Consider the following 114,459-nt stretch of genomic DNA (forward strand, 5'->3'; position numbering starts at 1 on the left):
AAAATGTTCAAGTCCGGCAAATTTAGAATTTTTAAATAGCGGGGTAGCCCTTTGGGTATTGCTCCAAGGGCTCCAATTACAATCGGGACAACACACGATTTCTTTTTCCACAGTCGCTCAACTTCAATTTGTAAGTCCAGGTACTTTGTGATTTTTTCTTGCTGCTTATCTTCAATCCGTGCATCACCAGGTATTGCAATGTCAATGAACCATACTTTTTTCTTTTCAACTATTGTTATGTCAGGTGTGTTGTGGACCAAGTGCCTGTCAGTCTGAATCCTAAAGTCCCACAAGATCTTGAGTTTCTCATTCTCTAAAACTTTCTCAACCTGATGTTCCCAGTGGTTTTTGCTGTACTCAAATCCAAACTTCTGGCACAATTTCCAGTGAATGATCTTAGCAACACGGTCATGGCGTTGTAAGTAGAGCTTTCAACAACCCTGCAGTAGCTAGCTGGAGAAGCAGAAGACGATTTGCTTGCTGTTTCCAGCAGAGATGATGGATGAGCTCTATGTAATTTCTTATTACATATTAATCAACGATATTAATTTCTTCTTCAGTTTCAGTTCCAAGCTGTATTTCAGGGGTGTCAAATAGGCGGCACGCAGGCCGGATATGGCCTGCACAGGCCATGGCTACCCCGGCTCCACAAAGGCAAAAAAAGTCCCCATACATCATAATCGTCACGATCTGGCCTGCAATAAAATTGAGTTTGACACCCCTGCCAATGTATTTCAACTGAATCACATCATATACGCGCAGTTTCAAATTCTAATTTCACTTCAACTAAAGAAATGTCATGAAGCAACTAGGAATAGAAACAATGACTTTACAAAACTTTTATTACAAAATTTACATCTTTGGGTCCTTCAGAGTTATTTCAAATTATTTTAAAGAACATTATTGACAAATCAGACATTGATGCTTTACAGATTTAAATTGAAAAAAAATGGAAGCACTTCTTAATAGAACAATTCTTTACAGGCATATAAAAATAGTAACGAAACACACCTTGAGACAAGGTACATTTTGGAGCAAAAATGAAAAGTATTTAATATTGGCTGAGATTTGGATCTTAAGAGATGTCTTTTGATCCAAGTCCATTAAAAATATAACATTATTGAATGACATTGCTTTCAAATGGTTTTGGAAAACAACATTTTTCAGGTATGTAAATTTGGTTAAAGAGGAGATGGATTACTCTATCCAGCCACAGCATCTGAAAAAAATATATAATTTGTTTCAGATGCTGTGGCTGGATGGAGTAATTTATATGACACCATTTCATGTAGAAATAATGCATAATTAAGGTTTGCTCTAATTATCTAAGTTTTAGTTGAGGATGGCTATTTTGTGCAACCTCCACAGGTATCTCTTCAGTGCCTTGGGAAGTTCTATATCTCCCCTTCATATTATTAAGATACTTGAAAAACCAGACAGTGATCTGACTAAAGAAATTCAAATAAATGTATATAGATTAATTGTAAGAGTAAAACAGCTGGTGTTTATCCAGTTGGTTTTATATACACTAGAAAATTAGAAGTTGAGATATTGATGTTACCTTCCACAAATTGCATCTTTATTCCTCAAAAACATAACTTATAATTACATACTGTACTTAAAGCTGATAATGAATTGGAATCTTATGAAGAATTTATTATTTCACCAACAAGTTATTCAAATGGATGTTGACTCTCATTCATATATGGACTACATTCTGGTTACATACATAAGGAATATATGAAACCAAAAAGCAGGTAGAATGAGGATAGCATAATAACCAGGTAAAAGTCTTCTTCTTCACAAACAACACTGGGGCAGACACTGGTGACGACGAGCGAGCCAGATTTTTGTCCAGGAAGTCCCGCAACATGGCCAACTCAGGGTCCGACATCCAAAAGTAGCTGATAACTGTCAGACGGCCCTGGCCCCATCTCTGCCTATAACGCAGAGCACTCATCAGAGCCTTCCCCAGACTCCAGGACTGGCCCATGTTCCTCTCCAACCTCCTCACTGTCTGAGTCTGGCGGGAGCCTGGTGGGCCACAACAATTAGTCAGTAACATGGCTTGTTAAGTGAATCTGGCTTCCCTATTGACTTTGCTTGTCAGAAGTTTGCAAAAGGGGATCATGTGACCTTGGGACACAGCAATGGTCATAAATATGAACCAGTTGCCAAGCATCTGAATTTTGATCACATGATCATGGGGATGCTGCAAAGGTCATAACTGTGAAAAATGGTCATAAATCACTTTTTTCAGTTCCATTGTAACTTTGAATGGTCACTAAACGAACTGTTGTAAGTCAAGGACGACCTGTAATCATAATGTTTTAGAATACTCTTTTGTCCTGGAAAAAAATATTAATTGTTCACCGACAAAATTATATTAATACATTTGTTTTTCTTTTAAAAGAACAGTATTAAAATCAACATGGCAAATTACTTCAGAAATAATACCCAAATAGCCCTTTCATATCTATCAATATGAAGATATCTGAACAAAGTCGAAGTATAAAAACAAGCTTCAGGAAGGCAAAAAAAAAAAAAAGGTTATAATATATTTGAAACAGTGGCAAGGTGAAACAAATATAACAAAATGATGTTGAAATATTCATTAGGTTGCTAGGATGGATGTAAGTGTTGCTTTTTTGATAAAAGAAAGTCTGATCATCTTGAGGTACTATTTATAGCTGCAAAAAGTGTGGCAGGTATAATTATACCAACAATAGTGTTCCTCAGTTGCACAGTTGCAGGCCTTGGAACAGTGATCAGAGGATACTTTAGAGCAGGGCTGCCAAACTCGCGGCCTACGGGCCAGATGCCTCACATGCTGGCCACGCCCACGCAGTTTAGTGAAGGGCAAAAAAGTCCCGATACGTCAAGTGACACCGCCGTGACGTGAGTTTCATACCCCTGGTTTAGAACTACTGCTTTTCAATTCATCAGATTGAACTCAGAATAGTCTCTGCCAATGTTTTCCTCACTGAAACTAAGAGGGTGGAGAGTTGGGGAAACATGGCATGACAAAAACAGCACCCTTGTCAACATTTGAGTTTGGAAAGTGACTTAAACAAGCTGTCACAACACATTATTCTCTTAGCAGTTTAGTTCTTTTGGTGAATCAGCTAAAATGAAACAGCCTGGGCCATGTGCTCAGAGGAAGTGTATTGTGTATAAACTAGTGAGTGTGCATATAAATACATGTGAAAAACAGAAACATTACCATATATAATATTAATTGAGTTTTGGTCTTTTTCAACATCACCTATGAAAAACACATGTATTTTCAAAATTATTCAGACTATATAGAAATTGTAGAATCAGTAGAAAAAGTCTTTCCCTGCAAAACATATTCTGGAAACAAAATAAAGCACATTTTTCATAGCTCCATCTTGAATGACATATAGCAGTGATGGCTAACCTTTTTGCCATCGCGTGCCAAAAATGGGGGGAGTGTGGGGGGGGGGGTTGTGCGCACATGTGCCCACACCCATAATTCTATGCGCCCTGCCCTGTCCCGCCGCGTATGCATGTGTAACCCCCCCACGCGACCCCTGCTTTTGCCACGTGATGGAATGGTGGGCCTGTTTTTCACCCTCCCCAGGGTCCAGAGACTTTCTAGGAGCTTTGGGAGGGCAAAAACGGCATTCCCCACCCCCGGAGGCCCTCCGGAGGCTGGAAATGGCCCGTTTGCCGATTTCCAGTGGGCCCAGAAGACCCAAAAATCAGCTGGCCGGCACACGCATACACGCCTGAGCTGAGCTCACGTGCCCACCGATATGGCTCCACGTGCCACCTATGGCATGCGTGTCATAGGTTCGCCATCACGGACATATAGGGAAGATGAATCCAATTAGATTTGTAAAAATTACTTTCCAATTCTTAATACTGGGTTTATTTTAGTGATATTGAAAGTATCACAGCATATCAGGCATTTAACAGAATTTGGCACTGTTTATAGTATCTGCAACATCCAATTCTGAACATTTGTTCAGCTCTTCCAGAATTGGTCGTCCAGAATGGGGCACTCGCTTCAGACAGTAAATGCTGATGACTAACAGCATTAAAACAGGGATGAAATCTAAAATTTTTCCCTACCAGTTCTGTGGGCGTGGCTTGGTGGGGGGGTGTCCTGTGACTGAATGGGCATGGCCAACTCAAAGTCACTCACAGCCATGCCCACTCAGTCACAAGATCCCCTCCCACCAAGCCATGCCCACAGAACCCGGTAGGAAAACTTTTTAAATTTCTATTCTGCCGGTGTGTCCTTACCTTTCTCCTGCGGCTCCGCCCACCCACCCCATTCCCCGACTCCTACTGCCCACCTTTCTCCCGCAGCTGGCTGTCAGGGAAGGCAAGCACCTGAAAGGTACCGGAGTCGCTCACTCTCCTTGAATGAGCCGCTCTGGTCCAGGCGCCGGCTGTGCAAGCGCACACCGTTTATTTAATTCACTCATCAGCGGCAGGTTGGGTGTGTGCTTGCGCAGCCGGCGCGTGGACCAGAGCGGCTCATTCAAGAAAGAGAGTGAGCGACTCTGGTACCTTTCGGGCACTTGCCTTCCCTGACAGCCAGCTGTGGGGGAAAGCTGAGCAGTAGGAGTCGGGGAATGCACCATTCCCCGACGCCAGCCTTGCCGCGGAGCTGCTGCCGCTCGCCCATCGCCATGCGGCTCCGCCCACCTGCCCCATTCTCTGGAGTCGGGGAATGCACCATTCCCCGACTCCTATTGCTCACCTTTCTCCTGCGGCTGGTTGTCAGGGAAGGAAAGCACCCGAAAGGTACCAGAGTCACTCACTCTCCTTCTTGAATGAGCCGCTCTGGTCCATGCGCCGGCTGCGCAAGCGCACATCCAACCTGCCACTGAATTAAATAAACAGTGTGCACCTGTGCAGCCGGCGCGTGGACCAGAGCGGCTCATTCAAGGAGAGTGAGCGACTCTGGTACCTTTCGGGCGCTTGCCCTTTCGGGTGGGTGAGCAGGTGGGTGGAGCCTCCAGCTTCCATTGCTACCAGTTCTCCGAACCATCGGCCATCATCACTACCTACTTGCCTGAGCCGGTCCGAACCGGGAGCATTTCACCCCTGCATTAAGATTTGGAAAGTGGCATATCCCATGCCTGCTACACTACTCTGCTACCTTTAAGAGCACTGGAGTATTAACTTTTGGATAAAACACAGAAAGTCATCTCGTCCTTCACTTTGGATTGCAAAATGTCTTGGTAAAGGCTTGAGCTCAGTGTTGGATTTCATTCCTCTAACAGCGATATATTATTTTTCATTTCTAGTGTCTATGGAGATTCTGTCATCCAGGTCATGGTTGTCCCAAAGGTGCTTTTTCAACAGGCAACTTGACTTTCTTTTTTCTTGAAGATGTTTCACTTCTTACCAAAAAGCATCCTCAGTTCTGACTGAATGCTGTGGGAATGGAAGGATTTATACTTTTTGCAGTCATCTGGTCATTAGCACTTTCAAGGTGGGTCATTAGCTCTCTGAGAGTCATTGAGGCCTCTTGGGGGGTTTATCTGTGCAGTCAGAATCACCTGAATCAGAATGCAAATGGATGTGGAATCATCTTGGAACTGCTGAAAGGATTGTGTCTATGCCTTCCCCTCTATTGAGAAAGGGCTGTTCAATTTTAACATATATGGCCTCTTTTACTCCTTTTCAAAACAGTAGTCCTCTCTGTCCAGAATGTGGACTTTGTGAATTTCCAGTCTTTATTTGTCTATCACCATGCCTGGCCATACAAATGGCTCCCTAAATTCATATATTTCTCTCACATCGTTGCCCTCTTGGATCATATTCTAATATTGACTTCTGAATAGTGCAGAACAGACAACAAGTGACAACAAGGCACAGAAATCCTGGTCCCTCCACCACTTGCTTGTTCCTAAAATATGGAAGTCTCATCTAAAAGCTTTGAAGCAGCAACTATATATATTTTTTAATTCAGTCACAAAAATTAGACACAAACCAATTGTGTCTAATTTTTGAGAATAGATTTTTCATTTATTTCTGTAATAACTGATGGGTAATTACATTCTTGGCAATCATTAAAAATGCATTCTGCAGAATGCTGTATATGGCACATGTTGCAATCCTGAATTAAGGCAAATTGAATGGAAGAAATGCACCTTGGTTTCTTGACAGGGCCCTTACAACTCTTACTTTTAAACATTAAAGTGCCTTGTGACTCAAGACAGGCTTCCAAACCCAGAATATGGGATTCACACTCCTAACATTGTGCTCTCCTTAAGCCTGGTAAAGTCACTTTTCCATAATTGTAAATATCTTCATCTGTGCCTTGATTAAGGTGCTTCACCATATTTTTTTCAAAGAGCTGTGGGTGGTAGGCACCCAATGTACATGCTTCATCAAAGGTATTCTGGTAATAGTGGCAAATGTTTGTTTGCCTCTTAGAGGGGAGAAACTCATAAACATTCACTTCATCACAGAAGTGCATCATAAGAACAATGCCTAGGGAAGAGAAAAAGAGAGATAATTTAGGCATGTTAAAGAAACAATTTAACAGCAAAAATATTAATAGTAACACAAAACAAAACAAAGAAAAAAAATCCCTTCCTTGGCCCAGAAACTTCTAATGCTAGAAAACTTGAAGGATTCCATACCAATCTTTTCTTAACTTACTAACTTAACAATTGCAGTGATTCACTTAACAACTATGGCAAGAAAGATAATAAATTAGGGCAAAACTCACTTAACTACTGTCTTACTTAGCAACAGAAATTTTGGGCTCATAAGTCGAGGACTACCTGTATATTGTACATACTTGGGGTGAAATTCAGCAGGTTCTGACAGGTTCTGGAGAACCGGTAGCGAAACTTTTGAGTAGTTCGGAGAACTGGCAAATACCACCTCTAGCTGGCCCCAGAGTGGGCTGAGAATGGAGATTTTGCAATATCCTTCCCCCTGGAGTGGAGAGGGAATGGGGATTTTGCAGTATCCTTCCCCTGGAGTGGGGTGGGAATGGAGATTTTGTAGTATCCTTTTTCTGCCACGCCCACAGAACCAGTAGTAAAAAAATTTGAATTCCACCACTGGTACATAATATAATCTCTGTACTTTATTTCTCTAAAATAGGGATACAAATCGAAAGGAGAAACCAAAGACTTACCAAGCATGCCAGAAGAGGGTGGATTTGGCTGAATATCCTCGGGTGAATTTTCCTGAAGGATATCCCACAGTTGCCATTGCATGTTGGGATTCAGGATATAAAAAGGCTGCTTGGGATGTCTCTTCCGATAATGCTTGTAGCTTTCAAAGAAATGGTAGTCTGGTTTCTGAAACCACTGAAGCCAGAAATGAAAATGAGTTGCAAATCTCCTCTTTGGAAATATGATCCTTTTAAAAAAATATTTTTATTGAAAGTTTTAATAACAGAGAGAAAAGAAAATTAAAAAAAAGTATAAAGTGTATATAGAAAAAAAAGGAAAGAAAAAAATATAAAGAAGTAGCTTCCAACTTCTTCATCACAAGTACAACCTTACACACACACACACACACACACACACACACACACACACACACACACAGGAACCAATTTCCAGTTGGATTTCTTCCACTCTTGATGAATTTTTATCCTTTTATCCTGTTTTCTCTTATTCATTTCTAGAAAGTAAATGGCAGATTTGACCTTAAAATGTATTTTCATTAAACAGATTTAAAAAGGAATATTAAACTGTTAAAGGTAAGATATTAAATGTAAAGTAACATTCATTTATAAACTTCTTAAATATTATAAAAGTGTTTATATGATGTAGTATAAAAAGTAGGAATAAAGAAAGCTCTTAATTGCAAATCTTATAACAATTATTGCTGAAATGACAATCTCAAGTAATTGTGTTTATATGTGTCTGTGTGTTTACAGGGGCTCCTTCTGCTACCCCTACAGCAATGATACAGCATAAAATAGAAAATAGCATATCATTAAATAAATACAAAATGTAATAGAATTTAAATGTACTTTTACTGATCTAAATGTCCTTGGATCTTTTTCCCAGATATAGTTCAAGAATAAACTAACTAGTCCAGAAAAAAATGCAGATAAGTCTTAAGCAATTATTTCTTGTACAAGAGCTCTCTCTTGTGGTTATAGATATGTTAAATTCAAAAACATTTTTTTTTACAAAGCACAAAGTGAAACAATCAAATTAACAGTGAAAAGAATTAATATGAAAGATTGTGTTCTTCATTGCCAAGTGACACAGTAATGCTTTTGGGAAGCATAGGAAGGCAGTAACTATGTTTATACTATGTTTTGCTACTGCATGTCTGTCGCACCAGCAATACAATATTTATTTATTTATTTATTTATTAAATTTATATACCGCCCTATTCCTAAGGGACTCAGGGCGGTGAACAGCGAACGATAAAAATACATGTAATACAAACGTTAATAATAAAAAAAACCAATTAAAATATACTAAACATTCTGGTCCTAGATAATTCAAGACATCCCAGTTTAAAATAAAATCAAAAAGCAATATAAAGGGAAAGTTAGGCCAGGCCGGCCTGCTGAAACAGGAATGTTTTGAGGGCACGGCGGAAAGTGCGCAGATCCGGAATCTTCTGTATCTCTGGGGGGAGCTTGTTCCAGATGGTGGGTGCCCTCACAGAAAAGGCTCTCCCCCTGGCGGCCGCCAGTCGACATTGTTTGGCTGACGGCACCCTGAGAAGCCCCTCTCTATGGGAGCGTACTGGGCGGTGAGAGGCTATTGGTGGCAGAAGGCGGTCTCGTAAGTACCCCGGTCCTAAGCCATGGAGCGCTCTAAAGGTGGTAACTAAGACCTTGAAGCGCACCCGGAAGACCACAGGGAGCCAGTGCAGCTCGCGCTATACTAGGACCTTTGAGAACAGTTTTATTTGAAAACCTCAAAAACTACGTTAAGTGGCTGTTGCCAATCTCCCAAGCAGGAATATTTTATGTGATGCTGATAGTAAGGCTATATTAAAAGAAAACTCCCTAAAAGGAGTTCATTGAAATTGGAGACCAGAAAACATCTCAAAGTACTAAAAGGAAGTACGTATGAAATATGGTACTATCCCATGGCCCACCAACTTTTCTAGACATCCTGTATACTGTACACCAATGAAATTTACCTCATAAATACTGGCATGATATGGTGCTGGATCCCAGAGAATGATGATTCCAAAGTTGAATTGTACATCTGAAACAAACTTCTTTTCTTCAACAGTAATAAGCTAGGAATGACAAAAGAGATGGAGATCATTGCATTCTTCCCTATTTTGAAAAGCCTGGGGCATCCATTCCCAATCTGAATGTCCTCTGTGTATATGCAATCCAGTTCCTAGACTTCTCAATTCATTAGAATTCTGAAAGTTGAAGTGCATGTATCTGAGATTGTAGAAGGCTAACTTGAGTCAGATGACATGGTTTTATTTGGGCCGTTATTCTAAATTAGGCTTCTCCAACCTGATGCTTTCCAGATGCATTACACAAGTGTGTAGGACTTGAGATAGCATGGAAGATCTTGTATATACAGCACCACAAGCAAAAGCAAACACACTTATTTCCATGACCCACCAGCCCGTAATTTATGTGACAGTAGAGTTAATGGGAATAAATTACTGCTGCATGAATTTTACATTTTTTTTTCTTGCCTCAGTGACGTTTCAGTCATAGTAAATTATATACTGTGAGCAAAACGTATTCAAGGACATGAAGCAGGGTTAACATGGAGAGGAAGAACTAAACACCTCCGTGAATCATATAACAACCACACACATAGTACAGGCTTAGTCCAACTCTAATTTTGAATGTTTAAGCAAAGATCTGAAATGTATTTCCAACATCCCCATGATCTTGAACCTTTGCTTTCATACACATTTCCCTATTGCTAAAACAGTAATAGAAATACCTCAAATAACTTCACAGAGATACACACACACACACACACACACACACACACACACACACACACCTCCCCTGGTGAAATTTTTATCATTTGAAATTTTGCCATAGGATTGAGCAGCCTTAACCCCGAACCCTAACCCTATGGAATATCATACCCTCCTGAGCTGACATCTGCACTGACCCACCTGACCTTCCGTAAGGGCCCTGAAGATCTGGTTTTACCAGCAGGCCTGGGGTCCCAACAGGGAGGATCACTCTGGAGGCAGTTGATAGATTGAGAAAAGTTCTACCACCCCCACTTAGTCTTTGTGGTCCTTTCTCTGCCCCTCTTTTAATGATAAATATTTAGTATAACTATGATTATCGTTATTACTGTTTTATCTTTCTAATGTTTCTGGTTTTAATGTTTGTAAGCCACCCAGACTCACCTCCAGATGAGATGGGCGGCACATAAATCCAATAAATAAACAAACAAATAATTTTTTGCAGACAGTATACAATATACCTATTCTACTGCATGCAAAACTGGTTGACTATGGTTTACAAGCATATCTTATAATAAATGGATGACATATTCACAACTACAAGAACCCAAGTAGGACATCCATGAGCCAATTTGATTATTCCAGAGAAATAACAAATGTGCAAATAATGTTTGCATTGCATTTTGAATCTATTCTAACCCAAGTAAATGCAATATTTATTTATTATTTTATTTTATTTTATTTTATTTTATTTTATTTTATTTTATTTTATTTTATTTTATTTTATTTTATTATTTTATTTCATTTCATTTCATTTCATTATTTCATTTCATTTCATTTCATTTCATTTCATTTCATTTTATTTTATTAAATTAAATTAAATTAAATTTTTATACCACCCTTCCCCTGCTGGACTCAGGGCGGTGCACAGCCAAGAATAAAAAACATCCCAATACAAAATTTAAAATTTTAAAAGATTTAAACAAATTTTGGCCCAAAATTTAAAACCTCCCAACTAAAATCCATTTACAATTAAAAATATCTAAGGGTGGGACGGTTAACGCCAGCCCAGCTTGATGATATAGAAAAGTTTTGAGGGCACGGCGAAAAGCACAGAGATCTGGTATCCTACGTATCTGCGGGGGCAGGTCGTTCCAGAGGGCAGGTGCTGCCACAGAGAAGGCCCTCCCCCTGGGGGTCGCCAGCCGACATTGTCTGGCTGATGGCACCCTGAGGAGTCCCTCTCTGTGGGAGTGAACTGGCCGGTGGGAGGCTATTGGCAGCAGAAGGCGGTCCCCTAAGTACCCAGGCCCAATGCCATGGAGCACTTTAAAGGTGGTAACCAACACCTTGAAGTGCACCTGGAAGACCACCGGAAGCCAATGCAGCTCGCGCAGGAGGGGTGTCACATGGGAGCGCCCTATCACTCCCATAATCCCCCGCGCGGCCGCATTTTGCACCAGTTGGAGCCTCTGGGTGCTCCTCAAGGGGAGCCCCATGTAGAGAGCATTGCAGTAGTCCAGGCGGGAAGTGACGAGTGCCTGAGTGACTGTGCGTAAGGAGTCCCGATCCAGAAAGGGACACAACTGACGAATCAGGCGAACCTGATAAAAAGCTCCCCTGGCCACGGCCGTCATATGCTCTTCTAAAGACAGCAGTGCATCCAGGAGGACGCCCAAGTTGTGAGCCCTCTCCGTGGGGCCCAGTAACTTGCCCCCAATAGCCAGCGATAGCACCAGCTGGCTATATCGGGACACCGGAAGCCACAGCCACTTGGTCTTGGAAGGGTTGAATCGAAGCCTGTTTCTCTCCATTCAGACCCGCATGGCCTCTAGACACTGGGACATCACTTCAAGGGCATCATTGGATGGCCTGGGGTGGAGATGTACAGCTGAGTATCGTCAGCATACTGATGGAACTCCACCCCAAAACCATGGATGATCTCGCCCAGCGGCTTCACATAAAAGTTGAACAGGAGGAGTGAGAGGACCGACCCCTGCGGCACCCCACAAACAAGGCGTCTCGGGGTCAACCTCTGCCCCCCCGCCAACACCGACTGCGACTGGCCAGAGAGACAGGAGGAGAACCACCGTAGGACGGTGCCCCCCACGCCAAACCCCTCCAACCGGCACAGCATGATACCATGGTCGATGGTATCAAAAGCTGCTGAGAGATCTAACAGGACTAGGATAAAGGAACAACCCCTATCCCGAGCCCTCCAGAGATCATCCACCAATGCAACCAATGCCGTTTCCGTGCTGTGCCCAGGCCTGAAGCCGGACTGGAGCGGATCTAGATAGACAGCTTCATCCAGGTACCGAGGAAGCTGTCGCACCACCACACTCTCAACAACCTTCGCCACAAAGTGATAGTTTGTGATGATAGTTAGCCAAAACAGCCGGATCCAGAGAGGGCTTTTTGAGGAGGGGCCTCACCACCGCCTCTTTCAAGGCGGACGGCAAGACACCCTCACTCAAAGAAGCGTTAATAATCCCCTGGAGCCAGCCTTGCGTAACCTCCCGGGAGGCCAGCACCAACCAGGAGGGACACTGGTCCAATAAACATGTGGTCGCGTTCAGCCCCCAGTATCCTGTCCACGTCCTCGGGAACGACAGGATTGAACTCTTCCCAAATGACATTCTCAAGACCGGCCTCCATTATCCTGTCTGTACCCACCCAGTCAGAGACCAAGCCTTCCCAAATCTGAGTGATTTTATCGTGCAGATACTGAACAAAATCCTCAGCCCGACCCTGCAAGGGATCCTCCCACACTCCCAGATGGAGGAGGGAGCGGGTCACCCTAAACAGGGCTGGGCGGTTATCTGCAGATGCGATAAGAGCGGAAAAATAATTACATTTTGCCGCTTTTATCGCTACTAGGTAGATCTTAATATGAGACCTTACCATATGATTGCCTAGATGTGGAACATAGATAAATAAAGTACAGGATGAAGAAAGATACAAGAGATTTATAGGTGATAATCAGTTGGAGAGTGCATGCATTAATTTTTATTCAGATAATGCCAAGGATCCAACTCTGATAGGCAGCAGAAATCAGAGTTCCCTTTTTCAATTTTTCATACAATTTCCATTGTATAATTTTGTAATAAAGGTCCAGCAAATTTGCACTGTCCAGGATGGTAGACTACAAATTCTACCATTACCAGTCAGACTGAGCAATTTTACAAGTTGGATTGAAGATAGTGTACAACAGTTACAATTTCCATAACATCTTTAAATATTTTTGCGGAAAACTTTTTTTTCTTTTCCAGTAGCTAACTATTCTAGGTCAACTCCGGATACAATTATTGTACCACTAACTTGCTTAATACTAAGTAAACATATGCAGAATTATAGTGAACTTCCTGAAATCCGTCAGAGATTATTCCCATTTACAATTTTTAGGTAGAGTATTAGCATCATTATTAGTCCTGTTTTTCTTTTCTTTTTTTTTAACTAGAGAAAGGGAAAATAATTTTCATAGTGATTGTAGGTCCCAGTAAAGTTTTTTCCCCATCATTGACATTAATTTAAAGATTTTTTTTTCCTGCAAAGACTAATAATAGCATGCACGTTATGTGTCAGAACTGTATTTGTGGAGGCTTAACACCTCCCTGCCCCCTTCCTGTGCAGAAATTTCTGCAAAGTTTCCTGTGTCACTTCCTCCAAATCGAAATCGTGTATAAAAGCACTTTCTGGTAATAACTTTATTTTGAGTCAAAGCTGAATTTGGAATCAAAGCTGCATCTATTGGCTGCTTTATGATTTGAATTCTTGCAATATAAATAAGAAGCTGAATTGGTACTTTTTTCTTTTATTACAGAATATGTTAAGAAACTTTTTAAGTTTCCATCTAAAAGGATTGCACAGCTAAAAACAGTGCTTTGCCTTTAATCACACCTGCATTTATTTTGGTTGTTCTTTCACTCAAGTTGAAAAAATTGCTTTCAGTGTTTTTTGCAAAAAACGGAAAAGAGAAAATTTCAGTGAAATTCTCATGAAGCTTGGCAGTCTTTGCACTGGTGACAGGTGTTCATGCAGCTCTTCCCTTTTATCACAGAATCCATTTTCCAGGGTTCTGCACCCTTTCTGGTTTCCCATGCTTCAATTAAACCCCCCCAAAACAGAGAAAGGAACGCTCTTATGGGGCATATTTTTAAAAAGGAGGCATGGGCACCCAGCCGTGGAGGCAGAGCATTTTTATGTAAAGATTTGTAACAGACAATAAATTACTGCACTCTCTTCCTTTAAAAAATAAAATAAAAAGTTAGAATAACTTGCAAAACCAGAAGGAACTATGAAAATATCCAAAAGCAGCTATGCTAATAATATAAAGAAATCTTTCTGGAGATTGGGAGACATATCTTGACAATCTATTAAGTTAGCACAAACTGCACATCTATTTTTGGACTATGATCCTTGAATGTCAGCTGTAAAAAAGCTGGCAGGCCTAAGACAGAAATAGATATGATCTGGACAAAAGCTAAATTTAACTTAATAACATTCAATTAACATTTAATTAAACTAAGGTAGTCTTTGGGTTATGATCCTAACTGAGACTGGCATTTCCATCACTAAGCAAAACATCATGGGACTGTGCTGCTTTACGACAGCAGTCCTAGTTATGGTTGTTAAGCAGGGGTGAAACTGGTTCTGTGGGCGTGGCTTGGTGGTCATGGCAGGGGAACGATACTGCAAAATCTCCATTCCCTCCCCTCCTGGGGGAAGGATATTGCAAAATCTCCATTCCCACCCCACTCTGGGGCCAGCCAGAGGTGGTATTTGCCAGTTCTCCAAACTACTCAATATTTCCGCTACTGGTTCTCCAGAACCTGTTAGAACCTGCTGCATTTCACCCCTGTTGTTAAGCAAGGATTGCACAGTTATTAGGCAAAGACTTCATGCTACTCTTCTCTGTGCCAACTCCTCTGTTCCAACTCTTCCCACCAGCCTATCTCCACCCATTTCTGTCTTTTTGGCCACACAGCACAACATGGCCAAACATAGAGGCTGCTATATTTTGCTGCCATCCTCCCCTGCTCCCTAAGCAGCATAGAAATCCTTTTAGTGGAAGGAATAGAAAGCATCCAATTCACAGGGCTTGGAGTAACCAGCAGGCCTAGGCTGGGAAAAGAGTTATTTCTTGGCTGCTCCCTCCCTCCCTCCCTCCTCCAGTCAGCCATGGTGGGAAGGGGCCAATGTTGGACTGGATCAGTGGTGGGTTGCTACCGGTTCACCCCGGATCGGTAGCGGTGATAGTGAGAGGCTCCGGCCACCTGCCCGGACATCTCTGCACATGTGAGCGAACCGGTAGTGACCGAAATTGAAACCTACTACTGGACTGGCTGCAGAAATGGTACCAGCTTTTGGACCCAACAACCCTCTCTTACCTGGCCTTTATCCTCCTTGTGGCTCCACGGCCAAGAAACCTGGAGGGTGGCCTGGTCAGGAAAGCTTACTGTTCAGGAACAGGTTACCCTTGTAGATCCAGCCCTTGTGAAAACCACCCAACTTCTCCCATTTCTCTTGTTACTTAGCTGACCTACCTGAGAATTAACAAGACGTATTGTAGTTTTGTCACCGACATCTACCTGAAACCCTTTGGTAGGGGCCCCATTAAACCTCAGGACTGCATCATGGTTGTCTGAAATAAACAGAAAATATGAACTGAGTACATCTCAGAGCAAAGTCTTTAAAGTTTCAACAGTTCAGCTGTGAAATCCTCCTGTGTTCTACAGAAAAAAACCAGGAAGAAGTTTCAATTTCACCTCAATGTTCTTGTTATGTATTTGAAAAATTTATACCATAGCCTTATAACTAATTTATGTTGATCTGATGCTACATTAATGTTAAACCTTTGAAAAAAATAAGAGAGGGGGGGAGGGAGGGAGGGAGGGAGGGAGATCATTTAAAACTCAAGAGCATTAATCTCTATACAATAAACTATTCCTTTAACTAAGATGTAGAGTTGGGCACAGATGGCTTTCTCCAATGCCTGCAGCTGCCTCTCTTGCAAGAGAGAGAAACACAATGTGATTCTGATTGACTGTAATTAACTGGAGTGTATGAGGAATGACCAAGTGAACCTTAATCTGGATAAGTTGATAGTAAGGAAAATTGGCTAGGGCTTCCAGTTGGGGTTTTCAGCCTTGTCCAAGCTCGTGCACTCCAGATATTTGTATTCAGAAAAACAGAATATCAGAATTGGAAGGGACTTTGGAGGTCTTCTAGTCCAACCTTCTGCTTAAGCAGAAACCCTATATCAGAGGCCCCCAACCTTTTGGGCACCAGGGACTGGTTCCGTGGAGAGAGGTTTTTCCATGGACCGGAGGGGCCATAGTTTCTCATGCTGCTTGCAACACGTGTATGGGGCTTCACTTGTTTGCACGGCCCATTTATTGGAATGCTGCAGACCAGTGCCGGTCCACAGACCAGGGGTTGGGGACCCCTGCCCTATACCATTTCAGACAAATATCTTCTTAAAAACCTTTGGTGTTGAGGCACCCGCAATTTCCAGAGACAAATCATTCCACTGATTCTAACAATTAGCTCAGGATTAAACTAGCTTTTCCTGCCCTATTACATGGAAAACTCAACAGGAAAACATTTTAATCATATTTAGTTGCTTTTGTTGTAACAGAAAAATACACAAATACAAACCTATTTCTGCTCCCAAATGTGAGTCCTTAATAGATCCTGCAGAGGATACAACTGCACATCGGCCCAGCTTGCCCAGTTCCACGCTGATATTTGTCTTAGGCAGGTATGTCTCCCATTCAGGTGTATTAAAAGGGGCATCAGATGCAGTTATCATCCTAAAGTCTACTTTTTTCTGAAGTTGGCACAACATTTGTTCCGGGCTTAGTATAGCAGTATTCTTTGGTCCAGTGTATTTCACATGATATTTGTTCAGGTTTAAGTAATGCTTTCTTTCCATTTGCAGTTTATGGCTAAGAATTTGGGAAGAACTATACTTGTTCCAGACTTTGATTTCCTTGGGCTTAGGTTCAATATTATTAAATTTAACCTGGGATTTTTCATTAGACAAAGTAACGTTGCCTATGCCGTTGACAGCTTTATTCTGGCCCATTCCTGATTTCGTTTTAATCCATTTCCACAGCTGCAGATGATCAGTTTGGCTTTCTATTTTTATGGACATGTAAATTCCTTTCCGTGTTTCCTTCCATAGACAAACAGTCAGGACCAAAATGAAAATGAGAATGCCGAACACCCATTTTCTAAACAAATTGACATGAACCATAATGTACAACACACTAGGTTGGAAAGTTCAGTTTCAGATGTATGGACCTGAAAAATGAAATAATGTAAATATATTAATGGGGAGGGATGGAGTGTTAACAATCTATAGGTAGTGCTTTATAGATGTTGCTTCAGGTACCTCTCCAAAAGGTGATTGCACAGGATTGCCACTGTCTTTAAATAGTTCCCATAACTCAGATCTTAAGAGACTGGCTACAGTATATCTATTTTCTATTAATATAGGGTTTTTTATTCTCCTATGTTGTATTTCATAAAGTAAATAGACAACTCCTTTCTTTTCCTGAGAGATAAATGAGATAAAAGTACAAATATTTGCCCATATATTTAAGAGGAGATGACTGTTTTAGAATTGGATAGAAAAATGCTATGCTGGATGCATTTACCTGATGCAGAACCATTGAACTGGGTAGAGATATGGGTATAAAATTAGGGGATTCCTTTTCATTAATTATTTCATTTCTACCAACGACAGCTGTTCACAAACATACAGACTCACAAACATAGAAAGGAAAGGATATCTACCTAGTTCCTTTCTGGTGCCTGCAAAAAGCCCATGTTTCAAATGTCATTGAACCATCCTTTTTCTAGCATAGAATTATAGCATGTACAGGTTATATGGGACCTTAGATAGCATCTAGTGCAACTACTAACCAATACAGGAACTCAATACTACAGCATCCATATCAGATGGTCATCCAGCCTCTGTTTACACAGCTCCAATCAAAAAAAGTCTACCACCTTCGAAGGCAATTGAATAGCTCATACTGGTTTTTTTCTTGATGTTCAGCCAAATTCCATTTCCTTGAAACTGCCACTGTTTCTTGTCCTGCCTTCACGACCAGCAATCCTACCTGCCTTCTAGTTGTTAGCTTTTCAGATACTTCAATACAGGTATTATATTTTTTCACAATGTTTGCTTCCCTAGGCCAAACACATTTAAAACTTGAAACCATTTCTCATAACTATTTTTTCTAGGGCTCTTATCACCTTAATTGTTTATCTGTATCCTAAACATATTTAAGCTGTCTTTCTTTAAAGCAGTGGGTCTCAACCTTCCTAATGCCGCGACCCTTTAATACAGTTCCTCATGTTGTGGTGACCCTCAACCATAAAATTATTCCTAAAACCATTGAAAATATGTGTTTTCCGATGGTCTTAGGTGACCCCTGTGAAAGGGTCATTCGACCCCCAAATGGGTCCCGACCCACAGGTTGAGAACCACTGCTTTAAAGGCAAGGACCATCTACTCCCACAAAAGCATTTGTAATAGACACAGTCAAATCTCCCACTCTGGGCAAGTATGCTAATAAGGATCAAATAGCCAAAGAAATAGCTAAAGAACTTGTCAAAAATCCACAGCTTTTAAGAATAAATCTCTTTATCAAAGAAAGGGGAACTTAACAAATGTTAAAGATTCATTGGAAGCCAGCAAAGAATCCCCCACCAAATTAAATCATTCACTGCAAACACAACAGGTTGCTCTCAGAATTTGTATTAATAGACTTAATGTTGGATGTTGGAATACCAGGAGAGCAATCCTAGCTTCCTTAGGTCACCTTCTTCACTGCCAATGTAGGCAGATTGATCTATGTGCTATCAAATGGCTCCCAGATGCCCCAAATTGGATGCCTTTGATGCTATTCAAGATGAGAGCATATCTAGCTTCCTTTCAAATTTTTCCTACCACAGTCTTTTGTGATGAAAAGGTTAAATCTTTAATAGCTAATATGTTAGTTCCCCAGGTCATTGCTTCTTCACTCCCAGCCTTGAGAGAAGAAGAGTGTGGGAATCAGTCAGCCTTACCTGATGAAGATGTTCTCAGCACAGAAGCTGGCCTTATTAATGCTTTTGGCTCTTTACCACAAACAAGACAATATACTGTTTAAACTAGAAAATATGAAGAAAACCTTGGTCACAATTGCCACAGCTAAACCATTTATAGACCTTGTATCTTCAAACACTGAGCCTCTCACGTTCCTCTCAGCAAATAATGGATTGCCTGAAAATGGCTCTATAAAAAATAAAAGTCTGAATCTTCTTGGGCCAGTAGAAGATCTTGCAGTTGAGAAGGAGTCATTACTTTCATCGGGATATTTCATGGGGACTCCAGCAACAAATCAGGGGATGGGCAGGGATCCTTGCCAACTTCAATGAGCCAGATGCAGCATGATTTAACATCTCTTTGCCCAACATCTCTGGAGAAGCCCCCCCTCAAGATTTTAGGGACACTGAGTTCTATACAGCTGTTACTCTAACAACTGTGTGAACTCATCATACAAAATAGTATCAAAGCAGAAACAAGTTGTTAAATGGTGTCAATGTCATCCACTACAAAGAAGACCCCCCCAAGAGCTGATGTAGGGCATACATGAGTCAAGTCATCCTTTGGAGGAGGTCATAATGGCTGCTGATGACCTCCTAGCTCAATATAGTAACCTCACAGCTTCCTCTTGTCAAAACCATATCTCCTCATGGACTTCAAAAGAGTATCCTTTTCCCCTTCTAACCTGGAATATCACTAGCTGGTCAGTCCCATCAAAAGACTAACTTTTTTTTGACTATATATCACAATTTGATGTCCTCTTTCTACAAGAAACCTAGATCTCTTCAGAGGTGGAGTTAGATGGCTACTGGGTTAACTCTACCCCAGCTCCCCCGAGCAAGGTGGGTGGGAAATCTAAAGATGGTATAGTGATCCTAGTTAGCACAGCTTTGCAATTTAAATGTGCCTCATTGCCTTCTCTACAACCCTAACTTTGACAATCTAAAGAGTGGATAGGTTTGCCTATAACGCTCTCATCTACACGTCTAAAGCTTGCAATTCCTGTATCTTGTCATTCAGAGGAAGGAAAATATACATGGCACGTCCCCTGTGAATAATGAAAGTAATTTCCTCCATCTTCATGTACAACCATGTACATAGAACTGCTTCCCCCGGCTTCCTTTGCTCTCCCTGTAAGCTCTTGCAATGAGCTTGTTCTCTGGGGAACTTATTTCCTTCTAAGTCCTTTATAGAGGACTTTATGGCTCAGGGCCAGGTTATCTTCGAGACCTCCTTCTACCACATAGCTCCCAAACACCGGTAAGATCCCATAGAGTTGGTCTCCTCCGGTTCCCGTCAGCTAAACAATGCTGGTGGGCCCGCGGGGGAGGGCCTTCTCTGTGGCTGCCCCAGCTCTCTGGAACCAGTTACCTCCTGAGGTCCGGACCACCCCCACCCTATTGGCCTTCCGAAAAGCGGTGAAGACCTGGTTTTTCCAGCAGTCCTGGAGCCGCTGATCTTGCTGTTGCGATCTTGTGAGATCCGGCCGCAAATGGTGTGAATGGGTTTTAATGTTTTAATGTTTAAATGTTTTTATAATGGTTTTTTTAAATGCATTGTAAGCTGCCCTGAGTCTCCAGAGAAAGGCGGCATATAAATTGAAATAATAATAATAATAATAATAATAATAATAATAATAATAATAATAATAATAATAATAATATTCAAATGGTAGAAGATACTCAGTGAAGTGATACTTGTAGTGATATTCAGTATTCTGCCTTTTATGAACAACCATCAACAGTAAAGAAATATACTGCAAATCAGCCGACGGTAGGGTAGCAATAAACCTCTTGGAAAGGATATTCATATTTCATGATGTGTCTACACCTACAAAGATTACAATTATTCAGTTCCCTTAAGCTCATAAGGATAGGGAAATTTGAAGGAAAGAGAAGAAGTGGGTGACTAGCAGCCTGTGGATGGATTTATGACAGGAATGAATGAGACACCTAAAAGGCCAAGCAGAAGACAGATAATCCTGGAAACAATGTGTCTATGTTTTTGCTAAGAGATGTCATTAGCTTGATCTATTCTTCAATCAGTAACCTCTAACGGTGCCTCAAGAGGATCAGCAGCAAGAATAGTCAAGTCACATATAATAGTCCATTGGCAGTATTTGTGAAATAGCAGCAATTACAAATCATACCTCAGTATTCAGAAAACAACCAGCAATTATCACTCAATCTTCTTTTTTGTCTTCCTCTTTTTTCTGCTTCCTTAGGAGAATTCCCCAGCCAAACCCGTTTGCTTGTGCAAAAATAAGCTTCAGTAGCTGTTGCAGGAAGTCTTTAGATCAAGGGCAGATGGGTTTTAGTGACTCTGAGCTCTATGCAGCTGTTACTACTCTAACAACTGTGTGAACTCATGCATACAGAATAGTACCAAAGCAGAAACAAGTAAGACATTTTGCAATCACAGATAAAGAACTTGGTAGTCATGTGCTCTGGCTCTTCATTTAAGGAATAAGTATATGCCTTATACTTTCTACTGGGACAAGTAACATCAGTAATAAAGAAAATTGATAATAGTAAATCATTTACTATGCCTATCTTGGTATATAAAGATCAATTTTAACAAGCCCCATTTCTGAGGAATTGAGACTTCATATCAACACAGAGAATCTGAAGGTAGTGCCTGAGGAACTCGGGAGGAACTCTCCACTAACTTGTAGTTAGTATTAATAAATCACTTCAACAGCCGTCTTATGGGGCTGGCATTAAACATATTTTGTATTCATCACAAGAAAAGGAATATCTATGATTCAGCATAGTTAACTGAAACAGCAAAACAAACAACATCCCTCTTTAGCGCTGCATAAAGTAACAACTGCACATTTTCACGCCATAAACTTATTTTATTTTCAAAGTTTACATGCTAGTACAGAATCAAAATGGTGTTTTCTCTTTAAAAAAGCCTAATAATTTTATTGTTGCTTACTGTTGTGTAAGCTTTCACAATAAAAAATCATTTGTAATCACAGACTTCATTAAATTGCAATTCCCATTACACTAACCATTGTCACTTAGTGTTTGCTTACATGAATGTTCATCTGAGGTTCAAAAGAAAGTCACTTTTCTCCAACTCATTTTAATGTAAATATTATAAATGTAATATAATTCTATTTAATCTATATTATGTGGAATCAACATTCTATACAATCATGAAAAGCCATAAATAGGGATCGTTTAATTTGGATTTCTGAACTGAGCAGACAATAGACTATGTTATATAAATGATCCTTCCAATTCTACTGTTGTACCCAGAAACGGACAATGATTACAAGACCCCGCAGGGAGAGAAAACACATTTTCTCCTATCTGACTTGTCTCACCCAGCCATGCGAACCACATTCACAGTGCTTTCTAAAACAAGAAACAAACTGTCCTATAAATATAACTGACTTTTCTCATGTGCTTGTGGCCGCCTTCGATCGTTATTGGTTTCGCTGTTTAGTTGTCAAATAAATTCTACCTTTACTTCAAGTCCTTCATTGAGAGACCCTGCTTGTAATCAGATTGAAAATTCTTCTAACAACTGTATAATATCTATTTTTCCTTGGTATTAAACAAATGTTGTTAGCATGCAAAAATTATGATAAAGAAGAAGTTATTAGAAAAATGGAACTATTAGACAAAGCGGAACTACACTGCTTGCTTTGGTAATTTATACAATTTTAAGACAGAAACTTTCATGATATAATCTTTGATCACCCCTAAGTATTCTGTTGTCAATAAAACTGTGTATAATTAACAATTGCAGTCCTGTGCATATTGTGTTTTATAATGAAGAAAAAAAACATTTTATATAAACAGTTTCCATAAAGGTCATGCAGGTTATTTCTGAACTTTCCATAAAATATATGACTTACTTTTCTGAAGTAAAATGCAGCTAAAATGCTGTACACATTTTGCTGAAGAAGCTTAACAAATTCCAAAGACAGCAATTAGGGAAAGTCTGTAATAAATAAACAATACATTTTAAAGGGGCAGGAACAATAATTTAAAACAATTGTAAAAGACTAAGATAGGAACAAGACAGAACAAATTTGAGGAGAATATTCTCCTTGCTAACCCATAAAATAAAGATAAAGTCCTAGAAATTTACTATCACAAAATTTACTTTCATTTGTAACAAGTATTTAACTTTGTAAGGGGAACCACTTTAAAATAAAAGTCATGTCATTATCAGCCTACTTTTAACATACATACATAGATATGTACTATAGCAATAACATTATTGCTTGGCAACAATTGGTGCTATGTGAGATTTTTAAATCACATTTTGATATAGGGCTAATACCTTGGTAAAAGACCGTGATGATGAACCTATTGCATGCGTGCCAGAGGTGGCATGCAGAGCCCTCTCTGTGGCACACGCACCATCATCCCAGCTCAGCCAGCTGGTTGTTGGGTTTCCAAGGTGCGCATGCATGCTGGCCAGCTGGTCGTTGGGTTTATGGCACTCTGGTGCGTGCACCTTCTGGTTTGGGCACTCTCTGCCTAAAAGGTTTGCCTTCACTGATATAAGACCACCATGATGGAAATTCTAAGAATTTTTTTAAAAAGCCATAAGCAAATTACAATTACACTTTTAATGAGATTAACAATAAATAGCATCAAACCAATAATGAGTCACTAATCATATACACTATATTACAAATCAATTCCTAATTATGAAATAAAATATTGTTTTAACTATATTGTCAAAAGTATATTTGCTAGTCGGTTGACAGATTTATTCCCTGCTGTTGACGAATAATGAAATTAAAATGGGCAAGCATCTATAAAAAAAATTACCATTAGAAGTGAGCTTGATTTCTCACTATACTGCCAATTAATCATGAATAACACACAGGCTAATAATAGTTAAAATACTAAGAGCTCTGAAGTCTTCAGAAACAAATTAATGAATGCAAATAACTGATTCTTGAATGCAGAAAAAACACATCCTTGATGTTTTTTTAATTATGTATAATTATGTATACATTACAACATTTCTCCCTCTAAAATAGCTTACCGTGTCAAATAGTACATCTAGTCCAGTTGGAGTGGATGAAAAGAACATTAATAATAAGAAGGAAATGATTAAAAGCTTTATGGGATCTTGTCTAGGACTTAAGATTTCCTGAAATTAATGTGACCTAATGTAATCATAACCATGATCTATACCAAGTCCTCAGAACAAACTAACCTTTTTAAAGCCATATTTTTATGAAATTGTGATAAAACTTTACCACTATTGTGGTAAATTTGATAGATGGAGTACAGTGAAGACCAGATGTATAGTTGGTTGTATTTTTTAAAAAAATGGGATAATTTTTTAATGAATAGAATTCTTGAGTTCAAATATGCTATCCTTCATTTCTATTGTTTTGAATGTAACAACTGCTCTTGCCTGAAAGAGGTAAGAATAAAATACTCAATCTTGCTAATCATAGTAATAGTAATTGATGGAATTAAAAGTTGAATCAGTTGAACAAAATAGAATTTCCATACAAATTTAGATAATATTGCTTTTGGTTTGGGATGATTAGTGAAAGTCAGTTTATTTTGGCATACCGTATTTTCTGGCATATAAGACGACTTTTTAACACATGAAAATCTTCTCAAAAGTCGGGGGTCGTCTTATACACCGGGTGTTGTTCTCCTGTAACCAGGCAGACCAGCCCGAAAGGCTCTGACGAGCCTTAAATGGCTCTGGCGATCCAAGCTCTGATGATCCCAGCTGAGTTGCCTGCTAATCAGGCAACGCAGCTGGGATTGCCAGAGCCATGTAAAAGGAAAAAAGTTTTCCCCCTCCAGCTTGCTAACCTTAGCTGCTAGTCGCAGCGCTTGCCTTGCTTCGCTTGCCTGAATCTATTCCATCAGCAAGCCACTCCCTGCCTGCAATCAAGCAGGCAGGGAGTTGTGGACTTCAACTCCCAGAATTCCTCAGCCAGCAAAACAAAGCTGGCTGAGGAATTCTGGGAGTTGAAATCTACAAGTCTTAAAGTTGCCAAGGTTGGAGACCCCTGTTCTATTGGGTAAGTTTTTTTCCCCTTTGGGAGCTTTAAAAAAAATAGTTAATTGGGGTTTTTTTTAGTTGTTCTTTTTTAGACCTAGCCATTTAAAGTTTAGGAAGTTTTAAATTTAGTTTTCATATAAAAATAAAAATAAAATAAAATAAAATAATATTTGTGCAGCTTTCTGAGATTTAGTGTGTTTCTGTAGTGTTTCACTCTAACTACACAAACACAAAAAATCTCACAAAGCTGTATGTGGAATTTTGTGTGTGTAAAGTCTGAAAGTTGTTTTTTTTGGGCTTTTTGTGGCTGTGTGACGTTCCTGCTTGTTGCAGGGGCCATTTTGGGTCTAGCACAGCTGCTTTTACATTGTGGGTGAGCCAGTTGTGTTGTGTTGTGTGTGTGTGTAAAGTGTAAGGTGACCAGATTTTAACATTGGTAAAGCGGGACACCCACCATTTTGTGGGCGTGGCTTGGAGGTCATGTGACTGGATGGGCGTGGCTAGCTGGTCATGTGACCGGGTGGCCATGGCTATGTGTATAGAAAAAAGTCATTTCTGACAGGTCCTCGCACTTTTGACTGGTCCTAACACTTATGACCATCCTCACATTTATGCCCGTGCAGCATTCTTAACAACCATGTCACTCATTTCACAACTTCACCATGGTGATAAGATAGGGCAAAAAACATAAAATGTGAGGACAGTCGTAAGTTTGAGGACTGGTCAAAAGTGCGAGGACCAGTCAAAAATAACTTTTTCAGCCCTCTGAGTAGTCCATATGCACAAAAGGACTAGCCAGAGGGCTGAAAAAAGTGATTTCTGACAGGTCCTCCACTTTTGACCGGTCCTCGCACTTATGACTGGTCATCATTTATGCCCATTGTAGCATTCTTAACAACCGTATCACTCATTTCACAACTGCTTCTCTTCACCATGGTGACAAGATAGGGCAAAAACGTAAAATGTGAGGACAGTTGTAAGTTTGAGGACTGGTCAAAAGTGCGAGGACCAGTCAAAAATAACTTTTTCAGCCCTCTGAGTAGTCCATATGCATAAAAGGATACAGCAATAGAGAGGGATGAAGGAAGGGAAGGGAAATCAGAGTAGGAGTGAGGGTAAGAGACGGAGGAAGAGAGGAGAAGAAGGAGAAAGGAAGAGGAAGTAGGGAGGAGAAGAAGAGTGGGGGGGGGAAGAGAAAGTAAGAAGGAAAGAAAAGAGAGAGGTGGTAGGTTTGAGGAGAAAGATTGCTGTACAATAAAAAAGATGAAAGGGAAGAAAGCCAACCCCAAACAAATATAAAGATATTAAGATAAAGAATGAATTGTTAAACTTTAAAGAATAAAAGAGAACAAATATGAATAAATAGCAATAATTAGAAACAAACATACAAATATACAATGTATTTTCTTTGAACAGAATATTTGGCTGGTTCACAAATTTAAACAGTGTTTAGTCATTTCAATTAAATTTACAATTTCTATATTTCCTTTTTGCCATATTTATTCTTCATCTATTTTTTTTAAAAAACCAATATTACCCTTCATCTTCATCTCTAATCTTAATCAAATTCAATTTTTCCCTTCTATTCTATATTATATCCCTTCCCATTGTCATCTATTTTTATATCCATCCTCACATTGATTAATTATGTAATTATGTAATACAGTTGTTTAATACAAATTCAACATTTTAATATAAATCAATTAGTTATATAACTATCTTTTTTGTATATTAATCAATATGAACATGAATATTCCAATTATTTCCATGCAATCCAATTTCTTACAAATCAGTTAATTATATTTACCAATAATAATAAACCAAATAATTTCTCCCATATATTCCTCCAAACCACAGCTTAACCATTTTTGCTTTCAACACAATATACAATTAATAGTATCTCAATTATTACAATTCCCTAGTTAAATAGAGCTTTTTTTCTTTTGTGTTTTAAAATCTTGAACTCTCCTCTTTTGCCCTAAATTTCTCATTGTTTGCAGTTTGGCACCTACCTTTTTTGGTGAGGAAAAAGAAAAAGAAATCTCTCTCTGCCTCATTTTGCCACATTGCAGCAGACCCTGCTTTACTTTCAGTTTCGTTTTTTCAGCATAGTTAGGGGAAAAAAATCTCCAGCACTCTGCAGCTAGCAACTACAGAGCCCTGAGCAAGACAGCTGAGAGCAAATCAGCTGAGAGTCGGGAAGCCGATCTAATCAACTTGTGCTAATTAACCTATGCTGAAGCTTTAAGGGGCTGTTTTTTCTATTTTTGCAGGCATCGGTCTACTCATTTGTTTTCTTTTAACACTGATCAGCTGTAGGGCGGCCCTTTGAAGCCCCGCGACAAGAGTTTAAGCAGTTTTTTTCTCTCTAGCCATCAGCTGGGACTCAGGAGGCAGCCAGGAGCAACCCACCACTGTGCGGTTCCCTAGCTTGTCTTGCATTCTTTCAAAAAATTGGGACTTTTTTAAAACGCCCCGGGACGCGGGACAAATTGTTCAAAAGCGGGACTGTCCCGCCAAAAGCGGGGCGTCTGGTAACCTTAGTAAAGTGTGAAAGTTGTTTTTTTGGGCTTTTTGTGGCTGTGTGAGGTTCCTGCTTGTTGTAGGGGCCATTTTGGGTCTAGCACAGTTGCTTTTACATTGTGGGTGAGCCAGTTGATGTTTTTTAATTTTTATTTGGTGTGCGTTGGAAGAGAGGTAGTCTTATACAGCGAGTATAGCCCAAACCCTATATTTTAACAGGAAAATTCGGGGGTCGTCTTATATGCCCAGTCATCTTATACGCCGGAAAATACGGTAGGTTTAGGGTTCCAGGATATGTAATTGTGATTAGTAATTACAATTACTAACACTGTACTAATTGTGATCTTACATGTTCAGCATCTGGGTTAATCGTATTGAATCTTCCTGCACTAAAGGGCATAAAGAATGCTTCGCATCAACAGACAAAAGTAACTAGTACATTTGCCACTCATTGGCAGTGTTTATAACAACAGCCATTACTGTTGTTTTAATTGCTAACTCAGATTCTTCTCATACAAGTCTAAACCTTGATATGATAGACTGTATCCAAGCTAGAAGAGCTCTCTTCCATGTAGTAAATATTGTCTGACAAAATAATTTACCAAGTGCTTTTCAATTACTCAAAAAGTAAAAGGAAATTTATGAAGATCCCACCTTAGTATATTTCATTTATTTATCTCACTTGTATTTTACAAATAAGTCAATGTGGCAAATATAGCCACCACATCTTCCTCCTATTTTTCCAGGTTGCCCAGCTTCTATTTGTTCTTCTGGCTTTATTTGTAGCTAAAAAAATATTTTTATCTTGTGAACAGGGAGAGGATGGTGTTTTATATCAGTGACTCCCAACCTTTTGGGCACCAGGGACTGGTTCTGTGGAGAGAGGTTTTTCTGTGGACTGGAGGGAATGTGGTTTTGGGTTCTTCTTGCATCCTGCGGCTGGGGCTTCGCTTGTTTGCGTGGCCTGGTTTTTGACATGTCATGGACCGGTGCCAGTCCATGGCCCCAGAGGTTGGGGACCCCAGTTTTATATGGCCAAATTTAAATTACAAGCTTGTTTGATGATTTCTTAATCCAGAAGTGTATCTATCTTAGTGCAAAATGAAGAAACTAAATTAAACTTTGCATGAATCAGGAAGGGAGAGAGGAAGCAGATGCCAACAGAAGTTACTGAATGTCACAACTAAATGACAGCTGCTCAAAATATAGCCTCCAGCAACAGCAATATCTACAAAAACCTACAGTCGAAGAGAAGATGTTAGGCAGAGGTGAAATCCAGCAGATTCTGACAGGTTCTGGAGAACCAGTAGCGGAAATTTTGAGCAGTTCAGAGAACCGGTAGTGGAAATTTTGAGTAGTTTAGAGAACTGGCAAATACCACCTCTGGCTTGACCCAGAGAGGGGTGGGAATGGAGATTTTGCAATATCCTTTCCCCAGGAGTGGGGAGGGAATGGGGATTTTGCAGTATACCTCCCCTGGAGTGGGGTGGGAATGGAGATTTTGCAGTATCCTTCCCCTGCCATGCCCACCAAGCCACAGCCACAGAATCGGTAGTAAAAAAAATTTGGATTTCACCACTGATGTTAGGCCTAATATACTTTGCCCTTCACATCTTCTTAGGTCCCTTTTTATACAATCATGCTTGTTCCCTTTTTAATTTTTTTTTTTTAAAAGCAATTACTACACCACATTAAAACAAACGGGCCATGTGCAAAACCCCCACTATTATGCAATTTTCTTTGGTAGTAAATTCTTGTTCAGGGACATCCCTGAGGGCAAATCCGTTTAGTTTTTTCAATAGCAGCCGCAGTAAGAGATATTTTCTGAGAAGAGACAAAGCAACAGTTTTCCATATTTTTATTCAGAAGTCATCTTGCTATTACTTGACTCTGTAACTTATAATTACAGTGAATATATTTCCTTGGAAAAAATTAGGGACAAACCTGAAAAAGGGGAAATCTAGAATAGGTTCATAAGGATAAAAAAATTGTTTATGACTTTGTTTTACAAGGTTTTCGTTTGCAAAATTCAAGAGCAAAAAAAATGTAATTCAATTAAATTAATGTAAAGGACAGTTTTCTGAAATACTGTAAAAGGACTTTCCTTTATAATAAAAGGACGTATGGTCACTGTACTGATATTACATTCTAAATTTACTTTGGAGAACAGATGGAAATACCATGAGATACCCAATAGAAGGAATCTACAGTATTCTTACACACCAAAAACTACCCTTCCAATTCGCATATTAGGCAAAAGACAGGCAACAATGTAATGATACAGAACAGGTATGCATACATGCCGTTTCCTTTCAGAGAAAATTTCAAAAGGAATAAACAGAGACAAAGTCATGTCTTCAGCTCTTCCCAGCTATCATCATTCTTCTACTTCTGTTCATCTTTTTCTTCCTGATTAAATAGCTTGTTTATCTTCTCAAACTGACTGGTATGCACAGAATCCATTCACAAACTTTTTCTTATTGATTGGATTCACACACTGTGTTAAATCCTGAGCTTCTTAACCAGATATTGTTGCCCAAACAATTCTACACAACACGTAAGTTTTCTTTGGCTACTGGGTGGTATACTATGTAAACTGTCTTACTGTGGCTTGCACAGAATAGTTTATGCAACCAATACTGGCATGCACTCTCTTTTATGGACTTCACATCTTCCATAATGGCCCCAACAAGAGATAGGGTAAAGAATTCAAGGGGCTGAATCCAGCTAATAGTTTGCTGAAAACTAGATATAGTTTATTTCTTTCAGTTTTTCTTATCCCATGCCTTAATCCCTTAGACTTACTCTTTCTTACTTACTGTATTTCTTTTCTGGGCTGGCTTACTTTGAAAAGGAATTGTGTGATCTTTTTACATTATGCATATATAAAAAAAGAGAATACAAAACAATAGCAAATATATTAGAAATTGAGAAGACCTTTCTAAAGCAGAAATAATACTCAATATAAGAAATGTAAAAACAACAGAGCTAATCTCAGAATAGTGTTTGTCAAGCTAGCTTCATAATAAAGAGAAATTGTGTTCTATAGTTTATTAAAAATTCAAGCAAACACTAAGAAGTATGTATATTTAAAATAGTTCTCTCAATTCTATATTATGCTTGAATTCAAATACAAGCAAACTTCTCCAATTTTTGTGCCTATACCAGTATATCACATCAGGGCCAGGGTATCTTCGAGACCGCCTTCTAACGCATAACTCCCAACGACCGGTAAGATCCCAGAGTTGGTCTCCCCGGGTCCCGTCAGCTAAACAATGCCGGCTGGTGGGCCCACGGGGGAGGGCCTTCTCTGTAGCTGCCCCAGCTCTCTGGAACCAATTACCTCCTGAGGTCCGGACCATCCCCACCCTATTGGCCTTCTGAAAAGCGGTAAAGACCTGGCTTTTCTGGCAGGTCTGGGGCCGTTGATCTTGCTCTTGCGATCCGGCGAGATCCGACCATGAATGGTGCGAATGAGTTTTAATGTTTTTAATGTTTTTAATTTTAAAATATTTTTATAATGATTTTAAATGCATTGTGAGCCGCCCTGAGACTTCAGAGACGGGCGGCATACAAATTGAATTAATAAATAATAAATTAATTAATAAACAAATCATTCTGCAGGTTTATATAGTTCTTTCATTTTTTATAATTGAAACTAAAACTAAAACCTCCATTATTGCTATCAATTACAAGAGATCCTCACTTAGTGGCTTACTTGTTCAGTAACTGCTCCAACTTATGACAGGGTTGAATGAGTGGTAGTTATGACCAATCTTATGATAGTTGCAGCGTCCCCATGGTCATGTAACTGCAATATGGGTGGTCAGTGACTAACTTGCAATTTTGATGTTGCAGAGCTCTGTGCTCACCTGAACACTGTTTGTAGCCTTCACTTCAGTGGTCAGTTGCCCCTGGTTCGGACTGGTTTGCAAGAACCTGTAGTAAAACCGGTGGGAGGCTCCACCCACCGCCCCGGATGTCATCATAGGCGATCTCCACATGTGCAGAAGCTTCTTTGCATGAGCAGAAGCTTGGCACGTGTATGTGAGCCCATTGCGAACTGGTAGTAAAGATAAGTAGAACCCACTCCTGCTTTACTTCTGATTTTTGGCAACAAAGAGAGTAGGGAAGCCAGCCCAAATGGCAATCATGTGATGTAATGCTTAACATTACAGAATTACATTACATGGTGCAGAATTTGCTTAATGATAGCAACTAGAAGTGCTGGAACTGCTGTTGCTAAGAGGTACAGTCATATGATATTGTGCTTATTCTGGTCCCAATTATTGTTATTAAGTGAGGACTATCTATATACTGATAGTGCCATCCTATTCTGAATATATAGTGAGTGATAGTCGAGGAATCTCAAAAACCTGATATGGTAGGTACACCAGATCTAAGCTACAAACATCCAGAGAGCTATTAGCTAGTAAAAAGAGTTGCTGAAAGCATTAACTTATCCAGATTTTTCAGCCTGATTCTAGTAGACCTAGTAAGCAACACTATTATTCTCAGCCTGTCTGTATGCTTTCTATTAATAATTATCCATTATAAGAACCAAATCCTGGCCTTTAGTCTGATCTAGGCAGCAACTATGTCCACCTCTTCTTCTTCTATTATCTAAGAACTCAGAACTCTATATGTGGAACTCAGATATATTCATATGTCCTTTTTTAAAAAAAAAAAATTTTTTTTTTAAATTTTATAGACCAAAAAACACATATTTCATAGTCAGTTATTCAGTGCGTCATCTAGGTGTTTCTCCAGTGACTTATTATTATTATTTCTCCTCCTATCTTTATCCTTTCTTAATATTTTCCATTCCTCTGTTACAACATTCTCCCCACAATTCAATTATTATAACATTCTCTTGTTTACTATTAATATATTTATCTATACCTCTTCTCTAACCAAAATTATAATTATTAAAATTATCTTAAAATATTCCGTATCCTCTCTTTCTTTAATTATCAAAGTCAATGTATTCATTTCTGCACAGTCTAAAATTTTCTTAATTACTTTTCCTTCTGAAGGGATTTTCTCTGCTTTCCATTTTTGTGCAAATACTATCCTCGCTGCAGTTACTACATAAATAATCAAATATACATTTTCTTTACTAATTTTCTCTGCTTTCTCTATTCCAACAGGAACAGCTCCAGTTTTAAATCAATATGTTGTTGAAGCATGTCTTCTAATCATGTTTTAATTCTATTCCAGTAGTTTCTGGCTTCTGGACATATCCACCACATGTGATAATACGATCCTGGTGTCTGCTGACATTTCCAACATTTAGCTGATTTATCTTTAAACATTTTTGCCAATTTTTCCGGTGGCATGTGCCACCTATAAAACATTTTATATTGGTTCTCTTTATATGCAGTGGACATTGTTAATTTATAGTTCATTTCCCATACCTTTGCCATTTTTCTAACTCAATTGAGTATCCAAAAGCGAAATTGAATGAAAAAACACACCAAATTATCCAGTCCTTATTGCCATTAGTCACTGGTAAGAGGGAGAAAAAATAAAAAATAGAAAAAAAACCTCCAATAGATGTCCACCAAACCAGTTCCAAAACAGAGTACTTCAAAGAGTTCAAAAAAGGTAAATAAAAGAGCAAGCAAAGAAAATAAAAATTTAAGAAGTGGAAACAAAGTCAGCAATCCAATCTCCCTCTCTTGCACGTCACTCTAGTCAGAACTATCAAGATCAGCATTAGAACTATAGTTAATAAATTAACTATAATTTAACAGTTTAATAAATTACAAAGAAAGAAATGATAAATTTATATTCTGGTACCTCAATAACTATTTTCCCTCAGAAAAATAAGAGACCATTTAAGTCCTGTATAGTTTACCTCCTCCTAATGTTTCAATGGGAAAAATGCTCTGTGTACAATTAGATAAAAAAGACACTCAAAATGAGATAGATAATCATAAGTACCCATGATTATTCTCCAAGTCATCTTCCATGTAATTGATTCATGGAACTGTTATGTCCATGCAGGCGTGAGCAGAGGCTTTTCCTTCTGCCACGCAAGTGCAGCACATATTTTAAAGTTATTGGTTAAAGATTGAGTTTTCCTTTAAAAGGGGCTGTCAGCTGGAAACTGCATGTTGGTTTATACTGAATCATTATCTTAAATAAACATTGCTGCTGGAAGTCTGGCTCATCATCTGTGTTCCTACACACAACATTCTTTGGTGACTAAGCTGGGATTGCTGGGCCCTGAGCCAACGTAGAGATAAAAGAGGCATGCATGAGTGGCGGCTGTTTGTTTTGGAAAGACAATGGCTAACTCACCACAGTTTGCTCCATTTGCTCCTGAAACACAGATGTGGGATTCTTATTTAATCCTTTTTGACTGTATATTGGAAGCTAATGATTACACAAATATCACAGACAATCGTAAATGAGCACTTTTTTTGAGCATTTGTGGAAAAGAAGTGTTTGAGAGGGCGAGGGCCCTCATTGCGCCCCAACCCCTGCAGACGGTTCCTTGGGACATATTATTAAGCAAATTGAAGGAACATTATGCTCCTCAACCATCTTGCATTGCTAGAAGACATGCTTTTTACCATAGGGACCAGGCAGAGGGTGTGTCTATCAGTTGTTATATAGCGGCCCTCAGGAAATTGTGAATTTAGCAACTTAGATGAAGCCCTTCGAGACAGATTGGTCTGTGGGGTTCGGGATGTTTGGTTACAGAAATGATTATTGGCGAAACCAATGTTAATGCTACAGACAGAAGTAGAGGAGGCGCAAGCTGCCAAATCATCAAATAGATCAACAGAAGAGATACAGAAGTCAGGCAGCTCCCTGGCAGCTAGAAGAGGGGAAACCGTCCATCGGGGAGAGGTGGAATTATGTGAGGACATTGAAGATGAGGGAAATAATTATGATGATGTCCATCGGTTGAGAGCGGCCAGCAAGGATTGCAGAGGATCAGAAGTTGTTCTTCTTGTGTATAGGATGTGGCGGAAACCATCTGAGAGCTATGTGTTGCCATAAAAACACCATTTGTAGATGGTGTGGGAAGAAGGGTCACCTAGCACAAATTTGCCATGCTGCGTTGCCTGCCCCCCCCAACTGGGCAGACTTCAATTCATAATGGGGGGGGAACCATGGCCAACCAAGGCTAAGAATCCTGGAGGACGAGTTTCTTACTATTAACATGGGCGCCTGTCATTCAGAGAGGGTGAGCAATCAAACCAGGATTCTGGGAAGTAGTAAAATTTACATTACTGTCCTTTTGTGGGATCTCCCTGCTGGATGGAAGTGGATACGGGGTAGGCAACAACAATTGTATCCTGGCAGACTCTACAGAAATTGGTGCCACATGGATCCAAGTGGAAACTTATGTGTAGTTGTATTAGTTTGAGAGGTTATCAAGGAAATAACATCCCCATCAAGGGTAGCAGAACGTTCCACATAGAATATAAAAACTTCTGCGGGCCACTTAAATTGGTTGTTGTCGAAGGTGCACTGCCTAACCTCCTGGGACTGGATTGGTTTGCAGCTTTGGGGTTAGAGATTATTGGGGTTTATAAAAGCCAGGGAGAAACTATTGGAGAATTGAGTAAAGAGTTCGCCAATGTGTTTGATAGAAAGTTGGAAGAATATAGGGGTGCCCCAATATCCTTCAGTTTGGACCCCAAAGTGGCACCAATAAGAATGAAACCAAGGAGGGTGCCGTTTGCACTAAAGCCTAAGGTTGATGAACAACTAGATAAATTGATTCAGCAAGGCGTACTGGAACCGGTGGACCACTGGGGACCAAGTGGGAGACCCCTTTTGTGATGCCAGTGAAACCAGACCAGTCCGAATTTGTGCAGATTATAAATGTACATTGAATAGGGCTCTTCAGCATAACGCTTATCCGTTACCAGTGGTGCAGCACTTATTACATTTGCTGGGAGGGGAGGTAAGATCTTCACAAAGTTAGATCTTGCCCAAGTGTATCAGCAGCTCCCTGTAGATAATGCCACTGACGAAGGCCAAACTATCATAATGCATCAGGAGGTGTTCCGTTGCCTCTGCTTACAGTTTGGGGTGAGCATGGCCCCAGGGTTGTTTCAAAGCCTGATGGAACATTTGTTTTTGGCATCATCCCTGGGGTTGTGCCCTATTTCGATGATGTGCTCAACTCTGCTACCAGTAAAACTGAATTACTTGAACAACTACAACTAGTGCTACAAAGATTTCAAGAGGCTGAACTAAAGGTAAAGGAAGAAAAGTGTAAAGTAGCAGTAAATCAAGTCGAGTTCCTGGGATACCTGGTCAATGGGTCCAGATTGCACACCACCAAGGAGAAAGTACAAGTAATACAGGCTACACCACCACCAAAGAATAAGATGGAACTCCAGGCCTTTTTAGGGCTGTTCAATTTTTATAGTGTGTTTTTGCAACAAAAGGCATCTGTCGCTAAACCACTTCGACTGTTGGGAAAGAGGTGCCATGGGTATGGGAGCGCAGAGAAGCAGCTGCATTTGTGGGGATGAAAAAATTAATTTCCTCAGATACAGTCTTAGCTCAGTTTAATGAATGTCTGCCATTAGTCCTATCGTGTGATGCATCTCTGTTTGGAATCGGGGGAGTTTTGAGTCTTTGCCTTCCAGGCAATCGTGAGGCTCCAATAGCATTCTTTTCCAGGACACTATTATCTACCGAAAGGAACTACAGCCAACTTGATAAAGAGGCGTTGGCTGTGGTGGCTGGAATTGAGAGATTTCATGAATATGTTTATGGAAGGAGATTTGATTTAGTGACAGATCATAAACCGCTGTTGGGACTAATCGTGGCAGACCAGCAAACACCGCAGGTCCTGTCCCCAAGAATGACGCGTTGGACAGAGTTCTTAGTAGCATATAGTTATCGATTTATACATCGACCCGGCATAGAACTGGGCCATGTTGATGGCCTAAACTGATGTCCGCTACCTAATCTAGTGGAGGATCCAGCTCCAGCAGCATCAGTACTGCTGATTGAGACCATGCCATCTGTTCTTGTTACGGCCGCGGAAAAAACCAAACGATCATGCAAGTGTTAAACTGGGTATGGAGCGGATGGCCTAAAGAGACAGGGAGTGTTGAATTTAAGCCATTCCGGCCAAGGTAATATGAACGTTCAGTGCAGAAGGGTTGCCTATCGTGGGGGAATTGGGTAGTGATACCCTCAAGGCTAAGGAAATCATTATTAGAGACTCTACATGAAGGCCACCCCAGAATTGTAAGGATGAAGGCGTTGGCCTGTTGTTATCTGTGGTGGCCAAATATAGATAGAGATATTGTAGAGTGGGTGGCGTTGTGTCAAGCATGCCAGGAATCGAGACCGGCATCTCCTGCAGAACCATCATGGGACTAGGAAACACTGAAAGGCCCCTGGTCTAGAATACAGCTCGATTTTGTAGCACCAATAAAGGGGTTGTCCTTCCTAATTGTTGTTGATGCGTATTCCAAATGGCTGGAGGTGGCCATAATGAGGTCAACCATGTTGGACGCTGTTGTTAGAGTATTAAACAAAATGTTTGCGACACACGGATTTCCGGACGTGTTGATATTGGACAATGAGCTGCAATTTACAGCAACGGCATTCGAGGTATTCCTCGTAAACCGAGGAATACGTCATGTTGTTGTTGCGCCATTTCACCCCGCAAGTAACGAGCAGGTGGAGCAAATGGTGTGAATGACAAAAGTGATCTGTCCCCGTCCCCACACACACACACATAGCCAGTCGAGGGTTAAGGAAACACTTTGGAATGCACCCAGTTCTTATCTCCAACTTGGCAGCGATAGACACACCGTCTGCCAAGTTACTTTATTTTCACAAATAGACAGATAAGATACGAACGTTCAAGAAAGTCCAAGCAGAAATAATATTCCTCCCAGCAGTTCCGGACGAGGCTTTAGTGACTCCAAGGTTTTGCTTTGTTCGTCACAAGGATCCTTTGACCACTACCCTCTATTATATAGTCTCTGGGGTGTGGTCCAGTGACTCAGTTCTAATCCCTAGCACGCCTCCCAAGCTGCTGCAAACGTTTATCACGCCTTCGAAGGCGTGCGTCCAGGAATGATGTTTCATTATCACTTTGACTCGAATCAGCTGTTTCCTCTCCCTCAGCCGGCACTTGAAACAATGCCAGAGGGGAGGGGCCTGGAGAGGGAGGCCTGGCTGACTCCTCTTCCTCATGCTCGGAGCTTTCTTCCTCCGATGGGACAGGCTCAGAGGGCGGGGCCACAACACTATCCCCCACCGCAGGGCCCTTCCCCCGGGTCTGACGGTCGGGATGGGGTCGGGACGGGAACTGTTCGTGGAAAGCCCGCACCAGGTCAGGGGCCTGAACGGCAGATGCGTCCACCCAGGTGAAATCCTCGGGCCCGTACCCCTTCCAGGCAATGAGGTATTGGAAGCGCCCCTTCAGCCAACGGGAGTCCCGGATACTGTCCACCTCGTACGTCGAGGCATCGTCCTCGTCGGCTGCGGCTGGGGGGGCAGGCGTCGGCGGGCGGCGGAGATGGCTCGCGGGGGCCTCAGGGACCAGGAGGGACCGATGAAAAACAGGGTGGAGCCGCATGGAGCGGGGTAGAGTCAACCGGTAGGCCACCGGATTGATGACCGCCTCGATAGGGAAGGGACCGATAAAGCGTTGGGCCAGTTTCCTCACCGGCCGGTCCGTGGGGAGGTGTTTCGTGGACAACCACACCCGATCTCCTACTTCCAGCGGTGGCGTCGCCCGGCGGGCGCGATCGGCGAACCGTTTATAATCCTCTTTCGCCCGGATCAGCTGCCGCCGCACCAGTTGCTGCACTGCCTGCAGCTCCGAGAGGAAGTCCCGGGTCTCGGGAACAGGGGAGTCCATGATGGTCAACGGGAAAAGCCGTGGATGGTATCCGACGTTGGCATGGAACGGGGTCATCTGGGTGAAGGTGTGTTGGGAGTTATTAAAAGCGAACTCCGCCAGGGGAAGGTACTCGGCCCAGTTGTCCTGCTGCTGGTTGACAAAACAGCGGAGGTACTGCTCCAGTATGCCGATGACCTTCTCCGTGCCCCCGTCAGTCTCCGGATGGTGCGACGATGACAGGCACACCTGCACCTCCAGCGCGGCCATCAGGCTTTTCCAGAAGCGAGCCGTGAACTGGGCCCCGCGGTCCGAAACCACCCGGTCCGGCAGGCCGTGGAGGCGGAAGATATGTTGCAGGAACAGGCGAGCCGTGGTGCGGGCCGAGGGCAGGCCGCGGCACGGGATGAAATGTGCCATCTTCGTGAGCGCATCCACCACCACGAGGACGGTCGTGTACGTAGCGGACAGGGGCAGGTCTGTCAGGAAGTCCATGGAGATGGCTCCCCAAGGTCTCTCCGGTGTCGGTAGCGGCTGGAGGAGTCCGGGAGGGGGGCCGGACGCGGCTTTGGCCTGTCGGCACGTCACACAGGACGTCACGTAGGCGTGCACGTCGTGCCGTACCCGAGGCCACCAAAAAGTCCGCGTCACCAGGTTCAAAGTCTTAAAGAAGCCGAAGTGCCCCGCCGCGGGGTTGTCATGACACTGGTTCATGACGAGGGCTCGGAGCGGACTCGTGGGCACGTACAGCCGACCCCGATGTCTGAGCAAGCCCTCCTCCACGGTCCATGGGGACGCGGGGCCGACGTCCGCTCTCCGCTGCTGCGACCAGTCGTCCCGTCGCTGCGCTTCCAGCACCCGAGCCCGCAGGTCCACCGGTTCCTGGACCGCGGCCAAGGAGTCCGCTGGCAGCACCGTCCGGGGGGGAAGGGAGTCCTTGGGGCAAAAGTATTCCGGCTTACGGGATAGCGCGTCCGCCCTCTGGTTGAGGTTGCTCGGAATGTAGGTGACGTGGAAGTTGAACCGGGCGAAAAACAACGACCACCGGATCTGCCGCTGGTTCAACTTCCGTGCCGTGGTGAGGTGCTCCAGGTTCCGATGGTCCGTCCGCACCTCCACCTGGTGTCGGGCCCCCTCGAGGTGATGTCGCCAAGCCTCGAACGCAGCCTTGATGGCCAGCAACTCCTTTTCCCAGATGGTGTAGTTGCGCTCGGAAGGGTTGAGTTTCCGGGAGTAGTATGCGCAGGGAAAAAGAGTGCCGCCATCCACCGGAGCCTGTAGCAGCACCGCCCCAATCGCCACGTTGGACGCGTCCGTCTCCACCACGAACGGACGGTGTGGATTGGGGTGCCTCAGGACTGGCTCCGTGAGGAAGGCCTGCTTGAGGACCTCGAAGGCCTGCTGCTGCGGGGGCCCCCACTGGAACGGGACCTTCTTCCGAAGGAGCTGGGTCAACGGCAAGGTCAGGGTGGCGAAGCCCGGGATGAAGGTCCGATAGTAGTTGGCGAATCCCAACAGACGCTGGACGTCCTTCACCCGACGCGGGGGTTCCCAACTGCGCAAGGCCTCCACCTTGTGCGGGTCCATCGCGATGCCCTCGGGGGTGATGATGTGCCCGAGGAACTCTATGGAAGTCTGGAAGAAGTAGCATTTCTCCAACTTCGCATAGAGCTGGTGCTCCCGCAGGCGCTGCAGGACCTGGCGGACATGCTGGAGGTGACTTTCCGGGGTCCGGGAATAGATCAAAATGTCATCCAAGTAGATCACCACGAACCCATCCAGCATGTCCCGGAACACATCGTTCATCAAGTGCTGGAAGACCGCGGGGGCGTTGGTCAACCCGAACGGCATGACGGTATACTCGAAGTGTCCGTACCGCGTGCCGAACGCCGTCTTCCACTCGTCCCCCTCTCTCACGCGCACCAGGTTGTAAGCCCCTCGGAGATCGAGCTTAGTGAAGATCGAGGCCTCCCGCAACCTCTCCATCAGCTCCGGGATCAGCGGCAGGGGGTAGCGATTTCGCACTGTGATGGCGTTCAAGCGCCGGTAGTCGCAACACAGGCGCAAGTCCCCCGTCTTCTTTTTAACGAAGAGGACCGGGGCCGAGAGCGGGGAGGTCGAAGGCCGGATGAACCCACGGGCCAGGTTCTTTTCCAGAAAGTCCCGTAAGGCGGCCAGCTCGGGCTCCGACATGGAGTACAGGCGTCCCGAGGGCAGGGGCGCGTTGGGCATTAGGTCCACCGCACAGTCGTAGGGTCGGTGCGGGGGCAAGCGGTCCGCCTCCTTCTCGCTGAACACGTCGGCGAAGGGCGTCAGCTCCGGAGGCAAGGAGACGTTTGGGGCAGAGACGTCCTGGCCGGCGCAGGTGTGGCGAAGGTGGTCGACACACTGCAGGCTCGGGAACGAGATGGCGTTTCTCGACCACGCCACCTGAGGGTCGTGCGCCCGAAGCCAGGCCATCCCCAGGACCAAGGGAAAGTGCAGATCCGCCGTTACGTAAAACTGGATCGCCTCCTCGTGGTTTCCAATGGCGAGGCGCAAGGGCTGGGTAGCGGTTTTGATGGGTCCCGCCACGAGTTCCCGCCCATCTATAGTTTCAACCCTCAACGGAGGGTCCACTGGAACCAAGGGGACTTTGTAATGGGCCACAAAGGCCTGGTCCATAAAGTTCGTGGTGGCCCCCGAGTCCACCAGCGCGTGCGCCTGGAGCCCCTCCGACCGGTTAGCCAACAACACCCGGGTGTTCAAAATCAGGTGCCGAGGGGGCTCACAGTCCACAGCCGCCGACTCCGGCGGGGCATGGTCACGTGCCTGACCCAGAGTTTCCCCTAGGCCAGGCCTGGCCCGTTTCCCGGCAGGTCACGCCGAGACTCCGGAACAGGCTTGAGCGGTCCACTCCGCTTCCGGGGACACGAGGCGGCAAAATGTCCCGCCTCGCCGCAATAGAGGCACAACCCCCCTTGACGTCTCCGCATCCGCTCCTGGGCCGTCAGTTGAGGTCTGGCTGCTCCGAGCTCCATAGGCTCCTCAGCCGTCGCCACAAAACGCTGTGCGGTCCGGAGCGCTGTCGGTGCGAAATGCGGGGGTGCCGACGCTGTCGATGGTTCTGGAAGAGCCCGACGGGGCCGTCGCCGTTGCAAGCGGGCGTCGATGCGCAGGCATTGGGTCACCAGCGCGTCGAGGGTCGGTGGCGCCTCCACACGAACCAGCTCGTCCTGCATCTCGTCAGAAAGGCCGTCCTGGAAAGCGTCCATCAGCGCCACCTCATTCCAAGCCGAATCCTGGCCTAGCAGTCGGAACTCTGCAATATAGTCCTGCAGGGGGCACTTGCCTTGGCGGAGGTCCTTGATGCGCCTCGCTGCCGTCTGCACCCGGAGGGGGTCCTCAAACATGGTGCGCAGGTGTTGTAAAAAGCCCTGAAAGTCCAGGAGCAAGGGGCTATCTTGCAACAACAGGGGCGTGGCCCATCGGGCGGCAGTGCCCGAGAGGGAGCTGATAACAAATGCCACCCGAGCCCGGTCATCCAGAAAATCCTCCGGCCTCATTGCCATAAACAGTTGGCATTGTCCCAAGAAGGCCGGAAACATCTCCTGCTGCCCAGAAAACCTATCTGGCACATTCACTGGGCATCTCGGACGGGGAGGGGGAGGAGGTGGAGCTGCAGGAGCATTTCCCAAAGCAAGTTGGGCAGTTAGCTGTGCTACTTGCTGTTGCAGAAGCTGATTGGCCTCCAGCATCTGCTGTATCTGCTGCTGCAGCTGTTGGTCCATCGTGGGTTAACGATGGAGTATGGGGTGACGAACAAGATGATCTGTCCCCGTCCCCACACACACACACACAGCCAGTCGAGGGTTAAGGAAACACTTTGGAATGCACCCAGTTCTTATCTCCAACTTGGCAGCGATAGACACACCGTCTGCCAAGTTACTTTATTTTCACAAATAGACAGATAAGATACGAACGTTCAAGAAAGTCCAAGCAGAAATAATATTCCTCCCAGCAGTTCCGGACGAGGCTTTAGTGACTCCAAGGTTTTGCTTTGTTCGTCACAAGGATCCTTTGACCACTACCCTCTATTATATAGTCTCTGGGGTGTGGTTCAGTGACTCAGTTCTAATCCCTAGCACGCCTCCCAAGCTGCTGCAAACGTTTATCACGCCTTCGAAGGCGTGCGTCCAGGAATGATGTTTCATTATCACTTTGACTCGAATCAGCTGTTTCCTCTCCCTCAGCCGGCACTTGAAACAATGCCAGAGGGGAGGGGCCTGGAGAGGGAGGCCTGGCTGACTCCTCTTCCTCATGCTCGGAGCTTTCTTCCTCCGATGGGACAGGCTCAGAGGGCGGGGCCACAACAAAAAGACACATTGACTATCAGGAGAGACTTGATAAGTATTTGTTCAACCAACACTTCACTATGTAGCCACCAGAAAGAGTCCAACCGAATTACTTATGGGTCGCCAGTTGAGAACAAATTTAGACAGAATACACCCCGATTATTTGACAGAAACCCTCACAGACTGGGAAAGTACAGTCAGAACCTTTGAGCAAGGTGATCTAGTATATGCCTGGAATTATACCGGTCAACCCATATGGGTGCTGGCACAGCTTACAGAAGTTACGGGTCTCCTTGATGGTGGGCATCTTCGGCACTGGGAGGATAGTAGTATGTTTGGAGCAAGAAGGAACATAGCACATATTTAGCAATTTATTGAAGATACTGGTGAAGATGGGGGCTTATTATTATTATTATTATTATTATTATTATTATTATTATTATTATTATTATTATTATTATTATTAATTCAATTTGTATGCCGCCCCTCTCCGAAGACGCAGGGCGGCTCACAATGCATTTAAAATCATTATAAAAAACATTTAAAAATTAAAAACATTAAAACTCATTCACACCATTTATGGCCGGATCTCGCCGGATCGCAAGATGTAAGACTGTAATACAGTCTTAATAAATTATTTGACAGTGTTGTGGGAATTAGTTTTTAAGCAGAGTGATGGCATTTGGGAAAAAACTGTCCTTGTGTCTAGTTGTTCTGGTGTGCAGTGCCCTGTAGCATCGTTTTGAGGGTAGTTGTTAAAACAATTTATGTCCAGGATGTGAGGGGTCTATAGATATTTTCACAGCCCTCTAAACTAAGCCCACTAAGAATAATTGTCCTTGCAAGAATCATTTGAAACTGTTTTTGAACTGAAGAAGTATCTCTTTTTGGTGGCAATGAAATACTTCCTCCTAATACCGACAGCATTTGTATATGGACTCCAGTATGAGAAAAGGGAGAAAAGAATATTTTTGAAGGTAGAATATCCCTTAGAGTCCACAATCAGAAATTATCCATGTATTATTTGTGCGTCTGAGCCAGTTAATGGTAAAAGAGGATCTGCTTTTTCTGAGTTTATATTTCCAAGAGCAGCTGAGATGGAAAGAATCAGAATATTATGTCCTGTAACAATATAATGTGAACTTAACAGGGCAGGGTAAGAAATGGAATGTGTATTGGATTTCTTGAGAATGAGTAAAATAAATAGAGATGACTATGTCTAAATGTTACTTTAAAACATGTTTAAGACTTCACAAATTGTATGATGCGTTTATTTTAATGTATGTATTATTTGGCATTTAATATGAAAGGATAATTCTTCCTTTTCTCTCTTTATATATAGAGATTCCAATTCTGGATTGAGAAGACAAACAGTTCTTAACTTTGTTACTTTTCTGCCTTTTTACAGAATAATGGGCCAACATAACTTTTTTTAACCTTCTTAATATCTCATTGAGATTTTGAGGAAAATATTGCATTATCCTTTTTTTCCTTTTTGTTTAATTTTCCAGCTCTTGTTTAATGATTAAAAATTGAATTCATTGTTCCATTAGCACAATGCTGCTTAAATAGCCTCTATTTGGGTTGAGGGAATGGCAGGAGTAAAGGCTTGTGATGGACTATCTTTAATCACAATTTGGGATTAAAGCCTATTAATTTTGTATTCTGTAACTTGGGTTTATCCAATGGAAAGTTATTCCCTTGTGTAGACACATGAAGGATGCTTAGTGGCTAAGAAATTAGAAAGCCTCATGTCTTTAACAAACACAAACCTGAAATTCATTCTAGCATGTATCAAAATGATCTTGGATAATTGAATTTTCAGTCTACATTTCACATTTCTGTAAAATGTAGGAAATGGCCACTTACCTCTTAAATGTAAAAAAGCTCAATATTTTGACAGGATGAAGAGCTTTTCTTATCACTTAAGGGATAAGATATTCTAATTATTGTTGGAAATCTCACAAAGCATTCTCAACATGGGCTTGCTATGAGCAGGAAGGTCTCATCCTGATAAGATCTGTTTTTACATTGTTTCAGTTTTTCAACAAGCAAAGAACTCAAAGTTCTTTATTTTATTTATTTATTTTTATGCTAATGAAGGGGATGGAGCAATCACATACCTGCATATAGATTAGGTAATCCAAAAACCTACAGAAAAGATTAAGAAATAATTCTTGCAATTCACAGCATTTGCATAGACAATCATTGCTTCATTCCTCAAATAGAAGATATCAAATGTATAGAAGACCCAAGGAGAAAACAGGCATTTGCAGTTTGATTTGGAGACAAAATGATAATCTGAAAAGCAAGATGAAATCAGTGTTTTGGAAACCCTAGTGGAAGAAGTCTAGTTTACCCTTTACTCTGCCATTGCCATGAAGCATAAGAAATAGAAATGTAGTAAGCACTTCCAAAAATGCAATACATGAATTACAAGATTGAAATGTTCTAACCTTTGCAACGTTCTTTTTAAAAATCATTTTAGTGACATATCCATTGCAATAATTGCTTATTCTGGGCCAGTCTGGTAACTGTTGAAGACCTCGGCACTATCATTAACTTCCCAGAAACAGAGATAACCAACTATCATGCATTATACTCATTATAATAGGAATGCCCTAAACTGCCTTATCCCATATACTATACCACAGATATGTCCGATTACAATGCTCATATCGCAGCCAGTGTGGCTGGCTATACTAACTGGAAATTCTGGAAGCTCCAATTTCATGCATAGAGATCCATCTTTGGGGATATATGTATAATAGTATACAATCTTTCAACCACGACCTAAAACTATGATTAAACTATGTAAAAAAAAAAACTCTGATGCAAATCAGCATCATTATCATAATTTATGTTCTATATTGTTTTACAACCTTTTTTACAGTTCTAAGAGTAAATATATGACGTATCAAAAATACCATTACAACAAATAGTATTACATACCATAAAACAATACTGGACAAAATCACATATAAAATACATATAAGATTTTACAGGGATAGCTTAATCTCCATTTAAAGCCATCCTTTAAAGCAGGGGTCTCCAACCTTGGCAACTTTAAGCCTGGAGGACTTCAATTCCCAGAATTCCCCAGCAAGCAAAGCTTTGACCTCCAGGCTTAAAGTTGCCAAGTTTGGAGACCCCTGCTTTAAACACTAAATACTAATTTCTTTATTGCATTATTTCTATCATCAATTAGAAAAGCATTTTAAAGCCTTTTTATTCAGATTAGAATTCATTGATTTTCATTCCAGAAATATTCACAATTTGGGGCACATCCATGATTCATTAGCATTCTAGTTTATAAATCCAGGAATCCTGCTTAGTCATTGCAAGGCCAGCATTTGGGGAAAGAAAATAGAATCTGCAGATATGAAACAGTTAGGGAAGGCAACAAATGGCCTCTAAATCTTTAGTCCTCACAGCTGTCACTGGTCATGATTGCTAAAAACCGATGGCATGCATTCACCATGCTGGGAATCAGATGGAAAATATAGCCCTAAAACACATACAGGTATATGTCCTAAACAACAAAAACAAATAGTCTCTGTATGTTCTCCAAACTCTGTGTCTCTACAGAACCCTTATCAAAAATTTTGAGCCTGCTTTGGCTATCAAAATCTCATTCAACCCTGAAGTCCACCACATGACCATCTGAATTCTTGGCCTCTCTACTTGATTAACCTTGCAAATTGGTTGGGAAGAAACAGGAATAATATGTTCTAATTAAGTTTCACAAGAAAGACAAAAGAACAATATAATAATGATTAATACACCGTTTTATCTAAAAGAAGGGTCTTTCAAAAACAACATTGTAACTATATGAAAGCAGTGAGAACTGATGAATAACGTGCTTGCTGCATTTTCACTAAAAGCTAAATATAATTACACTGTTTAGATGGAAAAAAGGAAATTGCTCTGGAAAGAAAAAAGGAAAGAGATTAGCATATTTAAATTTACATGCTGGCATGTAGTTCCAGCCATAACCAATGGAACCCACTCAGAAAAAAAAGTGCATCCATATTCTAAATCCATCATAATGTACTGATCCTGTTTGGTTTTTTCAATGGCATTTTAAGTTTCACTAGAGAAGAAATCATTACATAGGAAGATTTTAAGGGTACAATTAATTCAGATCTCTCTCTAGAAACTTTCAGAATGGAAAAGAAGCCTTGTTTCAAGCAAATGCCTGGTCATTTTAGAGTTTCCAAATAAAAAAATACCCTTGTTTTTGTTTCTTTAAATAGTTATTCAAAAAACAGTGTGACAATAATTGTAATCATAATATTTTCTCTACTCAAAATTTATTAATTTTTTTTAATAATAAAGATGAAAGATGTAGCCTAGTGCCTCTCGTATAGAATAATTTGGTCCACAACAGTAAATTGACAAAAGAAAAATATTCAGGACAGAAGTTGAAAATAACTAACACATTTGAATAATTTTCCCATCACCATTACAGTATTAATGTGTGATGTGATAATAAAGATGTTCTTGGGTTGAACTAACTAGCCCTTAGTAACTATAGAATCACAATCATGCAATTTTCTTGACAACATTATAAATGTGGGTTGCCATTATCTTCTGGTAAGGTTTTTAGCTTCCGAATACAATTTAAGATCTGATTATCTCCTGTACAGGTGCTAATCAGGCTCCATAGTTCTTAGCTTCAAGCACAGACAAAGTTAACCAATTGCTTTTAACTGCTGTCAGTTTTTAACGAAAAAGCAAAGGAAAACCCTTTTCACAATAACCAAAAGTGACATTGTGACAAAAGTGATAACAGAAGAATGTATATAAATCAAATTATATACATTTAGGATTATACATATACCAAGCGGTTGTATATCCCATGCAATAGTTTTTCAAATTCATCTATTTAATTGTAGAATTAATACTGGAAGATAACATCGCAAAAAGGATTCTATAATAAAGGGGTCCCCAACCCCCTGGGCCGAGGCTTTTTCACAACTGGGTTTCGCGAGCGGGTGCATGCAAGCTCAACTCACATGAGTGGTGGGCCAGCTTGCCCATGCATGCGCATGCAGCTCAACTAGTCGAGCTGCGTGTGCATGTATGTGCACACTGGTCCATTGCTCATGTGAGTCAAGCTATCCATGCCGGCCCACTGCCTGCATGTTCCCCTCCCCGCCCCCCGCCCCCCGCAGCTGGGCCTCCAAGCTGCAAAGGTTAGTGACTGCTGCTATAATAAATGTAATGTGGCTTTTTTTTAAACTTACTATGCCTTATGAGATCAAATTCTTCAAATGCCATCAAAAATTTATTTCACTAAGTTATAGTAGCACTCAAATCCTTCTTTTGAATATTATAATATGTAAATAATTTGGCTCCTATCTACAGACCATGTGTGTGTGCATGTCCGTGTCTTGGCAAGATTCCCAAAGTTGTTTGTCATTGGCTCCTTCTTTGGATTGAAAGAAAGGAAGTGGCCCAGGGTCACCAAGCTTACTTCCTGTCTGAGACAAGGGAGGTATCATTGTCTTGTACTTTTCATCCTGTTGTCTTAATCATTATACCAAACTGGTTCTCATTTTATAGGTTATTTTGTACAAAGAAAGCAAAGATGTGTGCCTCCTTTTACCCTTTTTCCTGCATCAAATCAGTAAGAATCGGAATGTTGTGTCACGTCAATATATTATATGTAAGTAAGGGCACCTTTTAAAAAGAAATAATTGTAATTCTCAAAGGTAAAATAGAATTAAATAAATAAAAGTCATGGGTAGAAACTCAAGGCTGTCGACTTTCTATAACCTGAATTTACCTGAATATATTGTTTTCTAAATAAAACCCTAGACTATTCTTGGAATTGAGGGATAATTAAAATCATGAAAAAAATCCTAAATCAATTTGCAATCCAAATAAGACAAGATTCCCAACTTCTCCACTAAAAATGTAGCATGATAGCCTTAGATCAAAATCATTTGGTTTATAGTTTACAAGAGGTCCCAAGAAATTATTCCATAATGGAAACTCTACACTGTTCTGGCAAGCCATGATTTACTACACATAAGACCATAATGTGAATAGGACTGTTGGAAAGTATTCAAGAGATTTCAGTTTATCTTTGAATTCTCCTAAATACTTTCCTACAGTCCTATTCACATTCTTCATGCATTCCATTTACACTGTCTTGATCTACTTTAGTTATTCTCCACACATTTAAAACTAGATGAATTTCAAATGTGCAGGACTATAATTCACACAGTTACTTAGCCAGATTTCTTACCCATAAAAGAAATCAACTGCCCAGTGTTATTTAGAATCCCAGAGTCATATTAATGCAGAAGGGTGCTTAACCTTTTTGAGAAAAATGGTCTGCTAGCTGGAGAAAAAGTTGTGACAATTCCAGCTGGAACCTTAGTCATCCAACCTTATTAGATAACTAATAGCAGAGTGTATTAATTACTTAGAATATTTCCTATATTAACCACTGGATTCCATGCAAGCTCCTAAGCAACCATATATAAACCAATAAATAGATATAAGGTCTGAGTTAGATCAGGAATAATTTGTAATATATTAACCTTCTATTGTCTATTCACCTGCAAAGAGTAAGAATCAAATAAAACTAAGAAAGGGTAGAAAGGTCACATCAAATTGGGAGAAAGAAATAGACATGTGAAATTTAAATTTAAAATAAAATACAGTCAAAAAGCACTTGAAAAGGTTGGGAAGAAGAAAAAAGAGCACATGGGAGATGAAGTGAATGTACATTTTTAATTTCTCCTGACCATTTTATTGAAGTAAAATTCCGCACCCTCGAGAAAAGGAAGGAAATCCCAATGGTCATGATCCAGGATAATAACTTTATTAACCTAATGTAGCAAAACCAACGTTCCTTAAGTATTGTTTAACAATCTTTTGAAATCTCTAAAAATAACAAATCAGTGAAACCAGAATACCCATTTTTAGTGTTGCAGTTAACAATGCAGTCTTTAAGCTGAGAAAATTAACTTGCATCATCTTTGCAACAAACATATTCTGATATCACATTCCACTGCAATGTCATTGTACTTTTAACCATTTTATTTCACAACAGATTTTTGACTATTTCAACATTCACTCAGTTCAGTTTATCTTAGCTAACAATAAACAAACCATCAAGCTAAAAATTCATGGCATCAGGAAGTGTTTTTCTAGTAGTTATGTTAAAAAGGATTGTATACACAGTTAAGTATTTACTTTCCAGGAGTCCTATTTTATTAATTTATGTCTGGTTTTTTCATTAGTAAATTAGAAAAACAAGTAATAAATGTAATTGGTTTTATGGGACTTTCAAGTCACATCTTGTCCCCATTCCATCTCTATAATTTAGCTCAACAAAATTGTCTCCTCACTGGCTGCCATCAACAACTGAAAAAACTTTCAGTGTAGTGATTCCAGCTACATACACCAGACATGATACTCTTGGTAGCAGAAGTTATAAGTGTCTGAAATGTGGTAAGTGGTCTTTCCTAACTGTACAACTTGAATGATGGTCAGACCACCCTTCCCCTTCAAAAAGTCTTGTCAGCACACCAACATTGTGCAATTCTGTAAACTGACACCATGTTAATCCTTTTGGAGTGTGAAGATGCCTCTTGGAATTCTAATGGACATCATAACACCACACATGCTAAGTAGTTGAATTCAGAGAGGTGCTATCTTAGTTCATGATGAATAAGCCCAATAAAGCATTACACATAGTTTTAATAACTTGATTCTGTCCCTTTGGATTGTTCATATTGTGAGGTGAAACAATAATAGGAATTGTGATATACTTACCACACAGAAAATAAAACATTAACACTATAATCAAGTTTCTTGTTTTTCTTTAAAGATATTTCACCTCATCGAAGAAGCTTCTTCAGGTTTGAAGAAGCTTCTTGGATGAGAAGCGAAACATCTTCAAAGAAAAACAAGAAAGTCCAGTTGCCTCTTGGGGAAAAAAAGCACCTTTGGGACAACCATGACCTGGATGACTGAGAATCTCCATAGACTACAAGTATTTTTTCATTTTCATTTCCTCCATTTTGGAATTACTTCTGGCTAGAAAAAAAGTAAGGAAAGGAAAGAAGAAAAAATAGAAACTTCTAGTTATGATTAATTTATAACTTAGCTTGAGCTTGTGTAGAATTTGATATGATATATAAGGAATTGCTAGTTATATATCCTTTGGTTCTAGCTAACACATCATAGAGGGAAAGATAATTTCTTAACACTAAGGGTGTCCTACATGTTTTGTGCATAGGGAAGGTGTAATTGTAATGCTATCTGAACAGCATGTTTTTGAGTCTAAGATACAGGCTCTTGATTTTATTATCTAGCCAAAGATTGCAGTCTATGATTGATAAAAAGTGGGAGTATGACTTATGTTGAGACCTACTGAAGGCTTATCATTAAATACTGTGATAGAAAGGTATTCAAAGGGCTACACTAAATGCCATGGACATTGAACTAGCTAGAGTTTTCAAAACAATTCAAATTTGACATGGCTTAAACAATTGTCTTTCTTTTGGAAAACAAAGGGATGGATAATGCAAGGGAAGTACATTAGCTGTGCTTGCAGAACACAACACCTAGATGTGGCTATGTGGCTAGTTAATGGTTAATGGTAGAAAAATTGATTAAATAAACCATGTTTCTCTTAACCATGCAAGAACATCTTTCTTTTATTATCTGAATGCAAACAAATGCAATCAATAAACAAAATTATGAAAACCAAAACATCATCATCATCATCATAAATATATAATTACATACAGAGCATATAAAGTTCTACAACAGCATCTCAGTGAATGGTAGCCATTATCATCTATAGCTAATGTACCAACTACAGAACACTGAGTAATAGCGGTCATCAATTTGTTTTTTCTGTGCTGGAAAATAAGTCTCAGCTGTAATAAAGGCATAGAAACCCTCTTCTCTTTGTCCTGATGTATTCCCTATGCTAGGAATGTAATCCAAAAGAATATGTTCATTTGAAAATATTAAATCTTGTCTCAAGATTGAATCAGCACTTTGCTACACTCCCTACACCCACAGTTAGACAACAGGAGGCAAACAGTTTCAGGTATGCATTTTTGGCATTCTGTTTATAAATCAACTGTTTAGTTAATCATTACACATTTAAAGTAAAGGAGGAGCAGGAGAGGATGAGGCACAATTGCTTAAGTGTGAATTCTTGGTACTCTCAATGGATTATAATTCCTAGGTTTCAGTGAAATAGATGCCATAGTTTAACTGATAATAACTGATATAAATTTGTGATTTAAGTCTTTTGTGATTTAAATACGCTTAAATATTTGTCATTGCATTACTTTAATATATATGTTGTGTATATATAATTTGTATATGATACAATTATACACCCCCCCAAAGTAGATATGGAAACTTATTACAAAGAAACAATGAAGGCATGCAAATTTATTTAATAAAACAAGTTATTTTGATGGCTCCTAAAGCTGATAAGCTTTACAACTAACTATCTCACAATAAACCTGTTAGCTTTTAAGGTATCACAAGACTCTTTCTGACCTTTGTTACTAGCTCTGATTTAAATAGAATGGCTTCCACGCCATTCTGTAGAGTCTTTTAAATTCATGGGCTTTCTCACCTGTGTTTTAATTCAACCTATCAAGATGATGCATAGTTTTAGCGTATGTTAACATATAATAATAATATGAAAGATAACAAAACTTTCTTTACAATTTGAAGACAATCATTGACTGATTGAATAAAAAGCATGAATGAATGAATTTTCTTAAGCAAAGCCTCAATATTTAATCCAGGTAAAAAGGGAAAAGAAGGGAGGCAAACACTAGATCTAATGTGTTACACCCTGTGGCTCTTTTTCTTTTCTTTTCTTTTTTTTTTTAAATTTTTTTATTTAAAAACAAAACATAAAACATCAATCCATCATTCAATATAATTGCAAACAGTGTGTCTATCAGTTACAAGTCTTTTGTGCTTCGTCCCCATATTCAAAGTTTAACAAGTATCTAATTTCTCATATATCAAACAAATAAGTTTCCTCATTTATCCTTTATTTAACTATGGCTTTATCGCTTCATAAAAATTAGTTTCAAATATTATATTTATAAAATTCATTTCATGTTTCATATTTCATTTCCATGTTTTATTATCTAGCCATTGATAAAATAAATCCCATATCTTATAATATTGTTTGTCTTCTTGTTCTCTAATTTCAAATGTCAATCTACTCATTTCAGCACATTCCATAATCTTCCTGATAACTTCGTCTTGAGTTGGTACTTTCTCATTTTTCCAATTTTTAGCAAACACAATTCTAGCCGCTGTTAAAACATTCACAATCAAATATCTCAATTCTCTATTGTATGTTTCTGGCAGAATCCCTAATAAAAAAAAATTCTGGTTTAAAGTCTGTGTCTTTTTGTCATTTTTTCCAACCATGTGTGGATTTTAGTCCAGTATTTTTTGCCTTCTACACATGTCCACCACATATGGTAATATGAACCCGGTGTCTGATGACATTTCCAACAGCTCTTTTTCTTGTCTTGGGCTGCCTGAATTGCAAACTTGCCTCAAGTCAATAGAACCTGCGATTACAGCAAAGCAAAATAACTAGATGTTTCCACGGTTTCTGTATGGGCAGGAAAATTGTGGGAGAGGTAAATTTCATTTACGATTGAAAACAAATATTATGTATTTATTTATTAAATTTATATGCCACTGTTTTTTCTTGTGGAGTTCAATGAACGACATGAAATGTGTAACAAGAAATACATTTGGCAGAGGCTCTTGTCACAGTTTGGAATGAGCAGGGCCATGGGCCTAATAATGGCTCTGCAGATTCTAGATATACATGGTTTTTATAGAGCCCCATGGTTCACTAAGCAGAGAGATGAAGGGACATAAGAGACACTTAAGAGCGCCCTGGAGGAAGAAAAAGGCTCTATCTTGTGGTGTGATGACTGCCCTGGATGCTTTCCCAGATATTTCTCCAGATGTCAACTTGGAGAAGGATGAACCAGTTCCAGGCGTGTCTGGAGTGGGGTGGTCTGAAAGAGATTTGGATGAGCAGCAGGACAGCCCTGAGGCTTCAGGTGGGAAAAACATGCAGATGCAGCCAGTCAGCAATAAGGAAGAGGAACTTTGTTCTGCACCTACACCTGTAGGGCAGAGACAAGGCAGGACCAGAGAAGGTTATCCAGATTACTTGCAAGGAGAAAGCTTTAGATTTCTTGAAGGGTTGCATCAGAAGCTGGATATTTAGCACAGAAGACAGATGGAGGTGAAGCTGGGAACAACGTGTTCATTTCCTAGCTGTGTGTTTCCTGGTCATTGTGATTCTTTTTTTTTTTTAATTTGATTTATATGCCGCCCTTTTCCGGAGACTCAGGGCGGCTTACAATACGTTAAGCAATAGCCTTCATACTTTTGTATATTTATACAAAGTCAGCTTATTGCCCCCACAAACTGGGTCCTCATTTAACCTACCTTAGAAAGGATGGAAGGCTGAGTCAACCTTGAGCCTGGTAAGATTCGAACCTGCAGAAATTGCAGGCAGCTGTGTTAATTACAGCTGTGTTAAACCACTGTACTACCAAGGCTCTTGCCTCACTTTGGATTGACACTGTGCCTTGACTTGCGTCACGCCTGGACTTTTCTTACTGTGTGAACCCTCTTGTATTGTGGATTTAGTTTTGCCTGGTTTATTTTGATTGGGAAACTTTCAAGTGCCTTGTGGACTCATTGGTCATTGCTTGGTGGATTACATTGGTCTGCTTGTGGCTGGACTTAATTCAGACAGTTCTGGGTTTTTGATGAAGGGAGTTGTGGCGGAATATTAATAAAACCATTAAACCACAGTTATGTGTGTGTGTATGAGAGAGGGGGCAGGACAGCAGATGTTGCAATAAGAGTGGTAAAGTGTAATTATTTCTCCATCCTTATTGCATCTGCAAGTCTGACTGGCAGCCCTGTTTAAAGTAACCAGGTCCCTCTGAATAAGGAGGAACCACAGGGGTTGCTGTGAGGAATATTCTCAGCATCTGTTAGATGAAATCGCTCAACTTTGCTTGGACTTGGATTCTGGCTGGGCAGATCCTTTGGAGGTGATAGACACATCTGCATCTTGTTATCTGGGAGGAATTTGTAGTGAGGGTCCTTGGGGTTATGAGTCTGGCCACTGGTGTTCTGGATCCATTCTCCATGTTGTTAGGTCCAAGTGATGAATAATGCCTCTGTGCTGGAGGGAGTGCTACCATCTGTCCTGAAGGAGGCAGTGGTGCATGACCTTCTCAAGAGGCCATCCTTGGACCTCACAATATTGGACGTTCATACTGCAACAGTAACAGAATAGCTTATTTCTGCCAAAGCATCCTAGTAACTGATACAGATGTTCAGTTTTCCATGGGCATGGGTTCTCTTTGCCTTTTAAGAAGGACCTAGGAATCCATTACCAATATCTATTCAGCAGTTAAGGATACCTGAAACGGATAAAGGTGTATAAAGCTAATAATAACAAATTTATTTACAGACTTGAACATTATTTAGTAAGAAAAATATTTTTAAAGCTATGTAAACAGTGAGTATAATGCTCTTTGATAAATAATAGTTTGAAGTCCACGTAAACTATAATCTACATCTATATGGTACCTGCTTTTATAATCCTGCTAACTAAGGAATTAATTTGGAAATAATAGGTGCATCCAAGACTACCCTGAATTTTAGTTACAAAACCATATCAGTGATGAAGATTTAAGAAAACCTTGTTAATGGTACTTAGCTCAAGAATAAACAAAAGCCAAACAAGATTTGAGAATGAATTTACCTGCAGAAACCAAACTAAAACAATTGAGAAATATTATATTTTAGCCTTCTGAAGAACAAAATTGCTGAACAGCTCCAGATTTCTCTTGTAATGCAATAGAAGTCAAAAAACAAACAAACAAACCACAGACAGTATCTGCAGATTCACTTTGGACTTTTGTACATGAAACTGTGTGCTTGCCACAAAAACTGCACAAAGCTATTCTATGATACCATGATTACTTGCAAACAAGACCATGTAACTTTCATCAACTTAAGGACTATTGAGATGGATTTGAAATTTTATAGCTTGTAAAAATCCAAACAATCAATATCATTTATGTCGACCAAGTAAACAACCATGTCCAATGTAACCAGGAGACAGCAGCCAACTAGAGAATAGTCTTCATTTAATCAGAAATTCATCAGTTGTGCATGAGTAAGTAGTAAGTAAGTAAGTAAGTAAGGACAGGGTTGCTAAGACGCTTAGCTTGTCGATCGAAAGGTCAGGAGTTCAGCGATTTGAAGCCCTAGTGCCGCCTAACGGGGTGAGCTCCCGTTACTTGTCCCAGCTTCTGCCAACATAGCAGTTTGAAAGCATGTAAAAAATGCAAGTAGAAAAATAGGGACTACCATTGATAGGAAGATAACAGCGTTCCATGAACCTTTGGCGTTCAGTCATGCCAACCACATGACAACGGAGTCATCTTCGGACAGCGCTGGCTCTTCAGCTTTGAAACGGAGATGAGCACCGACCCCTAGAGTCAGGAACAACTAACACATATGTGTGAAGAGAACCTTTACCTTTACCTTTTAAGCAGCTATAGAAATCAAAATTATAAACTAGGTCGAAGAGAAGGACATTGCATGTTGACCTTATTTCTTTCAGTGTGATACTGTTTTATCTACTGTATGTTCACCATGCAAAGTTGAGTGGCAGGAACACAAAGTATGAAGTTAGTGAGTGCTTTCTTGCAAAAATAGAGATGGAAAAGGAAAGCAGTAGCAAGAAGAGCCTCTCATGGAACTTGACATTCTTGAACGACTTTTCCTTCTAAGTGGGAAGAGAGTATACTTCAAACTCTTAAGAACACACACACTTGATCAAACATAATTTCAAATAAATAATAGGAGAGCCTTTTGGTAAAAAGAAAACAACTCATTAGAAAAGAAATGAAAATTTAAAGAAACCCTTTACGAGAACTAGTAAAGTAATTAGAAAGTGTCCATATTATTGGAATTGTGATATTTGAGATTCATAAAAGTGTGGAAGATAAGCTGCAAAAGACAACTACGTTAAGAAACAGAGAACTTTCTTACATCTGCACTACTTGTTGGTTATTTTGACAATGGCAATGGCTCTTGAAGAAACTTTACAAATTGCTAGATTTCTGACGTTGATCTTCCTATGACGTATGACAAATATCTGATCGATATAACATCAAACTATACCTTATCATTTGATAGTCCATATTTTACAATGTGTATAAATAATAGTTTTTTTTTTAAAAAAAAATCTTACTTCATTTTTTCAGACAACCAACCAACCAACCTACCAAACAACCAAACCAACCAGATCTTAGAAAATTATAGCATGTAATCAGGTGCTAAATGAAATTGATCAACATTTAGGGTTGCCTAATCATTCCTTGAAAATAAGAAATTCAGACACTGAAGCTTCCTGCTTACTTAATTATTGAAATGCAGTCATAGGAGAAAACAGCAACCTTTTCAGTGACAATGTGTGATTTATAAAAAGCTGTTGTTCAAATTAAAAAAAACACACCTGTTTATAGTTGTCTGAGTGGCTTGAAATTTCAGCAAAACAATGGTTAAAACCTAAGTATCACATCAAGCTTACCTGGGTGTATACTGTAATCATATAACAACCAAACCTTTACCTATCAGTTACTGTAGAACAGGAGTATCAAGCTCAAGGATCGAGGGTGAGATCTGGCCCATGAAGTGCTTAGATCTGGCCCGCGGGGCCATACAGGAAATAGTTAAGGACCAGCCTGCGGGGCCTCTGCCAGCAAAAACAGAGTCCATGACGGGTGCATGTGACCCTCCTGAGCTCCGTTTTCACTGGCAGAGGGTTGTAGGAGGCCATTGCAGCCAAAAATGGAGCTCACAAGGGCCGCACATGGCCCCCTAGCTCCATTTTCACTGGCAGAGGGTTGCAGTCGTAGTCGAAAACGGGGCTTGGGAGCCTGTTTTTGCTGGCAGAGCGCTTGGATTACCACATGACACAAGTGACATCATGCTGGCCATGCCCACCCTGGCCCGACTCACCCCAGCACCCCCAGAGGTCAAACACAACACTGATGCGGCCCTCAATGAAATCGAGTTTGACATTCTATATGAACTTCTCCATGACGAATTGGACGACTTAAAACAAATAATGTGTCTAGCACAGAAGAATGTGTTCTGTGTACTTTCAGGTAACAGTGAAAACAATTGGAGTGCTTATTCTGCAACTGAAATCACAGCGTAAGTTTTACAGTTTGAAAATAACAGGAAATAGCACAGAAAAAAGAAAAACAGAAGGAGAAACAATTATAAGCTATTGCAACCTCTTTTCAACGGAATGCAAAATGGAACCTTTCTTTCTTTTCTTTCTTTCTTCTCTTTCTTTCTTCTCTTTCTTTTTTTCTCTTTCTCTTTCTGTTCTTCCTTCCTTTCTTCTCTTTCTCTCTCTTTCTCTCTTCTCTCCTGTCCTCTCCTCTCCTGTCCCCTCCCTTCGTCTCCCCTCCTTTCTCTCCGTTCCGCTCCACTCCTCTCCTTCCCTTTTTTCTTTTTTCTTGATTCTATATTGATACAATTTACAGCACTATCAAAAATCAGAAAAAACACATTCTGACTGTGATAATCAAAGATTTTAATGTTACTTTTATTGATTATATTGTACACAGCAAGACATCCTCTCAGAGGGAGATGGGCAGTTAAGAGATATAATAAACAAACAAATGAATGAATGAATAAATAAATAAAAATAGGCATTAGCTACTTAGTGATACTCTAAAAATGGTTCCTCACTACACATGGTATTTTGTATAGCAGTTTGTATTCCTACATGCAAGATATATACTTGACTTTAAATATTTGTGAAATTGGATTTGACATTCCCTCAAAATCTTTCAGTCAATCAATCAGTCAATCAGTCAATCAATCAGTCAATCAATCAATCAATCAATCAATCATACCAACCAATCATCCAATCAATCTCAACACACTGTAAAGATATGAAGTAAATTGGAAAGCTCTATCATATCTTCCAGGATTTTCTTTAACAATTATTTGCTGGAGTGATTTGTGTGTAAAATCTGGCACAGGACTCAGCTGTGTACTCAAAGATCATTAAGAAGTTAAGAAGGCATGGATCTGTAAATATGGATGTGAAGAGCTTCTAGTCTAGAAATCTAAAACTATCTAACACTTTTTCAAATGTCTCATTAAAGCATTTTTTCATCTGCTTTATTCTACTAGTTTCCAATGCCCATATTTTTCATGTTATAATTCTACTGATACTGTTATCTAATTAAATCTTTTACTGAAATAAATAAGATTACAATAATTATTCATATAAATAGGAAAGTAATCATGCTATGTATTTTTGTGGGGATCCTAATTCCATTGGGACCAAATTTAGTCTCTGAAAATTGGTACCTAAATTGCTTTCTAAACTATATCTAAAACTGTTGCCATCTTATGTATTGCCTAATACTGTATGTATAAACCCTATTAAATGAAAATTTAATAATTTAAATTTATTTGTGCCCGTGTAATTTAAAATGGGTTGAAAAGTACATTAAAAAAATACAAAAAAATGCAAATTTGCTTTATTTCAAATTTCAGTGTATCACTTCAACTCTCAATCCTTACTGCTTGGCAATAGAAGATGCTAGTTCAATCTATTCGAAAACAAAATGACAGGCAGCATCAGGTCAGAAAAGACACATCGTGGATTTTACAAATGAAGCAAGCAATCTAAATTCTAGATGATAATGTTTCTTTTTCCTGGAAATGATGGGGATTCCTCTGGATTTCTGAACAAATGTAGATGGCATTATGATCAACTACAGTATATAACATATATTCCAATAAATATATAAGGTGCAAACATATTTGTAAGGAAAGTAAATTTGATTAAACTGTGCAGGGCAAGCAGATCCAATAGTTTATGCCCATTGCTAGTATGATGTAAAGAACTTCCTGTTCTTCAACCTCAAACATTACATATAACAATCCCATAAAGAACATAAAGTACATATTTCGTAATTATAGATGGCAAGGAAACAAGGATTTTCAAGAGAAAACAGAAATACTTGTTCCTCTTATTATGTCAGCAAGTTGCTCTTTTCCGTAGAAAAAATGCTCAATGTTCCAACAATGTTCATCAAATAAGAAGTGCATAAATTATTGAAAGGCTAAACCTGGAACTTTTTCCCCTTCGACTCATCCATCCACCAAGTTAATTCAGAGATACTTGTTTCTGAATGGGCTTAGTCAAGTGGTTGAATTACAGACAGCGTAGCAGATCACTGCTACCACACAACACACTCTACAGGCAAACCTTAGGAATCTTGTTTGTGTTTTTGCTCTTTAACTTCCCAGCTCTATTTGCAAAGAGCCATAAAGATTGTCACCATCAACCCTAACACTTAAAGTTGCCATTGCAAAATGAGAAGGGAGCCAAAGCACTTGTTAATAAGCTAAAGACAACTGAAATGTCCACACGACCTGAAATAACATTAAGCCTTCCATAAATTCTCCAGGTATCAGTTGCTTGCTCCAAGGAAATATTCCCCACTCCTAATTGCTATATGGGATACACAGACAGAAAACAGAAGCGTCTAATTATTAAGCCCCAGAAGACTCATCTTTCCCGCCGGGAACATTGTCAGAGGTTAGAACATGAAATTGGGAGGACTCTTGCGATCTCTTTCAACAGGAATGCAGCTATAGGTCACAAGTAAGTTTGGAATAGGTTGCCGGAGATTCGGGAAAGGAAGATCAAAGGGGGCGATAGCGAAATGTACATCTCTTTAGCCTATTGGAACTGGCGGAGCAGAAGCGATCGAAATGGTAGCTTCGCCGGAGAAAACGCAATGATGCGGGCAAAGAAAACAGTTTCCTTCCTTCCTAGTCACCCATGTGCCAGATATGTAATCCAAATGAGTGTGCACGTGTGTATGCAAAGATTGATCCTCGGAAGTTGGTGTTTGGTTTTTTTTGTTGTTGTTTTTTTTACTCACTTTAAACTGTTGTATCTCCCCGTTTGTTGCTATTGCTATAGGTCGTACTCCTGCTGACTCTGGCCGCGGCCCAGGGAGTCGTCCTGTCGCCTGGCGTGTCTTTCCTTCCTTCCTTCCTTTCGCTCGTTCTTTCTTTCTTTCTTTCTTTCTTTTTTGCCTTTTGTTACCGCCTTGAAATCCAGGCGTTTAAAAGCTGCGTCCTGTACATCTGCGGACGCCTTACGCCGTTCTGCACAAAGGCTGCCTGCCTGAACGAAAGCCTAACTCCCATCGCCACAAAACACACACCCGGCTGGGGTGAGAGAGGAGGGTGGTGGGTTGGTAGGTGGGCGGGAGGATTATGCAAACGTGAGTCTGCGTGCGGGGTGTGTGTGTGTGTGTGTGTGTGTGTGTGTGTGTCTGTGCGAGGGGGGCGCGCAGGGGGCAGAGCCTCGTCCAAGGCCGGCCGAAGAGAGTGGGAAACGCTTCCTCGCCCAGAAATACAGAAGCTGCCCCGCTCCACGATTTGCTACGCTTCCTTTCCTGCCCTGACGGGGAGGTGGGAGTCGGGCTGCCCCATTGTCTCCGAAATCCAGCTTGCTGTAGCCAGCGTGTCTCCCGCCGTTCTTTCCCACGCCCTTCCTGCCCCTCAACCGTCCACCCGGCCACTTCTCCAGCCGTTCCCATATGAGGTCGGAAGCCCCGGCTTCTCCACAGGACTGAGGCGCGGAAAGCTGCGGCGGAAAAATAAGAAGCGCGCCCAAGGCGGGTGGGGAAAACAGAAGTCGCGGGAAGGAGCGAGAAGGAGATGGAGAAGAAGCAAGAAGGACTCGCGGCTTTGGACCCCTCGGCCCCCGCCGGCCGCAGGATTTGATTCGGCGTAAGCGGAGCCGAACACACGCAGCGGCGACTTTGCGGGGTGCCTCCCTTCCCAAAGAACGGGGTTGAGGGGTGTGTGTGTGTGTGTGTGATTCCGCTTGATGAGATGGTGGTAGAAAACCGTATCCGAATCGCGAATTTAATCAAAATTGGTGGCAAAAGGAGTGGAGGAAGGAAGGGAGAAAGAAAGAAAGAAAGAAAGAAAGAAAGAAAGAAAGAAAGAAAGAAAGAAAGAGTCTTTGAACTTGTACAGAGTGCATGTCCTGCCCATCCCCTTCTTGCCCTTTAGCAATAGCAATAGCAGGGATTTATATACCGCTTCACAATGCTTTCCAGCCCTCTCTAAAAGGTTTTACAGAGTCAGCATATTGACCCCAACAATCTGGGTCCTCATTTTACCTAAATTGGAAGGATGGAAGACTGAGTTAACCTTGAGCCTGGTGAGATTCGAACTGCCAAATTGCAGCAGCCGGCAGAAGTAGCCTGCAGTACTGTTTTCTAACCACTGCGCCACCATGGCTCTTTAGAAACAAATTGGAAGCAAGAATTTGGGACACCACAGTTGGACGTATACATACACCATACGTTGTTTATGGAAGAGTTGGTCAACAATGAAAGTACACACCAATGACCATTATATGCATTTGCATTTGGGCTCAAGTGTTACAAAAAGGGTTGCACTTTCCTGGCAAATAGTCTCTGATAACCAATGATGTTCAAAAAGATGAAAGATATCCACACTTTTCAGTAGTGATGTCAATTACCATTTGCACCATTCTATTCGCATAGTGCCTTCCCTTCTCAGATGGCAATCCCACCTCAATTCAACATTATTATTTCAGATAAAATATTGTCTACCTGTCAGGAAAATAACAAATTACAGCAGGATTTCAGGAATACATTTCTCTGTCCTACCTACACCTATTTATACACATTCTTCCTCTTGAGGTATTTTGTTTGGATTAGCTACAAACATATTTACACGCCTTGCTATTCCTTCGCAGGATAAGCAGTGTGCAGAAAAAGAAGTATTAAGCAAAAAAAAGGGGCAAGAGTTAAGAAAACAGGAAAGGAAGTCCAACTAAATCTTGCTTACATCAGCCCTATTCAACATACTTCTTCATGCTTTTGTCTTTTTGTAAACCATTCATGCTTCCATCTGATCTGTAGCAATTCAAACACTATACTATTTAAACTTCTACCTGATCACATAGCCATAATGACGTTGAAAGACAAATATTATTTGAATATTCTCTGATTTGTCCACTTAACATGAAAAAATGTTTTGATAAATTAGCATCAACTAAACATCACAAGAAATATATTTAAACCCTGAATAACTGATATGCTAACATGGGAATTCCAAAGCTTATTTACTTAAATGCTTGCAACTATTATACCCAACCTAATAATATCACTTAATTTGTTCTTTAAAATGTAGGCATGAAATAAATCTATACAGGTAGTCCTTGACTTATGACCACAATTGAGCCCAAAATTTCTGTGGCTCAGTGAGACAATAAAGTGAATTTTGTCCCATTTATGGCCTTTCTTGTCATAGTTGTTAAGTGAATAACTCAGTTGTAAAGGTAATTTTTTTTTTAAAAAAAATTGATTTATATGCTGCCCATCTCTGGAGACTCAGGGCAGCTTACAATGCATTAAGCAATAGCCTTCATACTTTTGTATATTTATACAAAGTCAGCTTATTGCCCCCACAATCTGGGTCTTCATTTTACCTACCTTAGAAAGGATGGAAGGCTGAGTCAACCTTGAGCCTGGTGAGATTTGAACTTACAGTAATTGCATACAGCTTGATGTTAATAACAGTGCTTTAGTCTGCTGCGCAACCATGATTAACATGATTGTTAAGTGAATCTGACTTCCCCACTGACTTTGCTTGTCAGATCATAAAAGATGATCACATGACCCCAGGACACTGCAACCCTCAAAAATATAAGTCAGTTGCCAAGCATCTGAATTTTGATCTCGTGACCATGGAGATGCTACAATGGGCATAAGTGTGAATAATTGTCATCTGTCACCTTTTTTAGTGCCATTGTAACTTCAAATGGTCACTAAATGAACTGTTGTAAATTAAGGACTAAGTAATGTATTTCAGCATTCACAGTAAATCAGATATTTTAGGTGCAGATAGCGCATTTGGACAAAACTGTGAAATAAAAAAGATGTTTTAATTGGATGTACTGATATTCTCCAGTTTTAGAAAATAGAAATTCTTGTGACAACTTAATTTAAAAAACTGATTGTGTATGCACAGTGCTAAAGCTGAAAATTAGGAAAGCTAGCATACCATCATATGACAATCCTAATTTAGATAAGGGAAATGTAGGAATTCTTCCCATGAAATTTCCTTAATAATTTACTGATTTGCTGGAAATTCCTTAAAGTTTTTTGTTTTTTTTAATTTGATTTATATGCCGCCGTTCTCCGGAGACTCAGGGCGGCTTACAATGCGCTAAGCAATAGCCTTCATTCTTTTGTATATTTATACAAAGTCAGCTTATTGCCCCCACAACTGGGTCCTCAATTTACCTACCTTAGAAAGGATGGAAGGCTGAGTCAACCTTGAGCCTTGGCGAGATTCGAACCTGCAGTAATTGCAGGCAGCTGTTCTTAATAACAGGGTGCTTTAGACCACTGTACTACCAAGGCTCTTCATTCCTTAAAGATTGGCAGTTTGGAAATTCATTTAATGTTGAGATAGCATCGTAGTCTGACAGTCTGCAAAAGAACCGGTCTTGAAGCATCCTGACCCCGAACAACCCGTCCAGAAAGTTCTTCCCCCTGGGATGTGCTTCAGCTCGAAGCTGAAACGATTGAAGTATTGGGCCCACCGGACTTGCCTGGGCGATAACTTCCGTGGGGTCTTGAGGGCCTCTAGGTTTTTGTGGTCAGTGCAGACCTTGAACGGTGTCTGGCCTCCTTCTAACAGGTGTCGCCAGGTTAATAGCGCCCATATCACCACGAACGCTTCCTTCTCCCATGCCGCCCATCGTCTTTCTGTGTCGGTGAGTTTGCGGGATGTGTAGGCACAAGGTTGCAGGTCCCCCTGGCTGTTCTTTTGGAGTAGGACTGCCCCTACTGCTACATCGCTGGCATCTGGATGACAAAGGGTTGTTCGGAGTCAGGATGCTTCAAGACCGGTTCTTTTGCAAACATTTGTTTTAGTGTCTCGAATGCCTGTTGGCAGGCCGAGTCTCATTGTAGAGGCTGTCCCGGGTGGGGTTTCGTTGTCGTACTTCCTGTCTTTAGGAGGTCCATCAGAGGTTTGGCAATTCTTGCAAAGAAGGGGATGAATTGCCTGTAGAAGTTCGCGAACCCCAGGAAGCTTTGTAGTTGCCTGTGGGTGTGCGGGGGTCACCAGTCTAGGACTGATTGTACTTTAGCCGGGTTGGTAACTTCAGAAAGTTACCAACATGGATATCTGTATCTAAGTGTACTAACATTTCCTCAAAATTCACTGGTATTTTTAAAATCATCAATATATCAATATTAATTTAAGAAACAGAATCTGAAATATTTACATTGAAAATACTGTTTCCCCAGAATAATTCTTCCAAAATATGTGAAAATATTCAAGCACCAAGTTAGAGTGAATAGGAAGAAAACATTCCAAAAAATTTAATTACAAAAGTGTAGTTGCCTAAAACAGTCCACCCCACCTCCAACCTTTTGGGCACCAGGGACTGGTTCTGTGGAGAGAGATTTTTCCGTGGACTGGAGGAGGCGTGCTTTCGTATGATGCCTGCTTCCCGCGGATGACTTCACTTGTTTGTGCGGCCCAGTTTCTGGCATGCCACAGACTGGTGCCAGTCCACTGACCAGAGGTTGGGGACCTCTGGCCTAAAAGATGTACTCTTGTCTTAAGCAAAGATCTCCACTGTGAAAGAATATTACCCCATACAGGTAGTCCTCGACTTAAAACAGTTTGTTTAGTGACTATTCAAGTTACAATGACAACTGAAAAAAGTGACTAATGACCATTTTTCACACTTACAAACATTGTGGTATCCCCATGATCACATGATCAAAATTCAGGCACTTGACAACTGACTCAGATTTATGACATTTGCATCATGTGATCGGATTGGAATCATGTGATCACCTTTTGCACCCTTCTGACAAGAAAAGTCAAGAAAATTTATTATTTTTTAGGATATACAGAATATTCCACCTTTTCTATGATTTATATTTCACCTATCAGCTGAAATGCTCTAATTTCATAAAATCTGTTTTACTGTCTTTTTGCATCATATTTCTGCTTTCCATCCAACTCTCTGCCTGCACAATTTTATAACTAAAATGGATTTCTGACTTCTAGGATTTTTTTTACTTAAAATAGCTTCTTAAACTATCTTCTGCTTTGAAAATCTCAAGAATACATGTACTAATTACAAATGTAACTTCTTACTGGGCATATGCATATGCATCAGTACTGACTATAGAGTAACAGGGAAGATGCCAGAGGCATGATTGCATTGCCTTGAATTGTAGTATGGCATTAATTTTGATATGATATCTGGATGCAGTTAAGTTTTTTGCTTTCTTACTGAAAAGAACATTACCAGCTAAAAATATACTTTGATTGTTTTGGTCACTAATCACTATAGTTTTAATGTCTGTGTTTGCTCAACTTATTTATGTCTGGAGTAATTCCATATTTTGCTCCTATAATCACCAACATCAAAGAAAAGGATAAACAATCAGAAAATATGTATCCTTGGAAACATGTAGAGGCTACTACAACAAAAGTAGGAAGTGACCAATGGGAAAGTAAATGAGAGCCAACATAGGAAAGGGCTAGTTGTGAATCTCAGCCAATGCAGTATTTTTAGCACACAGCATGAATTTCTGACTCTTTTCTCTTATCCTTCCCAGTAGGGAATTCAATCCTGACTGGGATCTTGTGATGGCGCAAAAAGTATATCTCTCCCTCCTCTTTGTAACTCACACTTTCCTCACACTATTGCACTACTTAGCACCTTTGCTGAGACCCATGTCTGTTAGCTTTGATCTTTACCCAGGGATACTTTCTCAACTCGTGAAGGTTTCATTTGCAAACTACATTCATTTTCAAACAGAGTTACTTATATCAGGGGCTGTCCTCCAAGAGTAGCATAATTAATCAACAGCAATTTGTCTTTAACCACTCAGCTTAGCTTAGTTCCTTAGAAAGAATCTTCCTGGATTTCACCCCAATCACATAGCTGAACTTTCATAACTACTGTTTTATCTAACACCTGTCCTTTTTAAGATATTTAATATGAGGTATTGACTCATCCAGGTTCTGACCTGGTTTGTGGCCCGTCAGCGGCCAGCAGATCTGGCATCAGATTCGGACAGTGAGAAGGTTGGGGAGGAACATGGGCCAATCCAGGAGTCTGGGGGAGGCTCTGATGAGAGCTCTGCATTGGAGGCAGAGTTGGGCCAGGGCCGTCTGACAGTTGTCAGCTGCCTGTGAAGTCAGACATCAGTGAGGCAGAAGAACAGCTGGGTCTTGTCCCCAGTGTGTGCATGCACAGAGCTGCCAGGAGAAGGGAACAGCTAAGAAACAAGGGTCGGCTCAGGAGTAAAGCCACAGGTGGACAGTGAATGGCCCCTCTCATAGGAAATAAAGAGGAGCGAAGTGGAGGGGAGTTTGCAAGAGACAATTAGTTCATTTGGGTGAACATCTGTTCCTACAATCTTGCCCAGTATTGTCGGTTACAGTGTGGAGTCTGAAAGATATCAGCCTGTCCATCTCCAAGCCTGATAAAGGTCGGTAATTGTGAACTATCTTACTTACTTTTTATTAAAAAATGAACTTAAGAGTATATTTGATTTGCTATATGTATGCACACATTCTGAATTCTCTGAATTCAAAATAGAAAGTAATGTGCCAGATACCTTGTTATTTTCTAGTTGCTATGTATGTTGCTATGTACATATGTTGGCAAAAAGAAAGTCAACCACTCTAAAAAACTTGTTCACCAATGAAAAATTCAGTCTTTATTGAATTGTGGCAGACAGGACTCCTCTTACCTCTACAGAGTTCTGACATAACTATGTGCCAGATGCAATTACAACAACAACATGAATTGTTAAAAAAAAAAACAATTTTAAAAAGATCAGGTCCTGTTGGCAAGATGAAGACTATGCAAATGATTGTATACTACGCAGATGATTTGCCTGACTGGAGATAGTGTTTGATCTACTTGCCTGTTTTGACATCAATAAGTGTGACTTACTGAATGTGTTTGCTTGAAAAATGGGTTCATATGAACTGATTTATGCAAACCCCAGAACTGTGGAGGCAATAATTAAATTCAGAGTATAACGTTAAGAATATCTGTGTTGTTCAACTAATGGAGAAAGGAACAAAAAAGAAAAGTTGCATGTGCTCAGGAAAAAAGTAATGAGTGTATTTAGGAAGCTATTAATATGATACCATCTGCTTCTTTTGGCGGTTGACTAGAATGTTTATAAAAATATCAAACTCTATATGGACCTTTTATTTAATATTTTATTTTGATTCTCCCCATGTATGCTAATGGAGACATGACAACTAGGCTGAACAGATGAACGAAGGCATGCTGTTTGTCCATGGTTATGCTGCTTGCTGACTTCCTTCTGTTAGTGAGGAGGTATTGTCCATGCTTGGCAGAATGCAAATGTGAGAATGATCACATATTTAGCTGTAATAAAGCAATGTGTTTTCCAATTTTCAAGCATATGTGATACATCTCCCAAATATATATTTAATTTAAGTGGATGAATCACATATCTGACTGAGAAAATATGGAAATGATTGACCAGGCAAACATCAGAAGAGCACATCAGTGAAACTACATATGATCTATTATCCAATCAAACTTTTGATGAAAACCATACACAAAATACTAATGCAGGAGACAGATTAGAATATGTGGAAACACCATTCCCAACCATCAATCAGCTGACATTTCCCAAGAAGTTGCAGGATGCAAATTCCACACAGATTATAAATACTCAAGACAACCCTTACTTCTGAATTGTTGCACTGCGAAAGTATTGCTGGAATACAAATTAAAACCAGTTCTCGAATTCTACTTTGATAGAGATAATTTGAACCCTGGAGAACCACAACTAAAAGTAAGCTCAATAAACTAATGCTACCATTATCCAAAGATATCTCTCAAAAATCTTTGTAATTGGGAAGATGACAGGAAGAGGAAGAAGTATGGCATGAAAAGATAAGAAGGAAGGCTGAAGTGTAGGACTCCATCTTGACTTAGTTTAGCGCACCAATAGAATGTGTTTGGCCAATGTCAAAAAACAATATATAGCTGTTTTCCTAAAGATGCAGGTACACAGATTTCAACCTAAAGGAAGCATAACATAATAATATATTGTTATGATTTGTGGTGACCATTTATTTTTGAAGAATGGATAGCCTTTTGTTCTGTTCATGGATATTCTTCCTTATATCTATCTGTTAGATTTCTCAATGCATTTATGAATATTTTCAAAGCATGAGACAGTATTAAGTGCTTGGAAAATGAAGTCATGGTACAGATTGTGTTCTGACCAAATGAGTGTAACAGTATGATGACACTCATGTGATAGAGAGTTATTTTATGGAAAAATCTGTAAGTAGAAGTTTAACATGCAGCCTGGAAAAATGAAGAGGTTTTTTTAGATCATTGGGTGGCAAAATTGCAAGTTTTACAACCCTATCTAATGTGACACATATTTGCTGGCTGTGGAATCTTAAAGTTGGTTCTTCCAGATGCCTTATTTCACTCTCGTGCAGATCAAATGGGGGCTGGAATCAGCAAACCTCATATTCCATTCGAATTTTATTTTCAGGCTCAGCTTTTTAGACAATAGATCGTGAACCTGTTTCATTGTTTGCCATAATCTTAACTTTTCACCCTAAAGAATGAAGAAATGAAGAACATTTTCTAACTCTGATTCTATATTTCTCTGGATGCAAATTTAGTGAAAAGATGGAAATATGAAGAAATTAAGCAAAAATGAAATCAGTAAAACAGTGCTTGTTTTTTTCCCTTGGTCAAATTATTTTTTATTAAGTTATAGAATATTATACAATTCAAAATACAAAAGTAAATAGAAGAACAATGGGGGGGAGGGGAAAGGGGGAAGTGAAGTGAAGTGAGGAAAGATAGAAAAAAATAAAGAAAAAGAAGCATTGACTTCCGACTCTATTACAGTAAAATAAGGCATTAATATCAAATCACAGCTTTTTGCTTTTTCATAATAGTATGAACAAGTCATTTCTATAAAGATCTATCAATCTAATCTGTAAAACCCAAAGTCAGAGTTACATTTTTTTCCACATTAAGCACGAAGTTCAGAAGCGGTTTCCATGTGGAAACAAAAGTACTTATGTTCTTTTCTTTAATTATAGTCAGAACAGTGCTTGTTTTTAAGGTGTTTGCATGAGTGTACTTTCATGCATATTTAATAAGAGGAAGTTTTTGTGATTTAATTTTGTTTTTATTCCGCCACCTTGACTAAACAGGTAGTCTTTGACATGAGGGTTACAACCAGTCCAACGAGTTCTGGCCATCTGAGCACTACCGCAGCCATGTGACCTGGATGCCTGGCAACCAGCTCACACTTATGGCCAATTGCAATGCTCCTTGATACACGACTGCCATTTGTGATCTTCACAGCCAGTTTTTTTTCTACTAGCAAGGAAAAAGCTAAAATAACCTAAGATGGATGGTATTTCTAAAAAGAGGACAAATTAAAAGCACAATTACAAACCATCAGACTCTAGAAAGATTCTGATGAATGATCTAGAAGAATGTTTTTTCAGCCTCAGCAACTTTAGGATGTGTAGACTTCGACATGGGCTTGAAGTTTAAGTCCACACATCTTAAAAGTTGCTGAGTTTGAAAAACACTGATGTAGAATACAGAAACAAATTAGAAAATAATCTTGATAGATTAAAAAAAAAGTGACAGTCTGAAAAGAGCAGAATGAAATTTAATAGAGACAAATGCAATGCTTATGCTTAGGAAAAACAAACCAGTTGCACAAATATAGAATTGGGAACAGATGGGCTAGTAGTAGTAGGTGCGAAAAAATGTGAAATTGCAGTTGATGACAAGGTGAATATGAATAAGCAGTAGCTTATACTGAGGTTACCAAAATAGACAAACACAATTTTAGTCTGCATGAACAGCAGCATCCTATAATTATCCAAAAGAAAGATGACTCTGAATTTAAGATACTTTCCTCCAAAAGAAAATTCAACAGACAAGAAAGTTTAAGAACATAGAAAAAGAATCTTCTAAATTGGTCAGCTGCCCTGCTTTGCAGTTAAGACTGTCAGATGCCATTCCCCCCACAAATAGGTCCATGAAACACTCTTATGTATTCACTTATGTGTCTGTGTGTATGGGCTGGCTAGGTGCCACAATAAAATAAAATGAAATAAATTGGATGGATGGATGAACACAGATTAAAATATATTACTTGTAAAACAAAACATCTATTTTGTGAAATTAGTTAATTCCTTATATGATAACAAATACCAATGTAATTTGACATTGTCTTTTTCCAGGATTTTTTTTGTCTGATCTTTATTTATTCAAGTGTTGACCAAACAATTTTGTTTAGCTTCTTCAGAAAAGGTTTCTTAGATCAACCCACCTGCTGAAACACACTGCTGTTAATACTGAGGATGGGCTGTTATAGCCACGTTGCTCCATGTAAGCATCTGTAAGTGATTCAAGATGGCGTGCAAAAAGAATTAAAAACTCTATGACATTGTGAGAGTGTATATTTTTCAAATGATTTTTTTTCCTTAGAAAGCATGATAGTCATAGGCTGTTGATTCCAAATGACAGCTCTCTTACTTTCTCATACACCAAGAAACAGCTTGCCTTCAGAAGTTGTAGGTGGAAGTTTTTAAGAAAAGACTGGGACAGCCACCTGTCTGAAATGGTATAGGGTCTCCTGCTTGATCAGGAGGTTGGACTAGAAGACCTCCAAGGTCCCTCCAAGGTCCCTTCCAGTTCTATTCTAATTACACTAACTTTGGTGTGACATTTAGTGATGCACACCATGTCCTCAGATAAATACTTTGGTGGTGATAGTAGCAGTAGTAGGTGTAGGAGTGGATTTATTTAGGATTTATTTAGGCAGAAAAAGCTAGGGATAAGAAATCACTTGTGATAGACTGACGTTAGAACTGAAAAATAAAGGAGAGACAGAATACTATGAGATCTGGAATAAATTTTACCAATGGTTAGACTTAATGAATGGAAGTCAGAACAGATAAGAACAAGGATGTATAGATCGAAACAAGATGCAATATATGTAATATAGTATGTATCTGTAAACAGGTAAAAGAAGTTAAGTATGTGTATAGAATTAGTAAGTAGTAATGTATATTTTGTATGGTGGAGATATTACCAAGAAGGTTCCACCATGTCCAACTTTTGTTTTAACAATAAAGGTTTAAAAAAAAGAAAGAAATCACCTTACCAAACAGCATGCTTCTTGTGCCTATAACTAGATTTTTCTCATCGTTTTGTTATCTAAAATGGGCATGTTTTCAAAATTACCATAAAGTATTGAGCTAAGAGTGATTCACAATATAATAGATTAGAATAAATGAGTAAAAATAATTTCATATTTTAGATTTATGTTCCTACCTTTCACATACCAGTGTCTCTTTAAAAAAAGAAAAATCTGATTTAAATAAAATAAAAGCTCATTGCTTTCACACCCAAAACACGACTGTAATGCCAGTAACAACCCCAAGGTAAGAGTTCACGATATTCATCTCAAAGGTTCTCACAAGCTTTTGAGCTGGAGTTCTGAACTAGAGGCTTTCATTTTTAAAGCTATTTCTATCAGGTAAAGGGTGGAAAAGGCATTCTGGATGATGCAACCTAAAAAGGCTTTGGTCTAATCTTAGAAGCTTTTTTTTTTTTTTTTAAGCCTTTGAGCCAGTGCTTATTCCTGGAAACTGTTTGGAAAAGTCCCTGCAGTTTTCTTAGCAAGAATTTGGAAGTGAATTGACATTGAATGCTTACTATGGCTAAGAGACTTACCCAGCTCACTTTGTGCCTATGGCAGAACTAGAACTTCCTTTTTCTCGCACTCAAGTCTGGTGCCTTAACCACTAAATCAAACTGGCTGAATCAGAAGCTGTTGGTATAGGTTAATTATTATGCACTGTGCTTGTTCCTTATTCCAGTATATCCCAGGTTTGATGTATAATTTATTAAAAGAGGGAGATTCCATTATACACTGAATTTTTTTCTTTGTACTGAAAAACTTTGAAGAAAACAAGTTTTATCCTGGTATTTCTATTGTATAATGCCTCACCAGAACAATTTATCCAGTACTTAACACATCTATTTTACAATTATTCAAGTACTGGATGACACAGAGTCTAGTAAGTCATTATAAACACCAAAGTGGTACTAACACTTCATGTGATTTTGATACTATATTCTCTGTCAATGCAGTCTAAGACTGCATGGGCTTTTTTGGAATCTACAGCACACTGCTGGCTCATATTTAAATGGTTGTCTAGTAGGACCGCTAAATTCCTCTCACAGTTACCACTGTAGAGTGAACCACATACTATCTATTCTATATCTGTGCATTTGGTTTTCCTTACCTGTGTAAAACCTTACTTTTCTCACCACTGAATTTATTTTGTGGGATAGGGCCCAGGTTCAAGTTTGTTAAGATCCTTCTGGATCTTAGCCTAACTTCTAAAGGGTTGGCTATTCACCCTCATCTAAATCATTTACGAAGATGTTGAAGAGTACTGGACCTAAGACAGAACTTTGGGATATCTCACTGCATGCGTTCCTCCATGTAGATGTAGTTTTATTGAGAGTGCATGTTTCTGTGGGTGGACTGGACGTTTCAAGACTTACTAAACCTTACCTTACTCACTACACTCTACTTGTACTGAATGTAGTATGTAAAATGAAGAGAAAAAAATGAAATAGCTACACCAGGATGATAATAGCTGCATTATAAGTCAAAAATTGCAATAGCACTTAGACATATATTGCTTCATAGTGCTTTACAACCCTGTCTAAGTGGTTTACAGAGTCAACATATTGCCCCCCAAAATCTGGGTCCTCATTTTATTGACTTCAAAAGGATGGAAGACTGAGTTAACCTTGAGCTGATGAGAATCAAACTGTTGGCAGAATTAGCCTGAAAAACTGTATTCTAACCAGTGTGCCACGATGACTCTTTTTAAAAATAAAATCTATGTGTGACAATTTTCTTATTTTTTTAATTATAAGAAGGAATGATTTTGTCACCACTGCTTGGTTTATTTTTTTTATGCAACTAGAAGTAAATGCAGCCAAGAAATCTTTAAAATCCCAATTCTTTAGTCTAAAACATCAACTAAGTCAGAATACTCCCATTTGTTAAATAAAAACAAAGGAATATTTATTTAAGTCTAGTTATCTGTGGATATTTACCATTTCCATGATATAAGCAAGCAGCAAATTCAATAGAAATGGGATCTTAGTCAGGGATGGGTTCTACTTACGTTTACTACTGGTTCACAACGGGATCTCGTTGCGCAGATCATCTATGACGACATCTGGTTAGTAAAACTGGTTTTACTACCAGTTCACAAGAACCGGACCGAACTTGGGGCAACCCACCACTCGTCTTAGTATATTGGGAGCTATCTTAGACCATTTATACTTTAGACATTAAGTAAAATAGGGATGGCACAAAAAAGGGTGTTCTCTTTCTCAAAATTGCCTTATTTGCCTGAAAACATGATCCTAAATTTAAACTAATTCATCACAAAGGAAGATTAAACAGCAACAGGAAAAAGATTTTTTTTAGAAAAACTTTTACTCAGTTTAGTAATTCTCTTTAAATTACTTATTTTATATAAGAAGTTCCAACAAATCATTGATTTCTAGTTTTATAGCTATGTTGGGATTTACATGTAGCACAGTCATGTAAAAGCTGCTTTATAATTAAAAAAACTCAACTAATCTACAACTTTAGGATTATTTGGACTTTTCTCTAAAGGATTTTATATAAGATTTTATATAACTATTTTAAAATCAGAATTTGTAAGCTATGCTTATTTTATGGAATAATGAATATTTACAGATACCTGTAATATTAAATATATATATATATTTCTGAATGCATGACTGTACTTATGTTTGCATGTAAGTGGTTAAATGCCAAGGATAACCTGATTTGTTTGATCTACTGCTTAGATATGAGTGGTGTGTTTGCACTCTGTGCATATTCTCGGTTCTTCATGATGTTGAAATTCAGGTTTCCTATATACATGCAATGAATGGCTTCATCCTCAAAGAAACTCTAGTTCATCTGGATGAAAAAACAAGCACAGCACTGTATACACATAACCCTTAAGCATATCAAGCCATCATCCATATAATGTAATTATTATTTTTTTGAGATCAATATTATTATTGATATGCCATAAGCAGTAATTTATAAACTGCAATGTTTGGTTTCACAAAACTAAGTCACAGTAAAACAATCACATTATAGTTTAGTGCAATTTCTATTTCCAACCAATGACTAAAACTAAGTCCTTTTTGAAATTTCATATCTGAAAAAGGATTTGAATTTGCATCACCATAATTTTAATTCACCCTGCTAAATTCTATGCCCAAACTGAGATTATATTTGATTTTGGAGTAGTGGGCAATCGCCATATTGCTCAAAATATTAATGTGGACAGAATTGAAAACTACATTTAATGTATACCTAATTAAGAGAACATATTTTAGCATTTGTTAAGATAATTTTTCCTTGTGTCACACTAAAATTTGTTATTTGGGATTGCCTTTTAAAAGGCTGTGGAAATTTCACTTAAGACTTTGGGAACTATTTGCCATTATAGAAATCACTTATCTTTGTTACATACAAATGCAGAATATCAACACCCTTCATTTATTGAAGATCTTCCTAAATTACTATAGACTACCGGTATTACTTGATACATTAGATATTATTAAGGGATGTATGGTAGTTTGTGGATGTTTTTAAGGCTTTCATCTCTTTTCACCATAATTTGCTCATAAGGAGTGGCCAAAATTGAAGGAAACTATCAAAAAAATAACCATGCTCATCAGAAAGTAGATTATAATGTAGATTTCTAAGGTCAGGAATTTTCAGCAACCTCCTGGTCAATAACATCTGAACATTTGATACCATGATTCTAATTTGGATGAGAGAGTTATTGCGTCTCACAAGGCAGCATGTTTCAAATGCTTTCAGATAATCCAGCCAAATATAACTCATTGTATCATTTACATAATATTTCCCCTTTTGCAGCTGAGAGTCAGGGAGCTGGTCAGATCACAAATTGTTCCACTAGATATGTTTGATGCATACAGAATGTGAGCCAGTATCAAAAGGTAAAGCAAAGTGACACTTTTATGCAAAAAATGCATGAACATAGAAGGAAAACTGTTTGTTCTCCCCTGTAAATTTAACATCCAAAACTATAAAGTAGATATGGACGAGTATGGCATGTCCCATCGATAATCTGTGTCTCCTGTATCTATTTTATTATTTCAACCATTAAAATTTAATAATAATCTGGATTTTTCATTATCATGATAATTTCTGTAGGTTTTTTTGTATAGGTTGGTATAATGTATTATATTTCATCTTCCTTTTTGCCTTAATCCAACTGTAGAAACAAAAGCCAAACCAAATCAAAAATACATAAATTCATTTGGCAAATTTGATCATGCCTTACTCCAGTGACATTGTTTATTTTACCATCACACTTTTGTGGTGCTTGCTGCAATAAAAATAATTAAAAATTCAGGCCCTTGATAGCAACAAGTTACTTTCTCTACAGCAAGTAAAAAATAAGCCACATTAGATCTTAGTGGAATGTTTAATTCTTGAATTTTCACTGTGATGTTGCATATTATGCCAAAATCTTATTTTAAGAAATTTTATCATTAAAGCCACAAACTGGCACATTTCTTTACAACTTTTAAATAGCAAGTGATTAAAATACTCTGAAATTAAGAATAACAATGGAAGAGTGATTAAAAAACACCCAGCACTGAACTAGCAGACTTGGTAACAAATATAAAGGGCAGCATCTTAATTGACAGTTCCACATGCCTCTTTGTAAGAAGTGATCCAAAGATCACTATTCTCTCCACTGCATTTCTGATGTGCCTGCAAACTGCAGAGGACCTCACCTAAACAAGTGGTAAGAAAGATCCATTTTAGGGTAGATTATTGCACTGGGCTGTACTTTTCTCCAGAAATTATGCTTGTCCTCCATGCTCTAATATTTTCATCTATTATGATTTTAAATATTATTATTGACTAAACTGCTTAGTTGTCTTCATTTGTCCACAGGCTCTAAACTGTCTGAATTAATAATCACAGATTGAACATTTAATAAATTATAATTTTAATGTTGTAGAATGTAGCAAGTTTGGAATCTTTTTGAGTTTTATTGATTACAAATTAAAAACTTTTAGGTATTTTCTGGCCAGTCATTAGCTGCACAGCGCAATCTTATCAACCTGATAAACTCCACTGTCTTCAAAGCAACTAGCTACAGAACTGCAATTTGAATCAATCAGTTTAACTAAAAGTTTTATTTCATGATGCAGTGAGGGATTTGCTCAGAAAAGGAAAAGATTGCTTTCCTTGATAAATTGTTAAAGAAAGCCTCTGTTCTGAGTGCCAATTTTAGAAATTCCCAATGTATTTTTTGTTTCAATGGAGAATATGGCATTCACATACTTTCCTTTTGGATTTTATTTTCCTGCAATCATGTTGCCTTCTCTGAAGACCTCTGCCATAATAAATTCACTCATAACTTTTAGCAAAAGAACTGCAGAATATCTGTATGTTCCCTGAGGATTGGTGACATCATGATACATCATGAGATCAAGGATAGCATTTGCACCCATTCATATCTGTGTAAGATGGGTATGCCATGAAAAGGAAAATGCATATCTTTTCTTGTACATCTTGACTGAAAGCTTTTGTTTTGTTTATCAACTACCCAAATGGGGATGCTGACTAAGTTTTGATAGTTATTAGTGGCTTGGAAAAAGGGGTAAGATGCATGCCTAATCCAATTTACCTCTTAAAATTCCATAATCTTATTTCACATCCTAAAATGGATCAAAAGAAAGTCCATTGTACTTCATGTCCATGGATTGTCAGATGTAAATCTATCTGTCCCATATATTATCATAGATGAAGAAAATTTCAGAGAAACATCAATAATGGGACTAACTTTAACATAAGGTATCATACAGAACACCTTAATAATATTACAGCCGAGCATTCTATATATCTATAATTATTAGATTCAAATATTACTTTAGGCTTATGCTTTAAAAATCTGGGGAAGCAAATTAGGAATGTTAATTTACAAATCTAAATGTTGTTTTCCTAATGGAATGTATGATATTCTTCTAATAAATATACTACAGTATGTAATTATCATCATACAGCAGCTTCTCATGTTCAACTTAATATAAACTGCTCAAAATAAGTGCCAAAGAACAACAGAACAACAGCCTTGTTCTGCATATGCATTGTGCAATCTGTTCCTATATATACCATATTTACTTAGAAGTCGAATGCTTTCATAAAAATGCCTTTATTAACTCACGTGCATGCCAAAGTAAGTAAAGTCCTAATTTACTTATTGAACTTTATTTCTGAAGTTAGATTGTAAAAAATAGAGCTACAGTCCAGCCATGAACGACATGGTGGCCTACTGGTGAAGACATTTGCCTGCTGCTCAGAAGGCTGAGAGTTCAATTCTAGGTAGCTGCAGATGTTTCTCTCCTAGGGCACAAAGAAAAAAAAAATCTACTGCAAACTCACATAGGTATCAGCAAGGTCATCTGGCCAGGAAATGGTCAGCTCCATCCAGTCACCCTGATTCTACCCCTAATTAAGGGACTACAGGGTCATAAAAAGGGTGTTAGTATTATAATCTAGCCCTATATATGTCTACTTAGAAATCCTGACAAACATATCCCCAGGTTTAAGAATGTATGGTGCAGCTTGGCTTATCAATTTAACTTTTTTCAATGAATTGCCCTCTGATATATTTCTGATATATTCAGTCAAGCATCTTAAGGATTTAATGTATCTTTGACCATAATTCACTAACACTAACATGTTTCAGAATCTTACTTTCGTAATTGTTTTTAAGCAACAGAATATTGGAAAGACAGATGCTGTAAAATATGAAAGGCCTAAAATGCCATTTTTTTTGTTTGCTATTTGTTTGTTGTTAACTCTTTTAGGAATTAAAGGTGTGCACCTGGGATTTCTTCTTCTAATTTCCTCCCAAACCACATCACTGTAAGGAAGGATGTTAGCAAGATACTGGCTAAAGTTAGTTGATACTACATTGTAAATTAAGACCTAGGCCTCCCAGATGGTAGTCTAGTGCAGGGATCTCCAACCTTTTAGACCTCAGGGATCACTAAATGCATAACTTTAAATCCCGTGGACTACTAATATGATCTGCCTAATGACTTGCTGGGTGGGCGTGGCTAGGTGGTCATGTGACTGAGTGGGCATGACTAACTCGATGTCACTCACGTCAAAAGGCACTTTGCCGGCCTCTAACTTGCCCTTCCCCTCCCAACCACTCCTCAACTGCCCACCCGGGCTCCTTAGGACCCCAATAGGAAACAGTTCTTGGAGTTTCAGACAGCCAGCATGAGAAAGAGTTGGCAAAAGAGCTGGCTCAGTTCAAATTGGATCTGACTGAGAAGGAGGCTCAGCAGAAGCACCTCACTGAGGACTAGGTAACAGTAACAGAGTTGGAAGGGAGCATAGGCTTTCCAAGCAGAGGGAAGACCTGTGGGAGTGCAAGGCCAGGTACTGGCGCCTGGAGGCTCAGTGGGCTGGTCAGCCAGTTCCAGGCCATGATTCAGTCTCACTGGAACAAGGCCCTTTTGTCTTTGCCACCAGCGGCCTTTCCCTCCAGCCTTCGCCCAAAGTCCTGCACCAGGAGGCTGAAGCAGACCCAAGTCGGAATTTCTGCCGCCTTCCAACCTGCACAAAAAAACACGAAGGGGGAGACTCTCTGCAGCAACACAAATGTTCATTGCACGTATCTGGCCCAGGAGCCGTAGTTTGAGGACCCCTGATTTAGTGCAATACAAAAAATGCAAATAATTTTTCTGTGGACCACCAAAATTTTCTTGTGGACCACCAGTGGTCCACAGGCCAGCAGTTGGTGACCACTGGTCTAGTGTCCTGCCTATTATCCCACACTGGATTTTAGGCTGTTCCTGATCCAATACACTAATCATCATGCCATTTACACAATCTCTATGGATAGATACAGTGATTGCTACAGAACACTTTAAAACAAATTCCAAAGTTTGGTGGTAGAAAGGTGATGATACTTTATCCAGTTTAGCAACAGAAATATGTGCTAAGTGTACAATAGAGCTATACTTTAACTAAGGATACACATTTAAATTGGGCCAAAATTATACAGCCGGGTTTATCAGAAAGTAGGGTCATTCAGGACATCCCTGTCGTTGTGTATATAATATAATGATGAAAACAGTAAAGGGGAACAAATATGTTATTCTGAGATATGTCATGCATGATCTGCCAAACATTTCCTGTTATACATGCTGTGATAATGTTCCTGGAATCTAGAGGTCATTGCACTGTTTCATGTAAATCAATGAGAACTAGCCAAGTTTGCAAAACACCTCAGAAAGCACACAAAGTTATCTCTGAAGTACAGCATTAGTATCCCATCACTCTTAAGTGCAGCATGAGAGCCCATCTGCCACAACTCCAGACATGACCTGAATGTTCTCTTTTCCTGTTTTGGTACTGCCATCAAACTGCTCATTGGTTTCATGTGAATTTAATACACAATTTCCAGAGATTCTGTAGGAGGCACATCTTCCCCAAATCCCAGTTCTGAAGAAGTGGAAGGGCTGAGTTAAAAAGGAAGTCATGGTAAAAGCTGCAATCTTTTTTGGTGGAGGCAGCAGCAGTTTTCTTACACCATATGATCAGCTTTTTTTGGATTTTACAGACCAGGGTTTCTCAACTTTGGCAGCTTTAAGAAGTGTGGATTTCAGCTCCCAGAATTATCCAGCCAACATTCTTCTTATGTTGAGAAACAGTGTCATAGACATTTGTTCAAAGACAACAGAAGGTTTACAAGTAAAGGTGGGAAATAAGAATGAGACACCAAAAAAAGTGCCTTCCCTTTTGTGCTTTTCCAAATTGTTCTGCACTTAATGCCTCTTCCAAGATATTCTTCATACTTTGTCCTTTGATTTAGTCAAAAAGTGTATGCTTTTGACTTTTTTCCACACCAGAAAACAAGTTTGAAGAAATTATTATGGATGGTGACATGGAGTTATTAGACTTAATTATGAGGTGGCTGAAGAATATTAGTTGGTATCCTATACAGTCCAAGAGTCTGCAGTCTCCTTGGCCGCCTACATTTTAAATGCATCTCAGTGTCAAAAAGGGATTTTTTTCCCATGACTCCCCCCTTCCCCATTACAGAGAGTGGGTAATCTCAGAGGCTATAGAACAAACTGACTATGAGTGGCTACCAATCAAACTGGAAAATATAGTTTGATCTAAGATTAATTTCATTTTAGCACTGTTTTCTTTGTTTAGGATGGTGAAAACTATTAAAAGAAATACTTCATACCATATGGCAACACATATGAAGTATCTCTTTTGCAATAATTTCAGCCATGTTGTTTGCAAGGGCTGTGCAACTGCTTCAGAAGCAGCTCCCCATTGTCCTCACCTGCATGCATGTTCAGAGGGAATAATAAATGCTAAAAAATTAAGAAAGGTGGGCAAAACTGTCTCATATGCTTATACTGCTAAGGATCACAGAGCCGCTTTGACACTAACATAATGGTTGCTGCATCCAGTACTTAAATTAAGATGGGAATTGAAACGGATCCCTTTGTAGTTACAAATAAATAACAAATGTGGTATGGTCAAAACATACTGAACAGTATGCAGGATGGGGAAGTTTCAGAAATGCAGTTGCATATGTGGTTGCCAGTCACTCTAAGAGAAACTTTATTACTTTGAATAATATTTCAAAAGACAATGGGATTGCAGACTGACAGAATGGAAAAGGTCAACATTGTCTGGCACCCTGTCATAGGATCCCCTTGACATACAAATGTACTGCTCTTGATAACCTGAAGCTGGAAAAGCCCTGGGAGGGGGGGGGGAGGGGGAGAAATGGTAAGGTTTTTCGTACAGTTTCTCTATGGGAAGGAGAAGTTGAATTGGGATAAAGAGCTGGCAGGAACCCAGCAGTGCTGGAGTTAAATTTAATGTGAGAGAAGGTGTTTAAAAGTGACATATTATTAGTATTCTGGAAAATCAGACTCTGTGGAAATGCTGATTCATGGAAGGAGGACAGTGATTGAGAAACTACATTCTCTTAGTGAAGAGATGGCCATCTACCCGATCCTACTGGACAGGCAAATACTATTCGAAATGTGTGGTTCCCAGATATCCAGATCTTGAATTATTAAGCGTTTTGAAAGTGAATTGCACTATCAATATGAACTGCACATGGAAGCCAATTGGCAATCATCACAATTGTTGGAGCAGTGATATTATAATAGCATCAGGTTGTATGTGTAACTACTCAAGCTGCCGATCCTGGACTAGTTTTGATTCCAAGTGTTCTTCGAGGGCAGTGCCATGTAGCACACACATTACAATAGTCCAGTTGACAGGTACATAAGATATGACTAGGGCTATGGATAGGGACTCCTATTCTGTCATCCTGAACCATTATCAGTATGACTGTACATAAAATGGAATTCTGCAAAGACCCTTTTGGATATGGTTGTCATCTGTTCATAGAGTGGGAACTATGACTCCAAGCTCACTTCCAAGATAAAAGCCAGAATTGTATGGGTGAACGTGACCCTATCTAGAACTAAAGCAGTATTTCTCAGGAATCAGATGGCTTTCAAATCCAAAGCCACTCCATCTTGCTGGGATTAAACCTGATCCGGTGCCTCTCTATCTAGATTCTAGAGTCCTGACAATGGACCATCACTTGGACAGAATCATCTGTTTTACCCTGATTGTAGCAAAATATTTTTTTCTGTATCAATTAGCTTTAGGGGAAAATCAGATATATTTCCTAAATCTGTTTCATTCATTGATATAAATATACATATAAATCCCAGGGAGGGACTGTGGTAAGTATAAATTGGCATGCACAAACACAAGCTCTCAAATTTAAGCTATGTTCAGTCAAAGCAGGAATATCTTCTTGAAATTTTGAAGAATAAGAACAAATCACTTTTCACTATATTGGATCAGACTGAGAAATGGCATGAACTAAGACAAAAAAAGCTTCCAATGTTATTTCCTAAGGTTTTTAGGTATTGCTATTTTCAGCTCGGCAACTTCAGCCACCATGACCATTGCTGAAAAATACTGAAAGCTGTAGATCAATAACTTTTTGAGTGCCACAACTTCTTTTCCTTCCTCTTGCAGAAATCTTCTTCCTAAAAAAAATGCCTGATAGTATTACACTATATTTTTTCCCAGGTTAAACATGAAGCAAGGATCAAGCCTTCTTTTTTGTTCTACGGTGCTGCTAGTGATGCTTAGTTGTAACCATGAAGTTGCTGCAGAAGAAAACTCTCAACAACCTCAAGGAACTTGTGCAAATTGGATGTCTGGAGCACCAGGTCACCCAGGTCATAATGGAGAACCGGGGAGAGATGGACGGGATGGAAGAGATGGCCAAAAGGGAGAGAAAGGAGAGCTAGGTGAGAGGTTTAATATTTAGCTTTTTTTCTGTGAGAACAGTGTGTTTGATGTGCAATATTCTCTAATGTAGTGTCTTCCAGGTGTTTTGGAATACAATTGCTGTGCTAGCTAAGGATTATGGGAAGTGTTGTGTAATATACTGAATGTGGGTGACACCAAGTGAATAAGGCTGCTTTAATTTATTTAGATCAGACTTACTGTTTAATGGGATGGAGATGATTATTTATACCCTTGTTTCTTAAACTTGGCAACTTTAAAATGTTTGGACTTCAACTTCAGTAATTCCCCAGCCAGTATAGCTAACTGGGGAATTATTGGAGTTGAACGCCACATCTTATAATTGTCAAGTTTGAGAAACACTGATTTACACCAGATATTCTCAAGATAGTCCTCTTTCAAAAATTTTCTTTAGATTTATAGGAAGAACATATAGAAATATAGAATGCTGTAGATGCCCCAGAAACAGAATGTTGATGTTAAAGGAAAATCTGAATAGTGTTGGTCATGAGTCATTAAGTACACAGAAAGAGCAGCCAAACAAGATAGATGAAAGAAAAACTGATGTCCTTGTAGATTTAACTGACTGGAAAAAAGAAATGTGTTTATTTAGGAATATTATATCTAGTTTCTCTTTTCAGGACTTCTAGGGCAGAAAGTAATATTTGAACAATGTTGCTTGCAGCCTTCCTGGTACCTTTCAGATGTGTTTGGGCAGCAACTCTTTCCAAAATTATCTGCTGGAAATTCTGAAAGTTGCTTCCCAAATGAATCTGGACAGGTCATATTGCAGCAGATAAAACAATTAAAAAGAATAAAATGACAGTAATAGAATCCAACAATGAAGGAAGGCACAAGGCAAAAACAACACAGTAAAATTCATGACCAGGCTGTATCAAGTAGCATATTTAGAAGTAAATTAAATGTGACATCAGATATTGAATAAATATATATTCTAGAAGAGGATAATTAGTTCTTTCTTCTCATGACTTTCTCTGCAATATATTTTAACATGGCAGGCGAAAGGAAGAAAAGCAGGTTATTAAAAATATAATTATAAAGTTGAATTCTTCATTGAACCTGGGGAAGAAACAAATCATGTTTACAAACATTAATTTGAACATTCAAAAATTACTAGACAATATAGTAAGATAAAACCCAACAAATTAAGTATGACTTTTCAAAAAAGAAGTACGGATGTCAAAGGAGTATAAATTTCTAGGAAATATCAGACTAAATAATTCAAAATAAAATTAACTTTTTTTTTTTTTTTTTTAGTTTTGGGGAGGTGTTGGACAGACTTTTCCAAAAAAACATGTATCAAGAATTCACTGCTGCAAATTGGTGCATCTTTTTGTTGTGTATAATTATTATTTTAGTTATATTATATGGCGAAAGTATTCATAACTTGTGGCTTGACAGATTTCTCTCTAGTTCTAGAAATATGGTAATATATTTTATTTATTTATTTTATTTATTTATTTGTTTTAATTTGTATACCGCCCTTCTCCAACAGGACTCAGGGCGGTGAACAGCCAGAATAAAACAGAACATACATAATTTAAAAAACAATTTTAAAATAATTAAATACTTTTGGCCGCAATTTAAAACAAACCCAATTAAAATCAATTTAAAATTAACCAGAACTATGGGATCAAGCCATCCCAGCTAGGTGAAATAAGTAAGTTTTCAGGGCCCGACAAAAATTCCAGAGGTCTGGTATTGTACGTATCTCTGGGGGGAGGTTGTTCCAGAGGGCAGGCGCTGCCACAGAGAAGGCTCTCCCCCTGGGGGTTGCCAGCCGACACTGTTTGGCAGACGGCACCCTGAGGAGGCCCTCTCTGTGCGAGCGTACTGGCCGGTGGGAGGCTATTGGTGGCAGAAGGCGGTCTCGAAAATACCCTGGCCCTAAGCCATGGAGCGCTTTAAAGGTGGTCACCAACACCTTGAAGCGCACCCGGAAGACCACCAGGAGCCAGTGCAGCTCGCGCAGGAGAGGTGTCACATGGGAGCGCCCCATCGCTCCCATAATCCCCCACGCAGCTGCATTCTGGACCAGCTGGAGCCTCCTGGTGCACCCCAGGGGGAGCCCCATGTAGAGACCATTGCAGTAGTCCAGGCGGGAGGTGACGAGTGCCTGAGTGACCGTGCGTAGGGAGTCCCGGTCTAGAAAGGGACGCAACTGGTGTATCAGGCGAACTTGATAAAAAGCCCCCCTGGCCACGGCCGTCATATGCTCTTCTAAAGACAGCCATGCATCCAGAAGGACGCCCAAGTTGCGAGCCCTCTCTGTGGGGGCCAGTGATTCGCCCCCAATAGCCAGCGATGACACCAGCTGGCTATATTGGGACGCTGGAAGCCACAGCCGCTCGGTCTTGGAAGGGTTGAGTCAGAGCCTGTTTCTCCCTATCCAGGCCCGCACGACCTCCAGGCACTGGGACATGACTTCAAGGGCATCATTGGGGTGGCCTGGGGTGGAGATGTACAGCTGGGTGTCGTCAGAGTACTGATGGAACTCCACCCCGAAGCCACGGATGATCTCACCCAGTGGCTTTACATAAATGTTGAACAGAAGGGGCGAGAGGACCAACCCTTGTGGCACCCCACAAGCAAGGTGCCTCAGGATCGACCGCTGCCCCCCTGTCAACACAGATTGCAACCGGTCAGAGAGGTAGGAGGAGAACCACTGCAGAACGGTGCCCCCCACCCCCAGCCCCTTCAACCGGTGCAACATGATGCCATGGTATCAAAAGCCTCTGAGAGATCTAACAGGACCAGGATAGAGGAGCAACCCCTATCCCGACCCCTCCAGAGATCATCCACCAACGCGACCAATGCCATTTCCGTGCTGTACCCAGGCCGGAAGCCGGACTGGAGCGGGTCTAGATAGACAGCTTCATCCAGGTACTGGGGAAGCTGCCGCACCACCACACTCTCAACAACCTTCGCAACGAAGCAAAGGTTGGAGACTGGACGATAGTTAGCCAAAACAGCCGGATCCAGAGAGGGCTTCTTGAGGAGGTGCCTCACCACCGCTTCTTTCAAAACGGCCAGCAGGACCCCTTCACTCAGAGAAGCGTTAACAATCCTCTGGAGCCAGCCTCGTGTAACCTCCCGGGAAGCCAGTACCAACCAGGAGGGACACTGGTCCAATAAACATGTGGTATAGACAATGTTATATAGACAAACTAGGGATATCACATAGGAGAACAAATGTATCCTGAACAAATTGTGATTGTTATTAACTGTTCTGGAAAGTTAGTAGAAGGATACATGCCGGGTATCAATGATACAAAAGCTGTGATTTAGACAGGAGAAAGTCTGTATCAGGGTTACATCATTGTGCTGGCTACTCAGCACACATTATTTCATCACAATGGGTCTCAAAAGTTTTATCAGTATATAGATTTAGTCTTGTCCAGGATGAACAGACATCATTCCAATAATGACACACAGTTCCCCTTGAGTAGCATTTAGCACATCGGAGAGCCAGTTGGTTTTGTATAATTGCTTATCACATTCCAACAAGTTCTTGATTTACTGCTGCTAGGGCATTAACAGTAGTGTTCAAGGACTGTGAAATTAGATCTGCAAATTCATTAACTTTAATCATGATATGCCCCACTCCAGCAGGGAAAATTAAAGATACTCCATAGTTCCAGTATTAAAAAGCATTCCTTTTTTTTTGCCATCTACAGTACCTTCCAAGTATAATAATTTAAAATAGCATTAATGATTGCATGATCTCTGGAGATAAAATACCTGTAAATAAGTAAATAGATCAATGAATAAGTAAAAGTGGGCAAAGTGGCTTTAAAATAATAATGCAACCAAACCATCCCTCGGTAACATCTGTTTATCCAACAGGGGGAAGCCAAGGCCACGCACATGTTCCAGATGCTCCCATTTGGTGCATCCATTTGCCATCCTGGAACATTCTCCCAATTTGTAAACAGTGACATTAAGCTTCCTTTCTTTCCAATATAAAGTGATTTTACTCTTTTCCCACTATTGTTCACCTGTTCTTTCCATTTTAGGAGACCTTCTCTCCTTTTTTGTGAGATGTTTTCTCCCAAAAAAAGCCTGCTGATTTGACTGGCAGAACAAATAAGGGTGTTATGTAAACACAACTATTAAATAACTGCTACCCGTATGTTGCACATTCATGTCATGGCTGATTTATGATACATACTGGCATTTTTAGCCTTCGTCCCTGTCTCATGATAACTAAAAAAACAATATTATGAGAATCCTCATCCTTGTCATTACCATGGAAAGTTTATCATCAGTTAAATAGGATAAAGAGATATATTTCTTTTAATATTTTCCTAAAAGCATCTAGCTGATAATAATCATGTCCTAATAAAGTCTCTGTATACAATTGGAACCTACCATGTCCATGTAGTGGCAAAGCCAAGCCACTATTATATACCTTATTTATTGATGCATACTTATGCATTCACAAAAAGAAACTATTTGTGAGACTTCAGTGTTCTGCAGAAACTAGTGCAATCAAAATAAATGGCAGACTGAAAAAGATGCTCATTTAGGAGATAGAAGATGGTTAGGGACAAGGATATCTTTATTCTCTTTCTCATTTAAAATAATGCTTATTGCTTCTCCTGCTACTATCAGCATTTTGGTTTTTGATAACATCCTTTCTTTCCTATTGATCCAAATCCACTGTTGCCCTTTAAAGAATTATATTCTGTCCCATGTACCTCTTTTATGGGCAGATAATAGATTTTTCCAGAAATAGCTGGACAATCTATTCAAATGCTGCTTTTTCCTCCATTATATAAAACAGCGTGGTGTTCCCCTTGGTAAACTGGATCTCTTATTACACCAACTAACACCTGGATTCCTTTACATCTAAACTAGATCTGAGGACAGTCTGGCCATATGTGCCTTAAGGTAAACAAATGCAAATTCCCAAGGGATTTTTTTTCAACTTTCGATACAGTTATGACCACAGAACAAGAGGTACAGAGATCTAGCCTAATTGCTTTTGAAGTGCCCCTAATAGCAATAGTGCATCTTTAGGGCTATCTGCTTCCAATGATACCTGTCTATTTAAAAAAATAGGAGAGTATTATTGATAGGGATATCATACTCATATTCTTTCGACTGCCTTCCATTCCTATGGAACAATATTTCTCGTGTGATTAGAATGGCTCCATATCTTGGGAAGCTGGCAGGAAGTGGGGCAACTGTAATTTCTGATTAATGGGCTCTCATAGCCTCATATTTAATAGCAGTTGAATGTGGGGATCTTATTAAAACTTGAACACCAAAATGTACAACTATGTGGGAGATGAAGCTAGGAGTCATGCTACCTGTTCTTGGTGGAGCACTATCACTAAACTCATAACTCTGAGAATATGGGAGAAAGTCCTTGGAATTCATGAGTAATAACTTCCGATAAACAACCACAGGATTTAACTCCAACTCGCGCGTTATGGGTGCAACCCGTTGTGCCCATGTGACACCCCTCCTGCGCGAGCTGCACTGGCTCCCAGTGGTCTTCCGGGTGCGATTCAAGGTGTTGGTTACCACCTTTAAAGCGCTCCATGGCATAGGACCCGGGTACCTCCGAGACCGTCTTCTGCCACCAATAGTCTCCCACCGACCAGTTCGCTCCCACAGAGAGGGTCTCCTCGGGAGGGCCTTCTCTGTGGGAGCCCCAGCCCTGTGGGCGAACTGCACCCGGAAATTCGTAAGATCTCCGACCTCCGGGTGTTTCACTGCGCACTGAAGACCCTGTTGTTCCGCCAGGCCAGACTATCAACACAATAGTTTTAAATTGGGGTATTTAAATTTTTTGGGGTTTTAAATCTGAGCCAATTTATTTAATTATTTTAAATTTTACATTGTTGTTTTGTCTGTGTTTTTAAATTGGCTGTACACCGCCCTGAGTCCTTCGGGAGAAGGGCGGTATAGAAATAAAATTATTATTATTATTATTATTATTATTATTATTATTATTATTATTATTAATATTAATATTATTAATATTAATATTATTAATATTAATATTAATATTACAGCTGTTATTGCCATTTATAACAGGACTTACTAATTTTGGTGTCTTGTCCTTCTGATGGGAAATAGAGGGCAGTGTAATATAATTGAACGAGAATGAACTATCCTAATAAAAAAAATCAATTTATTTTATAGGTGGACCTGGTGAAAGGGGAGGTCCAGGACCCTCAGGAGATGCTGGTGTTTTAGGTCCTCCAGGAGTGCCAGGATTTACAGGACTCCCAGGATCAAAGGGGGAAAGGGGGGAAAGTGCCACTGTCTATCGATCTGCCTTTAGTGTTGGTTTAACATCCAGAGTTTCTTCTTTTAATATGCCTATCAAATTTACGAAGGTCTTCTACAATGAACAAAATCACTATGATACAGTTACAGGAAAGTTCCAATGCACCATTTCCGGAGTATATTATTTTGCATATCATCTCAGTGTATATGCCTCAGATGTGAAAGTTAGTTTATTCAAGAAGGCCGCGGCAATCATGATCACCTATGACCAGTACCGGGAAAATGATGTGGATCAGGCTTCTGGATCTGTTTTACTCCATTTGGCATCGGGTGATGAAGTCTGGCTACAGTTATATGGAGAAGAAAACAGTAGTGTCTATGCTGATAATGTTAATGATTCAACTTTCATGGGATTTTTACTTTACCCTGATTTGAATTACAAGTCGTAGAATGGGGATGAAGTAGGGAAGATGGAAGAACAGCCAAGCATGATATGGACTCCATTTTTCTTGTAGACTTCTGGTATGTTAGAAACACAAAATAACCTTGAAGGTGGTTCAAATTTGAATGTTTATTGCTTGCATATTATGATGACTTGTATGTGTAAGTCAGCAAATATTTGTATTCCTTCATACCATTTCAATGGTTTTCAGTTCATACATTCAGTTATCTTATGCAATAATCAGATACAATGAAATCAAGTAATAAGCATTTGCTGGAACATGAGTATGTGTGCACAAACACACACAGACACAGGATTTCAGCCTGTATTCAAGATAATGTTACAGTATGTTTACTTATAGTTACACCAACAAAAAATAAACATTGATTGGATTAGTTTTGGATTAGCATACATAGAGCCACTGTGGTTTGTAAACCATATTTTATAGCTTTTATATATTGTATTAAGGCTTAATGGAATTTGGTTTTGGATTAGCATGTACTATACATACAACCACTATGGTTTGTAACCCATATTTTATAGCTTGGCATGTTGTGTGAATTTAGCTAATTATGATTTATTTAATAAATTATGGTAATATCATGTTGTGTGAATCAAGCCAGTGAGATAAAGCTTTAGCATCACAATTTTCAGAATGATTCTTAAATTAAAATTTCAGTTGCATTTAAACTCATATCTTTGTTCCTTTAATGGTTCTTTGGTTTGGTTTCTTTTGTTTTTCATCATAGATTATAATAGCATTTATGTTTAGAACACCAGACATTATATTGAATTATAAATGAAAAAATTGTTCACTCATAGTTCTATTTCTTTTGGTCTTAAAATTATATTATTTTGTAGGAAAATGCTACACACAGGGGTTGTTGTTATGTTATTCAGAAGGTCTGGGTTTTTTGATGAAGGGATATAATTATGAATTAATAATTTCAGGGAAAAATTAATCCTGCAAGAACCAACATTGTGAAATCTCAAAAATGGCTAGGTTGATGACTGGCTATGATAGAGCAATTACTGCTCTCAAGCAATGTGCTTGAGATGTGAAAACCTACTTGACCAATCTCCTTACATATAATTCTGAGCTATAAAAACATTCCATATAAATTAAGTTTGTGTTGAAGAGACAATCCCCTTAAATTCATAGCCCATATTCCATGTATATTGAGCCTCCAATAGGGACACAAGGCCCATTTCACAACTCCCTACTTGGTGAAGTATCCAGCCATTTTCAACTTACTTTAAATAGAGCTATTCCTGTTGGATCAATATGATTCAGTTTCCTTGAATGTAGCAAAATGTTGTTCTATCTGCAAAACTCAACATGCGTTGATTGTCTCAATAATGTAGTTATAATTTTATGTTTGTTGAATTACTTGAAGCTGAATAGTTGTCTTAAGTTGCAGAATTCTAGTCAGTGATCATAATAAAAAATGAAGGCATTAAGACAGAATTGGGACAAAATATATCTATTCAATATTCACAGTGAACCCTATGATACATGCTTGCTATTAGTCCATTAAAAAGCACACAACTTAGCTATTAAAAAGCCATCTTGATTATTCATAATCCAAAATCTCTACCATACTTTCTGGGAGGGAATACCTGTGAGTTGCTCATCTATTTTTATGTTAGTGATGCAATTTCTCCTTTTTCTTCATTCCCTTTCTGCCATACACAAAAAGACTCTGGTTATTCCATTATGGTAATTAAAGACAATTTGCCCTGAGCTAACCACATATCAGCCAATGAACCACGGTGGCACAGTGGTTAGAATGCAGTACTGCAGGCTACTTGTGCTGACTGCCGGTTGCCTGCAATTTGGCAGTTCAAATCTCACCAAGCTCAAGGTTGACTCAGCCTTCCATCCTTCTGAGATGGGTAAAATGAGGACTCAAATTGTTGGAGGCAATATGCTAACTCTGTAAACTGCTTAGAGAAGGCTGTAAAGTACTGTAAAGTGGTATATAAGTAAGTGCTATTGCTATCTTCACTGAGACTGAATAGCCTAAAGGCCATAACACTTAAAACAAATGTCACTGCTAGATTTATTAAGATTCATTTCAGTGTTAAGAATATTTAACACTGACAGAAAGGAATAATCCACTGGACATGTAATAAAATATAAAAGAAAATGGAGAGGAATACTAAAATACAAAGATGCATTAAGATGCATTAACAAAACAGAAAATAATTTAAACTATAATTGAAAGAATTATTGAAATAATAAGACATTCTAATGTATAACGCAGACTAAACTATGTTTCCCTTGAATGAACATCCTTAAATGAACTTATCTTTCAAAGGCACAGAAAGCAATTTCCAAAAAAAGTAGAGTAAGCATGAGGATTTGAGAAAAGTTGTTTGAATGGAGGGATTATTACAGTAGCTCTTTTAAAATTGAAGTTAAAAATGGACCTATGTACCAGGTATTCTAGCAAAATTAGTCATAAAGCATCAGAAATGATTCTACAAATATATAAAGGCATACATAAATGATATTTTATGCATAATTGATATGTATTAATATTGTTAGCATCATTATGAAATATATTTTAGAAGGCATAGCACAGAATCTTAATATATATTAACTAGTACATATTATTCTTTCAAAGTTTAGCCTATTATGAGATCACATTTAGTTCCTTGTAACTCGGTCAGTAATTATCTCTGTTCTGTAATTTACTTTGTCGCTTTTGGCTCAGTGAAACTATTTCTGGGAAAATCTCATTGATAAAAAATATTTGAGATCTCAAGCTAAGCTGCAGTCACTGCAAATATCCACAAGAGGGTACCAAGCTATCAATAACAAAGATAATTTTCCAATAGGTTCTCAAGTGCTTGTTTTTTTTAAGACTAGAAGTGAACAGAGATGCCAGAAATAAATTAGATTTTTACCTAAATCAAAATACAACTTGCTTTCTTTTATTTAATTAGTTTTCATCACTTGAATGTACTTTTTTTGGCTGATCTATAGAGCTTATTATTGTTTAGAATCCTCAAGTAGGTGGCACTAAATAAAAGAAATATTAAATGTTCAGAATATAACTGCATGATGGAATATTGCCCATGGCAAATGAATTCTGGTGTTTCTACCACAATATCTAAAAGGCATTATTATACCTTTGAAATCTGATGACTTCAAAATGTATTTTCTAAATAATGAGCTCTAATGAGCTTTAGGTAGAGTGATTTAATACAAAACTGACAGTTTAGAGCACTGTCAAGTTGAAGTAATAGTTTGATATAGACACCACTGTTCGTAAGTATAATGTGGCAGTTTGAAGTATGTTAGCCAGTCAAGAAAGTGATTAGTTTTTCCAAGAGACTACATTGCTGGTTCTCAGCATAATGTCTAAGGATGCCAATGTGCCAATGGACACCATTCTTAGTGCCTGTAGGCCAGTACTGGTGTGTGTGTGTGTGTTTGTCTTAAAAATATAAGGATAGTCAGGAATAATAGCAATAGCATTTAGATTTTTTTAAAAAAAGTTTTTTATTAATAATACAAAATTTAAAAAAACATTGGACATATATATGACATCACTGGTTCCAAACACTGCTAGCCAAGTCAAATGTATAGTGTTAGAACAAAAATATAGATGTTATTCTAGATAAATGTATGTTTAGGAACTATATGTTTATATGAGTACTGATATTATTGTAAAGTAACGGAAGATGTTAGGAACCAATAGCACTTAGATTTATATACTGCTTCACAGTGCTTTCCAGCCTCCTCTAAGCGGTTTACAGAGTCAGCATATTGACACCAACAATCTGAGTCCTCGTTTTACCCACCTTGGAAGGATGGAAGGCTGAGCTAACCTTGAGCCTGGTGTGATTCGAACTGCCAAATTGCAAGCAGCCATCAGTCAGCAGAAGTAGCCTGCAGTACTGCATTCTAACCACTGCGCCACCACAGCTCTATAATGGGATATCCCAGGAGGCGATGATTAGATGGAGTGTCTGATAACTGATAGAATATTGATGCTTTTGAATTTTGATATTGGAGAAGACTCTTGAGAATATTATGGATAGCCAAGAAAACAAGCAAGCATATTGTACAAATTGGTCACTCAAATCACTAAGCTTGAATTACAATATTCAAGACCCAGCTCTCTTGAGATGCCTATAATTCTGAGAAAGGAAGAAAAGAGAATAAGAGCATTAACAGTAGCAAGGTGAATGGATGGATTTGATTACAGTGGTGATGACTGAACTGAGGGAAGACCTGAAGGACTACATTGGGAACAGATTATCCTGGAAACATCCAGGTAATGCAAGCAATTTGTCCCAGAGTTTTGGTGGGTGCAAAAGTTTAAATTATTACCCATGTACTTGGTAATATTACAATTAGTCTCTATATCTTGATCTGTAGACATTAATATGTAGGTAAAATAAAAAAAAAATTATACCCAATGTCATCTGTTGCCATTCAAAGTATTATTTAAGAGAGAAATTAGAAGAAGTCTTTCAACAATTCTATTAGTCTATTTTTATTTCCACAGCTTCTTTTTATTTACTTTTGACAAATAAAACAGTCACATAAAAAATATCAGCAGGCTAACATATGGGACTTGGCCTTCTTTAAGTAGCTTCATTTATTTTTATATTTGCATCTATGTGTGCTTTATATTAATTTAAACTGAGCTGCAGTAAATTGCTCAGTGTCACTTATCGCGTGCCTTTCTCCACCTGAGTTCTCCTTTCTCTCTTGGTCTAGGCCACAACTCTCATCAGCTTGGAAAATGGAAGGAGCATATTGTGTTTTTGCTAATGATCAACAAAGAAATTAGAAGTAGGTTTTCCTGTTGTTTGCTGTAGTGAGATTTCTAGAAAGGAGACTCCAGGGGGCTGTAAGGATTACAACATATACAGGCAGCATTAGGCGCTATAAATGAGCAAAATCACAGACGTTCTTAATCAGTATCTGTAACCCAGAAATTTTCACTGTTTCTGTTGGTAATATAGTGTACTGGTGGTAATTCAGGAATCATAGCTGTTATGTCCAATCGTGGCAGTCACAACGTCTTTCTATAATTTGTCTTTTTTTAGCTGGTCAATATGTTGTCATCACATTTTATCAGAACCCATCTGTATAGTGTAAGAAAGATGTACAGCTGTTTCTTTGATCTTTCCAGTTGTTCACACTTACACTGCTTCTTATAGTCTCTTATTGCTAGTTTGCCCAATAGATAAGTGCTGTTTCACTATGAAAAGATGTCTTAACTGTTTCAACTCTCTGCTTGTCGATTGAAAGGTCGGCAGTTCAGTGGTTCAAATCTCTAGTGCCACATAACAGGGTGAATTCCCGTTACTTGTCCCAGCTTCTGCCAACCTAGCAGTTTGAAAGCACATAAAAATGCAAGTAGAAAAATAGGAACCACCTTCGGTGGGAAAGTAACAGCGTTCCGTGCGCCTTTGGCTTTTAGTCATGCTAGCCACATGACCATGGAGACATCTTCAGACAGCGCTGGCTCTTCAGCTTTGAAACGGAGATAACCACTGCCCCCTAGAGTCAGGAATGACTAGCACATATGTGTGAGGGAAACCTTTACCTTTACCTTTATAACCCTAAACATAAAATACATCCTTAGAGTAATATTGATTTGATTTGTTGTTCCACAAAGATATGCAAATAGAATGATTTTGATTTAGTGTTACATTTTCTCCAAATAATGTTTCCAAAGTATTCTTGATATTTTGAATAAATATTCAGTTGAACAAATGTTCAATTAATTTGTAGCAGGGTAATATGGTAATATTATTTGTTTGAGTTCTTACCTGTATTTCAGGGATGTCTAATATTAATTAGCTATAACTTGTGCTCAGTTATAATTCACTTTTTTTGGAGTATCCATTCTCACAAAAGGATTCTCTTACTACATTTATGGTTATGTATGACGGTTGTCACCATCAAAGCTGACACCAGCCAGAGCACAGAAGAATTCAAAGAATTAGTGCAAGATCGGAAGATGTAGAGAGACCTGGCCCATAGAATGGCCAAGAATTGGACATGACTGAATGGCCATCATCATCATCATCATCATCATGACTGTTGTTGAAGCCATTGGAACATCTCAGTCTACTTTAAACATGTATCTATCTTAACCAAAATAGTTATGCCATAAATGGTTTTGTACATCCTATTTTACTTCTTTGCCAGGAAGCAGACCATTCCTATGGATGAAAAGGAAGCATTCTAGGAATCCTTTGAACATACTATCAATCTGAACAATTCATTGAAGCTATGCAATTTGTTGTCTGTTCCTGATAGACAGAATATAACTCCAATAAATGAACTTTCAGCTTGGATAACTTCAATAAACTGTAGTCCCCACGTGATACGATTCAAACAGCACATTTTTACTGTGTATTCCAGTAATTTTTGATTGTTATGTACACGTGAAATAGGCTTCTTTTAGTTTCTTGTCGAATAATCTCTGTTTGATAGAGAAAAAAATATCAAAGGATTTTAATTTGATACAGATTTTTCAGAATGTTCAGCCCAGTGTTTATAGGCTAAACCAGTGTTTCTCAACCTTGGCAGCCTTAAAATGTGTGGACTTCAACTTCCAGAATTCCCCAGCCATCTTTGAGTTGAAGTCTGCTCATTTTAAAGTCACCAAGGTTGAGAAACAATCATTTAGCTACAGACATAAAAGAGAATATATTACAATTTATTCCAATTTCTTCAGATTAATTCCCTAAATTTGTCTTTCACCACCAAAGTACAGTTCACTTTGATCTGTTATTTGGGGGTGTTACTTGGAACCCTGACATTCTGCGTGTCTGCTATTTTTTTTTTTTACTCCTTTCTGAGCTCTATATAATATCTCTAGAAGCAGTATCCACAGTGCTAAAAATTAGCTGTCCTGCATGTTAAATTCACCTAAATTAAACATCCTTTTAATTTTTTTTCTGAGTTCTACTGATTAGCCAGTCTACCAAATCATTATTTAGCCCTTTGCCAAATGTGTAGGATTCAGATAAGTTTTTCAGTTCTGCTGCATATATGCTGCAAGGAATTCTCCTTTTTGCTATTTCTAATGTCACCTGAAACTCTCTGCAATTAATAAAAGTCATGGCACAAAATATTCCTGTATTATTTCTAATACTTCTTGGAGGGATACATTGAGCTTCTCAATAAGTTGTATGTTTTATTTATCTATTACAATTAAAAAAAGATCCCCCTTTTTCAGAAATTTGCCTCAAAATATTGCCCATGTCCTTCTGCATTGTAACACCTTATCATATGTGTCACTATCAAATGCATTACTTTTCCCAGGCTAGCTGCCCTGCTGTGTTTTTTTTTCCCCTTTTGGCCCTCACTGAGGTCTTCCTCTGATTGTTGTGGCCATTTTACTGCCTTTTGTTCCCTCTGCAGATAAAGCAAAGGTTGAGAGATTTTTTTAAATGATCCCAACTCATAACCACTGCTGTGCCTTTTTTCCTACTGACTAGTCAAAGACACTCAAATTAGGAATAGGTTTTTCTCCTGCTTGTCTTTCTAAAACATCTAGCATAATTATCTCCCATGGGTCTGCAAGAATTACAACATATACAGGCAGTCCAAGGTGATCAAACAACAATACAAGATTGCAAACCTGCTTAATTAATCAAGTCAACAATAAGCCAATGCACAATAGCATAGTGGGCAGGAGATTTAATTCAAAATCTGTGTCACAGTCCAAAATCAAGTAAAATGAAAACAAACTTTGTTTTAAGATATCAAGACCCAAAATTCCAAAAATTGAAAATGATTGGGATAGGATAAGCAACATTTTCAAGCAACAGAACTCCTTAGTAAAAAAAGATAATAAATCTCAAACTTCTTCTAACCAAGAGGTAAGTTCTAGAGATAGAAAACTGGCTATGCTGGAGTGAATGTCTTTCTTTGTCTTTAGTCTCTCATAAAACTCCACAAAGTTCTCATCAGAACACAGAACACATTTTGAAACCCCTGAGTCAAGCAACTTGGTTCCCTGAAGAGAATTTGAACTACCATTCCCATAATCTGCTGCTATTGATTGTGGAACCATGAGTGTAGAACAGAGGTGATATTCAGCAGGTTCTGACTAGTTCTGGAGAACGGTAGCGGACATTTTGAGTAGTTTGGAGAAGTGGTAAATACCACCTCTGACTGGCCCTGCCTCCATCTATTCTCTGCTTCCCGAGTCCCAGCTGATCGGGAGGAAATGGAGATTTTGCAGTAACCTTCCCCTGGAGTGGGGAAGGAATAGAGATTTTACAGTATCCTCTCCCTGACATGCCCACCAAGACATGCCACGCCCACCAAGCCACGCCTACAGAACTGGTAGTAAAAATTTTTGAATCCCACCACTGGTGTAGAATGACTCCAGGTTGCCTATTTATGAACTAGGCCATAAGCCATAAGACAGCCAAAGGCAAAACAGAGAGAAAGTGAAAGAAAAAAATCACTCTGGATCCATTTGTCCAAACGTCTGCTGTCCAGATGTGATATATATTCTATATCATCCTCAATATGGTACATAGGTTGATATTGTACCAGATTGAAGAAAGATTATTTATCAAATACGGCTTTCTCTACTCTTGTTATTATCTTCCAAATGTTTGAGCTTCCTCCCAGAACCTCCAGTCAGCATGACCATTCTAAGTCATTGGGGGTGACATAGTTTAGGGAAGCTTTACTTATTTAATGTCCTGTCTTAAGCTGGTGCAAAACTTGAGACAAAAACAGGCATTATAGTATCTGAAAAAGTAATAGTTCATTATATTCATTATATTGTAACTTTTGATATTAAACAAAAGATTGCCTGTAGGAATCTGCAATCTGCATATGTGCAGGGATTTTCCTATCTTGGATGGCAAACCTCAGATAAGGAAGGTTACTTGCACGTAAGCACCAGGAAACTACATTAGAAGATAAGACCCTAATTCTGTAAATAAGAGGAACAGCAGGAGAGGAAATGGGACATATGTGTATTAGACTTTAATTAAAGTCTAACATTATAAGTGCTTAAGCAAAGCAGTAATGGTTAACCAAAGACTCTAGTTACCTGGAAGATTCTGTAGCCAATGAGATGCTGCCAAGTACACTGTAACTTGAAAGTAACAAACTATATAATGTCACTATGTAAGACAATAAAGTTACCCACATACATCCTCAACCTTTGTGTGTGTGGTCTCTACAAGTGGCACCCGAACAGGGATCCTTACTCCGTCCGGCAAGGACTGGTGCACTGTCAGCCCTCGTGGCTTCTTCAACCTTCTAAAGGTTTCTGTAAGTAATGGGGGCCTCGCTTTCTGAGGGACAAAGAAAGCATGCGGAAGAATTAAGCTATTTACTTAAGAAAAATCACATTGATGTGCCACAATGCAGTCTCTTAAGGCTGGTCCAGGAGATTGCAAATAAGTGTTTATGGTATCCTGAAAAGGGGTCTTTAAGATTATCTGATTGGGAAAAAATTGGGAAAGTTTTACATGCTGAACCAAGAGCTAAGGTAGAGATTTTGCAGGTATGGCATTTATGTAGATATGCAGTGGAAAAATTTGGAATTGCTGAACTGTCTCTTTTAACTCCTTCACCTCCAAGTTATTCCAATGCTGTTGTCTGTCCTCCTTCCTCTCCAGAATATGTGATTCTGCCTCTTTCAGCTCTTACTGACATAGGTCAGATTACTAAACCTTCTAACTCTGTTGTTCAGTCTTCTTTTCAGAAAATGGTGAAATCCTGTAAACAGGATTTCTCCATGCCTGGGAAAGAAATTGCAGAATTGTTGTCTGTATGTCCTGTACAATATCATCAGGGCCAGGGTCAATTGGCAGGACAGCAGATTGCAGAATGGGAAGGACTGCCTTATCAAATTTTAAGAAAAAAAGGTATCACTGATTATGGCATCAGTGGTAATTTTGCCAGAGGCTTGGTAGAGGGGACAAAAGAGTGCCTTCCCCATAGCCATGTCTCCTCTCCTAGTCTCTCTTCTGCAGTTCCAGCCACAACAGGTAATGCTGGGCTTGATTTAATAACTCAGGAATCTGTGGAATTTAAATTTCCTTTGGAAGTTAAATTTATTCCTTCTCAATTTAAGGGCCCTCTTCCCTCTGATTTAGTGCGTCCTTTGCAATGTGGTCTTCCTAATCCTAATTTAATTCATAATTTTTATCAATTGTTGGCGGTTGATTTAAAAGATTGTTTCTTTACTATTCCACTTCAACCACAGGATAAAGAAAAAATTGCTTCAATTCCTGCTCAAACTGTGCTTCCTCCAGCTACCTTCTCATAAAAAGGGGTGCTTTGTGTCCCTGGTGTTATTGATTCTGATTACATTGGAACTCTTTTAATTCAGGCTTGGGTGAACCTTCGTCAAATTCTTCCTGATCGATCCTCTATTGCTTAATCCTCTCTATTACTTCCTTTCGCCCTTTGTTATTCATACTAATATTGGGGTTGGACCTCCTTTCTTTTTTAAATACAAAATTGATTTTGGATGATGGCTCTTCTCCTTAAGTGGCTCTCTACTGTTCCAGTGTGGTGTTTTTAATAATAGCATGCCAACTAAACGATATCATTGGCGTGTTTTACCACAGAGCATGCTTAATTCTCCTACTTTGTCCAGTATTTTGTGGACAATGCACTGGAGCCATTTCGTGAAAAATTTTCATCTTATTTGGTTTATCATTACATGGATGATATCTTAATAGCTGCTCCTCAGTTTGATTCTATAGTCCTTCTGCAGGAATTAAAAACTATTGTGGCACAGAAGGGGTTGTTTATTGCAGATGATAAAATTCAGAAAACTGAACCTTACCTATACTTGGGTCATAGGTTACTGAAAGCTTTTTCCATTCCAGTATTGCCTGACTTAAAGGTACAAAAGTCTTATACTTTAGTTCAATGGCAAAAGTTGCTAGGCATTATTAACTGGGCTAGGCCTTTCTTCTGCATACAACTGGTGATATGTTACCTCTATTCCAACCCTTAAAAGGAGCGCAATTCCCTGGTGATACAGTTCATTTGATGAACGATCAAAAAAGGTGCTTACAGCTCATCTTGGACAAAGTTAAGCAACAATATGTTGAGCAAATTGAGTCAGTAGAAGTAACTATTCTTCCTACTTCTCCATTGCCTACTGGGTGTTTATATACCATTAAGAGCACATTAAAAATAGCTATTCATGAGTGGTTAAATTTATTTGTTACTCCACCTAGAAACATTTATCCTGACCAATCTGCCTTAGAAGAATTGATTATTAGGCCGAAAGTGTGCTTTGCAACTGATTGGACAAGATTTGATAGGCATTGCCTTCACTCATACAAAGATTGAACATGATCATCTTATGATGATATCTGAAAGTTATCAGATTGCCTTCTCCAATTATCTTGGAGAAGTTTTATATTCATTACCAAAAGATCCTAGAATTGTGGTTACTACTACTCTAAACCCATCTTTTTCTACTATTTTTGTCTGTACTTCTTTTATTGATGCTCTGACAATTTTTACAGATGGTTCACCAAAAAGAGGGGTGGTGGTCTGGCATGCTGACTCCCAATGGCATTCAAAATTCACATCAATTCAAACTTCCGCCCAGCGGGCTGAACTTACAGCTGTTATATTAGCTTTACAACTTTTCCCTATGCAATGAATTAATGTTGTGGTTGATACACAATATGTCTATTTAATTATGCAATCTTTGCCATTTTCTTACTGTGCATTGTCATTAGATATAAATTTGCTAGCTTTGTTTTTGTCTCTTAAGCATCTTTTGGAGAATCAACAACATCCCTTATATGTGGAGCATATACGCAGACATACTCCTTTTAACAATGCCCTAACTGAAGGTAATCACATTGCAGATGAATCCCTTAAGGAAATTGCTTCTTTATTTTCCGGTGACTAGTCATTCATATTTTCATCAAAATGCAAAATCTTTGGCAAAACAGTTTCATATTCCTTTGGCGCAGGCTTGGGATATTATATGAGCATGTCCCTCCTGTCAACAGTCAGCCATTCCATTCCCCAGTGGGGTCAACCCTAGGGGTACCTCTGCCAATTTACTTGGAATTATTTAATTCTTGTAGATTCTTTTTCAGATGTTCCTGTTAATGTTCATTTTCATGCAATAGAACCACTGATAAGACCGCTAGTAAAGTATCATCTTGCTCCTAATCCTGAGTAACAACCTTCACCAATCACATGGGAGCAAGTGAAAGCCACAACATACCAAATTCAACAACAATTGAGTCAAGCTGACCTACCTCAGACTCCTGAAAATCTAGTTGCTGCTGCTTTTGCTATTATTACAGCTAATTCTGTCATAATTCTTTTTTGTATTCTCTTGTCTTCTCTTAGTTGTTACTGCTTTGAATAACACTCAATTTATACAACTTAATCCTAAACTTAATTCTGTTCGTTGGCGTTATCTTCATACTAATCAATGTACTAGAGGCTTATGTTTTTGTTGTTTTGCTCGCCATACTTGGCTTAACAATTGGAATGATTATGCTAAGGCTCAACGCATTTTATCGAAAGTAGGGAATTATAGTTATTGTACTGACTATTATTGGCTTTGGGGAACCTTTAATTATTCTTTGTATGGGCCTAATATTGTGCCTGAAATGTATCCTGATAATTTTCCTATTTTTAACGCTTCTATGTGGTTCTTTTTTGACAAATATGCAACCAATGTACACCCTCAGAACTATCAGTGTGCTGCTATTGGCTACTTTTCCCTATCTGTGCAGATTGGTGCTCTCTCTTCTTCTTCACGACAATGCCGTGCTTCATTAGGTCCTACATGTAATGATGAAGTTATCATTGATACACAACTGTCCTCTCTCAATACCTTTGGCCGTGCTGTGGCTGGAGCTATTACTGGGGTGATCACCTTAGGGGCTTACCCTGGAATAATAGCTCAAGAAAATAGACATTCTATCTTGGGTTTAACATGTCTCTTGGAGAAATCAATTAATGCCACTGCTGCTATTGTTCGTGATCTCCAACATGAAATTGAGGACCTGAATCAGGATGTGCTCCAACAACGTTTTGCTATTGACTATTTGTTAGCACGACAAGGAGATTTTTGTAACTTGTTGGCCATCATGGATGTGCTGTTCATTTTCACTCTTTGAACAGAACCATTGAAGATGAACTTGCTAAACTCCAATCATATTTTCAGAATAATGTTCATTCTATTTCCTTTTCTTTTGACTGGTTGACCTGTTTTAAGTAGTTGTTTTTTTATGCTTATTATCATGTTAGTTGCTTGCTGTTGTTTCATTCAGTGTATTCCCTGCTCCTCTTTCTCTGCCTCCTCATCAAATGCAATATATTCAAAAATCTTTGTTCCCTCAAAATTAAATAAAAAGAGGGGACATGTAGGAATCTGCAATCTGCATATGTGCAGGGATTTTCCTATCTTGATGGCAAACCTCAGATAAGGAAGGTTACTTGCACGTAAGCACCAGGAAACTACATTAAAAGATAAGACCCTAATTCTGTAAATAAGAGGAACAGCAGGAGAGGAAATGGGATATATGTGTATTAGACTTTAATTAAAGTCTAACATTATAAGTGCTTAAGCAAAGCAGTAATGGTTAACCAAAGACTCTAGTTACCTGGAAGATTCTGTAGCCAATGAGATGCTGCCAAGTACACTGTAACTTGAAAGTAACAAACTATATAATGTCACTATGTAAGACAATAAAGTTACCCACATACATCCTCAACCTTTGTGTGCGTGTGGTCTCTACAATTGCCCACATCCTGGCTAAATTCACACCAGTGGTGGGTTGCCCCCGGTTTGGACTGGTTCGTAAGAACTGGTAGTAAAACTGGCAGGAGGCCTCGCCCACTGCCCCGAATGTCATCATTGGCAATCTGCGCATGTGCAGAAGCAAGACACGCGCTCCTATTGAGAACCGGTAGTAAAGGTAAGTAGAACCCACCCCTGATTCACACCATATCAAGCTATAACATAATTAGTTTGGTTATGTCTTAACATTTGTGGACTCCATTTGTTATGGCCTATTCAATGAGTCATAATTAAATGAACTATAGCCTAATATCATGTCTAAACCTAACCAACAAACTGAAGCACAAATTCACTGTATCAATGGTGAGCTCACACTAAAATGTATAAGGCCAATACTCCAGTCTCGAACCATATTCTAAATTAAATTACTATCTGTAACTGGATTGGTGAACATTATAAGTGGATTCCATCCATCTGGCTAAGGTGGGAGACCCCTTTCCTAGTCTTTTCCCCACCAGAATGAAAAAGAAACATATGGGCTTTGCCTTTCTTCTCATAGCCTGACCTACCTGCCTCTCAGCTCCGGGGTTTTTAATCATCTCTCAGCGGGGAGCCCCAAAAAGAATGTTCTAATTGCTACCCCCATTCCTTTATACAGCAGGAATCTTGCTCAGTGACAGCAGGATACAGTTCCGCTTCAGAGAACTGTTTTCTATCACTGTTGGATCTGTCCGTTCAGAGCTGCTTGTGCAATGCAGGGCAATCAATACTTTGACAGAACCCCAGGAACAGGTCTTGCAATCAAATTAACAGCAAAGAGGCTGGGCTGCCTGTCATCTTGCTTTTGACGGAGAGGTAAAAATCCTGGGATGAATAATTGCCTAGAGTTCCTAGAATTTTTTCCTAGCTCAAGCTTGGCTGCTTATTTAGATACTCTTTCATTATTTATATTTATGGGTCCCTTTATCAAGCAAAGTTCTCATGAGGCTATGGAAAAACATGATGCAGTGAAAACATTAAAGGGAAATGTGTTTTTATAAAGCAGCAGGTTGAGCAGTAGAGGCTTAAAGAAGGCAAAGAGAACCTGCGGTCCTCCAGATGTTGCTGCACTAGAATTCCTAATACTGTATTTCTTACCATTGCCTCTGTTACAGGGGGCCCCTGAGACTTATAACAGATGTCTTCAACACTCTGGCTGAAACCATATTACCACAAGACTTTTTTTAAAAGCTTGGAATCTTAAAAACTAGTACCAGAAAAACATGGTAAATGTGCTCACCATAACTATGTATTAAAAATATGGTTTGTTGATAAAATGCAATTTGGTGGATTCCTGTATCCTAAATCAAGATCTTAAACCTTTTGGCCAGCTGGATACATGTGGGATGCTGAGAATATCATAGAGATGTTCTCTCAAAATTATTGCTTGACGTGTTTGCCCATTCATGACAGAGCTGCAGGGAGGTTACCTTTTCGGTTTAATAGAATATTATCTGAACCTAAGCTTCTTTCCGCGTACTGTTGGTTAATTTTGTCCTTTTTTATAGACCAATCTAACATACATCCAAAGAAAATACCAGACTTATGAAACAGATTAGAGACCTAAAGGCATTCTTGGACATTTTGTCCACTTCCCAGAAAAACAACGGAGACAGTTGGCTGCAGCGAATTGTTTTACTTGGCACTAAGGGGGTGTAGACTGATGCTGAGTTTCCATGAAACAGCTCACAGTTGACACTATAGAAGCTTCCATTTATATAATGATTGTATATATACATTATGCATTAGCTGATCAGCATATATTTGAGCATGCATAATTCAAAAATGTTATAGCAGGAACATTAGCACATTCATAGTTGTGAGTTTGGAAAATCTGCTACACGTGCTTACAATATAAACATTCCTCCTCTAAATCTACTGAAGACCAATTCTGGACAGTCCTGTGGTTAAGGCAGTTGCAAAGCAGAAAAAATTAACTGAAGTTCATCTCTGGGCTGACTTACTCAATATGAAATAGTTATTACTAATATATTATCTATATATTAGTACATTAGCAAATTCTTGGCTGCTTATAACATCTGTCAATACAAATCATGAAACATCCACTGTACAAAAAATAAAGAGAACAAAATAATAAAAGAAACCAAAATACCCAATGCTGTCACAGAAACTGTAAACTCCTGTGTTGAAAAAAAATACATTTTTAATTGCTTATGGAAAACCAACAGTATAGGGGCAGATTAAAATCTTGAGGGATGCGGGAGCACTTCCAAAGTGCAGAGGCCCCTATAGAAAAACTTCATTTGTGTCTTCACCACCCTCATTTCATGAAATGAGGCATCACTGGTAGGAGAAATAGGTCAGATGGGTCATGATCAGTTGGAGGAAGCTGTCCTGCAAGTACAGCTTCAGTGGTAAACCATGTCGAATTTCAAAGGTTAAAATTAGCTGTTTGAATTGCATGTGGAAGCAAACATTTCCATTTTCTAAATATTAGGAGTGCATTCCAGAACCTGACAACCACATAGGAGACCTTCTTCCATTTGCTATATAGCTGAGCTTCTGGCTGGGGAATTCTAGGAGGACTTTGAAGTGTACACATTTAAAAAGTGCCAAGGTTGAGAAACTTTGAGCTAGTTGAAAGGGCCCCTTCTGCTGATATAAGTTATGGGAAGATTCATAGTGGGAGAGCTAGTCTTTCAAATATGTGCTAAGGCTTTTAGGTGTTTAAAAGTTGAAAACTAACAAGAAAACTTGTGACCTATTGGGACAACATGTCAGAGAAATTTCCTTACCAGATTCCTCAATGCCTTCAACAATGGCAGAATTTCTAATGCACTTCCTTCATTGGAACAGTTCATAAAAATTCAAGGAGATATTTAGAGATGTATCTGCCTTGAAAATAGCCCATAGTCAAACATCAGGAGTTAACCATAGGAAACGTTTTACTGTGTAACATTTTGCATTATGTCATAAAATGTATTATGGTAATCTTTCATAAAATGGTTCATAAAATTTTCCATATTTCAATTCCATGGGAGTTTCGGATTTTGGATGCATTCTGTAAGTTAGTCCACTTGATGTATCTTGATTCAAAAATAGTTCCATATGATGCACCATTTTCCCCCGTTAAAGGTTACTACTACAACCCTGAGAGTTTGGAAAATACATATAGGTAGTCCTCGACTTACAACAGTTCACTTAGTGACTGTTCAAGTTACAACAGCACTGAAAAAAGTGATTGATGACCATTTTTTCGCTTATGATTGTTGCCCATCCCAATAGTCATGTGATCCAACTCCAGATGCTTGGCAACTGACTCGTATTTATGACAATTGCAGTGTCCCAGGGCCATGTGATAACTTTTGCAACCCTCTGATTAGCAAAGTCAATGGGGAAGCCAGAATCTCTTAACAGCCATGTTAGTAACAGAAATTCATTTAACAACTGTGGGAAGAAAGGTTGCAAAATGGGGCAAATCTCACATGATAAAGGTTTCACTTAGCAACAGAAATGTTGGGATCATTTGTGGTCATACGTCAAGGACTATCTGTACTTGGTAGAATGATCAAAACTTTAAAATGATACAGAAGCATGAGAATCAATTCCTACAAGACCTCAAAATTTATATATTTTGATTTGCCTAACATTCAATAAAGCAGGATTTCAGCTAAATAACATCCCTTTTAAAATCAAATTTGAGGTTGTCTAATGCAAGAGTGCTTATCTTGTTCTCTGCACTCATGACAAAACTTCCATTCATAATCAGCATGGCCACAATGTTTGCAAATGTTGGGATGATACATGTCAAATATGATAAACTATGGAAATCTGGCACAGAATAATCTCAGAGTTCTTGCTTTCTTAAGAATCTTACAAAGAAAGGAACATCTCCTGAAAGTACATCTTCTCCATAATATGTTACTATGACAAAAGTAAATATACCCTCTGAGATTCTATCTTCCGTCTCAGATTAATTTGTTATTTTAAATAAATGCTTATTTACTTTACTTTTCTAGCAATAAAGTTGAGAAACAGTGGTCTTTCAGTTATTGGATTCAGCCCACAGGACTTATTGTCAGAGAGATGGAGATTTTAATGGAAGAACTGGAGAGTACAGCCTCCCAAATCCTGCTTATTGTAAAAACACTCAAATATACTTAGGAAAACTGATAAAAATAAAAGGATAAAAAATATAGACTGTAGCTTAACAGGAGTGGATGAATAAATAATTGTAAGTTTATACAACACTTTATATATGTTTAAAATTAGAAATTTAAAAGATACAATCAATAAAAACAAAGGATCTTTTAAAATAAAAAATAAGTTGGTTTCACTAACAAAAGCCAACCTTTTTTACTAAAAGGTCTACTATAAGTTATTAGAGCTATCTGCAACCATCCAGTTCTATTGCTTACTCTTCATTTTCTCCACCATTATGAATTGGTTCCATATTTTACTCAATTTTAAAAGAAAGTAAAATAATATTAGAAGAGCTGAATTATGCCACTGTACTGTAGAATAAGGCACAGCCAATATTCCAGATTGTGGTCAACTAGGTGGCATTTCCTAGCTTGTCTTAGTTGATTGAAAAAGCTAAACAGGAATAGACTGGGTTAGTATTCAGATAGGAGACTACCAGGATGGTCTAGAAAAGATTGGAAAATTGAAAGAATCACCCAGGAAGAAATGATAAACCAATTCTATATCATTGTGAAAAAGAATGTACACATAATGATATTATCAGGACCAGAGCGGTGCTTATATTTCTAAAATCCCTTTGAGTTTATGGGTAAGGGTATTGTATGAACATTGCTCTCAGACTTATTCTGTGACATGTTTCAGTAAAATGATATGAGGAGGGCATCATAATTATTTGTGGCATTAACATTTAATGTTTTTTTGCTTTTATGTTTTTGCAAGCTATGCAGAGTTGCCTGACAGTGAGACGGGCAGCTATAAATTTAAAAAGAAATCAGCACTTCCTCCTCATATACCCATACATGAAATGACATCAAATGAATGAAAGCACATTCCAGCTTAATCATATGCAGTGAATTATGGATTTTTGGGCTATGAACATATGAGAGTTTCTTCTATGTGGGGAGATAATATGCTTACAACTTACCTTCTCTAATCCTAATTTTAGAATGATCCAATTGAAAAAGCAAGCCATTTTTTTCAAAATTAAATATTTATTTAGATTTTATTATAGCAAGTCTATACAATTTTACATCTAAACAAATCCTAATGGAAATGAGCTTCATAATTCTTCTCTTATCCATCTTTAGCCATTTCACATTGCCTTCATGTCTTAGTGACTACGTTCACATTTCCTTTTTGTTTAGAACATAGTCTTTATAAGAAATGTAAATATTCAGCACCACATAGCTGGAAGACACATTTCACTGGATATCGTCGTCGTCAAACATATCTTCAAAATCTAAAAGGATAATAAATGAATACCACAGAGAGGTAAATATAACTCCATTGTTCTGTTTTAACAAAAACATACATAACTGAGTAGGTCAATTTAGTTTATGGGATCTTAACTACAAAAAGCAGACTTACCACCAAATGCCAAAAAAGGAGGTATTTATTGTCTAGATTTTTGCCACCCAGATTTAGTAAATACAGTTTAGTAACAATACAAAATTTATTCCTCATTTTGGAATAAAAAGTCTTGAAATCCATTCAATAAATTCATAAGAAATTCAACTGAAAATGGGAAGGTCATTATGTAAAGTTGGGATTCTTGAGCACTGATCACATAATGCAACTCCATGAGTTATTTTAACATGCTAAAGGATTGATTTTTAAAAGCCCCCCCCCCCCCCCCCCCAAAGTACTTATTTTATAGCAGGGTTAGACAACCTTTTGTGAGGCATAGATCAAAGGCCATCGGTTGTCCATTTTACAGAATCAGAATATTGAGTAGGGAATACTATGGTAGTCTGGCATAAGCTATCAGTTCACTTAACTCATTCAGCATGTAATGGTTTCCTTATTTCAGTTATATGTTGATGCTAAAAGTTTGCTGTTTTTCTATGTTATTGTGAATCATTTCCGTTTCTACTGTATAGCATGCTACTATTTGGGCACTGATTATTCCCGTCCCTCAAAAGTGGCACAATGCCAGAACTTCTTTGATCTTGATTGCTATTGAGCTATTGTACAATCTGAAGGATACACATGTATTCTGTATATACTGCTGTTACAAAACAGAAGGATGTCCCAAGGTTTTCTGCTTAATAGACAATGCATTTGATGATAAATCTTTAAAATGTTATGTATCCAATAACCCCTGATTAATAAAACATAATGGTCCTACTGATTGGGCATCATTTGCTTGATAAACTTGCAAGCTTAACATTCCCTCAGATGTTGTTCTGATGTTTTTAGCTATGTTTCTAGTAAAGCCAGTAAGAAATAACATTTTAAAAAACAGCAATGACTAAAATAAACATGTCTGGTTTAAAATAAATTTGAACACTTACTATTAAAGAAGTCTGCATGTACTGCTTTTTCATTAGCTGCTAGATCCATCAATAAACCTGTACTTCCTCCAGCCTGAAAAAGAATTGGTTTGTCATCTGTACCAATTTATTCATATAATAATTATTTAGGTTTAAAAAATTTTTACAGTTCTCTAGTTTCTACTTTCTACTTGCTCACCTAAATCTAGCATAATTTAGACAGAATCATCGATAACTTTAATTGCTTATTACTATTATTGAATTAAGATATAAGGACTAAGATTATAATGGAAATTTTAATTATAATGTCTGTGCAGCATTTCTTTCTCCTCTCAAAAATCTCACCTAAAAAGCAGAAACATGGTAGTGCTGGTGGAATGACAGATAAACATAAACTTTTCTCTTTTCTCTGAAATTAAGGAAATGGTTAGGAGGAATGAAGACACGTGGGGAATTGGAAGAGGTTCTAGGAGGAAAACGGTTGTCTTGGTTAAATTATAGCCAAGTGGAACAATGGACTAAAAATTGGATAAGAGAAAATGGAGAGTGTAGAGAGTTAATGAGGTTTGAGGAATTAATTGAAAAAAATCAAACTGTAAAGGAAGAAAATAAAGGGATAAAAGGCTTAATGAGCGGAATCTATAAAATATTGTTGGAGGAAGAGGAGAGGGGAAATTTAGAAAAGATGGTATGGGAAACCGATTTGAAGATACAAATAGGGACAAAGAATTTGGCAACAAAGAGTGTTGAGAAATATGTCAGTAAGAATAAAAGAGAATTACTACAAAATGGTATGGAGGTGGTACTTAACTCCGGTTAGATTAAGCAATATGAATCAGCACTAGTCAGATAACTGTTGGAGAGGTTGTGGGGAAAAAGGAACGTATTTACATATGTGGTGGGATTGTAAATTTGTGCAAAAATTGTGGAAAATGGTGTTTAAGGAGATAGAAGAAATTGTAGGAATAAAGATAGAAGAGGCACCAAAGGTAGCATTACTCTTACTATTGGAAGATATAAAATGTAAAAAAGAGACTAAAGAATTGATAATAAATTTGTTGACCGCAGCAAGGCTAATGATTTCTAGGAACTAGAAGATACAAGATGTTTATAATTTGGAAGAATGGTATAAGGAAGTTTGGGATATTGCCATAAATGATAAATTGACTTGCAATATTAAAGTAAGGAGAGGCATAATGAAGATAAACGAATTCAATGGAATCTGGAAACAGTTCTTAATATGTGTGTTTTCTGGAGGAAGAGGGATACCACCACCACCAGAAGCTTTAAGATTCTGGAAGCAGGAATGATCCCGAGGGGTGGGGGAGCACTCGTTGATTGTTTGTATTCTGTATATTGTTATATATTATATATTATGATTCATGTATGTTATGTATGTTAATTTCTTTTTTTATATGATAATAATAATAATAATAATAATAATAATAATAATAATAATAATAATAAATAAGAATGTACAGATAAACATAAACAGATGAAAAACGACTGCCCAAATGATCTTGCCCTTTCTGTCATAAAAAACAAACTTTGTGTCCTGAAAAAGTATGAAAACTCTTAACAGATTAACAGTTGGAAGGGACCTTGTAGGTCATCTAGTCCAACCCCCTGCCCAAGCAGGAGACCCTACACCATTTCTGACAGATACAGTCCAGTCTCTTCTTGAAAGCCTCCAGTGATGAAGCTCTCACAACTTCTGAAGGCCGGCTGTTCCATTGGTTGATTGCTCTCACTGTCAGAAAATTTGTCTTTATTTTCAGGTTGAATCTCTCCTTGTTCCGTTTCCATCAATGATTCCTTGTCTGGCCTTCAGGGATGCTTTGGAGAATAGCTTGACCCCCCTCTTGTCTGTGGCAGCCCCTCAAATATTGGAAGACTGCTATCATGTGTCCGCTGGTCCTTCTCTTCACTAGACTAGCCATGCTCAGTTCCTACAACCGTTCATCATGTTTTAGTCTCCAGTCTCCTAATCATCCTGGTTGCTCTTCTCTGTATTTTTTTTTTTGCTAACCTCACTTCTACTACCAACCTGCCTTCCATTGAGGACCTGTATACTGCAAGAGTCAAAAAGAGGGCTGTGAAAATATTTACAGCCCCCTCACATCCTGGTCATAAATTGTTTCAACTCCTACCCTCAAAATGACACTATAGAGTACTGCATACCAGAACAAGTAGACACAAGGAGAGTTTTTCCCCCGAACGCCATCACTCTGCTAAAGAAATAATTCCCTCAACACTGTCAAACTAGTTACTAAGTCTGCACTACTATTCTTCTTCTCATTGTTCCTATCAGTCATCTCCTCCCACTTATGACTGTATGACTGTAACCTTGTTGCTGGTATCCTTAGGATTTATATTGACTGTTTCCTAATATGATTTGATTGCTTATTTGTACCCTATGACTATCATTAAGTGTTGTACCTTATGATTCTTGACAAATGTATCTTTTCTTTTATGTACACTGATAGCGTATGCACCAAAGACAAATTCCTTGTGTGGCCAATAAAGGATAGGAATAGGAATAGGAATATTAAGCCAGCCTGGCCTAATTTTCTCCCGTTTTAAAATTCTTTTAAATCGAAATTTTAATTTGTTTTAAATTATTGGGATTTTTAATTGTCTCGGGCTAAATTATTTAATCTGGTTTTAATTATATCTTTTAACTTTTGTATCTATGTATTTTATTTTGTGCTTGTTCACTGCCCTGAGTCCTTCGGGAGTAGGGCGGTATATAAATCTAATAAAAGAAAAAGAAAAAGAAAAAGAAAGAAAGAAAGAAAGAAAGAAAGAAAGAAAGAAAGAAAGAAAAGGGATAGGGATAGGATAGGATAGGATAGGAATAGGAATAGGAATAGAAATAGAATTCTCCTCTCCTCTTCTGGAAATTGTGCTTCTCTAACCATCTTAATGCTATTAGAAAGTGGGAGCCCCTCAAATATTGGAAATATCTCTCTTTCTCAACCAGCCCTTTAAAACCCACCCTTGTGAAGCATCCAATCTGCCCGTCCTCCCTCCGTTCAACCAGAGACCAGTAGTGGAAGAGAGGAACTGTCCTTCCTGGCAAAACAAAACTCTGCCTTCATTAACTGACAATGCACAGAAGGGACCGCAGCGCCGCCCACTTCTATCCAAGGACGTCGCGGAACCCTATTTCCGAGGACCGGAGACAAAAAAGCCCTGCCCGGGAAGACTGTCTTGCTGCTGCCGTTGCTGCCGCCGCCACCTCACCTCGTCAAGGTCGACATAAGGCCCCGCGCCCTCGGGAAACATCTCGTCCACCGCCGGCTTCATCGCTACCCTCGTTCCTTAGAGCCCACCTACATCCGGTTCCAGAAAGAACCTGCTTCCGGCTTCTCTAGGAGTGCGGGAGGAGGTGACCTCTGTGGTTTTCATCAAGGTTCTGGGACTCCGACGAAAGGAATGTAGGGGGAAAGTGTGAAGTTTCATCGGTGCTGGCCGTAAAGATCTTGGGCGTTTCTTCCAAAGACACAAGCCAGGATGCTGCTGCTTGGTGGTGCTTTTTTTGGGTCTCACGAAAGCTTAGCAGGATTGAATGGTTGCATTCGCACAACCAGCATTATTCGGCCAGTTGCAGATTTAAGTGTACCTTCAGCGTCTCCTTGCCTCATTTAACCCTTATTATTTAACCCTTACAATAGTGGAGCATAAAAACTCTCTCTTGTTGGCAGCATCCTGCCCAGGCAGGCTAAAGTTGATCATGGATATTTTCTATCGGAAGCCTGCGGCCCCCACAAACTCGGGAGTGAGTCTGGTTCTCTTCCTTTGTATAAAATAATTTTGAAAATTGAGAGAACTAATAGAAATAAAAATCACTGAAAATCATCCAGATTTGTGCTTAGGTGATTATAACCCTACCTCAATGTACCTTAGATTATTGGATGCCCCCAAGAATAACAGAAATTGGACCTAGAAAAGGGGACCAAAGGACCTGTTCAGGTAGTTGCCAGGAGTTAAGACTGATTTGAAGGCACAAAAGAGCAAAATAAATTTTACAGTTGGATCCAGCGCATCTGTGTATATAGGTTAATGCTTAATGCTTAATGACTGGTTGCTTAGCGAC

The 114,459-nt window shown here is 39.2% G+C and overlaps 3 protein-coding genes across 4 annotated transcripts; 1 reads left to right on the top strand and 2 right to left on the bottom strand.

Moving 5' to 3' along the window:
* Positions 1–4,978: 4,978 nt before the first annotated feature.
* ST6GAL1 (ST6 beta-galactoside alpha-2,6-sialyltransferase 1) lies at positions 4,979–61,207 on the bottom strand. Its single transcript, XM_070946112.1, has 7 exons — positions 60,745–61,207; positions 22,854–22,939; positions 16,540–17,187; positions 15,426–15,523; positions 9,121–9,222; positions 7,136–7,310; positions 4,979–6,477 (listed from the first exon to the last, which is right to left on the bottom strand). Exons 3-7 carry the CDS (start codon positions 17,138–17,140, stop codon positions 6,236–6,238), a joined length of 1,218 nt encoding a protein of 405 aa, XP_070802213.1. The 5' UTR covers positions 17,141–17,187; positions 22,854–22,939; positions 60,745–61,207; the 3' UTR covers positions 4,979–6,235.
* ADIPOQ (adiponectin, C1Q and collagen domain containing) lies at positions 60,313–90,790 on the top strand. Of its 2 annotated transcripts, none has more exons than XM_070946114.1 (3): positions 60,313–60,461; positions 83,206–83,429; positions 89,605–90,790. In XM_070946114.1, exons 1-3 carry the CDS (start codon positions 60,313–60,315, stop codon positions 90,138–90,140), a joined length of 909 nt encoding a protein of 302 aa, XP_070802215.1. In that variant the 3' UTR covers positions 90,141–90,790. The 2 variants fall into 2 exon arrangements, with proteins under 2 accessions (XP_070802215.1, XP_070802214.1); XM_070946113.1 differs by lacking the exon at positions 60,313–60,461 and adding an exon at positions 76,769–76,840 and having other exon boundaries at positions 89,605–90,788.
* An 18,269-nt stretch (positions 90,791–109,059) lies between these two features.
* Positions 109,060–113,714, bottom strand: COPS9 (COP9 signalosome subunit 9). Its single transcript, XM_070945629.1, has 3 exons — positions 113,607–113,714; positions 110,382–110,454; positions 109,060–109,327 (listed from the first exon to the last, which is right to left on the bottom strand). Exons 1-3 carry the CDS (start codon positions 113,667–113,669, stop codon positions 109,290–109,292), a joined length of 174 nt encoding a protein of 57 aa, XP_070801730.1. The 5' UTR covers positions 113,670–113,714; the 3' UTR covers positions 109,060–109,289.
* Positions 113,715–114,459: the final 745 nt, after the last annotated feature.

The sequence above is a fragment of the Pituophis catenifer genome, unplaced genomic scaffold (assembly GCF_029215685.1).
Source record: "Pituophis catenifer annectens isolate HBS135680 unplaced genomic scaffold, rPitCat1.0.hap2 SCAF_6, whole genome shotgun sequence".
NCBI lineage: Eukaryota > Metazoa > Chordata > Lepidosauria > Squamata > Colubridae > Pituophis > Pituophis catenifer.

What these genes read in the sequence shown, in the direction of transcription:
- ST6GAL1 (XM_070946112.1), bottom strand. Translation starts at nt 17,140, where the DNA reads ATGGTTCATGTCAATTTGTTTAGAAAATGGGTGTTCGGCATTCTCATT. An exon ending in TACGTCTTGTTAATTCTCAG is followed by an intron (nt 9,223 to 15,425) that starts GTAGGTCAGCTA and finishes TGTCATTCCTAG; the next exon opens with CTTATTACTGTTGAAGAAAA. An exon ending in ACCCTCTTCTGGCATGCTTG is followed by an intron (nt 6,478 to 7,135) that starts GTAAGTCTTTGG and finishes TCTCTTCCCTAG; the next exon opens with GCATTGTTCTTATGATGCAC.
- ADIPOQ (XM_070946114.1), top strand. Translation starts at nt 60,313, where the DNA reads ATGGGATACACAGACAGAAAACAGAAGCGTCTAATTATTAAGCCCCAG. An exon ending in AATGCAGCTATAGGTCACAA is followed by an intron (nt 60,462 to 83,205) that starts GTAAGTTTGGAA and finishes ATTTTTTCCCAG; the next exon opens with GTTAAACATGAAGCAAGGAT. An exon ending in GGGAGAGAAAGGAGAGCTAG is followed by an intron (nt 83,430 to 89,604) that starts GTGAGAGGTTTA and finishes TTTATTTTATAG; the next exon opens with GTGGACCTGGTGAAAGGGGA.
- COPS9 (XM_070945629.1), bottom strand. Translation starts at nt 113,669, where the DNA reads ATGAAGCCGGCGGTGGACGAGATGTTTCCCGAGGGCGCGGGGCCTTAT. An exon ending in CTTATGTCGACCTTGACGAG is followed by an intron (nt 110,455 to 113,606) that starts GTGAGGTGGCGG and finishes ATTCTTTTTCAG; the next exon opens with GCTGGAGGAAGTACAGGTTT. An exon ending in ACATGCAGACTTCTTTAATA is followed by an intron (nt 109,328 to 110,381) that starts GTAAGTGTTCAA and finishes TTATCCTTTTAG; the next exon opens with ATTTTGAAGATATGTTTGAC.